The sequence below is a fragment of the Conger conger genome, chromosome 4 (assembly GCF_963514075.1).
Source record: "Conger conger chromosome 4, fConCon1.1, whole genome shotgun sequence".
In the NCBI taxonomy this organism is placed as follows: domain Eukaryota; kingdom Metazoa; phylum Chordata; class Actinopteri; order Anguilliformes; family Congridae; genus Conger; species Conger conger.
Window position 1 is genome coordinate 59,693,994 of NC_083763.1, and position 106,101 is coordinate 59,800,094.

A 106,101-nucleotide genomic window follows, 5' to 3' on the forward strand; every position below is an offset into this window, starting at 1 on the left:
CGATAGGTAACCAAGGGAGTCGAGGACCACCATTTCTCAGGATAAAAATGTCACCCTGAACAGAAGGGAAAACCCCCAAAATTAAGGGTAAAATACTATAACATCGCCACAAGAACACCCTGACTCGCACTAATAAAGTACGGGGACCAACTAAGGGGGGTCTGCTACTTACAGAACAGAGGCTGCTACAGACGATGCCACATTCAGGTGACAGAACCTGGTGAATGCCAGTGAAGAAGTCCAACCAGCTGCTGCACAAATGTCCTCCATGGAAGCACCTCTGCCCAAACTTCCTCCAAGGAAGCACCACTGCACAAACTTCCTCAGGAGGTTGCCATCCCTCTGGTCGAATGAGCCACCACTCCTGTCGAAGGGGGCAACACACCACTACTATTGCACTGATCACCCAGCAAGCCAGTTGCTGCTCAGAAACAGCCTGCCCTTGCACTGAATCCCTAAAACAGACAAAAAGCTGTTTGTTTAATCAAGCAGGTGTAACTCCTCAGTGCCCATAATGGGCAGCCCCCTCTGGTGACCTGTGACGAGGATGATGAAAAGACCAAAACCAAAGTCCAAGCCACAAAGGAGTGAGGCAGAACCCTTGGCTGGAATGCCAGGCTATGGAGGAGAGATGGCCTTAGCCTTCACCTCCCAACTGCAAACATGCTGGATACACAGACAGAGCATGTCATCTTTGGTGGGCATAGCCTCTGTGCACCCATAAGAGGCAGCTGAGAAGGGGCTGACAGCCCAACGTCAGGCCATCAACAAGTTTCTGGCAGCTAGATATAGCCAGGGGGAACCCCTCAGCATCCTACCAGCTCCGCCATCCTGGACTGATGGGACACAAGCAGCACCCCTTGTTCAATGAGAGGATCAATACTTATGTACAACCCTCAATGACAGCCCTGAGAGAAAAGGCTTGCAAGCCCTCCTGTGAGGAACTGTCTGTCAGGGACCTTGGCAGGTAGTACACCAAAGCCTGAAAATCACCCCCAACTCGAACAGGTTCACGTGAACTCCTCTCCAGGAGGCATCTGTAGTTATTGGAACACTCTGGAAAACACTGGAACATTCTATTGAAGGCCCGCGGCCAAAAGCCATCATTCCATGGCTGGCCAGCAATCTGGGCCCAATGAGAGAAGCCACTGCCCATTCCCCAAGGGTCTCACCCTGAGCTGCGATTATCTAGTCAGTCAATCATATTGCAGCATTGCAATGCATAAAATCATGCAGATATGGGTCAGGAGCTTCAGTTAATGTTCACATAAATCATCAGAATGGGGAAAAATGTGACCTCTGTGATTCCTACCGTGGCATTATTGTTGGTGCAAGATGGGCTGGTTTGAGTATTTCTGACTGCTTATCTCATGGGATTTTCACTCACAAAAGTCTCTAGAGTTTAGTGAGTGGCAGTTCTGTGGATGGAAATGCCTTGTTGATGAGAGACATCAGTGGAGAATGGTCAGATTGGTTCAAGCTGACAGAAAGGCTATGGTAACCACTGCTCACCACAATTGTGTAGAATCCAATGCTTAGCAGGATGGCCTATCTTGCAGTCAAGATTTCTCAACTTTAATTCACAACTGAATATCTCCATATAATTCGAAACTCGAATTTTCCCACTCGAAGGGCAGCCTGTAGCATAGTGGTTAAGGTAAATGACTGGGACACCCAAGGTCGGTGGTTCGTTACCCAGTAAGACACAATAAGATCCGTACAGCCATTGGGCCCTTGAACAAGGCCCTTAACCCTGCATTGCTCCAGGGGAGGATTGTCTCCTGCTTAGTCTAATCAACTGTATGTCGCTCTGGATAAGAGCGTCTGCCAAATGCCAATAATGTAATGTAATGTAATGTAATGAAACTGATGCATTGACGAACATGGTGCAATCTCCACATCCAATGTGGGAGGAGCATAGACTAGCACACTCTCCTCTGAAATGTGTGGTTGCCTGCTGCTTCTTTCAGATCACCTCTTGAGGCACAGAGATGAAATACAGTTTGACATTCAATAAACATTTACATAAATTCAAGCAGACAACATGCACATCACAGCATTATCTATGTGAGTGATAATGAAGGATTATTACGTACAGTGCCCACCAAAATCATGGGAGGGAAAAAGTCTTTTTTATGTTATTATAAATTTTTACTATATACAGTGTGCCATGACAAAGTATTTGCCCCCTTCTTGATCCCAGAGTTCGACATCAGAGTGACCATTAAACATTTACATACATTCAACCAGATACCATACATATCACAAAATTATTTGTGAGCAATAGTGAAGGATGCCACACTGAATGGTTACAGATTTTTTGATAAGATATAATATTAGACAAAGGCAACCTGAGTAAACACTAAACACATTTTTGTATTTATTAGCTCATGAATTGATTGAAAAAAGTTTTCAATACCACCAATGTGAAAATGTAATTGCTATTGAGAATTAATTAAATTAATTAATAGATGCACTACCTTTATCAGCAATAATTGCAACCAGACGCTTCCTATCATTTGATATCAGCCTTTCCCATCCCTCTGGACAAATTTTAGCCCACTCTAATCTGCAAAACTGCTTTAATTGGTAGGTTTTGGAGCATGGCCACAACAACTCTATTTCGTTTTTTTTGTTAAATAACCAAAATGAATTTTTTCGGATTACTCTGGTTCCCTTTGTCTAATACATTTTGTCTGGAACCATTCAGTGTGACGAATACAATAGGTGACTGGAGGAAATCAGCAAGGGGGGATTTTTTACGGCACGGTAAAAAATTGTTGTCCTGAATTGAAATTCTTTTCTGTTTAATTTACGTAGGCTAGTACTATTAATACCATTAAATCAATCAATTTTCAAAGGTGGGAAATTACTCATACTGAAAATGTATGTTTCAGGGAAATGGTTGCGTATGTATTTAATATGTACTGTGGCACCCCTGCTCCTGCATGTTGTGCCACGTGGGTGGAGAACCCGGGAGGGACGTCACGCATTAGGAGAGGTCTGGGAAGGAGTATATCTTCCTGTAGAGGTGATGGGAAGATCAGCACCTTGGAGAGAGATCCCTCTACCTGCAGTCCAGGACCCCGGACAGCGCACATGAGTGAGCAGAATGGAAAGGTACTGACTCAGCTGCAGCCTGTTTCCTAACGAGCAGGGAATGGTATTTAAGGCGCGGTCGAGGCTGCAAACAGGTTCAGTCGGCACCCTTCCTGAGCGTGTGAGAGGGAGAAAGGCAGAGAGAGGAAGGACCTTCTATGCCCTGCTGTACTGACCCTGAAGGAGACCCCACCTTTACGAACGGCAACCCCAAAGACCCGGAACGGACGCCGGACACGTGAGCCAAACAAAAACCCGTCCTACTTACCCTATCTCTTTGTGTTTCCCCCACCCAGCCCGGACGTGGCTGAAGAGGGAAGGAGGGAGGAGGCCCTGGAGCATACCCCAGTCTGGGAAGAACCTTAGTTTATTTTTGCCTGAACGGCCCCTTTTATTTCTCCAGTTTTCCCCTACCCTTGCCCTGAGGGGGGGCGCTATCCCCAATACCCCCAAAAAAAAAAAAAAACACAGAAAAAATAAAAAGAATCATTTTTTCTGATATCTGCTATCTCCTGTGTCTGGTTTCCAGCTGCGCCCGCCCACTGCACCTCAGGATCCACCCCGAGGCACCACAGTACGTATGGACTTAGTATGTATCTTGTGACGGCACTGGTGTATAGGCGAGTGACTATGGGGTGCAGGTATCCTAGGTTTTCTATGTCTGTTAGGACTCTAAACTGCTAAGTGTGCAGTGGTGCGAGCCAAGAGGATGCAGGTTCAATAATACAATTTATTAAACAATGTGCATTGCAGAAATAGAATGGCAATGTGTTACAAGAATTACAAGTTGTAATATGAATGGCTATACGCAAATAGTGCGCAGGAGATCATATTAGCGAGTCTCCTCGAACCATTCCATGTTCCCCTATATACCCAGGGTTTACAGGAAAACAACAAATCATCAAATAAAGAGTCACAAGACGGCGCTAACAATGGTCCTGCTGATGTTATCGCTGTATGTCCAACAAACCTGGTTAACCTTTGTATTACAGCTGGATGCTGACTCACAGGTAACTTGCATTACCTGTGGTTTATTCCTACAAGATCTTTATTCAGCAACCAGTGTACTACACCACCAATGACACCAAACTATTTCCTACATCATTCGCTATCTAAAGACACCAAACACTGTATGTGGAAAACCCAAGGTTTATACAGCGCTATTTCAACTCATCAGTTCTGGGAGCATTCCACTGAGGTGGCAGAATTGCGCAGAGGCAGCACAATGATGGGAGCAATAGTCCTGTATTGATGAGCACTGTCTTTTCATCAAACCTTGCTGACCCTGTGTCAACATGGTCAACACTATCTGTTTCCTTTTGGGGGTCTGCAGAAAGGCACACTTATGTAAAATGCCCTACATTTTCCACAAGATATTGAAAACATTCCTTTGAGATTCTGTTCCATGTATATATGATTGCATCACACAAAGGTGTTCTATTGGATTCAGATTCGGTGACTGGTTAGGCCACTGAAGAACATTGGATTAATTTTCATGTTTTGAGATGACTTTCGCTTTGTGACATGCATTATCATGCTGGAAGTAGCCATTAGATGGGTTTATTGTGGCCATGAATGGATGCACATGGTCAGCAACAATACTCAAACAGGCTGTGGCATTCAAGCGATTATTATTATTAATGGGCCAAGCGTCCAGGACACAAAATAATGTCTTTAAATTATTGTACTATTTAGAGATAAATTGGGAAATTCAGTGAGTTTTGACAAATTCAGTAAAAGCAGCAGTGCACTATAAAATAAATTGGGTTATCTTTTTTCCATATGCATTTGTATGTGTTTTACAACACAATTAATGTTCTTAAATTCCAAAAGTGGCTTGTTAGAGGCTAAATGTGTTACATGTGTCTATGGATGTGTGTATGTTTGGATAGTGCTATGGAACTTTCATAATTGTAAGTCAATTGAAAATGTTTGTTTTTGTTTCTGTTCCTCAGCTAAATGTGTTCTAAACAGAGTTTTAGGTAAATTACTCTATTTCCTGCTTTCATGGTTTGTGTGGGTTGTCTTAGAGTCATTATTATGGTGGTCCGTAGGGCTCTCTCTGAAATATAACCTTGTATAGTAAAAATTATAATAAAGAAATACAGTCTACAGCAGTGGACCTCACTCCCGGTCCTGATCTTGTTGGCACTTATTTTCTTCCATAGCAGTGCAACAGCCAGTTAACTAAAAGTGAAAAATTCTAATATATTAATTTCATAGTTTAAAAATTGAAATCTGTTATGTAATTAGTGTTTAAATTTTGTCTATAAAACTACAGTATAAATTGCTGAAAGAAAATCTAATATATTGAATTAAAATTTTTAAATGTAAACGTTTAAACATTTTTTGAAGCTGACCTTTCCTAGCGTGTCCTATCACATAACAGCTTAGTATGAAGCAGGCAGATGTAGCCTAAGCTACTAGCAACATAGAGCCGAGGCTCGTTTGGTCCTTCAAACCAATATATTTAGTTTTCACAAAGTGGCACAATTTAGCTTTTCTAACCACAGACAACCTACTATCACATATTGTTGTGGTTCAACAAAGTAACGGCTTCCTGGATGGATGACAACAAGTTTCAACAACTAGCTGCGCTTCATTCTTCCCATGTGTCGTCACCATGTTACTTGGTGTTGAATGCAGCATATGATTCTTGTCTTGTCAGCGCAGCTTAAGCCTTCCTAAGTCTTCCTAATGTAATGCCTAAGTGCCAGTGTGGAATTCAGGTTATGTGTTCAGGGCTGGGCAGCTATTGTGTTTTGTGCAGTAATGTTTACACAGTAGGCTATGTACATGTACAGATGACCCCTGTAATTGGGGCTTCCACAAAGGCAGCTACTAAATGTCCAAGAATCATACTCTGTCTCTCAAATATTCTCTGTCATTTGAATTTCCAGAAAAAAGCTTTCTCTACTAGAACTTAATGTCATCACAGTGTTAAAAATGTTGATGCTGTAGGTGCTTGGCTTTACGAAAGAAAAAGAACCCGAAGTTAACTCTGGACAGCAACAACAATTACAGAGACACCAGCTTCCACTGGATGTGTTGAAGGTGATGAAACAAGTTACTGCAGCTGGGGTTACTAATTGGATGCGATGTATTGTATATACAGTATGCTGCATTAACAATGGGTGTTTGTTGGGTGACTGGTGAGTTATGGTGATGGTGTCTTGGTCTTTAACTTTACCAATTTGTTCCAGAGTTTGTCTTTACCCTTCGCCATAGTCATATTTTGTGAAAGTTATATTGAAATTTAAAGACGTTAAAAAAAAATGCTAATCTGAAGGTTTGCTCATAACTATTGTCTGATAAATACAATACACAAAGAAAATGTGTTTTAATACTCAAACAGACTAAAAGAGAAACTCTGGCCTCTTTCCTTTTTATTGTTCTTTCTTGCTTGCTTGTTCAGAAAAGACAAAGATTTACTGCACAATTGTTATATTAAATAAGATACTTCTGTTATAATGCAAAGTGCTTATGGTATAATCAAAGTTTCTTTTCAGTTGGATTTGCACATTTAGATAGTAAGATAAAGGGATTTTTTCTTAATCAGAAGAAACTGAAGCAGTTTTGTGTCTTGCTTGTATTTTCTGTAAGGAAACAAACCCAAAAAGTGTTTGTCTGTACACGTCTCTAGTCTCTCCACTCCCAAACTGATGATGACATTCATGCTGAATTCAGCAAGCTGATGTCTGAACTCAACAAAGAGGGTGCCCCGTATGCACTGAGCCTGGCAAATCGCCTGTACGGGGAGCAGTCTTACGAGTTTGTGGAGGTAATGTTCTTTGTTTAATGACCTTGTGTTTTGTACACATTTGCCAACACTTGTGAATGAATGTATGGCTAGTCAACATAACTTTGTACCAGTTGATTCTTGCATGCTCAGACACTCTGATTAGTGTTGAAATCAGGAATTAATACTGCTATAATGTCTCATTACTGCATGCCTCAGTAATAGTTCCTGTGCTGTAAGCCCCTGGCCTATACTGATGCTGACCAAACAGATCTTAAGTACTTTTCAAGATTGGGTTCATTTGTATACAAATCTGGCACTCCAGCACTCCATATGGCACTCCAGTGTAACCACTATAAATGCTTTCTCAATTTTCTCAACCAAAGCCAAAAACCCCTGCCTGAGTGTGCAGGAAGCATTGAAATGTACACAATAGCAAACCATCCATCTGTTTCAGGAGAGCCCATTAAATAGTTTTACCATTCTGTCGAAAATGTGAAACCCAGCCATGAGGGTTTTGGATGATCATTAACATTGCAGAGACATTCCATGCCAACTCCAGGAGGTTGCACCACACCACCTCTTGGATCTTTCTCTTTCTCTTGTGTTTTGCTAGACAATTATGAGACTTGAGACTTGAGACTTGAACTTCAAACTCCATTTTGTTTTCCCGGTAGAGTCATTTAAGGTTTGCTGGGGGTTGCAATGAAAAATGGGCAATGGCACAAAATGTGATCTGCCAATCATGTGGCAACAACTAAATGCATAAAAGCATGCAAACATGGTCAAGAGGTTCAGCTGTTTTTTAGACCAAATGTCAGAATGGGGAGGAAATGTGATCTAAGTGACTTTGACTGCGGAATGATTGTTGGTGCCATACAGGGTGGTTTGAGTATTTCAGAAAGTGCTGACCTTGGATTTTTAAGCGCAACAGTTAATTGTTAATGAGAATGGTCAAAGCTGACAGGAAGGTGACAGTAATGCAAATAACCACACATTACAGCAGTGGTATGTAGAAGAGCATCTCTGAACACACAATGCATACAATAAGTATAATACAGTACAGGTGCTATATAAATGCAACAATAAGTCAATGGTCTGCATTTATATAGCACCTTTATCCAAAGCACTGCACAATTGATGCTTCTCACACAATGGTGATTGGCTGCCATGCAAGGCATCATCCAGCTCATCAGGAACAAATGGGGGTTAGGTGTCTTGCTCAGAGACACTTTGACAAACCCAGGGCAGGATCAAACCGACAACCCTCCGACTAATGTACTATTTACGAAGGTTATACACGACCTATAGAATAATTGTATAATATGTTTGAAGTAGCATTTGAGGTGATATTAAAACAATAAGCCAGTTAACATTTTTTTTTTGCGACAGTTGATCAAGAATGTATGCAGTAAATGATTACACCCCAATTAAAAAGTGGAATAATCCACAGTGGCTATACAGGTAAACATAGTCAGACTCCATTTAAGATAATAGAGGTTTTACAGGTCTGTAAAGATGTTTAAAGTTAGAATGGTTGGAAGTGTTGCATTAATAAAACCAACTTAGTACCAGAGCTAATTATTTCTAGAAAAGTTGATTAGGGATGTAACTTCAACATAGAGTGTCAGGTGACATTTCTCATTGTGGCACCTGCCAAACTTTAAATGGCTCTCCTGGGAAAATGAAGCTCAAGTTTCAGGAATTCTACATCTCTTTGGAAAGCACTTTAAATAAAATGTATAATTATTTATTGTAATTAGTAGTGGTAGTAGTATTAGAATTTCACTGTCTCTGAATCTGTAGAAATTCATTATGGACACAAAGAAGTTCTATCAGGCAGAGCTGGAGACTGTTGACTTCAAATCAAAAGCAGAGGATGAAAGGGTGAAGATTAACAGCTGGGTGGAGAAGCAGACTCAAGGTAATTGCAGTTACAGACACATCTACAGGTTCAGGAGACTTTCATTTGAAATTTGCAGATCCTCTGTCGTACGTATTCCACTGAAATGATCAAGAAGTGGACAGCTTGCTGTTATTGGCTTGCATTGTTTGGCCTCGGATAAATAATTATAATTGTGATTGCTTTACTGCAGTGCTTTTTAAACTGTGACTTGAAGCTGAAAATTGGTTGCCTGAAAGGCACAAAACCTCTAATTTGGGTCCTGATATTAAAACATTGAAGAAGCAGTGCCTTACAGCAACAGTCAATCATTGTATGAACGATGTACCGGAGTGAAATATCTTCAGACTTGCTTGTCATGTAGCATGTTGCTTGTCAACATTGACTTGAATTGAAAAAGATAGATACTATCACATTTCTTTCATTCTTACGATACAGGATATTTGGCACCTGATGCCTTTCTTTGTTGTTTAAAGATTTATGTTCTGCATTTTGCATTGTAGGTGTTGAATTTTCTGTTTGTGCATGTTCCACACCTCTTAAAGATGAATTGCATCTTGATTATTCAAGGCATACTGCATTATATCTGTAGCTGGATATCTTAATTAATGTACTTGTGTGACACCATCCCATCTATATATCTCCGCTTTATTGTGCTTTCTTGTAGATAAAATCAAGAACCTGCTGTCGAAAGGGGCTGTTAACAGTATGACCCGTCTGGTGTTGGTGAATGCTATCTATTTTAAGGCTGATTGGGACAAGAAATTCAAAGGGAGAGACACATATGAGCAGCTATTCAAATTGAATGAGGTAACATGCTTACTCACTTTCCAGATTACTCTAAATAATAATGAACTGTTGCCAACACTGACGCTGGAAAGGTTTTTATCCTCTGTGCTGTTTAGTCACACTTTTGTAATTTCTTGACATCAGTTTGCTAAAGATGGGACTCCAGAGCATAAGTGCTCTCCTCTTTAGTGTTGCAGTTAGGTCACTGATCCAACTTTGTGTTGAAGTGAAATGTTCTCTCCATGACAGTTGAATGATAAATTCTGCTTTATTTTCCTGTGTTCAATTTTAGAAATGTATCTGTTGCAGTGGTATGCAAAAGTTTGGGCAACCCTGGTGAAATTGTATGTTTTGTAGATTTGTTTAAATTAAAGGAAACTTTCTAGAGTATAAGAATGTGTGATAATATGTGGTAAGGAGTGAACAAGCCTTCAGAAATCCACCACTCTCAACTGGATTAATGGCTTCTTTTCTCCTGCAGTTGGAAAAGGAGCTCACGTATAACAAGTTCATCGAGTGGACACAGCCTGAGAAGATGAAATATACTCCTTTAGTTTTGGCTGTGCCCAAGTTCAAGATGGAAGAGAGCAATGACCTGGAAGATATTCTGGTCAATATGGAGATGAAGGATGCCTTCGATGTGTCCAAAAGCGATTTATCTGGCATGTCTCCCAGCAATGACTTGGTGTTGTCCAAAGTGGTGCACAAGGCCTTTGTGGAGGTGAACGAGGAGGGCACAGAGGCTGCTGCCGTCACTGCTGCCACCATGATTGTTGGATGTTCCAGGCCACCCCCAGATCGGTTCATCGCAGACCATGCCTTCCTGTTCTTCATCAGACACAACCCCACTCAGAGCATCCTCTTCTATGGCCGTTTCCGCTCCCCTTGAAGTCTTAAACTCTGCCAGTTTTTAGCAGGAGTCATAAGGAGGAGTTATAAGACTGTCTGCATGTTAAATAGCTCTGCAATGCTGTTTTCCTTAAAATAATATTTCATTTTGATCTGCTTCTCAGAGCTTAGACCGTCCTGCTGCAGTACATTGTATTCATTCATGTCCATTGTATCCTCCTTGAAGATTAATACTAGCTAAAGACCATTGTTTCCTTTTTGTTCATTATATTTTTCTCAACGCTAAAATGACAAAAAACAAGTAATAAAAACAAGAAGCAATAAAATTATTCTTTTATTTTTTTACCCCCACCCCCTTAATAACTAGCACATTTAGCAGAAATAGTTGGTAGGTTTTCAAGCATGAACAGAGTCCTTGCTGAATAAATGGTTTTGATTTATCTGTCATGGGTGGGTATATGCAATGTATACACATACACGTTAAACACTCATGAGTGTACACAGATATAATTTTTAAAAAATGTATTGGTTGCTTTAAGTTGAAATGTTGAAGAGTGGTTTTAATCTAAGAGCTTTCAGCTGTTGAAGTAGGATGAATCCCTTCTGCTTTTATTGAAGAAAGTAGAGAGGTCTTCGTATTGGTGTGTATGAAAAACTATATGAACCTGCCAGTTGTATTTGTTGAACTTTTTAGGTTTAAAAATCTACTGTATATACAGTTACACTATTTTCACCTTCCATTGTATTTTTACTGTATTCTTACCAACTGGTCAACTATATTTGAGGAATGAATTTGGACTCCATGCAAATTGTTGATTTGTTTACCTGAAATTAACTGCAATAAATAAAATACACCACCAATGTTGTAATCTGTGCACCACCGACAATATTACTCCAAAGTTTTCTTTCGTGGCATGTTGTTCGATAGATTCACAGTGCGGGGTTGCGAGTGAATAAGAAAGCAATTAAAAAAATTAAAAAAACGTGAAATAGCCTCAATTGTTTAGGCACTAGAAATCTAAATAATAATTATTGGAGTCTTGAGGGTTTCCTTCCTCTTTCCTCTATCCCGGAAACTGGTTTTACAACGGGTCTGGGGGATTTTTTTCTCTGCTCCAACCAATAGCGGAAGCTTGGTCCCTTCTGGTTAAACTATACCTTCTGGTCTATTTGTAGCTAGCTAATCAGAATATAGGAGCTAGCTAAAGTTGGTTACAGTGACTGACCACCTTAGTGCAGCGTTGCTAACATTAAACGACATCAAGCTTTAGCGAAGTAAACATACCGTAAACGGAGTTCTCAGCCTTGCTGATAAAAATTGTGAATGACGCAGCTTGAATTTGACGTAGCTAGAGAAAAGCAAATGAAAGCGATGTTGTGTTCACTCTCTCCTTTCATGTAGACTACAACTTTTGACTATTTTACTTCAGTCCTTAAGTGTTAGATGCGTTTCGCCTAGATACTATAATTCACCTTAAAGAAGGAGCGTTTTCCTGTCGGTTGCACCAGTTTTGCAATTTAAGGTATGTGAAAACAGTTTTACCACTGGTGTTGAGCATCCTCAGTGGAATCTTCGCATCCGTTGCTTGTGCCAGCAGGTAGGGTTGGGTTTGATTACCCACGAGTTTGCATTGAACAAATGCATCGCTCGTAATGCAATCTCATGTCTCATGTGTTGGTTAACCTTCGATATTCTCATTACTGTGACTAAATGTAGCTAGCTAACCTACTGTATGCTTTAGAAGCACATGTTTTATTTTAGCACCTGACTACGTATGTGCATGTGGGAAGAATTCAGTAGAATGTTTGCATGGCTCTGCATTGAAAATGCTTGGAATTGCTGAAAAAAGGAAACGGGTTCTTCCCACCCAATTCTGCAACAGTGTCAACTTTTGGTCCGTAGCTATATTATCAGGTTTGACAGGCAAGGGCAAGCTGTTACCCGCAAAGATGGAATATGTGTCTCAAATTATCTCTTGAGAGGTGTGACTTCTAAATGTTAACTTTGCATTTTTAATATTGCTACTAAACGTTACTAAAATCACTTGAAATGTTACTGAAATAATTTATCCTCATTTGTGTTTGGCGATCTTTGGCTTGCGTTTAAAAGCCGGCTATTAGTCCTGATCTTGTGTCGGTTTTAAATGAACTTACGATAGGGACATGAGAAATATGTTCCTTCTAAAGTAAGTAACAATAAGTCATAATTCTCAAAGAACGCAAGAGAAAAGTGTCATTTATTCTCACTTTGAGCAGATACAAGAAAATAAAGACAAATGTAAAATTTGCCACACGCAGCTAAATTTGCCACTCCAACAGCACTGAAAAGGTGCAACCCAGATAGCAAGCGACTCCGGTCTGGATCTGCACTAGTTCCGCCTGACTTTTGGTCATATTCAGCGCAGATCTGGCCCAGAGATACTTGCTATCTGGGGGAAATAATGAAAAATGTCGTGAATTTAATATGATTCGGTTAATTTCTTAAGGTTCCATGACTTTGTCCACACAGGACAACACACAAAATAAAATGTGACAATTTTCATTAAAATGTAGGTATTTTATTTAACTTTTCTATACCTGTGGTGTTCCTGGTCAAAAATGACTGGACTAGAAATTAAAAGGTAAGACTACATCTAGTGTTTATGGACACACTTCCTCTCGCAGACCCCCATATGCATGTGTGATTTAGCACACACACACACGCATATGCACACACACACACACCTCACTCCCCTTCCTGGCTTCCTTGGAAACACCCACAGGATCCTTTCGCCAATAGGATCTTTCCCCCATAGGAACCACACCTGTTGGCATTCTCACATACAATCACAACATTGTTTCAATAATATGTAGAACTTTTCTTGCAGCTCTGGTAAATAAAGCTTTTTTGCGGCCTTGCTCACAATGTGGCAGCACAGTGACCTAACGATAGACTGTATTTATGGGTCTTGATCTTATCTTTGATCAAGACACTGGTGAGGAGGAGAGAGGCCAGGAAACTGACAATGGAAATGCATGAGAGGAGGAAGTGTCAGAGGTTGACGACAATGTAGAATATGATCTAGACCAAGAGACAACCGATGTGGAACAATCCAGTGATGAGGAAGAGGGCCCAGCTGAGTCTATAGAGTAAATGTTGGTACATTCAGTTCAAAGAATGGGGATTTGTCCTGGTCTTCATCCCCACCTGTGAGGAGAGGTTGGCTGTCGGCTGAAAATGTTATCAGGATGACCCCAGGGACAACGAGATATACCATATCTGGGGTTGATGACATAAAATCCTGTTTCAAACTGTTCCTCACAGTCAGAACAATCGTATTCCACATGACCACCTTGGAGCAAATGGAAGTGCACCAAAAGATGTCAAAATATGTCATAGTCATATTGTATAGTCATATCACCTTTACAAACACAAACAAACACACCTGCACAAATAGGCTACAGGCGCACATGCACAGATGTACACACAAATTCAGTCTCCTCAGACACACAGCCACACACACATGTTCAAACAAGGAGTCTAGTTTTGTAAATGTAATTTGTGTGTTTTCATGTAATTGCTGTTGTGTTAATGTTATTTCAGTATTTTCTTTTGTTAAGCACCCACAGATCCACCATTTATTTATTTATTTTTGCTGTCCAATATAGATAATAGATAATAAAGTTTAAGTATCAGTAGATTTTTATTACATAATTCCAACACAGAATGATAGAGGAGACTTCCTTAATAAATAATAAACATATTTGAAAGTTGAGCATTGTGTCCATAGCTATTTTCCTATCGTCATGTTGTCTGCAGAACAAACCATAGCCTAGTTTAGTGCAAAATAACTGTTATGTGTGTGGAAGGCACATTAGAAGGAAATATCAAGAAAAAAAAACATGCTGTTAGTAAACAGTCATTATATACAAAACCTGCACCATCCTCATGACACTCCCTACTTTTATTCATAATTAATTACAACACATATCACTGGATATATAATATGAATTCTAGACATTAATCAGCATTTGAAGAACTAACCAAAATTAGCGGCACCTAGTGGACTGGGACAAAATTTAAGGTCAATCACGTACAGAGACCCTGACTGAACCGGTAGTTTCACCATGGACTTCCAACACTACAGATGTTCTTCTAGCAACTATACTCCAAAATACTGAAGCTGCCACTCATTCCCAAACAATATGAATAATAACAGCATAATTCACTTTTGGGATAAATTCATCTGAATTAATTTACGGGGAGTACAGTATAGTCTGTGTGCATAGTTGTAATGCATCATTTGATGATTTGGGTTTGGAAAGACTCCAACGGGTCTAAACTTGCAATGGTTTCTCTGCAACAATACAATTGTGGGGTCTCAACTCAGTGATAGGGTGACTTTTGAACCTGAGGACAACAGGAGGATTAATTTTATGATGCTGTAGCATATTCTATCATTTTTTAATGTTTTAATTATTTGCAACTGTTTAATTTCATTATTATTTTCATCTGAATGCATTCTCTTTTTCTTTATCTCCCAGAGTAATTATTCATATTTAATTTTTTTATAGTTACTTAAAATAATATGTCACATTTTAATAACACTTTTTTTAAAAGTCTGTATTTACCTTTGGTCAGTCACTCCACTTTTTCTGCGCTCTAAATTGTTTATGTCACTAGCTCTAATTGGTCTCATTTATTGGACCACTTTATTCAGCTTCTTAGTAGACCACAACACTTAATAAAAGAGGGGGACTGATTTTCATCGAGGCAGATTTCCAAGTTTAGTGCATGTACTTCTGTGGACAGATCGTACTGTATGCTTTGTGATGTGGGCGTGTCTGGCTAAGAAGTACTCTTTGTATGGTTGCAGCTTCACACACATCTCTGATTGACTGGAACTTGCCACTCCAGGAGGAGAAGAAAATAGGAATTGGAAGATACCATAAGAACACTAAGCGAGTATTCAACCAACTTGAGTGGCATCAACTTTCAGTGAGCTATTCTTTATGCAGGTCATTGACGTAGCTGACGCTGCACTAATCCCAAAATGGAAATGATCTATTAGTTAGCCTTAATGCATGCCTTTATGTTACAGCCAAGGGCTGCGTTTCCCGAAGCCTTCTTAACGCTACGTCATTCGTAAATTGTACCTTAAGCTCTACCTTAACGTTTCAGCGTGTTTCCCGAAACGTTCTTAATTAAGTATACCTTCTGTACGTCATACTTTTATAAGGTTGCTCTGGATCACTCTGAGCTATGCCTTATCGATGTTGTCAGCTCACTCCGCTAGTGGCCACCACTTTTACGACTGCGAGCCTCTGAAATCAGCTGTTGCTATTCGTTACATCTCAATCTGTTAAGATTCATTCATTATCCTAACCCGCTTGTTTGTGCGCTTTTATTGAAAACCTCAGCTAATAATAGAAAATAGTAATAATGAATTACAGTAATGTGATGGTGCTCCTGGCAAATCAGTACTGATTGCAAAGTCATTTAAGGCACCATAACAAAAATATTAAAATAATGTTAAAAAAAAACATGACATGCCAAAGAAGGTGTATTTCTAGGTGGTGTTGCGGGACAGGCGTGATACCACAATCTGATATCACAAACCGTATATATAGTTTGGCAATAATTACATACACGGTTGGATGATTTAGTTTGTAATTTAATATAATAAAATTACAAATTAAAGCTCCCAACAGTCATGATGAATTCAATATTTTTTTAAGAATACAACTTTAGTAAGGTATACCTTTCGAGTCTTCGTAAAATGCAAAGAGACACGATTATCGGTGAACGCAGCCAAGCTCATTTTAAGATAGCATGCCAAATCAAGTGTGGTAATACAATAATACTTGAAGTTACTGGCACTAGCGCCACCAATGTAAAAACTTCTAAGTCTAAAGCCCTGTCACTCTACCATTAACATGCTTTTTGAGGGCAATGTGTTTGAATGCAATTGCTATTATATGTGGATAAACTGGATATTATATGAGGGGTTCTCATCATAGTCAAACTTGTCTGGAAGGCCCAGTTTTGGTAAAGGTATAACAGCCATAGAAAAGTTAAAAACTATTTTTCTTCTAAACTAATAAGAAGTATGTAATTAAAAGTATTTAAAGAGAGTGAGTAAACTGTATGTAGCTTTAGCTTTCTAGAACTGTATATTGTATATACGGCGGCCTGTAGCGTAGTGGTTAAGGTAAATGATTGGGACACACACGGTCAGTGGTTCGAATCCCGATGTTGCCACGATAAGATCCGCACAGCCGTTGGGCCCTTGAGCAAGGCCCTTAACCCTGCACTGCTCCAGGGGAGGATTGTCTCCTGCTTAGTCTAATCAACTGTACGTTGCTCTGGATAAGAGCGTCTGCCAATAATGTAATGTAATGTATATTATTCAACTTTTGCTAAATTAAATATCATTCCTATTGCATGATGCATTTATTTCTGGAATGACTGCCCTACCAGGAGATCAACAATGGAGTCACTGAGTGCTGAAAATACCAAGTTCTCCCTGGACCTGTTTAAGAAGATAAGTGAGAGTAAGAAAACGGACAACATCTTCTACTCTCCACTCAGCATCTCCTCAGCTCTGGCCATGGTGTACATGGGCGCCCGGGGGAACACAGCTACACAGATGGCTGAGGTGAGTTCACCCAGACACAGTGCCACTCTCAGACGTCCCAGCACAACACAACTGCATTAATAAGCTATGGAGGGATCATCCATTGAGAAGACTTACTGAATGTTGTTACAGCCCGGGCTTGTTACTGACACAGAAAAGTGAGGTGGGCGGATCAAAAGTGAAATAAAGATTTATTTTTGGTAAAAGAGATTCACCCACAAACTATTGAAGGAGAATAAGGAGAGGCTTGTGCTCCTACCAGGACTGGAGTGGTGTATTATTATATTATTAGTATTATTATTATTCTTGTATCTTATGCAATAAAACATTTTCTTTTTAACCCTATCCAGTCTGCCCCCATGTGGTTGAGTTGTCAACGTGTCAAATGGTTGTAGCCTTTATATTTATATTAAAAAAAACCGTGACATAATAAAACCACAAAACGCCGATGCCAGATTGTTAAAAAAATGGTCCACTAGCTAGAACAGAAGTTTAGATTCTTATCAGCCTCTTATTTGCAAATCAGGGCAAAAAGATTCAGCGCCCCCCTTTCCATGCTCACTGTTTACAACCCACACCTCGCCACAGACAATAAAAGCCTTATACTAACAATCTTTGATACCGTTTCTCTACGTCAGAAAATCATGTTCCAATATGTTTGGTAGAACATGTTCATTATGTTTGGTAGAAATATAAGTTTGTTTTTTGCAAATTATTCAATACAGACATATTTATGGAGCCAAATATGGTTATGAAGCTTTGACTGTTTTCTGACTAGTTTTTTTATCCATTCAACCATTTTCGAGAACTATATTTTTTCTGGGAATATACCTAAGCAAATGCTATCTTGAACTACTTCTTCTGGTTGTGTTAATGCATTGCTGAGTCATTTCAGTACCTCCTTACATAGGCTGGTTTGGTCATGGATCAGAATCTTTCCATAGCATGCAAATCCTGCATATCTGTCATTAATCAACTTAGAGGTTGATTTTGCACAACCTCTAAGTTGTGCAAAAAAACCCAGAGGACCGAGGTTCGATTCCCGGTCCTGCCAAAAGCCAAGTTTGGCCGGCTGACGCGGAGTGGCATAATTGGCTCACTGCTCCAGAGGGAGGGACTTGGCAGGGTTCGCTGATCACCACACAATAAGCACCTCGGATGCCTCGGAATCACGGTTACGATTGTGAGACGAGACGGCTTGAAGAACGCGTGTCGTTCTCCCTCGGGCCGCCTAGGGACGGGTGTGGATGGTGTATCTAACACTAACTCTAATTGGCGTAGAAGGGGAACAATTGGCTACCAAATTGGGAGAAAAAGGGAAAAATCTGAAATAAATTCATATTAAAAAAACCAAAACTTAGAGGTTGATTAATGGAGAGGTGAAATACACTTTATTGATCCCACACATGGAAATGTAATTGTCGAATTTGTCAGGAGAATGATGACAATGGAAGCTGTTTTGTTGCCTGTGAAACCACAGATAATACAGAAGTACATGCACTAGGGGCTCTATTTTCCAGCCAGCATCTGGCGTGTTTTGAGCTGGTGTGCTGTCGATTTAATATTTTCCAATGATCCCAATGCCTCTGGTAATTTTGGGACTCACCACTCAGGGTGTGTCAGTCAAGTGGAAGCAGCTCATTGCCATTGTGGTGCCAGGTTTAACCCCTTCCCCGCCAATTATTTTGGAAAAAAACTGTCATTTTCAGACGATTAAAAAAAAAATGTATATAGTATTTTTTATGCTGATTATGAAAAATAACTACTATTTCATTTTTTTCCCCATTTTTGTGGTTGAAATTTTATTTAGATGTTTAGACTTGTTTACTCGTCTGTGACTGAAAAAAACACATCCGGTTAAAACATACTGTACATAATCGTCTCTGCCGGGGAAGGGGTTAAGGTGCAAGTTGCAGCTCAGTCTATGGCGTACTGCAAATTTGCTAATGATCAGCCTGCTCAAAACCGTTTTCTAATATTTTGGAACCCTTTTATTGATGAAGCCAAATAAGATTAATAATTGTAATATTTTACAATCAAAGGATTCTCTCCTGCTTAGTCTAATCAACTGTACGTCGATAAGAGTGGCTGCCAAATGCCATTAATGTAATGTAATATAATGTAATGCTCCTCAGGTCTGACAATCAGTCTGAGGATTTTAATCCCTGTACCTAACACAGCGGTCAGGGTACCGTTGGCTATGACATGGAGGTCCGTGTGACCCTCCAAGGATATCCCTCCCCAGACCATCACTGAACCACTGCCAAACCGGTCATGTTGGATGATGGCAGCATAACGTTCACCATGGCGTCTCTAGACTCTTTCACGCGCTCAGTGTGAACCTGCTCTCATCAGTGAAGAGAACAGGGCGCCAATGGCAGACCTGCCATTTCTGGTGGTCTCTCACGAATGCCAATCAAGCTGCACGGTGCTGGGCTGTGAGCACAATTGTCTGTGGCCACCACATGCAAAACCATGACCTTTTTGGGGGTTGTCTTGCTTTGGCATCTCCATTGCACCTGTTGTCACTCATTTGCACCAAAGCAGGTGAAACTGATTCACAATCACTTCCAAAATGGCCAGATTGACATCCATGAAGTTTAACTGACTTAATTTTTTGGAGCAGTGTATTACACAGAACACGGGTGGGACATTCCTGGGTGTAGGCGACATTGGTGGTTGTCTTGCAGTCCATCTCAGGGGGACGCCAAACAAAGTAAAGAAAGCAGAATAAAAATCCAAGTGAATGCACTCACAAATTCCCTTCTGCATTCCCACGATCACAGCAGCAACCACCCCCATCCCCAGTCTGCAATCTTCACAGCTGAGAGGGACACACCAACATGGTTGCATACATTTTAAGATAAACGTGGCAGTAGTGCATTGACAAGCTCAATTGCTCCATTGACAAGACTAATAGTGAACTTTAAATATTGTTCATGTTCATGATACAGTAAAGATACTTGCCAGTAAAGATAGTTGCTTCCATTTCTCTTCGATATGACTGGTTTAAATTCTTATATCCAGTTATTTGCTATTTTATACACCTTCTAAATCTATGAGATTGAACTAAAATATTATTGAGCTGGAAGTCAAAGTCAGCTGCGTGCTAGACTGCATGTTGCAACAGGGGAGTCTTCCAACATGCTAAAAATCTGGTTATGAAATGGGTGTGTTCAGGGTTGGGCCGCTCTTGTCCTGTGCAATAATTGTGCAATAATTTTTACACAGTACTATTTGAGATACAGTCCCCTCCAAAAGCATTGAAATAGCAAGGCCAATTCATTCAATGTGCAATACGGTGAATACATTTGGGGTTGAGATGAACAGGAAGACAAGATTCCAGGATTTCAGCTTTTATTTCCTGGTATTTACACCTAGATCTCTTAAACTACTTAGAACATAGCACCTTTGGTATCAGTCTGCCCATTTTTTAGGTGAGCAAAAGTATTGGAGTATTTAAGTAAATGAAAATAAATAACACTTTATATTTGGTAGCATATCCCTTGCTTGCAATCAAGCCTGCGACCCATTGACAACACCAAACTGTTTCATCATTCTTTTGTGATGCTTTTCCAGATTTTTTTCTGCAGCCTGTTTCAGTTGTTGTTTCGGGTGGTTTTTCCCTTCAATCTCCTCTTGAGAAGATAAAATGAATGAAGGCCTATGTTGTGCTGGCAGTGTGTTTTGGGTCAATGTCTTTCTGCATGATAAAGAAGACTACTGAATTCATCTTGCTGCTACCATCATGAGCAGAAGCAGTCATGCAAGCCTAAGCCATGACACTTTCTCCACCATGCTTCAAAGATGGGCTTGTATGTTTTGGATCATAGCATATCCCTTCTTTCTCCACACTTTGGGCTTTCCATCATTTTGGTAGATCTTGGTCTCATTTGTTCCAGAACTTTTGTGGCTCATTTCTGTACTTCTTTGCTAATTGTAATCTCGCCTTCCGATTCTTACTAGCGATGAATTGTTTGCATCTTGTAGTATAGCCTTTATATTGCTGCTCTCTAGATCTTCTCCAAACAGTTGATTAATATACCTTCACCCCTGCCCTGTGGAGATTGTGATGTCACTGGCTGATGTTTTGGGGGGTTTCTTCACAGTTCCCAATGATTTCCCCTCTTGTCTAAGCTCCAAAATGGCTTTTCTCCCAAAGACAGCTCTCTGGTATTCATGTTGGTTTATCTTTTCAAACACAAATGCAGTCTTCACAGGCAAAACCCAAGACTAAAACCAAGAGTAGACATTCAGAACTATTTATTGTTTAACCCATCAATCTAACAGGACACATCTGGGCAACAACACCTGTTTCACATGTAAAGTCACATGTTCCAATACTTTTACTCACTTAAGAATTGGGTGGTCTGATACAAAAGGTGATATGTCCAAAGTTGTTTTACAAATCTTTATAAAAATACCAGTTAATAAAAACTGATATCGGATCTGATACAAAAGGTGATATGTCCTAAGTTGTTTTACAAATCTTTATAAAAATACCAGTTAATAAAAGCTGAAATCAGATCTGTCATCTCATGTACATCTTTTGACCTCAAACTCAGTTGTATTCAGTGTATAGCAAAAACAAAGATATTCAACATGCTGTTTCAATACTTTTGGAGGAGACATTACATGTACAGTCAGAGCTTGCTCCAAGAGAGCTATTAAATATGAATTAATTCATTCATTATCCTATCCCGCTTATCCTGAACAGGGTCGCAGGGGGTCTGGAGCCTATCCCAGCATACATTGGGCGAAAGGCAGGAATACACCCTGGACAGGTCGCCAGTCCATCGCAGGGCTGGGGACACACATCATTCACTCACACCTACGGGCAATTTAGTGCTACCCACTGCACTATCCTTGCCGCCTCAGTTGTTAAATATGCCGTGCTTACACACTTTCTCAAATATATTAACCTTTATTTGACTAGGAAGTCGCATTGAGATTAAAACCTCTTTTACAAATGAGACCAAGCCAAGACAGGGTCAAATAGCAACAAAAAATTATAGAATCGCAATCACCAGTACAATCCATTATAATGTAGGTATGTACAATTCCAAGTGCAAATGTTAAATGTTCTCTATTGCCAAGTCTTTCCACTCTGGTCAATCCACACTGAAATTAAAAGTTTAAGAGTATGTTGACGCAAGGCTTGATGTGATGTTCACAGGATTATAGCCACACTGTCGTTTGATTTTCCGTGTCTACTAAAGATGTCTACGTGCACGTCATCACAGTGTTAAAATGTTGATGATGCTATAGGTGCTTCGCTTTAGAAAAGAGAAGAAACATGAAGCTCCTGGACTGCAACAACAAGAAGTAAAAAGACAGCTTCCACCAGAGGTGCTGAAGGTGAGAAAACGTGTAACTGCAGCTGAATTTACTAACCACAAGGATGGGATGTCTGTAAGTTGTGTTAACAATGGGTTTTGGGTGGGTGAGTGGTGAGCTACATTATCGCTGAGGTAATTTTGCTTTTCCAATTTGCAGAGTTTGTCTTTGCCCTTCACTGTACTTATACTTTTGTATACTTTGTATTGGACATTTAAATACATTAGAAAATGTGTTTAGAAATATTAATTTAAAGACATTAGGTTTTTAAATGTAAATCTCAAGTTACTTGTAGACAAAAACCCGAAAGTCTTGTAGATCTTATTTAAATTTTTTGATGAATAGGACAAAAAAGATAGGACAATTTCTCTTGTCAGGAAAAAGTTAGCTTGAAACAAGCTCTTTCAGATTATATATATTTTTTCGTTATTATAGAAAGTGCTAATGGGATCATAAAAATGATTCATTAATCAGAATAAATTGAAGCATGATATGCCTTGCTTGCATTTCTGTAAGGAAATGTGTGTCACAAAGTGCTTGTCTGTGCCTGTCTTCAGTCTCCCCTTCATGAAGCTGATGATGGCATTCATGCTGGATTCAACAAACTGATGTCTGAGCTCAACAAAGAGGGTGCCCCGTATGCTCTGAGCCTGGCAAATCGCCTGTATGGGGAGCAGTCTTACGAGTTTGTGGAGGTAATGTTTTGTTGATGAATAGCACAGATTTGACAATACATTCGCTAATTCATGCACATACTTGTAAAGGAATGTTTGCACCGTGGACAAAAGACGAAATCTGTTTTGTAAGCCTCCAGCCTGTACTCACTGATGCTGACCAAATGGATCATACTTTTAAGATTTGGATTTATTTATTTTATATTCCTCAGTTGAAGGAGGCGAGCATTTAGTGAAAAAATATTGCAACTATTGTAATGCAGCACTAGGGCTGAAAAGAGTGTGCAGGTAGAGCTCCATATCCACTCACTGAGCACTTTATTAGGAACATTTTTACTTTATTACATCTGTTAAAATGATCTAATCAGCCAATTGTGTGGCAGCAGTGCAATGCATACAGTCATGTAGATACGGGTCAGGAGCCTCCGTTAATGTTCACATCAAGCATCAGAATGGGGAAAAAATGTGAATTAAGTGACTTTGAACGGGGAATGATAGTTGGTGGCAGACAGCTTGGTTTGAGTATTTCAGGAACTGCTGGGATTTTCACAGACACTAGTCAAAGAATGGTGCAAAAAACAAAAAAGAATCCAATGAGTTGCATTTCTGCAGACAGAAACACCTTGTTAATGAGAGACGTCAGAGGAGAATGACCAGACTGGTCAAAGCTGAAAGGAAGGTGACAGTAATGCAAATACCCACACATTACAACAGTGGTATGCAGAAGAGCATGTCTGAACACACAACGCATCATGACTCTTACTGGATAGGCTATAGCAGTAGAAGTCTAAAAAATGAGTCTAATAAAGTGCTTGGTGAGTGTATATGCATTTAAGGAACAAAAATTAATGGCTACAGCAGTTTTGCCCCATTTACTTCTTACTTACTTACTTCACATGTATTTCAAACACCCATGTACCTTGTGTAAATTAGAAAGCTTTGGAGTAACGTGTATTTCTTCACTTTGAAGGAGGTAGGCTTCTGACTGCAATAGGTTTCAAGTCTTTATGATGAGCTAAAACACTATGCTAACATGGAAACTGAGCCAGTGAATGAACAAAAATGAAAATCTAATTGAACATCTCGCCTAAGTCTGGGTAAGTCGGAAAAAAGGTATATTTCCCAAAAAGTGGGTGACATGGCTCAGGCAGTAAGAGCAGTCGGAGGGTTGCCGGTTCGATCCCCCGCCCGGGCTGTGTCGAAGTGTCCCTGAGCAAGACACCCAACCCCCAAATGCCCCTGACGAGCTGGTCGGTACCTTGCATGGCAGCCAATCGCCGTCGGTGTGTGAATGGGTGAATGAGAAGCATCAATTGTACAGCGCTTTGGATAAAGGTGCTATATAAATGCCAACCATTTACAAAATGGTGTATTCCTGTAACTTTTTTTTTCATTGTAAATACATCTATCGGTTTTTTTCAATGATCTGTGAACTCATTTTTGCATCTTATATGTAATCTGTTGTAGTCCCTTTTTCCAGATGGACAAAGTGATCACTTTTCTTTCTCTTTCTTATAATGCATGTTTTCCGCATGTGTGTATATGGCAATATAACATTCAAAGGGTACGCTGTTTCTCCACACAGAAACATGCAAACATAAGGATGGGTTGTTATGTATCATATTTTTGACTGTGCCATAGGCCCAGTATGCTTTTTTATACATTCTTCATTTTTACCAGATTGTAAAATTTAATTCTGTGCCCCTACCCTGGACCACACCTTCCAGATTGCTTTTTACACAATGTAATCTTTACTCCTTGAACTTCATATAGCCTTCAGTGACTCCACTGTGCAGGTGGAGGAATTAACAAAAAGACCTTAAACTTGACATGATGATTTCAGTCATTGAAAATGAACACATAATTCATGACACAATAACTGGTGTGTTCTTGCTTTGAATCCCCATTTCATTTTGTACTGTAGCATGCAGCATTTTACTTAAAAAAGTAAAAATAACTTATTTTCTCCCAAACATGGATAGAAACTTCATATAACCCATTGGAAACGATCAATATTTTTTAATGAAAGCCAGACACAAGAAACAGCTAAGCATTCACTGTCTTTGTAAATCTATAGAAGTACATTCAGGACACAAAGAAGTTCTATCAGGCAGAGCTGGAGACTGTTGACTTCAAATCAAAAGCAGAGGATGAAAGGGTGAAGATTAACAGCTGGGTGGAGAAGCAGACTCAAGGTAACTGCAGTTACAGACACATCTACAGGTTCAGGAGACTTGAGCAGATCCTCTGTCGTACATATTCAACTGAAATGATCAAGAAGTGGACAGCTTGCTGTTATTGGTTTGCATTATTTGGCATCTGATAAATGATTATAATTGTGAATTCTTTACAGCAGTGCTTTTTAAACTGTGACTTGAAAAACTGAAAATTGGCTGCAAAGTGGGTCCTGGAATGGGTCTATAGTCCACTAGACTGTGCTAGTACATTGGAAAGCCTGAAAGGCACAAAACCTCTAATTTGGGTCCTGATATTAAAACATTGAAGAAGCAGTGCCTTACAGCAACAATCAATCATTGTATGAACGATGTACCGGAGTGAAATATCTTCAGACTTGCGTGCCATGTAGTTTATGTTGTGTAATACTCTAAACATTGACTTGAATTGAAAAAGATAGACACTATCACATCGTGCATATTTCATGAAGTAATATTTCTTTAATTCTTACGATACAGGATATTTGGCACCTGATGCCTTTCTTTGTTGTTAAAAGATTTATGTTCTGCATTTTGCGTTGTAGATGTTGAATTTTCTGTTTGTGCATGTTTCAAACCTCTTAAAGATGAATCGCATCTGCATTATTCAAGACATACTGCATTATATCTGTATCTGGATATCTTAATTAATGTACTTGTGTGACACCATCCCATCTATATATCTTCACTTTATTGTGCTTTCTTGTAGATAAAATCAAGAACCTGCTGTCGAAAGGGACTGTTAACAGTATGACCAGTCTGGTGTTGGTGAATGCTATCTATTTTAAGGCTGATTGGGACAATAAATTCAAAGGGAGTGACACACATGGACGGCAATTCAAATTGAATAAGGTAACATGCTTACTTAGTTTCCAGATTACTCTGTGACTCCTAAATAATTATGAACTGTTGCCAACACTGACGCTGGAAAGGTTGTTATCCTCTGTGCTGTTCAGTCACACTTTTGTAATTTCTTGACATCAGTTTGCTAAAGACGGGACTCCAGGGCATGATTGCTCTCCTCTTTAGTGTTGCAGTTAGGTCACTGGTCCAACTTTGTGTTGAAGTGAAATGTTCTCTCCATGACAGTTGAATGATAAATTCTGCTTTATTTTCCTGTGTTCAATTTTAGAAAAGTATCTTTTGCAGTGGTATCCAAACGTTTGGGCACCCCTAGTGAAATTGTATGTTTTGTATAATTTCTCTAAATTGAAGGAGGTTTTAAAAACCCCAGTCAGGTACCCACTTACAGTAAGCACAACATACTTTGTAATAGCGTGAGTATATCACCACTTTAATATTGTACATGGATTGAAACATATATTTAAATGATCTGTCACATCTTTAATTTTCAGAATGAAATTAAGCCAGTTCAGATGATGGAACAGACAGGCAACTTTGGTTTGGCATTCATTCCGGAGGTCGATTGTCAGATTCTAGAGATGCCTTACATTGGTAAAGAGCTGAGCATGCTCATTATTCTGCCTAGTGAGATTGAGGATGACTCCACAGGGCTTGAGAGGGTAAGACAGAATTTGGGGTACAATAATTTAATGGCTTTGTCAACTATAATACTGCCTCCAAGGCAATCGAGACAACACCTACTGGGTTCAAACTTGGCAGAGTATCGTATATATATATGAAAGAGTTGCCTAACTTTTGAGAATCCCACACTTGCAATTTTCTTTTTTCCTACAGTTGGAAAGGGAGCTCACATACGAGAAATTAATTCAGTGGACACAGCCTGACATGATGAAGAGTGTTGAGGTAAATGTGGCTCTGCCCAAGTTTAAGATGGAAGAGACCTATGACCTGAGAGATATTCTGGTCAGTATGGGGATGGAGGATGCCTTCGATGAGTCAAAAAGCGACTTAACTGGCATTTCTTCCAGCACTAACCTAGTGGTGTCCAAAGTGGTGCACAAGGCCTTTGTGGAGGTGAACGAGGAGGGCACAGAGGCTGCTGCTGCCACTGCTGTCACCATGACTCTTCTTTGTGGCAGGCTATACCAAAATTGTTTCACCGCAGACCATCCCTTCCTGTTCTTCATCAGACACAACCCCAGTCAGAGCATCCTCTTCTATGGCCGGTTCTGCTCCCCTTGAAGTCTTAAACTCTGCAGTTTCCAGTTATAAGCAGGAGTCTAAAGAATGACTGTCTGCATGTTAAATGGCTCTACAATGCTGTTTGCCTTAAAATAATATTTCATTGTTATCTGCTTCTCAGAGCTTAGACAATCCTGCTGCAGTGCATTTTTTTCATTCCTGTCCATTGTATCCTCTTTGAAGATTAATACTGGCTTAAGACCATTGCTTCCTTTCTGTTCATTATATTTTACTCAACACTGAAATGTCAAAAAACAAGAAGCAGTAACCAAGATCACATTACTCATTTGTGAAAATAAAAGTGCAAAAAAGTCTACTCTGTTGGTTGCTTTTTTCACTTCGCTGCTCAGTCATTGCATCAGAGAAGTACATTTCATGCACTGCCGGTACATGCAGAATGCTGGTGCCCAGTCAATCAAATATTTTTTTGTGTGACAATTATTCCAAGAAAAAAGTCTCCATATCTGGGGCCTCATTTATAAACGTTGCGTAGGCACAAAAGAATGCGTACGCCACTTTCTAAGCATTTATAAAAAACGAACTTGACGGGAAAATGTGCGGTTCTCCACGGAAACTCTGACCCATGCGTACGCACATTAACTGGAGAAATTAGAAACTGTGCCTTTAATGCTCATGACGTAAGACCAGGAAAACGGGAAGTGAAACAGGATGTAAAAAGGTATAAAGATTTGCCCGGAGTTGTGGCTGGGTATGGCTGCTGTAAGGACGTGCTGTAAGGACTGTGTACCTAACACAGCGGTCAGGGTACCGTTGGCTATGACATGGAGGTCCGTGTGACCCTCCAAGGATATGCCTCCCCAGACCATCACTGAACCACTGCCAAACCGGTCATGCTGGATGATGTTACGGGCAGCATAACGTTCACCATGGCATCTACAGACTCTTTCATGCGCTCAGCGTGAACCGGCTCTCATCTGTGAAGAGAACAGGGCGCCAATGACAGACCTGCCATTTCTGGTGGTCTCTCACAAATGCCAATCGAGCTGCACGGTGCTGGGCTGTGAGTACAATTGTCTGTGGCCACCACATGCAAAACCATGACCTTTTTGGGGGTTGTCTTGCTTTGGCATCTCCATTGCACCTGTTGTCACTTTCATTTGCACCAAAGCAGGTGAAACTGATTCACAATCACTTGTGCTTCCTAAATGAACATATTGATATTGATGAAGTTTAACTCACTTGGTGTTACACTGTGATGATTAAGTGTTCCCATAATTTTTTTGAGCAGTGTATTACACAGGACACGGCTGGGACATTGGCTGGGTGTAGGCTGCATTGGCGGTTGTCTTGCAGTCCATCTCAGGGGGACGCCAAACAAAGTAAAGAAAGTAAAATAAAAATCCAAGTGGATGCACTCACAAATTCCCTTCTGCATTCCCACGACCACAGCAGCAACCACCCCCATCCCCAGTCTGCAATCTTCACAGCTGAGAGGGACACACCAACATGGCTGCATACATTTTAAGATAAACGTGGCAGTAGTGCATTGACAAGCTCATTTGCTCCATTGACAAGACTGACAGTGAATTTTAAATATTGTTCATGTTCACGATACAGTAAAAATACTTGCCAGTAAAGATAGTTGCTTCCATTTCTCTTTGATATGACTGGTTTATATTCTTATATCAAGTTATTTCCTATTTTTTTTGCTATTTTTGCTTTTCTTTATCTTCCAACATGCAAAAAATCTGGTTATGAAATGGGTGTGTTCAGGGTTGGGCCGCTCTTGTCCTGTGCAATAATTGTGCAATAATTTTTACACAGTACTATTTGAGATACAGTCCCCTCAAAAAGAATTGAAATAGACAGGCCAATTAATTTGTTTGTGCAATACTGTGAATACATTTGGGGTTGAGATGAACAGGAAGACAAGACTTCAGGATTTCAGCTTTTATTTCCTGGTATTTACACCTAGATGTGTTAAACTGCTGAGAACATAGCACCTTTGGCATCAGACTGCCCATTTTTTAGGTGAGCAGAAGTATTGGATTGGAGTATTTAAGTAAATGAAAATAAATAACACTTAATATTTGGTAGCATATCCCTTGCTTGCAATAACTGCATCAAGCCTTGACCTCACCAAACTGTTGCATCAGTATTTGACAGGCTTTTAATGCAGCCTGTTTCAGTTGTTGTTTGTTTCGGGTGGTTTTTCCCTTCAATCTCCTCTTCAGAAGATAAAATGAATGAAGGCCTATGTTGTGTTGGCAGTGTCTTTTGGGTCATTGTCTTTCTACATGATAAAGAAGACTACTGAATTCATCCTGCTGCAAGCATCACGAGTTCCATCATCTATAAAGATGAGTGAGCTCACTCCAGAAGCAGCCATGTAAGCCTAAGCCATGACACTTTCTCCACCATGCTTCAAAGATGGGCTTGTATGTTTTGGATCATGAGCAGATCCCTTCTTTCTCCACACTTTGGGCTTTCCATCATTTTGGTAGATCTTGGTCTCATCAGTTCATAAAACTTTGTTCCAGAACTTTTGTGGCTCATTTCTGTACTTCTTTGCTAATTGTAATGTCGCCTACCGATTCTTACTACCGATGAATTGTTTGCATCTTGCAGTATAGCAGTATATCTTGCAGTATAGTATTGCTGCTCTCTAGATCTTCTCCAAACAGTTGATTAAGATACCTTCACCCCTGCCCTGTGGAGATTTGATGTCACTCACTGATGTTTTGGGGTTTTTCTTCACAGCTCTCACAATGTTTCTTTCAACTGCTGCTGTTTTCCTTGATCAACCTATTTGATGATACGCCAATGATTTTTTTCTTTTTCAGGACAGTTGTTCATGCTATCCCCAATGATTTCCCCTCTTAAAAGCTGAAACTCGGATCTGTCATCTCATGTACATCTTTTGACCTCAAACTCAATTGTCTTCAGTGTATAGCAAAAACAAAGGAATTGAACATGCTGTTCCAATACTTTTGGAGGGGACTGTACATGTACAGTCGGAGCTTGCTCCAAGAGAGCTTTTAAATATGCCAGATTTATACAGTTTCTCAAATATATTAACCTTTATTTGACTAGGAAGTCACATTGAGATTAAAACCTCTTTTACAAATGAGACCAAGCCAAGGCAGGGTCAAATAGCAACATAAAATTATAGAATCGCAATCACCAGTACAATACAGTACTATCCATAACAATGTAGGTATATGAACACATCAGTGTTCCAAATGTTAAATGTTCTCTTTTGCCAAGTTTTTTCCCCTATGAATATGGTCAATCCAGAGTGAAATAAAAAGTTTGTTAAGAGTATGTTGACGCAAGGGTTGATATGATGTTCACAGGATTATAGCCACACTGTCATTTGATTTTCAGTGCCTACTAAAGATGTCTACGTGCTTGTCATCACAGTGTTAAAATGTTGATGATGCTATAGGTGCTTCACTTTAGAAAAGAGAAGAAACGTGAAGCTCCTGGACTGCAACAACAAGAAGTAAAAAGACAGCTTCCACCAGGGGTGCTGAAGGTCAGAAAACATGTAACTGCAGCTGAATTCACTAAATCATCGAGCCGTGCCTATAACCATGCATACGTTTGTACAACACTGCAGTATGTTGCATACAGAATGCTAACAGAACACTGGAAATTATATAGCTCACATGCACCATTACAAGATTCATAATTCAGTTATTTACTTGAAAAAATATACATTTATTCGGGGTGAATATCTGCATAAATCCAGATATCCAATTCAAGAATTGATCAAAAACAAAAAGATCAAAACATAACAAATTATACACTTCATTGGGAGTGCAGGTTCACTGTTCTAAAGACAAGTGACACAACAGGTGACAGACAAAGTGGGGGAGGAAAGACAACAAGCAAGAAGACAACAGTGGAAAGCTATGAGGGAATGACCCATAAGCCAGTCTTTGCCAAAAAATGCCCCCCTTATGAAGTTTTAATGCCCAGGGAATAAAACAAGAGAAGAAATTGATTCTAATCATTATTTTTAAATTTGCTTAAGCATTTTTCCATTTGGAACACCTTCTTCCAAAATATAAGCCAATTTATTTCCCCTAGGTTATAAATACCTCTCAGGTCGTAAATGTCTCCCCCAGCAGTGACAGATGAGGCTGGCCACTGTTAGGTCAGTAAACTTTAAGGGTTAATTTTTGTCATTGACTGGTTTATCTGTGGTTTACTTTGTGTTAGTGGGAGAAACCACACAAACATACAATTAGATTTAGGTACACACATGCCTCAGTTAATCTAACTGGCACCCAAGTAAGTATGTTAGTTTTCCTAACATTTCCTAAATGGCATGCAAAGACATGCAGTATACCATATTATAATAATATAAATCCTCTGCATTCACAGTGGTGCAGCTAGAGCACGCAAAGCGAAACAGAAGAAACCAATATGGTGCACCAAGATACACTATACATTTGGCCTATGCCTATATATAATTAAATTTATCCAATAGGACAAATGATAATCAGGGATTTCATCCTGTTTTACTACAAATGTATCCCCACTAGGGCAAAGCCTATGTGACATCTATTATAGGGTATATTATTGGTAGATTTAATTTTACACATGTCTATAACAAATATTTCACAAACTATCGCCTATGTATTTAATTATAAGTTTTCAACTGTTACTGATACAGGTAGCACAGGCCAGAGGACTCAGTTTCCAGCAGCTCAGAAAGATAGAAATTCTGTGAGGCGACACCCAACACCAGTCTCAGAGGACTCGCATATGCCCCACATGCAGCTGATTCCCCAACCTTGTAGCAGCGCATCAGAGGGGTGGAGACTTGTACCTGCTGTGGCACCCAGCGGCCCTGTGACGTAACATCAGGCCCATTACACGGAGGTATAGTGACCACTGGTACAGGCCTCCCAAACTCTGCTTCTAGGGCTGGAACTTAAAACCTAGGCTATGCTCCTGACTCAGCAGTCAGTCGCAACTTACAATCATATACTTAAATAAGATGAAGAAGCTTGCCACCTTTAACAGAGCTCAAACTTACTCCACAATTAATATTATATATATGTGCATGTTGTCATATTGCACATCTATGGACAGCCATCAAAAATACTACTTATACTTTCAGCTGCGACATGCTTGTTTCTAAAACCGTTCCTACTGTAGCCTATTTGCTGTTTAAGCTAATAGTCACAGTAACACAGCACAGTTACACAAACATGCATACCAGCATTTCTCTCTCTCTGCCCTCTACAATGATCGCGCTACGTACCCTGAGGGGTAGTAACCTGAAAATATGGCTGGTTTCTACGGTCCCAGTCCTGTCCGGGATATGTCGATTCCCTAAACAGTATCCATGCAGCAAAATAACACAACTCTCCCTAACATTACAGATAGAAAGTAAACATGCTACTCACCACACCAAGGATCGCAAAACCAGATGGAAGGAAAACCACACACCACCAGAAGGAGCAAACTTCAGACACCTCACCCCTTGTAAGCCTCGAATCTTACACGGATGAAAGCAGATCACATCGGCAGACGAATCTTGCATGAATGGAATCGGATCACGTCGGGGTCACCAACTGTAAAACCCCACGCTAACCCAACAACGGAATTTAGCGAGGGCTGAAGGTATCAGCGTGCTCATCCTTCTGGTGTTGCTGAAAGAATACTAATAGGGTTAAAAATTAGTCGCCCCTATGCAGACAGTCTAGATCAGCCAATAAACAAACCACGATACAAAGGCAGTAGTACCACTCTGCCTTCCGCTCTTTACTGGTCCGGGCTGACCCAGAATCTCCACAATAGGGCCAATAGATTCACCTTCGTTTATCTGACTCCATTTTAGAATAATAATTTAGATTAGTTATCCACATTTAGTGGATGTCTTATTTATAATTTTGACTTGATCGCTATAGGAATCCTGTACTGAGAAGAACTCGCTGAACAATCCTCTGCTGGTACCACCGCATGTCACATCGCACAATATGTGCACGTCTCACGAACTGACTAGCTATCTGTAGTCATCACAGAGGTCGCAGGAATAGCTACTCTCGGGTATATCTGTTTACAGCCTAGGGACCCAAGCAGACCAACATAGCTACGGCTGTGCTCGACATGAATGAACTACCATGCGGAGGCGAGGGATTTACCAACATAGGTCTACGGGTGCTATACGCCGTGATACAGTAAGTGGAAATAATCATCCTCCCTAGACCAGTTTGAGGGGGTAAACCACGCATTCCCTGTGTAACATTAAGTGTCAGTAAGGAAAACCAAACAGATCAAGTTTTAACAATTTAATTTTACCAGACAGGTTACATACGTAATTACACACTAGTTTCAAATAAAAAAACATTACAATGGAATCCAAATTACAGTCTTAAAAGTCATTCCTGGTTATAAAAGCTACATACGGGAGTCTGGCTACAGACACCCTGTACGTAGAAATTACGTGCACAGAGTGCACGGGAGGCTGATTGCATTCTCCCAGATTGCTTAGTTCACTGTCCTTAAATCCAAAATCTGGCCTTTGATGTTAACCCTAAAAATGGGTCACCCATCTGTAATTTGGAGCCACGCCTCCCCAGGAAACGCAGGGGGGTTGAGGCACATGGCTTTCACTGGGGCAGAGCTCCACACAGTCTCTCCTGGTTGGTTATGATGTCCAGGGTTTGCTGTTGCAGAAATAAAACCATTGCACCAGTCGCACTGAAAAAATCAGAATAATACCAAACATGAATATTATCTAAACTGGCTTTGTCATGAAACATCCAATGCTGTACACATCATTTAGTGACTGAGTAAAGAGGGAGAGAGCAAAGAAGGGGGGTTCAGGAGAAGGTCAGGGCCTAACAGGCCGTGCCCTCTGAAACCTTCCCGTGCCGTAAAGGATGTTGCCCCGTCGTAACAAGTTTTACGGCTGGAGGCCTGAGTCTTCCCCCACAGGCTCCTGCCCGTATGGGTGCGGAGATAGTGGGGGTTAATGGTGCATGCTCCTGGCTTAAATTACTTTACAGCCACATATTCCACAATACCAGAGGAAGCCAGCAAGCTGACCAGCCCTGAGTGATAATGCCAGATTTCCAGCCTTACAGTCTCTTCCATTTACAATGCCTTGGTACTGTGGTGGCCCGATCGGAAATCGGTACACCACTGGTGTGGAACGGCCCGTGCGCCGGCGGCTTCTGCTAGGAAAAGTTATTAACCACGTGTATTTCCCCAGGTCGTATCTAACAGAGCCGCACCGGAGCGAGAGCCGGCGAGGAGAGTCAGAACCATGGCCAGCGACACGGGGAAAGACGCGTGGGGAATGTGAGGAAGAGACAATTAACCCTTCTCATTGGACAGGCGCAGCCGGACCGACTCCGAGAGAGAGCGGAGCTGTACAAAAGGCGAGGCGCAACCACAGAGCGGGGCTGAGTACGGAGGGAAACGGAGGCGAAGCCCAGTGAGGAGGAAACAGCCACGGGAAAGCAACTAACGACACCACGGTGGAAGCGGGTCTTCGGAGGCCCTACCAAAAGGCGCGGCCGGCACGGACCACCCAGAACCACCGACGGACCGGGAAACCTAATTTTTTGGCCGGTGACTTTTTTTTCGTTTTTGTGAGAAAGGAAGTTTTTTGTTTGGGACGTTGTAAAAGTGCCCTGAAGGCACACCAGAACCTCATTAAAACTACCCGTTGAGGAACTACTCTTGCTCTCTCTGCCTCTCTCTCCCCACGGGGCGCCACATATGGTGGAGAATGCTGGCATAGAGACCCCAGCTATAGAGAGAGAGAGCAATTAAAAAAAAAAAAAAAAAAAATGGAGGACGCCATCAACGCTCTACTGCGGTCACAAGGCGCCCTGCAGAAAGCCGTGGCGGAACTGTGCCAAAAGTCCAGCCCGGAGACAAGCCACCGGACACCCAAAGACGTACTGCTGAAGCAGACCCCGGACGATGAAATTGAGGCCTACCTCGAGACCTTCGAACGGGCGGCTTACCTGGAGAAGTGGCCTCAAGGCGCCTGGGGCTCCCTCCTGGCCCCATTCCTCAGCGGGGAGGCCCAGAAGGCGTACCGGGGACTGCCTCCGGCCGAAGCCCACGACTACCCCACCCTCAAAGCCACCATCTTAGCCCAGTATGGCTACAGCCTCCCCGCCAGGGCACAGCGGTTCCACCAATGGGCCTATGACCCCGCCCTCCCGGCGCGAGGACAGGTGATGAGCCTGGGGAGGCTAACCAAAAGTTGGCTAGTCGAGGGCGACGGGCCACCCCTGCTCGACCGGGTGGTGTTGGATCGCTGTGTCCGAGCCCTGGCCCCGGACGTCAAGAAATATGTGGCCCAGCAGGGGCCCCGCTCCATTGATGCCCTGGTCAACCTCCTGGAGAACCACCAGGTGGCCCAAGAGATGGTCAGGGGAACCAAAACGGAAAGCCCCCGAAGAACCCCAAGCGCGGTCCGACTGGAGCCACAAACCAGGCCACGGTGGAGAGCGGACGACAGGGACGAGGGACTCCGCCGGAGAGAGACCAGACGGTGCTTCGCCTGTGGCCGGGAGGGCCACCTGAGCCGGGATTGCCCAGGGAGGGAGGAGTCCATGACCACTGCACCTGAGACGGGCCGACCCTGCCACTACCTCACCACGTGCTGGGCCCACAAGGGCACTGCCGCCCCTAGGCTACCCGTCCGGATCGGGGGTCAAGACGCGGAGGCCTTGCTGGACTCGGGGAGTGCTATTACCCTGGTGAGACCAACCCTAGCAGGGGGGAGACGGGGAGAGGACATCGCCGTCACCTGCATCCACGGTGACGTACGAAGCTACCCCACCGCCGAGGTAACCATCATCACCCCTAGAGGTCAATTCACGGGAAGGGTGGGGGTAGTCGAGAGCCTCCCAGTGGAGGTGCTGCTGGGAAGAGACTGCCCCCTCTTTCTCAGCTACTGGAGTGAGAGGGCGACCTCGGAGAGGCCAAGTCACACACCCCGACCCCGCCGGAAGGGCCACCGGGAACCACACCCGGTTTGGGTGGCCCCTGCCGGGGATAGTGAGGAGGAGGAGATCTCGCCCCAAGGGGGGAGGGGACCGACCACGCAACCCCCTACCGAGAGCACGGATACAGCCCCGGAGCGACCGGACCCACCACCACCCCTGGAGGCGGAAGGGGGTAGCGCGGGGGGGTTTTCGGAGTTTCAACCCGAACTAGAGAGGGCCCCAACGGACTTCGGCTCCGCCCAGCTGCAAGATCCCCTCCTCGCCCAGGCCTGGAGGGCCGCTGCTTACATTGAGGGCGTCCCACAAGGCGGGGTGAGTAGACCGGCCTACCCGTATTTTAAAGTCCAGAATAACCTGCTGTATCGGACCTGCAACAGGGACCCGGGAGAGCTGGACCAACTTCTGGTACCCCGGAGCCACACCTCCAAGGTGCTCTACCTCGCCCACACCCACCTGTTGGGGGCCCACCTGGGAAGGGAGAAGACGTATGAGCGGATCCTATCTCGCTTTTACTGGCCTGGCATCAAACGGGCAGTGGAGGACTACTGCCGACAGTGTGCGGAGTGTCAACTGCACAGCCCCCGGGTGACGTATCGCAATCCATTAATCCCTCTCCCCATTATAGATGTGCCCTTCCGCCGAATTGCTATGGACATAGTGGGACCCCTGCCCAAGTCCAGCCGGGGTCACCGCTACATCCTGGTAATTGTTGATTACGCCACCCGTTACCCGGAGGCCGTACCCTTACGGGCCGCGACGGGGAAGAGCATCGCGAGGGAGCTGTTCCTCCTCTTCAGCCGGGTGGGGATCGCGGAAGAGGTCCTGACAGACCAGGGGACCTGTTTCATGTCGGGCGTGATGAGGGAGATGTGCCGCCTACTCCGGGTCCAACAAGTGAGGACGTCCGTCTACCACCCCCAGACCGACGGGCTGGTAGAGCGGTTTAACAAAACCCTCAAGTCAATGCTGAGGAAAATGATCACAACGGACGGTAAGGACTGGGACCACTTATTACCGTACCTATTATTTTCGATACGTGAGGTCCCACAGGCATCCACGGGGTACGCGCCCTTCGAGTTGCTGTATGGGAGACGTCCCCGAGGGCTACTGGACCTCGCGAAGGAGGCCTGGGAGCAGCAGCCGTCCCGACAACGCACCCTCCTGGAACATGTGGAAGCGATGGACCAGCGGATGGCAAAGATCTGGCCCATGGTCCGGGAGCACATGCAACAGGCCCAGAAGGAGCAGACTAGACTGTACAACCGAACAGCCCAGGTGAGAGAATTTCAGCCGGGGGATAAAGTCATGGTGCTGATCCCCACCAATGAGTGCAAATTTCTGGCCAAATGGCATGGGCCCTACGAAGTAGTAGCCAAGGTTGGGCCAGTGAACTACATGGTAAGACAGGTGGGCCGGAGACACCAGCTCCAAAAGTACCACATTAACCTGCTAAAGAGGTGGCACGAACCCGTGCACGACCCTGCTCCCCTCTGCTTAACCACAGGCGGCGCCACCGGAACACCAGAAGTGGCCACTGGAGACCTGCTGACCGACCGGCAGCGCCAAGACCTCCGCGAGCTGGTGAGTCAACACCGGGATGTGCTCTCCCACCTCCCGGGCCGGACTACCAAGGTCCACCACGACATCGTCACGGAGCCAGGAAGGAGGGTTCGACTGCGGCCCTACCGGATCCCGGAGGCGAGAAGGCAGACCATCCGGGAGGAGGTGGCAAGGATGCTGGACCTGGGGGTCATAGAAGAATCCCAAAGCGCCTGGTCCAGCCCGATCGTGTTGGTCCCAAAACCGGACGGTAGTTGGAGGTTCTGCAACGACTTCCGGAGGTTGAACGAAATCTCCCGGTACGACGCCTACCCCATGCCCCGGGTGGACGAGCTGATCGAGCGGCTGGGACCCGCTCGCTACCTCAGCACCCTGGACCTCACCCGGGGGTGCTGGCAGGTACCGCTGACCCCCCAGGCGAGGGAGAAGACGGCTTTCGCCACCCCGGATGGCCTGTTCCAGTACCGCGTCTTACCCTTCGGAGTGCATGGAGCCCCCGCCACCTTCCAGAGGCTCATGGACAACCTGCTGAGGCCCCACAGGGAGTATGCTGCTGCCTACCTCGACGATATCGTCATTCACAGCGCTGATTGGGAAAGCCACCTCAGGAGGCTGGAGGCGGTGCTCGGGGCGCTCCGGGAAGCCGGCCTGACAGCTAACCCGGCTAAGTGTCGCCTGGGCCTGGAGGAGGCCGACTACCTGGGCCACACCGTGGGACGAGGGTGCGTCCGACCCCAGAGTCAAAAGGTGGACGGGATCACCAACTGGCCACGACCCACCACCAAAAGGCAAGTGCGCACATTCCTGGGCCTAGTGGGGTACTATAGGCAGTTTATACCGGACTTTGCCACCAGAGCGGCCCCCTTGCACGAGCTGACCAAGAAAGACCACCGGCACACGGTGATATGGACCGAAGCCGCCGACCGCGCCTTCCTAGACCTGAGGGCCGCCCTGGGGAATGAACCAGTACTGACCACCCCTAACTTCTCCCAAAAGTTTGTTTTGCAGACCGACGCCTCTGAAACCGGACTTGGTGCGGTCCTATCCCAGATCCAGGACGCCACCGAGCACCCGATCACCTATATCAGCCGGAAATTGCTGAAGCATGAGAGGAATTATAGCACGGTGGAGAAGGAGTGCCTGGCCATAAGGTGGGCAGTCGGGAAGCTCAAATACTATCTGGTAGGAAGGGAATTTATCCTTATAACTGACCATGCCCCATTGCAATGGATGTATCGGTGTAAGGACACTAACGCCCGGGTGACCCGATGGTTTTTAGAACTACAAAGTTTTAAATTCACGGTGGAACACCGAGCCGGGAGACTCCAAGGGAACGCGGATGCCCTGTCCCGGATGAACGAGGGCCTCTTTGGTGATGCTCCCGCCGAGGGCGTGGAGCTGAGGGGGAGGAAATGTGGTGGCCCGATCGGAAATCGGTACACCACTGGTGTGGAACGGCCCGTGCGCCGGCGGCTTCTGCTAGGAAAAGTTATTAACCACGTGTATTTCCCCAGGTCGTATCTAACAGAGCCGCACCGGAGCGAGAGCCGGCGAGGAGAGTCAGAACCATGGCCAGCGACACGGGGAAAGACGCGTGGGGAATGTGAGGAAGAGACAATTAACCCTTCTCATTGGACAGGCGCAGCCGGACCGACTCCGAGAGAGAGCGGAGCTGTACAAAAGGCGAGGCGCAACCACAGAGCGGGGCTGAGTACGGAGGGAAACGGAGGCGAAGCCCAGTGAGGAGGAAACAGCCACGGGAAAGCAACTAACGACACCACGGTGGAAGCGGGTCTTCGGAGGCCCTACCAAAAGGCGCGGCCGGCACGGACCACCCAGAACCACCGACGGACCGGGAAACCTAATTTTTTGGCCGGTGACTTTTTTTTCGTTTTTGTGAGAAAGGAAGTTTTTTGTTTGGGACGTTGTAAAAGTGCCCTGAAGGCACACCAGAACCTCATTAAAACTACCCGTTGAGGAACTACTCTTGCTCTCTCTGCCTCTCTCTCCCCACGGGGCGCCACAGTACATAAATCTGCTTCATGTTTATACATAGAGAAATTATGGGACAGGGAACTGTCCGCATTTAATCAAGATCTAGACTGGGATAATATCTGGCTTAACCTATCTCAAAGCTCCAAAAATTTAGCCCACCAGCTAATCCACTACAAAACTATCCACAGAGCATATGCAATTCCTTTTAGAAGGTTTCAAATGAAACGAGCTTCTAACTACATCTGTAATATATGTAACATCCTACCAGGCACATTTATGCACATGGACGTCTGTGGACGTTTGTAGTGAATGAACTATCATTACATTACATTATTGGCATTTGGCAGACGCTCCTATCCAGAGCGACGTACAACAAAGTGCATACCCATAACCAGGAATAAGTTCGCTGAAAGACCCTAGAGGGAAGTACAATTTCAACTGCTACCTGTACAACAAAGATAAGGACAGGGCCATTTTATTTTTTTTTATTTTTTTTTTGTGAACAAAGAAACAAACAGAGCAAAAGTGACCAAAGTTCACTATCCAAACACTGCTTACCTAGCTAACTAAATATACCGATACACAAAGCAAGTCACAGAGACAACAATTAAGGTTCACAGGGAGGTAGGGAGGGATGGGGAGAGGTGTTGCTTGAAGAGGTGTGTCTTCAGCTAGCGCTTGAAGGTGGGGAGAGATTCTTCAGTTCTGACCTCAACGGGGAGTTCGTTCCACCACCGTGGAGCCAGAACAGACAGTAGTCGTGAGCGTGAGGTGGAGCTTCGGAGAGGGGGAGGTGCCAAGCGGCCTGTGGACAACGAACAAACTATCAAAACTGCTGGATGTCAATATCCCAAAAACACCACACCTCTGCCTCTTAAATGATGACTCTGACCTAGAACATACTGTAACCCAAAGGAAAATGCTGATGGCAGGTTTCGCAGTTTCCAAAAAAGTTTTTTTACAACTATGGATCAACCCGCATATACCACCTAGGACGTTTTGGAAGAGCTACTTGGTGGATGTTGTCACACTGCTAGATTAAACAAAGCCAAGAAGTCCACTCTACAAAAATGGAATGTATTTTTATGTAAAATTCAAGAATCCCCTGTATAATATGATAACGTGTTATCTTGTATTTTAATTTCCTTTAAATTTTGTTTTCTCTTTCCACCCATCCTTGGATGTATGTACTTTACAAATACCTTCTAACTTTGTAACCATCTACCCGCCCTCCCTTGTTTATAAAAAGCAATAAAAAGTTGATCACAAAAAAAAAAAGATTAGAAAAAAAGATCATTAATCAGAAGAAATTGAAGCATGAGATGCCTTACTTACATCTGTGTCACAAAGTGCTTGTCTGTGCCTGTCTTCAGTCTCCCCTTCATGAAGCTGATGATGACAGTCATGCTAGATTCAACAAACTGATGTCTGAACTCAACAAAGAGGGTGCCCCGTATGCACTGAGCCTGGCAAATCGCCTGTATGGGGAGCAGTCTTACGAGTTTGTGGAGGTAATGTTTTGTTGATGAATAGCACAGATTTGCCAATACATTTGCCAATACATGCACATACTTGTAAAGGAATGTATGCACAGTGGACAGAAGACAAAGTTAAAATTGATTATTGCAGGATCAGATGAGTTGAGAATGACACACTTTGAGTGTGGAAATCAGGTAGTAATTGCACTGTGATTTGTGTAACAGTTTCTGTGTTGTAAGCCTCCAGCCTGTACTCACTGATGCTGACCAAATGTATCATACTTTTAAGATTGGAGTTATTTATTTGCAATTTTAGCCCAGTATCAACAATAGTTTATTTTATATTCCTCAGTTGAAGGAAGTGAGCATTTAGTGAAAATCTGCAGTTAAAAAAAAAAAAAAATGCACTTCTGATGACAACTATGTTTAGAACAGCATTTTATGTGTATTTTGCTAGTTTCTGGATGTGATGCTTTGACTTATGGTAGGACCTATGCACTTGTAAGTCGCTTTGGATTAAAAGCGTCTGCCAAATGACTAAAATGTAAATGTAACTGTAATGCAGTTTCCAGTTATAAGCAGTAGTCTAAAGAATGACTGTCTGCGTTTTAAATAGCTCTGCAATGCTGTTTGCCTTAAAATAATATCTCATTGTTATCTGCTTCTCAGAGCTTAGACAATCCTGCTGCAGTGCATTGTTTTCATTCATGTCCATTGTATCCTCTTTGAAGATAAATCAAAGATTGTTTCCTTTCTGTTCATTATATTTTACTCAACGCTAAAATGACAAAAAAACAAGTAATAAAAAGAAGAAGCAGTAACTTTGTGAAAATAAAAGTGCACAAAGCAACCTACTTTGTTGGTTGCTTTTTTCACTTAGCTGCTCAGTCATTGCATCAGAGGAGAACATTTTATGCACTGCAGAATGCTGGTGCCCAATCCTTCAACGATTTTTTTTTTGTGTCACAATCGTTTGGCAAACTCGAATGACTGATTTCCATACAGGCAGTTTCCCAAGTTTAGTGCATATACTTCTGTGGACAGATCATACTGTACGATGTGGGCGTGCCTGGCTAAGAAGTACTCCTTGTGAAGTTGCAGCTTCACTCATTGTCTGTGATTGACTAGACACCACTCCAGTAGGAGAAGAAAATAGGAATTGGAAGAAACAATAAGAAAACTAGGTGAGTATTCAACCAGCTTGCATGGCATCAACTTTCAGTGAGATATTCTTTAGACATGTCTTTAACGTAGCAGACACTGCACTAATCCTGGAATGGTAATCATAATATCAATTAGCCTATACGATTAAATGATAGTCTTACTGATGCAGGCTTGCATATTACAGCCAAGATGATTTTAAGATTTTGAATCGAGTGTGATAATACTATAATACTGAAAGTGACTGGCACCAGTAGCACCAATATAAAATCTATCACTCTACCCATAACATACTTTTGGAGGACAATGTGCTTGAATGCAATTGCTATTCATAAAAAAGTGAATATTATATGTGGGATTCTCATCATAGTCAGCCTTGTCTGGAAATACCAGTTTTGGTAAAGGTATAGCAGCCATAGAAAAGTGAAAAACTGTTTTCCTTCTTCACCAACAAGCAAACGTGTATAAAGAGTATTTATAAGAGTGAGTCAAGTGTGTGTAGCTATAGCTTTCCAGAACTGTATATTGTATGTTATTCTACTGTTGCAAAAACATATATCATTCCGATTGAATGATGCATTTCTTTCTGAAATGACTGCCCTTCCAGGAGACCAACAATGGAGTCACTGAGTGCTGAAAATACCAAGTTCTCCCTGGACCTGTTTAAGAACATAACTGAACATAAGAAAACGGACAACATCTTCTACTCTCCACTCAGCATCTCCTCAGCTCTGGCCATGGGGTACATGGGCGCCCGGGGGAACACAGCTACACAGATAGCTGAGGTGAGTTCACCCAGGCACAGTGCCACTCTCAGACGTCCCAGCACAATACAACTGCATTAATAAGCTACAGAGGGATCATCCATTGAGAAGACTTACTGAATGTTGTTACAGACAGGGCTTGTTACTGATCAAACACACAAAAGTGAGGTTGGCGGATCAAAAGTGAAAATAAGATTTATTTTTGGTAAAAGAGATTCACACACAAACTTTATTGAAGAAGCATCAGTACGCCAGTTCTGGTGAGCCATTCTGCACGAGAGCATGACTGGAATCAGCCTCCATTAAAATGTACTACTCAGGTGCTGTCAATCACCTTAATCGGTTGGCTACCTGGGAAAAGGACAGGTAAGAAAGTAAGGAGACAATAGCTTTCATAATAGCATGTGCTCCCACCAGGACTGGAGGGGTGTAACAAACGTGTCATTCTTATGTACACCTTGTTAAGTTTCAGGTGGATAAAACATTGATGACACTGTTCTATAGAGCTTTTATTGAGTCTGTCCTGACGTTCTCCATTATCTGCTGGTATGGAAACGTCACTATCAAAGACAAGAATGCACTTTCTAAAATTTTGAATGTGGCCAATAATATAGTGGGAGTGAAGTTCAATAGTCTTACTGAGTATTTCAACAAGCAGGTGTTCAACAAAGCCATGAATATCTATCAAGATACAAGTCATCCTCTGTATACAGAATACATGTTGTTGCCATCTGGCTTACAATTTAACACTCTTTCTATCCAAGCACTGAATGCACACAACAGAAGAAGATAGCCTTGTCCATTTAGTGACCCCATACCCCAATCCACTACCTCTTTTTATATCTACCTAATATTTATTGAAACAGTATCTTGATTTTAAATGACTCAGTTTTTAATGCACTGCCAATATTTATCACAACTGAACTATTTATTATGCTTCGTGTGCAGAATCTGTCTGTCTGTCTGTATTGTGTTATGCCTATTGTTGTGTGGTATGTGTGTGGTCCTGCTGCAAACAAATTTCCCATTTGGGACAAAGAATAAACTGAACTGAACTGAACTGAACCTAATGCAAAAACACCTTTTTAAAAATCCTATCCACTCTGCCCACTTGTGGTTGAGTCGACGTGTCAAATTATTGTTGCGTTCATATTTATATCATACAGAAAAACTGTATATCATACACAAAATGCCAGATTGTTAAAAAGACTTCAGTTGTGAAAACAGCAGTTTAGATTCTCATCAGCCATATACTAACAATCTTTGATACCATTTCTCTAAACCAAAAAAATCATGTTCCAATATGACAGTTGAAGTTTACTGAAGTTGAAGTTCATTTTGTTCAAAATCTGCTTTTTTTGAGAACTATATTTTTGCTGAACAACTTATTCTTTTTGCGTAAATGCATTGCTAAGTCATTTCAGTACCTCCTTAAATGGGCCAGTTTCATCAGACCAGCCCTTACGAACTGGGCCCCTACGCTGGCCAAAATTAGAGGAGACAGATTTTTTGAAAGCAGTTCTTCCATTGTCCATATGGTCTCGCACAAAGTGCATCAATCCATGCCCACAACACAGAGACTTAAAACAGGGGCGTGTCTAGAACATTTTGAATGGGGGGGCCAGGCTGGGGCACAGACCCAGAGGAGGGGGGCCAGCCATCAAGGCTTACCATATATTGTTTGCTGCGTACAATGGCCTATCATATTCCGGTTCTGGTAGGGGGGGCACCAGGGGTGGCCAATCAGATTCCAGGGGGGGCCAGTGCCACCCCTGGCCCCCCCTGGCCCCGCCCCTGACTTAAAAGTGAGTGAAATCAGTTGTGTGTAGGCTCTAGCTCCATCAGGAACAAGTGCCATTCCAGCTCTAGACCTACACTATTTCCAACTCACATCTATTTTATACAGGAGCCTCACTGCCCTAAGCCAGTGCTGCCCTGACGAGAATAAATGAACCAGTGATCTGAATGGAGGAATCCTTCAGTGGTTGTCAGCACAGCCAACTTGTGCCACTAGCTGATGCCATTAAGTTAATTCAAATCAACCCCCTACCTCTAAAAGATACCTGTGAAGGAAGCCACCTAGACATTTTCGCCCAAGCCTTTTGAATCACACCTTCTAATGTATTTTCATGTTTGCAAAGTACCTAAAAACACACCCAGCACTTTCAGCTCTTGCTGCTTCCAGACCAGACTACCTGGCAGTTTACCCTGGCAGGGCAAGCCTGCTGATACAGGTACAGCCAAGGGTAAAACACTAGGGCCTCTATTTTACAGCCAGCATCTGGCATGTTTCGAGCTGGTTTTCTGTCAATTTAATATTTTCCAGATGATCCCGATGCCTCTGGTAATTTTGAGGCTAACTGCTCGCCCAAGTGGGAGGAGAGTCACTGCTCAGGGTGTGTCAGTCAAGTGGAAGCAGCTCATTGCCATTTTGGTGCCAGGTTTAAGGTGCAAGTCGCAGCCTGATGATCAGCCTACTCAAAACCGTTTTCTAATATTTTTAATAATGAAGCCAAATGAGATTCATAATTTCATGTACAATCAATAAAAAATAAAAAAATAAAAAAGATAAAACCATTCTGACCACTGTTGGTCAGGATGTGTTGCCATTGTGGAGGCAGCACAGTCAGTAAACAGAGGCAGGGCAGAAATAATGTTTAGTGCAGTGTCTGTTCACTCTGGGAAATGGGAGTAACATATTACACAGGACACAGCTGGGACAGTGCTGGGTGTAGGCTGCATTGGCGGTTGTCTTGCAGTCCATCTGTGGGGGACTCAAAACAAAGTGAAGAAAGTAAAATTAAAATCCAAGTGGATGCACTGACAAATTCCCCTCTGCAGTCCACAATCACAGCATCAACCACCCCCATCCCCAGTCTGAGATCTCCTCAGCTGAGGGGGACACACCAACATGGCTGCATACATTTACATTTTAGTCATTTGGCAGACGCTGTACTTATTGTAATCTTGCCTTCTGATTCTTTGTACCAATGAATTGTTTGCATCTTGTTGTATAGCCTTTATATTGCTGCTCTCTAGATCTTCTCCAAACGGGTGATTAAGATACCTTCACCCCTGCCCTGTGGAGATTGTGATGTCACTGACTGATGTTTTGGGGGTTTTCTTCACAGCTCTCACAATGTTTCTGTCATCAACTGCTGTTGTTTTCCTTGATCAACATGTTCGATGTCTGTTGCTTAGTACGCCAGCAGTTCTTTTTCTTTTTCAGGACCAAGTTCTTGTACAAGCTATCCCCAATGATTTCCCCTCTTGTCTAAGCTTCAAAAAGGTTTATTTTTCTCCCAAAGACAGTTCTCTGGTCTTCATGTTTGTTCATCTTTTCTAACACAAATACAGTCTTCACAGCAAAAACCTAAGGCTAAAACCTAGAGTAGACATTCAGGACTGTTTATTGTTTAACCCATCAATCTAACAGGACACATCTTGGAAAAAAGAAACACCTGTTTCAAATGTAAAGTCACATGTTCCAATACTTTTACTCACCTAAGAATTGGGTGGTCTGATACAAAAGGTGATATGTACTACGTTGTTTTACAAATCTTTATAAAAATACCAGTTAATAAAAGCTGAAACTCGGATCTGTCATCTCATGTACATCTTTTGACCTCAAACTCAATTGTCGTCAGTGTATACCAAAAACAAAGGAATTGAACATGCTGTTCCAATACTTTTGGAGGAGACTGTACATGTACAGTCGGAGCTTGCTCCAAGAGAGCTTTTAAATATGCCAGATTTATACAGTTTCTCAAATATATTAACCTTTATTTGACTAGGAAGTCACATTGAGATTAAAAGTTATTTTACAAATGAGACCAAGCCAAGGCAGGGTCAAATAGCAATATAAAATGATAGAATCGCAATCACCAGTTCAATACTGTACTATCCATAATAATGTAGGTATATACAATTCCAAGTGCATAACATATGGCGGTGAAATGAACACATCAGTGTTCCAAAGGTTAAATGTTCTCTTTTGCCAAGTTCTTTCCCAATGAATATGGTCAATCCAGAGTGAAATAAAAAGCTTGTTAAGAGTATGTTGACACAAGGGTTGATATGATGTTCACAGGATTATAGCCACACTGTCGTTTGATTTTCAGTGTCTACTAAAGATGTCTACGTGTATGTCATCACAGTGTTAAAATGTTGATGATGCTATAGGTGCTTCGCTTTAGAGAAGAGAAGAAACCTGAAGCTCCTGCACTGCAACAACAAGAAGTAAAAAGACAGCTTCCACAAGGGGTGCTGAAGGTGAGAAAACATGTAACTGCAGCTGAATTTACTAACCACAAGGATGGGATGTCTGTAAGTTGTGTTAACAATGGGTTTTGGGTGGGTGAGTGGTGAGCTACATTATCGCTGAGGTAATTTTGCTTTTCCAATTTGCAGAGTTTGTCTTTGCCCTTCACTGTACTTATACTTTTGTATACTTTGTATTGGACATTTAAATACATTAGAAAATGTGTTTAGAAAGATTTATTTAAAGACATTAGCTTTTTAAATGTAAATCTCAAGTTACTTATTGACAAAAACCGCAAAGTCTTTTAAAAAATGTATTAATCAGTATCTTTCCTTTTTTATTATTCTGCCTTCCTTTTCTTCCTTTGGCTTGTTGAAGTTACCAGGTTTAAGTGTCCTTAATACAAAGGACCCTTTAGTATTCTATGTAGATCTTATTTCTATTTTTTGATGAATAGGACAAAGTTAAGGACAATTTATCTTGTCAGGAAAAAGTTAGCTTGAAACAAGCTCTTTCAGATTATATATATTTTTTGTTATAATAGAAAGTGCTAATGGGATTATCAAAGTGATTCATTAATCAGATAAAAATGGATGCAGTTTTATGCCTTGCTTGTATTACTGTAAGGAAATTTGTTCTACAAAGTGATTGTCTGTGCCTGTCTTCAGTCTCCCCTTCATGAAGCTAATGATGACATTCATGCTGGATTCAGCAAACTGATGTCTGAGCTCAACAAAGAGGGTGCCCCGTATGCTCTGAGCCTGGCAAATCGCCTGTATGGGGAGCAATCTTACGAGTTTGTGGAGGTAATGTTTTGTTGATGAATAGCACAGATTTACCCATACATTTGCCTATACATGCACACACTTGTAAAGGAACGTATGCACAGTGGACAAAAGACAAAGTTAAAATGGATTATTTCAGGTTCAGATGAGTTGAGAATGACACACTATGAGTGTTGAAATCAGGTAGTAATTGCACTGTGATTGCATTTGTAATCAGTAAGAGTTTCTGTGTTGTAAGGCTCCAGCCTGTGCTCACTGATGCTGACCAAATGGATCATACTTTTAAGATTGGATTTATTTATTAGCAAATCTAGCAAAGTATCAAAAATAGTTAATTTTATGTTACTCAGTTGAAGGAGGTGAGCATTTAGTGAGAAAATATTGCAACTATTGTAACGCAGCACTAGGGCTGGAAAGGGTGTGCAGGTATTGCTCCATATCCACTCACTGAGCACTTTATTACACCTGTTACAATGATCTAATCAGCCAATTGTGTGGCAGCAGTGCAATGCATACAATCATGTAGATACAGGTCAGGAGCCTCAGTTAATGTTCACATCAAGCATCAGAATGGGGAAAAAATGTGATCTAAGTGACTTTGAACGGGGAATGATTGTTGGTGGCAGACAGCGTGGTTTGAGTATTTCCGAAACTGCTGATCTCCTGGGATTTTCACAGAAACTAATGTCTGCAAAGAATGGTCCAAAAAACGAAAAAGAATCCAGTGAACAGCAGTTCTGCAGACAGAAACACCTTATTAATGAGAGACATCAGAGGAGAATGGTCAGACTGGTCAAAGCTGACAGGAAGGTGACAGTAATGCAAAAAACCACACATTACAACAGTGGTATGCAGAACAGCATCTCTGAACACACAATGCATCATAACTCTAAGTGGATAGGCTATAGCAGTAGAAGTCTAAAAAATTAGTCTAATAAAGTGCTTGGTGAGTGGATATGCATTTAACTAACAAAAATAAATGGCTACTGCAGTTCTGCCCCATTTACATCTTGCACATGTATTTCAAACACCTATGATACCTTGTGTAAATTAGACATCTTTGAAGTTGCTGTCAGGAGTATGTCTTCACTTTGAAGGAGGTAGGCTACTGATTGCAATAGGTTTCAAGTCTTTATGATGAGCTAAAACACTATGCTAACATGGAAACTGAGCCAGTAAATGAACAAAAAACAAAAATCTAATTGAACATCTCGTCTAAGTCTGGGTAAGTCGAGAAAAAGGTATATTTCCCTAAATGGTGTATTCCTGTAACATTTGTTTTTCATTGTAAATACATCTATCAGTTTTTTTCAATGATCTGTGAATTCATTTTTGCATCTTGTATGCAATCTGTTGTCCCTTTTTCCAGATGGATAAAGTGATCACTTTTATTTCTCTTTCTTATAATGCATGTTTTCCGCATGTGGCAATATAACATTCAAAGGGTACGCTGTTTTTCCAGACAGAAACATGCAAACATAAGGGGGGGTTGTTATGTATCATATTTTTTACTATTATACATTATACATTCTTCATTTCTACCAGATTGTAAAATTTAATGCTGTGCCCCTACCCTGGACCACGCCTTCCAGATTGCTTTTAACACTATGTAATCTGTACTCCTTGAACTTCATATAGCCTTCAATGCAAGGAAAACTAAATGACTGGTGTTTTCAAAGACTTGCTCCATCTATCTCTGATGACTAACTCAGCTCTCTGGTCTACAGCACATCCTATGGATATCACCTTAATTGCAGTGGCCTGGTACTTTTTAAAGTCCAGTGACAAAAAAGTTAACAAAAAGACTTTAAACTTGACATGATGATTTCAGTCATTGAATATGAACACATAATTCATGACACAATAACTGGTGTGCTCTTGTTTTGAATCCCCATTTAATTTTGTACTGTAGCATGCAGCATGTTTCCCAAACATGGATAGAAACTTCATATAATCCATTGGAAACAATCAATATTTTTTTCGTGAAAGCCAGATACAAGAAACAGCTAAGCATTCACTGTCTTTGTAAATCTGTAGAAATACATTCAGGACACAAAGAAGTTATATCAGGCAGAGCTGGAGACTGTTGACTTCAAATCAAAAGCAGAGGATGAAAGGGTGAAGATTAACAGCTGGGTGGAGAAGCAGACTCAAGGTAACTGCAGTTACAGACACATCTACAGGTTCAGGAGACTTTCATTTGAAATGAGCAGATCCTCTGTCCTATGTGTTCCACTGAAATGATCAAGAAGTGGACAGCTTGCTGTTATTGGGTTGCATTGTTTGGCCTCTGATAAATGATTATAATTGTGAATGCTTTACAGCAGTGCTTTTTAAACTGTGACTTGAAACTGAAAATTGGTCGCAGGAGTGCAGGCTGCAACATGGGTCCTGGAATGGGTCTATAGTCCTCAAGACTGCTAGTACATTGGAAGGCCTGAAAGGCACAAAACGTCTAATTTAGGTCCTGATATTAAAACATTTAAGAAGCAGTGCCTTATAGCAACAATCAATCATTGTATGAATGATGTACCGGAGTGAAATATCTTCAGACTTGCTTGCCATGTAGTTTATGTTGTGTAATACTCTAAACATTGACTTGAATTGAAAAAGATAGATACTATCACATCGTGCATATTTCATGAAGTAGTATTTCTTTCATCCTTACGATACAGGATATTTTGCACCTGATGCCTTTCTTTGTTGTTAAAAGATTTATGTTCTGCAGTTTGCATTGTAGATGTTGAATTTTCTGTTTGTGCATGTTTCACACCTCTTAAAGATGAATCACATCTGCATTATTCAAGACATACTGCATTATATCTGTAGCTGGATATCTTAATTAATGTACTTGTGTGACACCATCCCATCTATATATTTGTCACGTTTCAGGTCTGTCTCGCCATGTTTTATGTTTATTCATTTTGTATTAGTCTTGTATTGTCTTATCATGTATTATGTTAGTCTAGGTTCGTCATGTTGTTTAGTTATGTTTCGTTACGATTTATTTTCTTGTCATGTTTAGTTATGTCTCATTACGATTTATTTTCTTGTCATGTCTAGTTATGTTTTCGTACGATTATATTACCTGGTTATGTTGAGTGGTTATCGTCTTAGTTTCTCTTTGTGTTATGTTTTGATGCATGTTTATTGTTACGTTTACTGGTCGTTGTTTATGCATACACTTTTACATGTTTTTCCGCAAACCTTGCGTTCCGCCTTTTCTCTCTCTCTCTCTCTCTTTCTGTCATTCACTCCCTAATTGTATCCATTTGTCTATTTACTAAAACTACTAACGCTAGATCAGGATTGGGTAGAAACTAACAAAATAATCATGTGTTCATGTTACCTTAAGTTTCTCGTGCATGTCATTTACTAATTTACTAATGCTAGGGCAGGATAGGTTTATTACTAACGATTACTAATCTCCTTGTTAAACTTGTCATCCATCGCACCTGTTTTCCATTTCCTTGCTACGCTCTAACTAATTGCCTGCACCTGTCTACACCCGCATTTATAGCCCAGTCGCGCAACTGTTCTTTGCGAAATTGTCTGCCTCTGTTTACCACGCAACTCTTGAGCATTTACCACTATTGATTACACATTATGATCCAAGCCTGTTTACCGACCATTGATTATTGATTTCTGTTTTGTGACCATCGACTACGTCCTCGCCTACCGTTTTTGTACTTTTGCTTCGCTGATTGTTTCATGGTTTCGACTCCCGCTTCGCCCACGACTACGCCTCTGCCTGCCGTCCGTCTGTTCATCTGCCCCGCTGACAGCTCTCCTGCTACCGGACCTCCCTGCACGTCTACCGACTACGAGTTTGCCTCTTCCCTCGGCACCGTGCTTTTTGTTTGTTTACTTTTTGTTTGGCTGGATCTACGTGTATGGACTTTGCTTGTGTTGACTACTCTCCTGGGATTCCCCATCCCAGTCTGCTCTCTCCCTCGAAGACCCCCCCTGCGACGTGGGCCTCCACGGCGTCGGAACCCCTCAAACCTCAGCTATCCCCCGCTGACCCCCTGTGAGGACTTTGCTGTCACAGGGGGACTATGGAACTGCCAGTCTGCCACTCGGAAGGCTGACTTCATCCCTGCGTATGCCTCCCTCCAGTCCCTACAATTCCTTGCCCTCACGGCCGTGGCGGTGGTACTGGTCTTTTAATTTCCCCCTCATGGAAATTCTCTGTTCTCCCCCTCTCTGACCTGTCCATATCCACTTTTGAATTCCATTCTGTTGCAGTATCCTACCCTACTAACCTTTTCATTGCAGTTATCTACCGTCCTCCAGGGCCCCTGGGAAACTTCCTTGATGAGCTAGACACCCTTCTCAGCTCCTTCCCTGAGGATGGCACCCCACTGATTCTCCTTGGAGACTTCAACATCCACCTAGAAGTCTCCCAGTCTGCTGCCTTCCTACCGCTAATCCACTCCTTCGGCCTCTCCCTGCAACACTCTCCTCCAACCCACAAGCGGGCAATGTCCTAGACCTTGTCTTTGTGAGGAACTGCTCATGCTCCGATTTCACAGTTACCCCTCTGCATACATCTGATCACCACTTCATCTCATTCTCCCTCCCTCTTCCTCCCCATCCTCCTCCCCCTCCTCCCACCCACACTTCCTCAGCCCGCTATAACCTCCGCTCCCTCTCACCCTCTTCCTTTGCCAGCACCATCACCGCCTCACTCCCCCCTCTCGAATCCTTCTCCAAACTCCCCGCTGACTCTGCATCTGCCACCCTCCTTTAATCTCTCTCCTCCGCCTTTGACTCTCTCTGTCCCCCTGTCTCAAAGCCACCTCGCACATCCCCTCCCAGTCCTTGGATATCTGACACCCTCCGTACCTCCAGGGCCAGCCTCCGCGCAGCGGAGAGGAAGTGGGGGAAATCCAGAGACGCTTCAGATCTCATGACTTACCAGTCTCTCCTGGCGGCATTCTCTTCCGATGTCACTGCCGCCAAAGCAAAATACTATCAAACACAAATTCAGAACTCCGCTTCTAACCCCCGGAAACTTTTCTCCATTTTCTCCTCTCTCCTCAACGCACCGCCTCCTCCTCCTCAGTCCTCCTTCGCTGCTGATGACTTTGCTGATTTCTTCGATGAGAAGGTCACAGTCATCTGCAGATCCTTTACAACCACCGCCCCCCTCACTGTGCCCTTCCCCCCCTCTAGGCCCATCCCTTCCTTTTCCACTTTCTCCCCCCTTACAGACTCTGATGTTTCTCAACTCCTGCTCTGCCACCGCCCTACAACCTGTGCCCTTGACCCTATCCCCTCTTCTCTTCTGACATTCTCCCATTTGTCACCTCCCTTGTCAACTCCTCCCTGTCTTCCGGCTGTTTTCCGGCATCCTCCAAGAGGGCCCACATCACTCCGCTGCTAAAAAAGCCTACTCTGGATCCCTCCATCATCCAGAACTACCGCCCGGTATCTCTTCTTCCTTTCCTTTCTAAAACTATAGAACGAGCCGCTTCTACTCAACTTTCTTCCTTCTTTTCTAACAACAACCTGCTAGACCCCCATCAGTCTGGCTTCAGATCGGGCCACTCGACAGAGACTGCGCTCCTCTCCGTCAGTGAGTCACTCCATGCCGCACGAGCAGCCTCCCTCTCCTCTGTCCTCAATCTTCTAGATCTCTCTGCTGCCTTCGACACTGTGGATCACTCCATCCTCCTGTCTGCCCTGTCAGCAACGGGCATCTGTGGCACAGCCCTGGACTGGATTGAGTCCTACCTCTCTGGTCGCTCCGTCCAGGTTGCCTGGGCTGGTTCGGTATCGACACCTCGGCCCCTCGCCACAGGAGTTCCCCAGGGCTCAGTCCTTGGCCCGCTTCTTTTTTCTCTTTACACTCGCTCCCTTGGCCCTGTGATCACTGCACATGGGCTATCCTACCACTGCTAAGCGGACGATACCCAACTCTTCGTCTCGTTCCCGCCGTCTGATACGCAGGTTTCAGCCCGTATCTCTGCTTGCTTGAGGGACATCGCTCTGGATAAGAGCGTCTGCCAAATGCCAATAATGTAATGTAATGTAATGACATCCAGAGCTGGATGGACAACCACCATCTAAAGCTCAACCCAGGTAAAACTGAAATGATATTCATCCCTGCTAATACCTCTCCCCATCTGGATCTCTCCATTTCCCTCGGGGATACCGCACTCACGCCGTCACCCAGTGCAAGGAACCTCGGCGTGGTGATGGACAGCAGTCCCTTTCCGAGAACATTGCGGCGGTGACCCGGTCTTGCAGGTTCTTCCTATACAACATACGGAGAATCCGCCCCTTTCTCACCCCCTACTCGACCCAGCTCCTGGTCCAAGCGATGGTTCTGTCCCGCCTGGACTACTGCAATTCCCTCTTGGCTGGCCTCCCAGCGTCAGACCCCTCCAACTCATCCAGAATGCAGCAGCTCGTCTGGTCTTCAACCTTCCCAAATACTCACACGTGACCCCCCTGCTTACTTCCCTCCACTGGCTGCCTGTCATGGCTCGCATCAAATTCAAAACATTGGTGCTAGCCTTCCAAGCAGTTAAAGGGTCTTCCCCAGCTTATCTGCAAAAAATCATCAGACCCTACACCCCTGCCAGACCTCTTCGTTCAGCCTCCACAGGCCGCTTGGCACCTCCCCCTCTCAGAACCTCCACCTCACGCTCACGACTACTGTCTGTTCTGGCTCCACGGTGGTGGAACGAACTCCCCGTTGACGTCAGAACTATAGAATCTCTCCCCACCTTCAAGCGCAAGCTGAAGACACACCTCTTCAAGCAGCACCTCTCCCCATCCCTCCCTACCTCCCTGTGAACCTTAATTGTTGTCTCTGTGACTTGCTTTGTGTATCGGTATTTTTAGTTGGCTAGGTAAGCAGTGTTTGGATAGTTAACTTTGGTCACTTTTGCTCTGTTTGTTTGTTTGTTTGTTCAAAAAAAAAAATGGCCCTTGTCCTTATCTTTGTTGTACAGGTAGCAGTTGAAATTGTACTTCCCTCTAGGGTCTTTCAGCGAACTTATCCCTGGTTATGGGTATGCACTTTGTTGTACGTCACTCTGGATAAGAGCGTCTGCCAAATGCCAATAATGTAATGTAATGTAATGTAATGGATTCGTCCCGAATAAAGCCCTGAGGGGTCTTTATATTACTATTGTTTCTATAGTCGCACCCGTCTCAGAACAATTTCGCCACTACGGACTCTGCTGACTTAACTGCCATGTTCCACGCCCTCCAGGAACAAGGAGCCATCGTCCGGCAGCATTCACAAGGAATCTCCGAGCTTCACCTGGAGATTCGTGAACTGTGTGCAGAGATGAGGAGGCTCGCCGTCGCGGTCCTGCCACAACCACGGGAGGAACCCACCCACCCACCCACTTCCCCGGCGGTCAACCCCTCGGGAGCCTGGCAATTCCAGGAGCCCCAACAACCCCCTCCGGAGAGGTTCGGTGGAGAACCTGAGAGGTGCAAGGCGTTCCTACTCCAATGCGAGTTTGTTTTCAAGCAACAGCCCCAGACCTACAACAGCGACGACCGTCGGATAGGCTATGTGATGGGACTGCTCAAGGGGAGGGCATTGGATTGGGCTACGGCGGTGTGGTCCGGGGATTCTTTTCCTCCTCGTTACCCAGTCTTCGCCGATGAGATTCGGAAGGTGTTCCAACACACATCCAGCGACCAGGAGCCATCCCAGAGACTGATTGCTCTGCGCCAGGGACGGAAGACCACGGCAGATCACTCCATCGACTTCCGCACCCTCACGGCGGCTACTAGTTGGAACGATGCAGCATTGGCGAATCTCTCCCTGGCCAGCCTGAGTGAGACGCTCCAGATCGAGTTGGCGCGACTGGACCCCATCACCCAGCTCGACCAACTCGTGCGCACCACGATCCGCCTGGACAACCGTGCCAGACAACGCCGGTCGGAAAGACCGATCCTTCCCAGCAACCTGTACCCCAGGCAGGGGCCAAGTCTGCGACAAGAGGAGCAGCAGTCGGAGGGACCCGGACCCATGGACCTGTCCCGGGCCGGTACCACGATCTCTACCGAGGAACGAGCACGCCGCAGAACCACCGGCTCGTGCTTCTATTGTGGGAGGCCGGGTCACACCCAGGCTCGGTGCTCCTTCAGGACCAGGCGACCAGTAGAGGTGAGATCAGTCGACAGGCATGAGGGTTCTGACAGAGACAACCATCGTCCCATGCTCACCACCCTGCTGATTCTCCCCGACGGAACAACCCGGGTTAACGCATTGGTGGATTCTGGAGCGGACGCCAACCTCATCGACGAAGTTCTGGTGTCTGAACTGAACATTCCCACCCTCCCTCTACCCCACTCTGAGAATGCGCGGTCGCTGGATGGAAGGACTTTCTGCCGCATGAAGCACATCACCATTCCCTTACAACTGATCATTTCTGGGAACCATCGGGAGATGATCCAGTTCCGCGTCATCCAGTCCCCTAATGACCAACTCATCTTGGGATTACCCTGGCTCCAGAAACACAACCCCACGATCAACTGGAGTTCTAACCAAGTGCAAGCATGGGATCCTAAGTGCCATCTGTCCTGCTTGCGTTCCGCCCCACCACCAGCAGAGGGAGTGCCAGCTCTACCACAGACTCCCAAACCCTCCCTGGAGAGGGTCCCCTCTCCTTACCATGACCTGGGCACAGTGTTCTCCAAGACCCAAGCTCAGTCACTGCCGCCTCATCGACCCTACGACTGCGCCATCGAGCTCCTTCCCGGTTTGTCACTCCCCTCAAGTCGCCTATACAACGTCTCCAGACCTGAGAGGGAGGCTATGGAGAAATACATCCGTGACTGCCTGGCTAACGGACTAATTCGCCCATCTTCCTCTCCCGTGGGTGCGGGATTCTTCTTCGTCCAGAAGAAGGATGGCTCCCTACGCCCGTGCATCGACTACAGGGAGCTGAACAACATCACGGTGAGGAACAAGTATCCTCTGCCCCTGATGGACTCTGCGTTCCACCCACTTCACGAGGCCACCATCTCCACCAAGTTGGATCTCCGCAACGCTTACCACCTGGTCCGTATCCGTGAGGGCGATGAATGGAAGACCGCCTTCAACACCTCTCTCGGACACTTCGAATACCTGGTCATGCCATTCGGCCTCACCAATGCTCCTGCTGTGTTCCAGGCCTTGGTGAATGATGTTCTTCGGGACTTGTTGGGTCGCCATGTGTTCGTCTACCTGGATGACATCTTGATCTACTCCACCAATGCCAAGGATCATGAGCACCACGTCAGGCAAGTTCTACAGAGACTCCTTGAGAACAGATTATTCGTCAAGGCGGAGAAGTGCGTCTTCCACTCCGACACAGTTGAGTTCCTGGGGTTTATCTTAGAGAGGGGACGGATCAGGGCGGATCCCAAGAAGATTCTAGCAGTTACCGACCGGCCCACTCCCACCTCACCTAAGCAGCTCCAATGCTTCTTGGGATTCGCCAACTTCTACCGAAGGTTCATCAGATCCTATAGTCAAGTGGTCGCCCCCTTAACCAAGCTCACGTCCCCTGCGGTGCCATTCCGGTGGAGCCCCGAAGCTGAGACGGCCTTCACCAAGGTCAAGAGACTGTTCTCTTCCGCTCACATCCTGGTACACCCCGACCCTACCCGCCAGTTTGTGGTCGAGACGGATGCTTCCGACACAGGAGTGGGAGCAGTGCTCTCTCAGGTGGCGGCCGCTGACAACCGACTACACCCCTGCGCCTTCTTCTCCAAGAAGCTGTCCCCTGCAGAGAGGAACTATGACGTTGGAAACCGAGAGCTGCTGGCAGTCAAATTGGCGCTGGAGGAGTGGAGACATTGGCTGGAGGGGGCCGAGAAGCCGTTCATCATTTGGACCGACCACAAGAACCTGGCATACCTCCAGATTCTGGTGGAGCTCCATGATCCCTGACACCAGGCGCTTCATCAAGGCATGTACCACCTGTGCCAGAAGCAAGGCCTCCCACCAAGCCCCGGCTGGTCTACTCCAACCTCTGCCTGTGCCCAGCCGACCCTGGAGCCACATCGGCGTGGACTTCGTTACTGGACTTCCCCCTTCCGAAGGTAACACCACCATCCTCACTGTGGTGGACCGATTCAGTAAGGCGGCCCACTTCATCCCCCTGCCAGGGTTACCCACTGCCCAAGAGACTGCGGATGTACTTATTAAGGAAGTGTTCCGCATCCATGGAATCCCCTCAGACATTGTATCCGACCGGGGCCCACAATTCATTTCTCAAGTGTGGAAAGCTTTCTGCCTGGCCCTCGGTGCCACAGCCAGCCTCTCATCCGGCTACCACCCTCAATCCAATGGGCAAACCGAGAGGGCCAACCAGGATTTGGGAGCCGCGCTACGTTGTGTCTCTGCCCAGAATCCGGCTTCATGGAGCAAGATTCTCACCTGGGTTGAGTACGCACACAACACCTTACCCTGCGCCGCCACCGGGAAATCTCCATTTGAGGTCTCCCTGGGCTACCAACCTCCACTGTTCCCTGACCAAGAAGCCGAGATCGCTGTTCCCTCCCTCGCCATCCACATGAAACGGTGCGCCAAGGTTTGGAGGGATGCCAAGGCTGCGCTGCTAAGCACGGCAGACCGTAATCGGCGTTTTGCTGATCGCCACCACACTCCAGCTCCGGCCTACAAACCAGGTGACTCCGTCTGGCTGTCCACTAAGGACATTCCCCTCCAAGCCACTTCCCACAAACTGCAACCCCGCTTTATTGGTCCCTTTAAAATCCACAAAATCATCAATCCTTCCTCTGTAAAATTGTCACTCCCGGCTTCCCTTAAGATTCACCCCACATTCCATGTCTCCTGTATTAAGCCTGTATCCTCTCACCCCATATGTCCCTCGGATCCCCCACCACCTCCCCCCCGCATTATTGACAACCACCCTGCATTTACTGTTAAAAAACTCTTGAACATTCGTAAGAGGGGCCGTGGGGTTCAATACTTGGTTGATTGGGAGGGCTATGGCCCTGAGGAGCGTTCCTGGGTCGCTCCCAGTCTCATTCTGGACAAATCGCTCATCAAAGACTTCCATCGTGACCACCCTGATAAATTCCAAGGACCGCCAGGAGTCGGTCGTTAAGGGGGGGGTCCTGTCACGTTTCAGGTCTGTCTCGCCATGTTTTATGTTTATTCATTTTGTATTAGTCTTGTATTGTCTCATCATGTATTATGTTAGTCTAGGTTCGTCATGTTGTTTTGTTATGTTTCGTTACGATTTATTTTCTTGTCATGTTTAGTTATGTCTCGTTACGATTTATTTTCTTGTCATGTCTAGTTATGTTTTCGTACGATTATATATTTGGTTATGTTGAGTGGTCTTAGTTTCTCTTTGTGTTATGTTTTGATGCATGTTTATTGTTACGTTTACTGGTCGTTGTTTATGCATACACTTTTACATGTTTTTCCGCAAACCTTGCGTTCTGCCTTTTCTCTCTCTCTCTCTCTCTCTCTTTCTGTCATTCACTCCCTAATTGTTTCCATTTGTCTATTTACTAAAACTACTAACACTAGATCACGACCATTGATTATTGATTTCTGTTTTGTGACCATCGCTTGTTTTTTGACTACGTCCTCGCCTACCGTTTTTGTACTTTTGCTTCGCTGATTGTTTCATGGTTTCGACTCCCGCTTCGCCCACGACTACGCCTCTGCCTGCCGTCCGTCTGTTCATCTGCCCCGCTGACAGCTCTCCTGCTACCGGACCTCCCTGCACGTCTACCGACTACGAGTTTGCCTCTTCCCTCGGCACCGTGCTTTTTGTTTGTTTACTTTTTGTTTGGCTGGATCTACGTGTATGGACTTTGCTTGTGTTGACTACTCTCCTGGGATTCGTCCCGAATAAAGCTCTGAGGGGTCTTTATATTACTATTGTTTCTGAGTTGTGCATTTTGGGTCCAACCCCCACGCACCCGTCTCAATATTTTCGCTTTATTGCGCTTTCTTGTAGATAAAATCAAGAACCTGCTGTCGAAAGGGGCTGTTAACAATATGACCAGTCTGGTGTTGGTGAATGCCATCTATTTTAATGCTGATTGGGACAAGAAATTCAAAGCAAACTACACATTTGAGCGGCTATTCAAATTGAATAAGGTAACATGGCCTGTGGCCTGTACTGATGCATGGAAGGTTTTTATCCTCTGTGCTGTTCAGTCACACTTTTGTAATCAGTTTATTAGAGCATGATTGCTCTCCTCGTTTGCCCGAGTGTTGCAGTTCGGACAAAGATCCAACTTTGTCTTGAAGTGAAATTCGTCTTTATTTTGTGTTATTTTCTGTGTTTAATTTTAGAAATGTATCTTTTGCAGTGGTATGCAAAAGATTGGGCATCCGTGGTGAAACTTTGTTGTTTTTTTATTAAAGGAGGTTTTAACAACCCCTGTCAGGTACCCACTTACAGTAAGCACAACATATTTCTGTAATGGCGTCAGTATATCACCACTTTAATATTGTACATGGATTGAAACATATATTTGAAAGATCTGTAACATCTCCAATTTTCAGAATGAAAGTAAGCCAGTGCAGATGATGGAACAGACAGCCAACTTTGGTTTGGCGTTCATTCCGGAGGTCAATTGTCAGATTCTGGAGATGCCTTACATTGGTAAAGAGCTGAGCATGCTCATTATTCTACCCAGAGAGATTGAGGATGACTCCACAGGGCTTGAGAGGGTAAGACGGTTTTCGGTGTAAAATAAATTCAATTACAAATGATGCCTACAAGGGAACTGAGGCAATACCCAGTGGTTTCAAACTTGGCAGAGTATAAAAATGTGTGATAATATGTGGTAAGGCGTTAACAAGCCTTCAGAAATCCACCCCTCTCCACTGGCTAAATGGCTTCATTTCTCCTGCAGTTGGAAAGGGAGCTCACGTACAACAAGCTTATCGAGTGGACACAGCCTGAGAATATGGAATATACTCCTTTAGTTTTGGCTGTGCCCAAGTTCAAGATGGAAGAGACCTAAGACCTGGAAGAAATTCTGGTCAGTATGGGCATGAAGGATGCCTTCGATGTGTTTCCCAGCAATGACCTGTTGGTGTCCAAAGTTGTGCACAAGGCCTTTGTGGAGGTGAACGATGAGGGCAGAGAGGCTGGTGCTGCTATGCTTCTCATGCCTATTGGATTTTTAAGGCCCCAAAATCAGTTCACTGCAGACCATCCCTTCCTGTTCTTCATCAGACACAACCCCACTCAGAGCATCCTCTTCTATGGCCGTTTCTGCTCCCCTTGAAGTCTTAAACTCTGCAGTTTCCAGTTATAAGCCGGAGTCTAAAGAAAGACTGTCTGGATGTTAAATAGCTCTGCAATGCTGTTTGCCTTAAAATAATATTTCATTGTTATCTGCTTCTCAGAGCTTAGACAATCCTGCTGCAGTATATTGTTTTCATTCATGTCCATTGTATCCTCTTTGAAGATTAATAATGGCTTAAGACAAAAGGTTTCCTTTCTGTTCATTATATTTTACTCAACACTAAAATTACAAAAAACAACTAGCAATAACTAAGATCAGATTTCTCATTTGTGAAAATAAGTGTACAAAAGCCTTCTTTGTTAGTTCCTTTTTTCATGTAGCTGCTCAGTCATTGCATCAGAGGAGTACATTTCATGCACTGCTGGTACATGCAGAATGCTGGTGCCTAGTCAATCAGATTTTTTTGTGTTAAAGTCATTCCAAGAAAAAAGTCTCCATATCTGGCTAAATTACTAATTATGTGCCACATGATTCATAGAAATCCACAATTGAATGTCTCCATTTGCTTGATTTTCCCACTTGACAATGATGCAGAGACGATCATGCTGCAAACTCTACAGCTAATTTGGGAGGAGCATAGATTAGCACTTTCTCTTCTGAAATGTTCAGTTGCCAGCTGCTTGTTTTCATATAAAAGCACCTCTTCAGGAACAGAGATGAAGTCGAGTTTGCCATCGGAGTGACCATTAAGCATTTACATGAATTCAAGCAGACAACATTCCATCCATCCATCCATCCATCCATTATCTGAACCCGCTTATCCTGATCAGGGTCGCAGGGGGGCTGGAGCCTATCCCAGCATACATTGGGCGAAAGGCAGGAATACACCCTGGACAGGTCGCCAGTCCATCGCAGGGCACACGCACCATTCACTCACACACTCATGCCTACGGGCAATTTAGACTCTCCAATCGGCCTAACCTGCATGTCTTTGGACTGTGGGAGGAAACCGGAGTACCCGGAGGAAACCCACGCAGACACGGGGAGAACATGCAAACTCCGCACAGAGAGGCCCCGGCCGACGGGGATTCGAACCCAGGACCTCCTTGCTGTGAGGCGGCAGTGCTACCCACTGCACCATCCGTGCCGCCGCAGACAACATTCATATGACAAAATTATTTATGTGAGCAATGGTGAAGGATTATTATGTACAGTGCTCCCCAAAGTCATGGTCAGGTGAAATTTCCCCCTTTCTCTATTATTGCATGTTGGTCACACTGCATGGTTTCAAATCTCTTGACAAAATGTACTATTGCACAAGTAAATTGTGGCGCCCCTGCTCCTGCATGTTGCGCCACGTGGGTGGAAAACCCCAGAGGGACCCGGGCAATGCAGCCACGCCTTAGGAGAGGTACACGAAGGTGTCTATTTTCCCAGAGAGGTGATGGGGAGATCAGCACCCTGGAGAGCAATCCCTCTACCTGCAGACCAGGACCGCGGACAGCGCACGTGAGTGAACCCCCATGAACACTGACTCAGCTGCTGCCTTTTTCTCTGATGAGCAGAGGAGATATTTAAGGTGCGGTTGGGGCTGCAAACGAAGTCAGTTGGCGCCTATTCTGAGGAAGGCAGAGAGAGGAAGGACTGTCTGCCGTACTGACTGTCTGCCGTACTGACCCGGAGGATTGATCCTAAGGGAGACCCCACCTTTACCAACGGACATGTGAGGATAATAAAGCGCCTTCAAATTACCCTGTCCCTTTGTGCTTTCCCCAGCCCTGACGCGACCCAGGAGGGAAGGAGGAAGGAGGCCCTGAAGAATACCCCGCTCTGGGAAGACCCCAAGTTATTTTTGCCTGAATGGCCCTTTTATTTTCTCCTGTTTTTCCCTACCCTTGCCCTAATTGATTTATTTTTCTGAATATTGCTGACTCCTGTGTCTGGTTTCCAGCTGGGCCCACCCACTGCCCTCAGGATCCACCCCGAGGCACCACAAAATTCAAAACTTGTATTCTTTTATTTGTTTACCCCCACCCCCTAAATAACTAGCACCTTTAGCAGAAATAACCAAACGTTTCCTTTATTTAAATATCAGTCACATCGCCGTGGAGGAATTTTCACCCACTGTTCTTTGCAGAACTGCTTTAATTCAGACCAGTTGGTAGGTTTTCAAGCATAAACAGTTTATAGTCCTGCCACAGCATCTCTATTGGGCTCAAGTGAAGTCTATGCCACTCTAAAGCTCTGGGACTCCACCAAGCCACCCTGAGAGCCATTATCTTGAAATGGAGAACACTTGAAACATTGGTGAACCTTCCCAGGTATGGCCAGCCTGCTGAATATTTTTCAAGGGCACAGCAACAAATCCATCCATCCATCCATTATCTGAACCCACTTATCCTGAACAGGGTCGCAGGGGGGCTGGAGCCTATCCCAGCATACATTGGGCGAAAGGCAGGAATACACCCTGGACAGGTCGCCAGTCCATCGCAGGGCACACCATTCACTCACACACTCATACCCACAGGCAATTTAGACTCTCCAATCAGCCTAACCTGCATGTCTTTGGACTGTGGGAGGAAACCGGAGTACCCGGAGGAAACCCACGCAGACACGGGGAGAACATGCAAACTCCGCACAGAGAGGCCCCGGCCGACGGGGATTCGAACCCAGGACCTCCTTGCTGTGAGGCGGCAGTGCTACCCACTGCACCATCCATGCCGCCACACAGCAACAAATGCAAGAAGTAAAAAAATATCATAGAAGAACACCCAAAGAGCTGCAGGTGGCTCTCAGCTAAGGTCAATGGGCCTCATGCAATTTTGTATACTTATCTTAAATTTCTCTTCCTCGTAGTATATGAACACTGGACACTATAGGTGCGTCCCATTATTTTTCACTATGGTGCTTGATTTGTGCCAAAAATCAGATGTATGAGAGTTTGAAGGCGGCTACTTACTTATGACACTAAGCCAATGACAGTATAGCCACTGATGACCCAGCAGGTGCAAATGAGAACCAGTGTATAGTACGCACCTGGCTAATGACTCGCCTAGGCTGGCAACTCACTCGTCTGGACTAGCAACCTAGCCTGGCAACCCACCCTCCTAGGATGACTACACCCTATCCTAGACTGGCAACACACTCTTCTAGGCTCTCGATTGACTTCTGTGACTGATTTACCATGATGGCTATGTTAAACAAGGGGTTATTATTTTGGCATCACAATTTTGTAATGTAATCCTAACTGATAGCTCTGTTGGTTAACCTCTTCATATTGTTACTATTGTATGTAAATAAATGCAGTTGGCTAGCCTATTGCATTGTTTAAAAGCACATTCTTTTGTTAGCACAGGCCTATGTGTGTAAATTATTTGGTCTAAAGACCCCGTTGAAAAAAACAGCTCAAGCTAGCTGGTTGACCAGTTTAGACCAGCTCCCAGCTCAACATGGTTTGACCAGCTCAAACTGTTTTGAAACAGCTATTTGGCCATGCTGATTGACCAGCTCATAGTCTACTAGACCAGCTTATGTCCAGCTTGACCAGCTCAGTCTTCAATTTTGATTGCTTTCATGCTTTTACCAGGTGTAATGTCTTTGTAGAAGTAAACATTATTTTACCTTTCTATTTCTGTGGCTTTCATCAACATCTCTTTCATGTCATTTGCAAGGTGGAGAAACATAACAATATAAACCTTTTATGATGCAACACATTTTCCATCTGGATATAAAGAACGGGACGATTACAAAAGAGAAAAAATGCCACGAAACATGCTTGACTGTGTAGGAATCTGCAGGTGTATCAGGTTTGCATTTTTGCTGCGCAGTCGAAAACAATAGCCTATTAGGCCAGTTGGTAAAAAAAATGCACTGCAAATGCTCTTAATTTCTAGATAATGGAAACTGGTTCTTCCCACCCAACAGTATCTGCTGCCAGTGAAGTAGAGGCCATGGTGCCACCCGTGGTTGTAGTGTTGTTTTATTTCCTTTCTTTTCCTTGTCTCCTCCTGTAACACGTGCAGTGATGCCCTCCTCTGTGTGTCTTTCAGGTGGCTTTCGGCTGAAGTATGTTACCCCTCACTCTTCTGAAGCGCTTGACAATGCTGACTGAAGGGACAGAAGACCACTGCAGCGTTCTCTTATTCTGCAAAACAATTACATTTCCAGAGACCTTTGTATTTTCAGAGGGCTCCCCCCCCCCCCGTGTCCTGTTTTACATTTTAAAATGTGCTTGAGGGTCTGGCAAATCTGAATAATTGTGCCTGATACTTCCCCAGTCGTAGTTGAGGGAGAATCTCTCGTCTCCACTGAGGTGTTTTGCTGTGGCTTTTGGTATTTTTTGCACTGAACACTGGCAAGAGACATCGCCTCATGTTTACTAACTTATTTCTTAAAATGTAAAAAAAAAAGATAGAAACAAACATACAATAAAACACCACATCTCTTTACAGTATGGAAGCTAGGTAATTATTTTATCTTGGATATAAGGGGGGTTTAAATGGGATTCATTATAAATGCCAACCATTATAGACTCTCCAATGCCTTTGTATTGCTATTATATCCAGTGTGTACCATTCCCAGAGGTCAGGAGTGTTAAGTCTCTGACCAGAGGTTTGAGTTGGACTGTACAAGGTGGACCATCTAACATTAAACCATTCTTTTCCTTGAATGAGTTACATGGTGTGCAGACGTATCATTACAGCCTTTTTTACACTAAAGAATATTTATGCTTCCTTCTTATTTTGGTTTCATTTTTGTTGTACAGCAAGGAAACTAAATGCAAACAAAAACATGTATGTAATGCTGACATTGTTTTTTTTCTTCCTGGCACAGTGTTTTGAATGTACAATGTATTATTTTGATTTAATAAACTTATGGAATTCGGCAGTATCTTTCTATTTTGAAAAAGGTTAATTCAGAAGCATTTGCCACTTGATACAATGTGAAATGCGTGCTAAGACACTATTAATCATCATGTCTGTCATTTCATTAAGTTAAACGCTGCTTTTATTTGGCAACATGCACTATAGCAACCAGGAGTTCTGAAGTCCCTAAGTGCAGTGAGGCAGAATGGACAGCGCGGGAGACACATTGCCAATTTCAGCCACTACCTAGCTCGCAGCCAGTGGAGGGATTAGCAGAAGGCATTCAGTAGCTCCTTGAGGTAGATCTCTGTCTATAAGCATTTTGACCTGCCTGTACTAGCCATGATGGAAGAAACTTTCATGGAGAATTTCTCTTTGGTTTATACAGCATTGATATTTGACTGCATTTTGTGTGTTTGTGTACATATGTACATGCAAAAATTGGTGGAAACACTCCAAATGATATACAACCAAATTTGAAACAAAATCAAAACATGAATGAGATAATAACATTGAATCTTGGGTTTTCTATCGTTCAACTGAAGATGATGGGGTTTGCAAGCCATTTTTTCTCCCAAGTCCTTGCAGAATAAATGGTTTTGATTTATCTGTCATGGGTGGGTATGTGCAATGTATACACAGACATGTTAAACACTCATGAGTGTACACAGATTTTTATAATAATACAATTTATTTATCTATTTATTATTATTGGTTGCTTGAAGTTGAAATGTTGAAGAGTAGTTTTAATCTGAGAGCTTTCAACTGCTGAAGTAGTATGAATAATTTCTGCTTGTATTGAAGAAAGTAGAGAGGTCTTTGTATTGGTGTGTATGAAAAACTATATGAACCTGCCAGTTGTATTTGTTGAACTTTTTAGGTTTAAAAACTGTACTGTATATACAGGGGTTATATTTTCACCTTCCATTGTATGTTTACTGTATTCTTTGATATCTAAATGTTGTCTACTGGTCAACTACATTTGTAGAATGAATTTGCAAATTGTTGATTTGTTTTCCTGGAATTAACAGCAATAAATGAAATACACCACCAATGTTGTAATCTGTGCACCACCTAAAATATTACAAATTTTTCTTTAGTGGCATGTTGTCCGATAGATTCACAGTGGGGTAGCGATTGAATAAGAAAGCAAGAAAAAAACAACAACATGAAATAGCCTCAATTGTTTAGGCACTCGAAATCTAAATAATTATTATTGGAGTCTTGAGGGTTTCCTTCCTCTTTCCTCTATCCCCGGAAACTGATTTTACAACGGGTCTGCCTGATTTTTTTTCTCAGCTCCAACCAATGTCGGAATCGTGGTCCTTTCTGGTTAAACTATCCCTTCTGGTCTACTTGTAGCTAGCTGATCAGAATATAGGAGCTAGCTAACGTTGGTTACAGTGACTGAGCGCCTTACTGCAACGTTGCTAACATTAAACGACATCAAGCTTAAGCGAAGTTGTAAATATAAACAGAGTTGTAAATGACGCAGCTTGAATTCACGTAGCTAGAGAAAAGCAAATGAAAGCGATGTGTTCACTCTCTCCTTTCATGTAGACTACAACTTTTGACTATTTTACTTCAGTACTTAAGTGTTAGATGGGTTTCACCTAGATAACATAATTCACCTTAAAGAAGGAGCGTTTTCCTCTCGGTTGCGCCAGTTTTGCAATTTTAGGTATGTGAAAACAGTTTTACCACTGGTGTTGAGCATCCTCAGTGGAATCTTCGCACCCGTTGCTTGTGCCAGCAGGTAGGGTTGGGTTTGATTACCCACGAGTTTGCATTGAACTAATGCATCGCTCGTAATGCAATCTCATGTCTCTGTTGGTTAACCTTCGATATTCTCATTACTGCGACTAAATGTAGTTAGCTAGCCTACTGTATTCTTTAAAAGCACATGTTTTATTTTAGCATATGACTACGTGTGTGCATGTGGGAAGAATTCAGTAGAATGTTTGCATGGCTCTGCACTGAAAATGCTTGGAATTGTTGAAAAAAGGAAACGGGTTCTTCCCACCCAATTCTGCAACAGTGTCAACTTTTGGTCCGTAGCTATATTATCAGGTTTGACAGGCAAGGGCAAGCTGTTCCCCGCATAGATGGCATGGTGTGTCTCAAATTATCTCTTGAGAGGTGTGACTTCTAAACGTTAACTTAGAATTTTTAATATTGCTACTAAACGTTACTAAAATCACTTGAAATGTTACTGAAATAATTTATACTCATTTGTGTTTGGCGATCTTTGGCTTGCGTTTAAAAGCTGGCCATTAGTCCTGATCTTGTGTCGGTTTTAAATGAACTTACGATAGGGACATGAGAAATATGTTCCTTCTAAAGTAAGTAATAATCAGTCATAATTCTCTAAGAACGCAAGAGCAGATACAAGAAAATAAAGCCAAATGTAAAATTTGCCACACGCAGCTAAATTTGCCACTCCAACAGCACTGAAAGGGTGCAACCCAGATAGCAAGCGACTCCGGTCTGGATCTGCACCAGTTCCGCCTGACTTTGGGTCATATTCGGCGCATATCTGACCCAGAGATACTTGCTATCTTGCTATCTGGGGAAAATAATGAAAAAATATAAACACTCGACAGTGTCCTACTGATGTGTCGCAGCTGCGCTATGATATCCCCTCAAGAAACTTGAAATTGTCCGCTCTCCACTACCCATCATATGGTGCTTTTCTGTGATCTTGTGTCACAGTATTTAGTGGCAAAACTGAAGGGTGAAGTCAGGTAAATTAGGTCATCAGTTAAAATTGGCCAGATAATGTTAATATATGAATAAGCAACGGATGAACATCTAGAAATAACATTTTATGATCCGTGTCTTGATTGCTTCTTTCAGAAAAATAGCGATAATAATTTTATTAACCCTCCTGTTGTGTTCCGGTCGAATTTGACGGATTTAAAAGTTCTCTCTCTGAAAAATGTCGTTAATTTAATATGATTAGGGTAATTTCTTAAGGCTCCATGACTTTGTCCACACAGGACAACACACAAAATAAAATGTGACAATTTTCATAAAAATGTAGGTATTTTATTTAACTTTTCTATACCTGTGGTGTTCCTGGTCAAAAATGACTGGACTTTAGAAATTAAAGGGTAAGACTACATCTAGTGTTTATGGACACACTTCCTCTCGCAGACCCCCATATGCATGTGTGATTTAGCACACGCACACACACGCATATGCACACACACGCCTCACTCCCCTTCCTGGCTTCCTTGGAAACCCCCACAGGATCCTTTCGCCAATAGGATCTTTCCCCCATAGGAACCACTGTTGGCATTCTCACATACAATCACAACATTGTTTCAATAATATGTAGAACTTTTCTTGCAGCTCTGGTAAATAAAGCTTTTTGCTCACAATGTGGCAGCACTGTGACCTAACGATAGACTGTATTTGTGGATCTTGGTCTTATCTTTGATCAAGACACTGGTGAGGAGGAGAGAGGCCAGGAAACTGACAATGAAAATGCATGAGAGGAGGAAGTGTCAGAGGTTGACGACAATGTAGAATATGATCTAGACCAAGAGACAACCGATGTGGAACAATGCAGTGATGAGGAAGAGGGCCCAGCTGAGTCTATAGAGTAAATGTTGGTACATTCAGGTCAAAGAATGGGGATTTGTCCTGGTCTTCATCTCCACCTGTGAGGAGAGGTTGGCTGTCGGCTGAAAATGTTATCAGGATGACCCCAGGGACAACGAGATATGCCATATCCGGGGTTGATGACATAAAATCCTGTTTCGAACTGTTCCTCACAGTCTATCAAAACTATCGTATTAAACATGACCAACTTGGAACAAAAGGAAGTGCACCAAAAGATGTCAAAATATGTCATAGTCATATTGTATAGTCATAGCACCTTTACAAACACAAACACACCTGCACAAATAGGCTACAGGCGCACATGCACAGATGTACACACAAATTCAGTCTCCTCAGACACACAGCCACACACACATGTTCAAACAAGGAGTCTAGTTTTGTAAATGTAATTTGTGTGTTTTCATGTAATTGCTGTTGTGTTAATGTTATTTCAATATTTTCTATTGTTAAGCACCCACAGATCCATCCATCCATCCATTATCTGAACCTGCTTATCCTGATCAGGGTCGCAGGGGGGCTGGAGCCTATCCCAGCATACATTGGGCGAAAGGCAGGAATACACCCTGGACAGGTCGCCAGTCCATCGCAGGGCTGGGGACACACATCATTCACTCACACCTACGGGCAATTTAGTCTCTCCAGTCAACCTAACCTGCATGTCTTTGGACTGTGGGAGGAAACTGGAGTACCCAGAGGAACCCCACGCAGACACAGGGAGAACATGCAAACTCCACACAGAGAGGCCCCGGCCCACGGGGATTCGAACCCAGGACCTCCTTGCTGTGAGGTGGCAGTGCTACCCACTGCACTATCCTTGCCGCCTCAGTTGTTAAATATGCCGTGCTTACACACTTTCTCAAATATATTAACCAACAATCAATCATTGTATGAATGATGTACCGGAGTGAAATATCTTCAGACTTGCGTGCCATGTAGTTTATGTTGTGTAATACTCTAAACATTGACTTGACATAAAAAAGATAGACACTATCACATCGTGCATATTTCATGAAGTAATATTTCTTTAATTCTTACGATACAGGATATTTGGCACCTGATGCCTTTCTTTATTGTTAAAAGATTTATGTTCTGCATTTTGCATTGTAGATGTTGAATTTTCTGTTTGTGCATGTTTCACACCTCTTAAAGATGAATCGCATCTGCATTATTCAAGACATACTGCATTATATCTGTATCTGGATATCTTAATTAATGTACTTGTGTGACACCATCCCATCTATATATCTTCGCTTTATTGTGCTTTCTTGTAGATAAAATCAAGAACCTGCTGTCGAAAGGGACTGTTAACAGTATGACCAGTCTGGTGTTGGTGAATGCTATCTATTTTAAGGCTGATTGGGACAATAAATACACATGGACGGCAATTCAAATTGAATAAGGTAACATGCTTACTTAGTTTCCAGATTACTCTGTGACTCCTAAATAATTATGAACTGTTGCCGACACTGACGCTGGAAAGGTTTTTATCCTCTGTGCTGTTCAGTCACATTTTTGTAATTTCTTGACATCAGTTTGCTAAAGATGGGACTCCAGAGCATAAGTGCTCTCCTCTTTAGTGTTGCAGTTAGGTCACTGATCCAACTTTGTGTTGAAGTGAAATGTTCTCTCCATGACAGTTGAATGATAAATTCTGCTTTATTTTCCTGTGTTCAATTTTAGAAATGTATCTTTTGCAGTGGTATGCAAAAGTTTGGGAACCCCTGGTGAAATTGTATGTTTTGTAGATTTGTTTAAATTAAAGGAAACTTTCTAGAGTATAAGAATGTGTGATAATATGTGGTAAGGAGTGAACAAGCCTTCAGAAATCCACCACTCTCAACTGGATTAATGGCTTCTTTTCTCCTGCAGTTGGAAAGGGAGCTCACGTATAACAAGCTCATCGAGTGGACACAGCCTGAGAAGATGAAATATACTCCTTTAGTTTTGGCTGTGCCCAAGTTCAAGAAGAGAGCTATGACCTGGAAGATATTCTGGTCAATATGGAGTTGAAGGATGCCTTCGATGTGTCCAAAAGCGATTTCTCTGGTATGTCTCCCAGCAATGACTTGGTGTTGTCCAAAGTGGTGCACAAGGCCTTTGTGGAGGTGAACGAGGAGGGCACAGAGGCTGCTGCCGCCACTGCTGCCACCATGATTGTTGGATGTTCCAGGCCACCCCCAGATCAGTTCATCGCAGACCATCCCTTCCTGTTCTTCATCAGACACAACCCCACTCAGAGCATCCTCTTCTATGGCCGTTTCTGCTCCCCTTGAAGTCTTAAACTCTGCAGTTTCCAGTTATAAGCAGTAGTCTAAAGAATGACTGTCTGCGTGTTAAATGGCTCTGCAATGCTGTCTGCCTTAAAATAATATCTCATTATCTGCTTCTCAGAGCTTAGACAGTCCTGCTGCAGTGCATTGTTTTCATTCATGTCCATTGTATTCTCTTTGAAGATAAATCCTGGCTTAAGACCAAAGATTGTTTCCTTTCTGTTCATTATATTTTACTCAACACTAAAATAACAAAAAAACAAGTAATAAAAACAAGAAGCAGTAACCTTGTGAAAATAAAAGTGCACAAAAGCCTACTTTGTTGGTTGCTTTTTTCACTTAGCTGCTCAGTCATTGCATCAGAGGAGAACATTTTATGCACTGCTGGTACATGCAGAATGCTGTTGCCCAATCCTTCAACGATTTTTTTTGTTTGTTGTCACAATCGTTTCGCAGACACAGGCAGACACAGGCAGTTTCCCAAGTTTAGTGCATATACTTCTGTGGACAGATCATACTGTACGATGTGGGCGTGCCTGGCTAAGAAGTACTCCTTGTGAAGTTGCAGCATCACTCATTGTCTTTGATTGACTAGACACCACTCCAGTAGGAGAAGAAAATAGGAATTGGAAGAAACAATAAGAGAACTAGGTGATTATTCAACCAGCTTGCGTGGCATCAACTTTCAGTGAGATATTCTTTAGACATGTCTTTAACGTAGCAGACACTGCACTAATCCTGGAATGGTAATCATATCAATTAGCCTATACGATTAAATGATAGTCTTACTGATGCAGGCTTGCATGTTATAGCCAAGATGATTTTAAGATTTTGAATCGAGTGTGATAATACTATAATACTGAAAGTGACTGGCACCAGTAGCACCAATATAAAATCTATCACTCTACCCTTAACATACTTTTGGAGGACAATGTGCTTGAATGCAATTGCTATTCATAAAAAAGTGAATATTATATGTGGGATTCTCATCATAGTCAGCCTTGTCTGGAAATACCAGTTTTGGTAAAGGTATAGCAGCCATAGAAAAGTGAAAAACTCTTTTCCTTCTTCACCAACAAGCAAACGTGTATAAAGAGTATTTATAAGAGTGAGTCAAGTGTGTGTAGCTATAGCTTTCCAGAACTGTATATTGTATATTATTCTACTGTTGCAAAAACATATATCATTCCGATTGCATGATGCATTTCTTTCTGAAATGACTGCCCTTCCAGGAGACCAACAATGGAGTCACTGAGTGCTGAAAATACCAAGTTCTACCTGTTTAAGAACATAACTGAACATAAGAAAACGGACAGCATCTTCTACTCTCCACTCAGCATCTTCTCAGCTCTGGCCATGGTGTACATGGGCGCCCGGGGGAACACAGCTACACAGATGGCTGAGGTGAGTTCACCCAGACACAGTGCCACTCTCAGACGTCCCAGCACAACACAACTGCATTAATAAGCTATGGAGGGATCATCCATTGAGAAGACTTACTGAATGTTGTTACAGCCCGGGCTTGTTACTGACACAGAAAAGTGAGGTGGGCGGATCAAAAGTGAAATTAAGATTTATTTTTGGTAAAAGAGATTCACCCACAAACTATTGAAGGAGAATAAGGAGAGGCTTGTGCTCCTACCAGGACTGGAGTGGTGTATTATTATATTATTAGTATTATTATTATTCTTGTATCTTATGCAATAAAACATTTTCTTTTTAACCCTATCCAGTCTGCCCCCATGTGGTTGAGTTGTCAACGTGTCAAATGGTTGTAGCCTTTATATTTATATAAAAAAAACCGTGACATAATAAAACCACAAAACGCCGATGCCAGATTGTTAAAAAAATGGTCCACTAGCTAGAACAGAAGTTTAGATTCTTTTCAGCCTCTTATTTGCAAATCAGGGCAAAAAGATTCAGCGCCCCCCTTCCCATGCTCACTGTTTACAACCCACACCTCGCCACAGACAATAAAAGCCTTATACTAACAATCTTTGATACCGTTTCTCTACGTCAGAAAATCATGTTCCAATATGTTTGGTAGAACATGTTCATTATGTTTGGTAGAAATATAAGTTTGTTTTTTGCAAATTATTCAATACAGACATATTTATGGAGCCAAATATGGTTATGAAGCTTTGACTGTTTTCTGACTAGTTTATTTTTTTATCCATTCAACCATTTTCGAGAACTATATTTTTTCTGGGAATATACCTAAGCAAATGCTATCTTGAACTACTTCTTCTGGTTGTGTTAATGCATTGCTGAGTAATTTCAGTACCTCCTTACATAGGCTGGTTTGGTCACGGATCAGAATCTTTCCATAGCATGCAAATCCTGCATATCTGTCATTAATCAACTTAGAGGTTGATTTTGCACAACCTCTAAGTTGTGCAAAAAAACCCAGAGGACCGAGGTTCGATTCCCGGTCCTGCCAAAAGCCAAGTTTGGCCGGCTGACGCGGAGTGGCATAATTGGCTCACTGCTCCAGAGGGAGGGACTTGGCAGGGTTCGCTGATCACCACACAATAAGCACCTCGGATGCCTCGGAATCACGGTTACGATTGTGAGACGAGACGGCTTGAAGAACGCGTGTCGTTCTCCCTCGGGCCGCCTAGGGACGGGTGTGGATGGTGTATCTAACACTAACTCTAATTGGCGTAGAAGGGGAACAATTGGCTACCAAATTGGGAGAAAAAGGGAAAAATCTGAAATAAATTCATATTAAAAAAACCAAAACTTAGAGGTTGATTAATGGAGAGGTGAAATACACTTTATTGATCCCACACATGGAAATGTGCTCAAAACCGTTTTCTAATATTTTGGAACCCTTTTATTGATGAAGCCAAATAAGATTAATAATTGTAATATTTTACAATCAAAGGATTCTCTCCTGCTTAGTCTAATCAACTGTACGTCGATAAGAGTGGCTGCCAAATGCCATTAATGTAATGTAATATAATGTAATGCTCCTCAGGTCTGACAATCAGTCTGAGGATTTTAATCCCTGTACCTAACACAGCGGTCAGGGTACCGTTGGCTATGACATGGAGGTCCGTGTGACCCTCCAAGGATATCCCTCCCCAGACCATCACTGAACCACTGCCAAACCGGTCATGTTGGATGATGGCAGCATAACGTTCACCATGGCGTCTCTAGACTCTTTCACGCGCTCAGTGTGAACCTGCTCTCATCAGTGAAGAGAACAGGGCGCCAATGGCAGACCTGCCATTTCTGGTGATCTCTCACGAATGCCAATCAAGCTGCACGGTGCTGGGCTGTGAGCACAATTGTCTGTGGCCACCACATGCAAAACCATGACCTTTTTGGGGGTTGTCTTGCTTTGGCATCTCCATTGCACCTGTTGTCACTCATTTGCACCAAAGCAGGTGAAACTGATTCACAATCACTTCCAAAATGGCCAGATTGACATCCATGAAGTTTAACTGACTTAATTTTTTTGAGCAGTGTATTACACAGAACACGGGTGGGACATTGCTGGGTGTAGGCGACATTGGTGGTTGTCTTGCAGTCCATCTCAGGGGGACGCCAAACAAAGTAAAGAAAGTAGAATAAAAATCCAAGTGAATGCACTCACAAATTCCCTTCTGCATTCCCACGATCACAGCAGCAACCACCCCCATCCCCAGTCTGCAATCTTCACAGCTGAGAGGGACACACCAACATGGTTGCATACATTTTAAGATAAACGTGGCAGTAGTGCATTGACAAGCTCAATTGCTCCATTGACAAGACTAATAGTGAACTTTAAATATTGCTCATGTTCACGATACAGTAAAGATACTTGCCAGTAAAGATAGTTGCTTCCATTTCTCTTCGATATGACTGGTTTAAATTCTTATATCCAGTTATTTGCTATTTTATACACCTTCTAAATCTATGAGATTGAACTAAAATATTATTGAGCTGGAAGTCAAAGTCAGCTGCGTGCTAGACTGCAAGTTGCAACACAGTCATAAGGGGAGTCTTCCAACATGCCTAAAAATCTGGTTATGAGATGGGTGTGTTCAGGGTTGGGCTGCTCTTGTCCTGTGCAATAATTGTGCAATAATTTTTACACAGTACTATTTGAGATACAGTCCCCTCCAAAAGAATTGAAATAGCAAGGCAAATTCATTTGTTGTGCAATATGGTGAATACATTTGGGGTTGAGATGAACAGGAAGACAAGATTTCAGGATTTCAGCTTTTATTTCCTGGTATTTACACCTAGATCTCTTAAACTACTTAGAACATAGCACCTTTGGTATCAGACTGCCCATTTTTTAGGTGAGCAGAAGTATTGGATTGGAGTATTTAAGTAAATGAAAATAAATAACACTTAATATTTGGTAGCATATCCCTTGCTTGCAATAACTGCATCAAGCCTTGACCTCACCAAACCGTTCCATCAGTATTTGACAGGCTTTTAATGCAGCCTGTTTCAGTTGTTGTTTGTTTCGGGTGGTTTTTCCCTTCAATCTCCTCTTCAGAAGATAAAATGAATGAAGGCCTATGTTGTGTTGGCAGTGTCTTTTTGGTCATTGTCTTTCTACATGATAAAGAAGACTACTGAATTCATCCTGCTGCAACCATCATGAGTTCCATCATCTATAAAGATGAGTGAGCTCACTCCAGAAGCAGCCATGTAAGCCTAAGCCATGACACTTTCTCCACCATGCTTCAAAGATGGGCTTGTATGTTTTGGATCATGAGCAGATCCCTTCTTTCTCCACACTTTGGGCTTTCCATCATTTTGGTAGATCTTGGTCCCATCAGTTCATAAAACTTTGTTCCAGAACTTTTGTGGCTCATTTCTGTACTTCTTTGCTAATTGTAATGTCGCCTACCAATTCTTACTACCAATTAATTGTTTGCATCTTGCAGTATAGCCTTTATATTGCTGCTCTCTAGATCTTCTCCAAACAGTTGATTAAGATACCTTCACCCCTGCCCTGTGGAGATTTGATGTCACTCACTGATGTTTTGGGGTTTTTCTTCACAGCTCTCACAATGTTTCTTTCAACTGCTGCTGTTTTCCTTGATCAACCTATTTGATGATACACCAATGATTTTTTTCTTTTTCAGGACAGTTGTACATGCTATCCCCAATGATTTCCCCTCTTAAAAGCTGAAACTCGGATATGTCATCTCATGTACATCTTTTGACCTCAAACTCAATTGTCTTCAGTGTATAGCAAAAACAAAGGAATTGAACATGCTGTTCCAATACTTTTGGAGGGGACTGTACATGTACAGTCGGAGCTTGCTCCAAGAGAGCTTTTAAATATGCCAGATTTATACAGTTTCTCAAATATATTAACCTTTATTTGACTAGGAAGTCACATTGAGATTAAAACCTCTTTTACAAATGAGACCAAGCCAAGGCAGGGTCAAATAGCAACATAAAATTATAGAATCGCAATCACCAGTACAATACAGTACTATCCATAATAATGTAGGTATATGAACACATCCGTGTTCCAAATGTTACATGTTCTCTTTTGCCAAGTTTTTTCCCCTATGAATATGGTCAATCCAGAGTGAAATAAAAAGTTTGTTAAGAGTATGTTGACGCAAGGGTTGATGTGATGTTCACAGGATTATAGCCACACTGTCATTTGATTTTCAGTGCCTACTAAAGATGTCTACGTGCTTGTAATCACAATGTTGATGATGCTATAGGTGCTTCACTTTAGAAAAGAGAAGAAACGTGAAGCTCCTGGACTGCAACAACAAGAAGTAAAAAGACAGCTTCCACCAGGGGTGCTGAAGGTCAGAAAACATGTAACTGCAGCTGAATTCACTAACCACAAGGGATGTCTGTAAATTGTGTTAACAATGGGTTTTGGGTGAGCTACATTATCGCCGAGGTAATTTTGCTTTTCTAATTTGCAGAGTTTGTCTTTGCCATTCACTGTACTTATACTTTTGTATATTTTTTATTGGACATTTAAATACATTAGAAAATGTGTTTGGAAATATTAATTTAAAGACATTAGGTTTTTAAATATAAATCTCAAGTTACTTGTAGACAAAAAACCCAAAGTCTTTTTTTAAATGTATTAATCAGTATCTTTTTTATCATTCTGCCTTCCTTTTCTTCCTTTGGCTTGTTGAAGTTACCAGGTTTAAGTGTCCTTAATTCAAAGGACCATTTAGTATTCTATGTAGATCTTATTTCTATTTTTTGATGAATAGGACAATAAAGATAGGACAATTTATCTTGTCAGGAAAAAGTTAGCTTGAAACAAGCTCTTTCAGATTATATATATTTTTTGTTATAATAGAAAGTTCTAATGGGATCATCAAAATGATTCATTAATCTGGGACAGCCCACCAAGAGAACATCCAATGTTGCAATGGGTTAAGCCTTCTGACAATTTAAGAGGCAGAGTCTAAATACTCAGAAACTAAATCACCGAGCCGTGCCTATAACCATGCATACGTTTGTACAACACTGCAGTATGTTGCATACAGAATGCTAACAGAACACTGGAAATTATATAGCTCACATGCACCATTACAAGATTTATAATTCAGTTATTTACTTGAAAAAATATACATTTATTCGGGGTGAATATCTGCATAAATCCAGATATCCAATTCAAGAATTGATCAAAAACAAAAAGATCAAAACATAACAAATTATACACTTCATTGGGAGTGCAGGTTCACTGTTCTAAAGACACAACAGGTGACAGACAAAGTGGGGGAGGAAAGACAACAAGCAAGAAGACAACAGTGGAAAGCTATGAGGGAATGACCCATAAGCCAGTCTTTGCCAAAAAATGCCCCCCTTATGAAGTTTTATATAATACAAGAGAAGAAATTGATTCTAATCATTATTTTTAAATTTGCTTAAGCATTTTTCCATTTGGAACACCTTCTTCCAAAATATAAGCCAATTTATTTCCCCTAGGTTATAAATACCTCTCAGGTCGTAAACGTCTCCCCCAGCAGTGACAGATGAGGCTGGCCACTGTTAGGTCAGTAAACTTTAAGGGTTAATTTTTGTCATTGACTGGTTTATCTGTGGTCTAGGGGATATTCTAATATATATACTTTATGTTAGTGGGAGAAACCACACAAACATACAATTAGATTTAGGTACACACATGCCTCAGTTAATCTAACTGGCACCCAAGTAAGTATGTTAGTTTTCCTAACATTTCCTAAATGGCATGCAAAGACATGCAGTATACCATATTATAATAATATAAATCCTCTGCATTCACAGTGGTGCAGCTAGAGCATGCAAAGCGAAACAGAGGAAACCAATATGGTGCACCAAGATGCACTATACGTTTGGCCTATGCCTATATATAATTAAATTTATCCAATAGGACAAATGATAATCAGGGATTTCATCCTGTTTTACGACAGATGTATCCCCACTAGGGCAAAGCCTATGTGACATCTATTATAGGGTATATTATTGGTAGATTTAATTTTACACATGTCTCTAACAAATATTTCACAAACTATCGCCTATGTATTTAATTATAATTATACAACTGTTACTGATACAGGTAGCACAGGCCAGAGGACTCAGCAGCTCAGAAAGACAGAAATTCTGTGAGGAGACACCAGTCTCAGAGGTCTCGCATATGCCCCACATGCAGCTGATTCTCCAACCTTGTAGCAGCGCATCAGAGGGGTGGAGATTTGTGTCTGCTGTGGCACCCAGCGGCCCTGTGACGTAACATCAGGCCCATTACACGGAGGTATAGTGACCACTGGTACAGGCCTCCCAAACTCTGCTTCTAGGGCTGGAACTTAAAACCTAGGCTATGCTCCTGACTCAGCAGTCAGTCGCAATCATATACTTAAATAAGATGAAGAAGCTTGCCACCTTTAACAGAGCTCAAACTTACTCAGCAATTAATATTATATATATGTGCATGTTGTCATATTGCACATCTATGGACAGCCATCAAAAATACTACTTATACTTTCAACTGCGACATGCTTGTTTCTAAAACCGTTCCTACTGTAGCCTATTTGCTGTTTAAGCTAATAGTCACAGTAACACAGCAGTTACACAAACATGCATACCAGCATTTCTCTCTCTCTGCCCTCTACAATGATCGCGCTACTTACCCTGAGGGGTAGTAACCTGAAAATATGGCTGGTTTCTACGGTCCCAGTCCTGTCCGGGATATGTCGATTCCCTAAACAGTATCCATGCAGCAAAATAACACAACTCTCCCTAACATTACAGATGGAAAGTAACCATGCTACTCACCACACCAAGGATCGCAAAACCAGATGGAAGGAAAACCACACACCCGGGGTAATGGGTATCATGCCAGGTTGCACAACACCACCAGAAGGAGCAAACTTCAGACACCTCACCCCTTGTAAGCCTCGAATCTTACACGGATGAAAGCAGATCACGTCGGCAGACGAATCTTGCATGAATGGAATTGGATCACGTCGGGGTCACCAACTGTAAAACCCCACGCTAACCCAACGACGGAATTTAGCGAGGGCTGAAGGTATCAGCGTGCTCGTCCTTCTGGTGTTGCTGAAAGAATACTAATAGGGTTAAAAATGAGTGGCCCCTATGCAGACAGTCTAGATCAGCCAATAAACAAACCACGATACAAAGGCAGTAGTACCACTCTGCCTTCCACTCTTTACTGGTCCGGGCTGACCCAGAATCTCTACAATAGGGCCAATAGATTCACCTTCGTTTATCTGACTCCATTTTAGAATAATCATTTAGATTAGTTATCCACATTTAGTGGATGTCTTATTTATAATTTTGACTTGATCGCTATAGGAATCCTGTACTGAGAAGAACTCGCTGAACAATCGTCTGCTGGTACCACCGCATGTCACATCGCGCGATATGTGCACGTCTCAAGAACTGACTAGCTATCTGTAGTCATCACAGAGGTCGCAGGAATAGCTACTCTCGGGTATATCTGTTTACAGCCTAGGGACCCAAGCAGACCAACATAGCTACGGCTGTGCTCGACATGAATGAACTACCATGCGGAGGCGAGGGATTTACCGACATAGGTCTACGGGTGCTATACGCCGTGATACAGTAAGTGGAAATAATCATCCTCCCTAGACCAGTTTGAGGGGGTAAACCACGCATTCCCTGTGTAACATTTAGTGTCAGTAAGGAAAACCAAACAGATCCAAGTTTTAACAATTTAATTTTACCAGACAGGTTACATACGTAATTACACACTAGTTTCAAATAAAAAAACATTACAATGGAAACCAAATTACAGAGTCTTAATAGTCATACCTGGTTATAAAAGCTACATATGGGAGTCTGGCTACAGACACCCTGTACGTAGAAATTACGTGCACGGAGTGCACGGGAGGCTGATTGCATTCTCCCAGATTGCTTAGTTCACTGTCCTTAAATCCAAAATCTGGCCTTTGATGTTAACCCTAAAAATGGGTCACCCATCTGTAATTTGGAGCCACGCCTCCCCAGGAAACGCAGGGTGGTTGCGGCACATGGCTTTCACTGGGGCAGAGCTCCACACAGTTTCTCCTGGTTGGTTATGATGTCCAGGGTTTGCTGTTGCAGAAATAAAACCATTGCACCAGTCGCACTGAAACAATCAGAATAATACCAAACATGAATATTATCTAAACTGACTTTGTCATGAAACATCCAATGCTGTACACATCATTTAGTGACTGAGTAAAGAGGGAGAGAGCAATGAAGGGGGGTAACAGGCCGTGCCCTCTGAAACCTTCCCGTGCCGTAAAGGATGTTGCCCCGTTGTAACGAGTTTTACGGCTGGAGGCCTGAGTCTTCCCCCACAGGCTCCTGCCCGTATGGGTGTGGAGATAGTGGGGGTTAATGGTGCATGCTCCTGGCTTAGATTACTTTACAGCCACATATTCCACAATACCAGAGGAAGCCAGCAAGCTGACCAGCCCTGAGTGATAATGCCAGATTTCCAGCCTTACAGTCTCTTCCATTTACAATGCCTTGGTACATAAATCTGCTTCATGTTTATACATAGAGAAATTATGGGACAGGGAACTGTCCGCATTTAATCAAGATCTAGACTGGGATAATATCTGGCTTAACCGATCTCAAAGCTCCAAAAATTTAGCCCACCAGCTAATCCGCTACAAAACTATCCACAGAGCATATGCAATTCCTTTTAGAAGGTTTCAAATGAAACAAGCTTCTAACTACATCTGTAATATATGTAACATCCTACCAGGCACATTTATGCACATGGACGTCTGTGGACGTTTGTAGTGAATGAACTATCATTACATTACATTATTGGCATTTGGCAGACGCTCTTATCCAGAGCGACGTACAACAAAGTGCATACCCATAACCAGGAATAAGTTCGCTGAAAGACCCTAGAGGGAAGCACAATTTCAACTGCTACCTGTACAACAAAGATAAGGACAGGGCCATTTTTTTTTTTTTTTTTTTTTTGAACAAGGAAACAAACAGAGCAAAAGTGACCAAAGTTCATGATCCAAACACTGCTTACCTAGCTAACTAAAAATACCGATACACAAAGCAAGTCACAGAGACAACAATTAAGGTTCACAGGGAGGTAGGGAGGGATGGGGAGAGGTGCTGCTTGAAGAGGTGTGTCTTCAGCTTGCGCTTGAAGGTGGGGAGAGTGTGGTGCCTCGGGGTGGATCCTGAGGTGCAGTGGGCGGGCGCAGCTGGAAACCAGACACAGGAGATAGCAGATATCAGAAAAAATGATTCTTTTTATTTTTTCTGTGTTTTTTTTTTTTGGGTATTGGGGATAGCGCCCCCCCTCAGGGCAAGGGTAGGGGAAAACTGGAGAAATAAAAGGGGCCGCTCAGGCAAAAATAAACTAAGGTTCTTCCCAGACTGGGGTATGCTCCAGGGCCTCCTCCCTCCTTCCCTCTTCAGCCACGTTCGGGCTGGGTGGGGGAAACACAAAGATATAGGGTAAGTAGGACGGGTTTTTGTTTGGCTCACGTGTCCGGCGTCCGTTCCGGGTCTTTGGGGTTGCCGTTCGTAAAGGTGAGGTCTCCTTCCGGGTCAGTACAGCAGGGCATAGACGGTCCTTCCTCTCTCTGCCTTTCTCCCTCTCACACGCTCAGGAAGGGTGCCGACTGAACCTGTTTGCAGCCTCGACCGCGCCTTAAATACCATTCCCTGCTCGTTAGGAAACAGGCTGCAGCTGAGTCAGTACCTTTCCATTCTGCTCACTCATGTGCGCTGTCCGGGGTCCTGGACTGCAGGTAGAGGGATCTCTCTCCAAGGTGCTGATCTTCCCATCACCTCTCTAGGAAGATATACTCCTTCCCAGACCTCTCCTAATGCGTGACGTCCGCGCGGTTGCTCTGCGCGGGTCCCTCCAGGGTTCTCCACCCACGTGGCACAACATGCAGGAGCAGGGGTGCCACATACTCCCCCCCTCAGCTCCACGCCCCAGGCGGGAGCGTCTGCCCCTAGGCCATCCTCTCTCCTGGATAGCGCATCAGCATTCTGGTGCAGCTTCCCAGCGCGATGTTCCACCTTGAACCGGTAAGGCTGCAACTCTAAAAACCAGCGGGTCACTCGGGCGTTGCTGTCCCGGTTAAGGTACATCCATTTTAGGGGAGCATGATCGGTCACCAACAAGAACTCACGGTCGAGTAGGTAATATCTTAATTTACCTACCGCCCATCTAATGGCGAGGCATTCCTTCTCGACCGTGGCGTAATTCCTTTCATGGCTGAGGAGTTTTCTGCTGATGTATGTCACTGGATGCTCCACCCCATCCTGGATCTGTGACAGGACTGCTCCCAGGCCCACTTCCAATGCGTCGGTCTGCAGCACGAAGGGTTTCTGAAAGTCGGGAGAGATTAGTACAGGTTCCTCACCCAGGGCGGCCCGTAAGTCCTGGAAGGCTGCAGTGGCGAGGGGGTTCCACTGGACCCGGTTGGGCTGCTCCTTTTTGGTGAGGTCATGTAGCGGGGCTGCTCGGGCTGCAAACTCTGGAATGAACTGCCGATAGTAACCCACCAGGCCCAGGAACATTCTCACCTGTTTCTTTGTGGCCGGTTGGGGCCAGGTGCCAATGCTGTCGACCTTGTTCGACTGGGGCTTCACCCGCCCCCTCCCGACAGTGTGGCCAAGATAGGCTGCTTCCTGCAATCCAAGCCGGCACTTCGTAGGGTTAGCTGTCAGCCCGGCCTCCCTCAGGGACATCAGCACAGCTTCGACTTTGTCGACATGGCTGTCCCAGTCGGTGCTGTGGATGACGATGTCATCCAGGTAGGCTGCTGCATACTTCTGGTGGGGCCGCAACACCTGGTCCATCAACCTCTGGAACGTGGCTGGGGCTCCATGCACGCCAAAGGGGAGTACTGTGTACTGGTAGAGGCCTGTGGGGGTCGCAAAGGCAGTCTTCTCCCTGGCACGGGGTGTTAGGGGAACTTGCCAATACCCTCGCGTCAGGTCCAGGGTGCTGATGAATCGGGCCGGTCCCAGCCGCTCAATGAGCTCGTCCACTCTCGGCATGGGGTACGCATCACACAGGGAGACATCGTTCAGCCGGTGGAAGTCATTACAGAACCGCCAGCTCCCATCCGGCTTGGGGACCAGCACCACGGGACTGGACCAGGCACTGCGGCTTTCCTCAACGACCCCGAGGTCGAGCATTTTCTTCACCTCCTCCTGTATGGCGTGTCGGCGAGCTTCTGGGATTCGGTACGGTTGTAGCCTCACCGTCTTCCCGGGTTCAGTGCTGATGTCGTGGGCGATTAGGTGGGTGCGGCCGTGCATAGTCGAGAAGATGTCCCGGTTCCGGTCCACCAGCTCACGTAGTGCTTGCTTCTGGCGGGAGCTCAGCTGCTCTCCAATACTCACGTCAGGGGTTGTTGGGGCCCCACACTGGGCGGAGAGGACTGGGGTCGGAGCCGGGGGTGGCTCATGCCACCTCTTCATCAGGTTGATGTGGTAGATCTGGAGGCGGTGTCGTCGTCCCGGCTGTCTCACCAGGTAGTTCACAGGTCCCGTGCGCTCCACGACCTCGTACGGTCCATGCCATCGGGCCAGAAATTTACATTCACTGGTGGGGACTAGTATCATCACCTTGTCTCCTGGGGTGAATTCTCTCACCTGTGCTCCCCGGTTATATAGCCTGGCTTGCTCCCGTTGTACCCGTTCCATGTGGGCTCTCATCATGGGCCAGATCTGGGCCATCCGCCGGTCCATCTGCTCCACATGCTCGATCAGGCTGCGGGTTCGGGACGGTTGCTGTTCCCAGGCCTCCTTCGCCAGGTCTAGTAACCCTCGGGGTCGTCTTCCATATAGCAGTTCAAAAGGGGCGAAGCCGGTCGTGCTCTGGGGCACCTCTCGGACTGAAAAGAGGAGATAGGGTAAGAGCTGGTCCCAGTCCTTACCGTCAGTTTCAATCATCTTCCTCAGCATGGATTTGAGGGTTTGATTGAATCTCTCCACTAGCCCGTCGGTTTGGGGGTGGTAGACGGAGGTTCGTAGCTGGGTCACCTGTAGCAGCCGGCACATCTCTTTTAGGACCCCTGACATGAAGCACGATCCTTGGTCTGTCAGGAGTTCCTCCGCTATCCCGACCCTGCTAAAAAGCAGGAACAACTCCCTGGCGACCGCTTTTCCTGTCGCGGTCCGGAGCGGGACAGCTTCCGGGTAGCGGGTTGCGTAATCCAGGATCACAAGGATGTATCGATGTCCCCGGCTGGACTTCGGCAAGGGCCCCAGGATGTCCATCGCAATCCTCCTGAAGGGTACGTCAATGACCGGCAGGGGGATTAGTGGGTTTCGAAGGGTTACCTCAGGGCTGTGGAGTTGGCACACGGCGCAGTGTCGGCAGTAGTCCTCCACAGCCTTTTTCACCCCGGGCCAATAGAACCTTGCCAGGATCCTCTCGTAGGTCTTCTCCATCCCCAGATGGGCTCCCAGCAGGTGAGTGTGGCCTAAGTAGAGGACTCGGGGCACAAACGGTTGTGGGATGAGCAGCTGTTCGACTTCCTCCCCCTGTGGGTTACAGACTCGATAGAGCAGGTCATGTTTTACCCTGAAGAAGGGATAAGCTGGCGTACCGCCCTTTGTGGTGCCCCGTTAATGTCTCGTGCCTCTCTCCAGGCTTGAGCAAACTTTGGTTCGTTTAGTTGGGCAGTGCCAAAGCGAGAGGGTGCTTCGGTCTCCTCACTCATGTCTCGGGGGCCCTCCGAGAAGGCCAGACAGACTTCTCTGTCCAGGGGCGGGGCCTCCCCGAGCTCCTTTTCGGATGCGGTGACGGTTCCACTGGTGGCCGGGGCGCTTGGTTGGCGTTCCCTCTCTGGTGGCGGGGCCTCTCCTTCACTGTCCCCGGACGTCACTGCCCAGACTGGTTGGGGGGTACGGTGGGCAGCCCGTCGGGGTTGCCGTGGCCTCGTCTTGTTCAGAGACCGGGGCCCCTCCTCCCAATAGATCTGGAACAACGGACAGTCTCTTCCCATCAACACAGGTACAGGTAAATTCGGTACTACCCCTGCTCTTACCGAGTGCGTCCCCCGTGGGGTGATTAGGTCCACCCACACCGTAGGGTATTTCCTGGTGTCCCCATGGATACACTCCACCGCCACCTCTTCAGCCCTCTTTTCTCCAGCAAAGTCTGGTCGCAGCAGGGTGATGGCGCTGCCCGAGTCGAGCACTGCTTCAGTGTCCTGGCCCCCCACTCGTATCGGGAATCTTGGGGCCTCCGTACTCTGGTGCGCCCAGCAGGTGGTCAGGTACAGGCAGGGGTGCGGTGGGCCGCTCCCCCCACTGGCGGTGGGCATGGACACCTCCTTCCTAGGGCAGCTCCTGGCCAGATGCCCCTCCTCTCCGCAGTGGTAGCATCTCCACACGGGCCATGGTCTCCCTGCGTCGGGTCTGCCCCGGCGATTTGGGTCAGGGCGGGCCGGTGGGTGCTTCACAGGCTGTGGGCCCCTGGTTGTGCGGCTCTGGGTTTCAGTACGGTCTGATTGGAGCATCTTCTGGGTTACCTGATGGTTTTCGAGGAGGCCTACTAGTAGTTCTACAGAGGTGGGGCCCATCTGTGCCACATACCGTTTGGCTTCCTTCGGTAGGGCGCGGGTGCATCGGTCCAAAACCACCCTCTCCAACAGGGGTGGCCCATCTTCCTCAGCCAGCCAGCTCTTAGTCAGGCGGGTCAGGACGGTGATTTGGGACCGGGCAGGCTGGGAGGCGTCATATGACCAGTCGTGGTATCGTTGGGCTCGTGCGGGTAGGCTGAACCCATATCGGGCCAGGATGGCTTTCCTCAACTTGAGGTAGTCGATGGCATCAGCCATGGCCATATCCCGGTAGGCCTGTTGGGCCTCCCCTGTCAGGAAGCTGCGCGCTCAAACACATGGAGATAGGCTTCAACATCATCGTCGCCCGTCATTTTCATCAACACATCTCGGGGGGTTCGTCTTGATCTGTCACGAGGAGATAGGCGACAGAGTTCGACCACCGCTTCCTGCAGGGCTCGCTGGGACCTGGCCAGCTCGTTGATGACCGCTTCCATCATCATCCCTCTGGACCCCTCCTCTGCTTCTACATCTTGCATCTCGGCTAGTGTAGGGGCAGCCAGTCGTCTCTTTCTTCACTGTTCCCCAGGGGGTGTGGCTTCCATTCACTCGTGTCGGTTCTTCTGCCCAGACCAACTTCCACAGCGTGGCATCAGTGTGCCCGCATTCTCCACCATATGTGGTGCCTCGGGGTGGATCCTGAGGTGCAGTGGGCGGGCGCAGCTGGAAACCAGACACAGGAGATAGCAGATATCAGAAAAAATTATTCTTTTTATTTTTTCTGTGTTTTTTTTTTTTGGGTATTGGGGATAGCGCCCCCCCTCAGGGCAAGGGTAGGGGAAAACTGGAGAAATAAAAGGGGCCGCTCAGGCAAAAATGAACTAAGGTTCTTCCCAGACTGGGGTATGCTCCAGGGCCTCCTCCCTCCTTCCCTCTTCAGCCACGTCCGGGCTGGGTGGGGGAAACATAAAGATATAGGGTAAGTAGGACGGGTTTTTGTTTGGCTCACGTGTCCGGCGTCCGTTCCGGGTCTTTGGGGTTGCCGTTCGTAAAGGTGAGGTCTCCTTCCGGGTCAGTACAGCAGGGCATAGAAGGTCCTTCCTCTCTCTGCCTTTCTCCCTCTCACACGCTCAGGAAGGGTGCCGACTGAACCTGTTTGCAGCCTCGACCGCGCCTTAAATACCATTCCCTGCTCGTTAGGAAACAGGCTGCAGCTGAGTCAGTACCTTTCCATTCTGCTCACTCATGTGCGTTGTCCGGGGTCCTGGACTGCAGGTAGAGGGATCTCTCTCCAAGGTGCTGATCTTCCCATCACCTCTCTAGGAAGATATACTCCTTCCTAGACCTCTCCTAATGCGTGACGTCCACGCGGTTGCTCTGCGCGGGTCCCTCCAGGGTTCTCCACCCAAGTGGCACAACATGCAGGAGCAGGGGTGCCACAAGAGATTCTTCAGTTCTGACCTCAATCGTTCCACCACCGTGGAGCCAGAACAGACAGTAGTCGTGAGCGTGAGGTGGAGGTTCGGAGAGGGGGAGGTGCCAAGCGGCCTGTGGAGGCTGAACGAACAAACTATCAAAACTGCTGGATGTCAATATCCAAAAAACACCACACCTCTGCCTCTTAAATGATGACTCTGACCTAGAACATACTGTAACCCAAAGGAAAATGCTGATGGCAGGTTTCACAGTTTCCAAAAAAGTTATTTTACAACTATGGATCAACCCGCATATACCACCTAGGACATTTTGGAAGAGCTACTTGGTGGATGTTGTGAACATGGAATATCACACTGCTAGATTAAACAAAGCCAAGAAGTCCACTCTACAAAAATGGAATGTATTTTTCTGTAAAATTCAAGAATCCCCTGTATAATATGATAACGTGTTATCTTGTATTTTAATTTCCTTTAAATTTTGTTTTCTCTTTCCACCCATCCTTGGATGTATGCACTTTACAAATACCTTGTAACTTTGTAACCATCTACCCGCCCTCCTTGTTTATAAAAAGCAATAAAAAGTTGATCACAAAAAAAAAAGATTCATTAATCAGAAGAAATTGAAGCATGAGATGCCTTACTTGCATTTCTGTAAGGAAATCTGTGTCACAAAGTGCTTGTTTGTGCCTGTCTTCAATCTCCCCTTCATGAAGCTGATGATGACATTCATGCTAGATTCAACAAACTGATGTCTGAAGTCAACAAAGAGACTGCTCCGTATGCACTGAGCCTGGCAAATCGCCTGTATGGGGAGCAGTCTTACGAGTTTGTGGAGGTAATGTTTTGTTGATGAATAGCACAGATTTGCCAATACATTTGCCAATACATGCACATACTTGTAAAGGAATGTATGCACAGTGGACAGAAGACAAAGTTAAAATTGATTATTGCAGGATCAGATGAGTTGAGAATGACACACTTTGAGTGTGGAAATCAGGTAGTAATTGCACTGTGATTTGTGACAGTTTCTGTGTTGTAAACCTCCAGCCTGTACTCACTGATGCTGACCAAATGGATCATACTTTTAAGATTGGATTTATTTATTTGCAATTTTAGCACAGTATCACCAATAGTTTATTTTATATTCCTCAGTTGAAGGAGGTGAGCATTTAGTGAGAAAATATTGCAACTATTGTAATGCAGCACTAGGGCTGGAAAGAGTGTGCAGGTATTGCTCCATATCCACTCACTGAGCACTTTATTAGGAACATTTTTACTTTATTACACCTGTTACAATGATCTAATCAGCCAATTGTGTGGCAGCTGTGTGTGACAAGGCGAGTTAGACTCGCTGTTGTCCCTAATGGTGCAGTAATTGGGGTGGGGAAGTGGCACTGGCAGGACCTCATCTTTTGAACCAATTTCTTGGCTCCCTACCTTTTAAATGTTTTTCCTTTCGCTTCTTGTGATCTTTCTGATTGATTTCGTTTCCTGTCTCGTCCTCTCCTCATGTCTGCCTGCCTTACCATGAGAGGTAAGAGAACATCTATTTTGTTTTCCCCCTGATAATATTGCGTGGGTTAGGAACACCGCAGATTAACACAATGTTTTGGTTGCAGCTTGCTGTCTGTTATCTGTTGGGTAATTCGTCGCGATTTAGCTGTGTCCCCTGATTTCGGTAGGTGGGCTATATTTTTATAGTTGTAATTACTTGACATTTATCGACAGTAATGTTATTTTCTTCTAATTAATTTATTAAGATGCGTCTGTTTGCGGAGTCTTCTCCGAAACACGGAAGTAACAACTCGCGCAATTTAGAATTCCATGGATTGTTTGGTAATGTACCGTTTTGCTGTATGTATATTCTGATTGGATTTTAATTATAAAATACCAGATTAACAGTGACTTTCTTCACTTTGTAGGTGCAATAGTCACTGCTGTTTTATTTGAAGTTCGTTTGGTTGCGCTTATCAGGCAGGCGGAACCTTCCTGCTGTTGAGTACGTTCGCTAGTGTCCCGTGTTGCACGGCTATAGATTAGTTGTTGGCCGGACGACCTAAGGTGCGCAGCGGCTGGTGCGCGTGGTGTGTAGCCTATATTACACCTCCGTGCCTGGAGTCTTCTTGGTGTGGCTTCTTAGAGGCGCACTTGTACTTTTCTATTTTCTTTATTTTCTTTATTTTCTTTATTTTCATGTATTGAAGCAACTGGTAAAGGTAGGCTGTAGTTGGGTTATTTCTTGGACTTTTAGGACTTGTCTCTTGTATGGTGGGCTCGGTGCTGGGGCGGGGTTAGTCAATAGGGGTACCCTCCTCACGTGTTAGTGTGTAAGTGTTAATGGCACCTGAATCACATAGCATCACCTTGTTTGTAGTAAGGCTTGCTGTGAGAGAGCACTGGGTTGTAACTACACATTGGGAGTCCTGAAGGTGAGTATGCCCCATCCCATCAGCGTCATCACCCACCATCCTTAAGCTTTACATCAGTCTATTTTATTCCTATTTATTCTGGTAAAATTGACATTCAAAATAAATATATTTTTATACGAATATGAGCATTTGTCTTAACCTCATTATTGCCTTCCAGCATCAGAATTGATTTAATAAAGTAATTGCATTTAACTTGGACCACGTCTCTGTCTTGTTATTATCAAACTGTAAAGGGGGCCTTTGTTATATTGTGTGACTGGGTGTACTTTAGGTTGAACCTTACATTTATGCACCCGGTTACATGTGCAATGCATACAATCATCTAGATACGGGTCAGGAGCCTCAGTTAATGTTCACATCAAGCATCAGAATGGGGAAAAAATTTGATCTAAGTGACTTTGAACGGGGAATGATTGTTGGTGGCAGACATGCGTGGTTTGTGTATTTTAATATGAAGATGAAGGATGCCTTCGATGTGTCCAAAAGCGATTTCTCTGGCATGTCTCCCAGCAATGACCTGGTGGTGTCCAAAGTGGTGCACAAGGCCTTTGTGGAGGTAAACGAGGAGGGCACAGAGGCTGCTGCCGCCACTGCTGCCATCGTGATGGTTGGATGTGCCATGCCACCCCCAGATCAGTTCATCGCAGACCATCCCTTCCTGTTCTTCATCAGACACAACCCCACTCAGAGCATCCTCTTCTATGGCCGTTTCTGCTCCCCTTGAAGTCTTAAACTCTGCAGTTTCCAGTTATAAGCAGTAGTCTAAAGAATGACTGTCTGCGTGTTAAATGGCTCTGCAATGCTGTCTGCCTTAAAATAATATCTCATTATCTGCTTCTCAGAGCTTAGACAGTCCTGCTGCAGTGCATTGTTTTCATTCATGTCCATTGTATTCTCTTTGAAGATAAATCCTGGCTTAAGACCAAAGATTGTTTCCTTTCTGTTCATTATATTTTACTCAACACTAAAATAACAAAAAAACAAGTAATAAAAACAAGAAGCAGTAACCTTGTGAAAATAAAAGTGCACAAAAGCCTACTTTGTTGGTTGCTTTTTTCACTTAGCTGCTCAGTCATTGCATCAGAGGAGAACATTTTATGCACTGCTGGTACATGCAGAATGCTGTTGCCCAATCCTTCAACGATTTTTTTTGTTTGTTGTCACAATCGTTTCGCAGACACAGGCAGACACAGGCAGTTTCCCAAGTTTAGTGCATATACTTCTGTGGACAGATCATACTGTACGATGTGGGCGTGCCTGGCTAAGAAGTACTCCTTGTGAAGTTGCAGCATCACTCATTGTCTTTGATTGACTAGACACCACTCCAGTAGGAGAAGAAAATAGGAATTGGAAGAAACAATAAGAGAACTAGGTGATTATTCAACCAGCTTGCGTGGCATCAACTTTCAGTGAGATATTCTTTAGACATGTCTTTAACGTAGCAGACACTGCACTAATCCTGGAATGGTAATCATATCAATTAGCCTATACGATTAAATGATAGTCTTACTGATGCAGGCTTGCATGTTATAGCCAAGATGATTTTAAGATTTTGAATCGAGTGTGATAATACTATAATACTGAAAGTGACTGGCACCAGTAGCACCAATATAAAATCTATCACTCTACCCTTAACATACTTTTGGAGGACAATGTGCTTGAATGCAATTGCTATTCATAAAAAAGTGAATATTATATGTGGGATTCTCATCATAGTCAGCCTTGTCTGGAAATACCAGTTTTGGTAAAGGTATAGCAGCCATAGAAAAGTGAAAAACTCTTTTCCTTCTTCACCAACAAGCAAACGTGTATAAAGAGTATTTATAAGAGTGAGTCAAGTGTGTGTAGCTATAGCTTTCCAGAACTGTATATTGTATATTATTCTACTGTTGCAAAAACATATATCATTCCGATTGCATGATGCATTTCTTTCTGAAATGACTGCCCTTCCAGGAGACCAACAATGGAGTCACTGAGTGCTGAAAATACCAAGTTCTACCTGTTTAAGAACATAACTGAACATAAGAAAACGGACAGCATCTTCTACTCTCCACTCAGCATCTTCTCAGCTCTGGCCATGGTGTACATGGGCGCCCGGGGGAACACAGCTACACAGATGGCTGAGGTGAGTTCACCCAGACACAGTGCCACTCTCAGACGTCCCAGCACAACACAACTGCATTAATAAGCTACAGAGGGATCATCCATTGAGAAGACTTACTTAATGTTGTTACAGCCAGGGCTTGTTACTGACCAAACACACAAAAGTGAGGTTGGCGGATCAAAAGTGAAAATAAGATTTATTTTTGGTAAAAGAGATTCACACACAAACTTTATTGAAGAAGCATCAGTACGCCAGTTCTGGTGAGCCATTCTGCACGAGAGCATGACTGGAATCAGCCTCCATTAAAATGTACTACTCAGGTGCTGTCAATCACCTTAATCGGTTGGCTACCTGGGAAAAGGACAGGTAAGAAAGTAAGGAGACAATAGCTTTCATAATAGCATGTGCTCCCACCAGTACTGGAGGGGTGTAACAAACGTGTCATTCTTATGTACACCTTGCTAAGTTTCAGGTGGATAAAACATTGATGACACTGTTCTATAGAGCTTTTATTGAGTCTGTCCTGACGTTCTCCATTATCTGCTGGTATGGAAACGTCACTATCAAAGACAAGAATGCACTTTCTAAAATTGTGAATGTGGCCAATAATATAGTGGGAGTGAAGTTCAATAGTCTTACTGAGTATTTCAACAAGCAGGTGTTCAACAAAGCCATGAATATCTATCAAGATACAAGTCATCCTCTGTATACAGAATACATGTTGTTGCCATCTGGCTTACAATTTAACACTCTTTCTATCCAAGCACTGAATGCACACAACAGAATAAGATAGCCTTGTCCATTTAGTGACCCCATACCCCAATCCACTACCTCTTTTTATATCTACCTAATATTTATTGAAACAGTATCTTGATTTTAAATGACTCAGTTTTTAATGCACTGCCAATATTTATCACAACTGAACTATTTATTATGTTTCGTGTGCAGAATCTGTCTGTCTGTCTGTATTGTGTTATGCCTATTGTTGTGTGGTATGTGTGTGGTCCTGCTGCAAACAAATTTCCCATTTGGGACAAAGAATAAACTGAACTGAACCTAATGCAAAAACACCTTTTTAAAAATCCTATCCACTCTGCCCACTTGTGGTTGAGTCGACGTGTCAAATTATTGTTGCGTTCATATTTATATCATACAGAAAAACTGTATATCATACACAAAATGCCAGATTGTTAAAAAGACTTCAGTTGTGAAAACAGCAGTTTAGATTCTCATCAGCCATATACTAACAATCTTTGATACCATTTCTCTAAACCAAAAAAATCATGTTCCAATATGACAGTTGAAGTTTACTGAAGTTGAAGTTCATTTTGTTCAAAATCTGCTTTTTTTTGCTGAACAACTTATTATTTTTGCGTAAATTCATTGCTAAGTCATTTCAGTACCTCCTTAAATGGGCCAGTTTCATCAGACCAGCCCTTACGAACTGGGCCCCTACGCTGGCCAAAATTAGAGGAGGCAGATTTTTTGAAAGCAGTTCTTCCATTGTCCATATGGCCTCGCACAGAGTGCATCGATCCATGCCCACAACACAGAGACTTAAAACAGGGGCGTGTCTAGAACATTTTGAATGGGGGGGCCAGCCATCAAGGCTTACCATATATATTGTTTGCTGCGTACAATGGCCTATCATATTCCGGTTCTGGTAGGGGGGGCACCAGGGGTGGCCAATCAGATTCCAGGGGGGGCCAGTGCCATGCTATGAGATTCATAATTTCATGTACAATCAATAAAAAAATAAAAAGATAAAACCATTCTGACCACTGTTGGTCAGGATGTGTCGCCATTGTGGAGGCAGCACAGTCAGTAAACAGAGGCAGGGCAGAAATAATGTTTAGTGCAGTGTCTGTTCACTCTGGGAAATGGGAGTAACATATTACACAGGACACAGCTGGGACAGTGCTGGGTGTAGGCTGCATTGGCGGTTGTCTTGCAGTCCATCTGTGGGGGACTCAAAACAAAGTGAAGAAAGTAAAATTAAAATCCAAGTGGATGCACTGACAAATTCCCCTCTGCAGTCCACAATCACAGCATCAACCACCCCCATCCCCAGTCTGAGATCTCCTCAGCTGAGGGGGACACACCAACATGGCTGCATACATTTACATTTTAGTCATTTGGCAGACGCTGTACTTATTGTAATCTTGCCTTCTGATTCTTTGTACCAATGAATTGTTTGCATCTTGTTGCATAGCCTTTATATTGCTGCTCTCTAGATCTTCTCCAAACAGGTGATTAAGATACCTTCACCCCTGCCCTGTGGAGATTGTGATGTCACTGACTGATGTTTTGGGGGTTTTCTTCACAGCTCTCACAATGTTTCTGTCATCAACTGCTGTTGTTTTCCTTGATCAACATGTTCGATGTCTGTTGCTTAGTACGCCAGCAGTTCTTTTTCTTTTTCAGGACATTCCAAGTTGTTGTACAAGCTATCCCCAATGATTTCCCCTCTTGTCTAAGCTTCAAAAAGGTTTATTTTTCTCCCAAAGACAGTTCTCTGGTCTTCATGTTGGTTCATCTTTTCTAACACAAATACAGTCTTCACAGCAAAAACCTAAGGCTAAAACCTAGAGTAGACATTCAGGACTGTTTATTGTTTAACCCATCAATCTAACAGGACACATCTTGGAAAAAAGAAACACCTGTTTCACATGTAAAGTCACATGTTCCAATACTTTTACTCACCTAAGAATTGGGTGGTCTGATACAAAAGGTGATATGTACTACGTTGTTTTACAAATCTTTATAAAAATACCAGTTAATAAAAGCTGAAACTCGGATCTGTCATCTCATGTACATCTTTTGACCTCAAACTCAATTGTCGTCAGTGTATACCAAAAACAAAGGAATTGAACATGCTGTTCCAATACTTTTGGAGGAGACTGTACATGTACAGTCGGAGCTTGCTCCAAGAGAGCTTTTAAATATGCCAGATTTATACAGTTTCTCAAATATATTAACCTTTATTTGACTAGGAAGTCACATTGAGATTAAAAGTTATTTTACAAATGAGACCAAGCCAAGGCAGGGTCAAATAGCAATATAAAATGATAGAATCGCAATCACCAGTTCAATACTGTACTATCCATAATAATGTAGGTATATACAATTCCAAGTGCATAACATATGGCGGTGAAATGAACACATCAGTGTTCCAAAGGTTAAATGTTCTCTTTTGCCAAGTTCTTTCCCAATGAATATGGTCAATCCAGAGTGAAATAAAAAGCTTGTTAAGAGTATGTTGACACAAGGGTTGATATGATGTTCACAGGATTATAGCCACACTGTCGTTTGATTTTCAGTGTCTACTAAAGATGTCTACGTGTATGTCATCACAGTGTTAAAATGTTGATGATGCTATAGGTGCTTCGCTTTAGAGAAGAGAAGAAACCTGAAGCTCCTGGACTGCAACAACAAGAAGTAAAAAGACAGCTTCCACAAGGGGTGCTAAAGGTGAGAAAACATATGTTTTATGTAGATCTTATTTCTATTTTTTGATGAATAGGACAAAGTTAAGGACAATTTATCTTGTCAGGAAAAAGTTCGCTTGAAACAAGCTCTTTCAGATTATATATATTTTTTGTTATAATAGAAAGTGCTAATGGGATTATCAAAGTGATTCATTAATCAGATAAAAATGGATGCAGTTTTATGCCTTGCTTGTATTACTGTAAGGAAATTTGTTCTACAAAGTGATTGTCTGTGCCTGTCTTCAGTCTCCCCTTCATGAAGCTAATGATGACATTCATGCTGGATTCAGCAAACTGATGTCTGAGCTCAACAAAGAGGGTGCCCCGTATGCTCTGAGCCTGGCAAATCGCCTGTATGGGGAGCAATCTTACGAGTTTGTGGAGGTAATGTTTTGTTGATGAATAGCACAGATTTACCCATACATTTGCCTATACATGCACACACTTGTAAAGGAACGTATGCACAGTGGACAAAAGACAAAGTTAAAATGGATTATTTCAGGTTCAGATGAGTTGAGAATGACACACTATGAGTGTTGAAATCAGGTAGTAATTGCACTGTGATTGCATTTGTAATCAGTAAGAGTTTCTGTGTTGTAAGGCTCCAGCCTGTGCTCACTGATGCTGACCAAATGGATCATACTTTTAAGATTGGATTTATTTATTAGCAAATCTAGCAAAGTATCAAAAATAGTTAATTTTATGTTACTCAGTTGAAGGAGGTGAGCATTTAGTGAGAAAATATTGCAACTATTGTAACGCAGCACTAGGGCTGGAAAGGGTGTGCAGGTATTGCTCCATATCCACTCACTGAGCACTTTATTACACCTGTTACAATGATCTAATCAGCCAATTGTGTGGCAGCAGTGCAATGCATACAATCATGTAGATACAGGTCAGGAGCCTCAGTTAATGTTCACATCAAGCATCAGAATGGGGAAAAAATGTGATCTAAGTGACTTTGAACGGGGAATGATTGTTGGTGGCAGACAGCGTGGTTTGAGTATTTCCGAAACTGCTGATCTCCTGGGATTTTCACAGAAACTAATGTCTGCAAAGAATGGTCCAAAAAACGAAAAAGAATCCAGTGAACAGCAGTTCTGCAGACAGAAACACCTTATTAATGAGAGACATCAGAGGAGAATGGTCAGACTGGTCAAAGCTGACAGGAAGGTGACAGTAATGCAAAAAACCACACATTACAACAGTGGTATGCAGAACAGCATCTCTGAACACACAATGCATCATAACTCTAAGTGGATAGGCTATAGCAGTAGAAGTCTAAAAAATTAGTCTAATAAAGTGCTTGGTGAGTGGATATGCATTTAACTAACAAAAATAAATGGCTACTGCAGTTCTGCCCCATTTACATCTTGCACATGTATTTCAAACACCCATGATACCTTGTGTAAATTAGACATCTTTGAAGTTGCTGTCAGGTGTATGTCTTCACTTTGAAGGAGGTAGGCTACTGATTGCAATAGGTTTCAAGTCTTTATGATGAGCTAAAACACTATGCTAACATGGAAACTGAGCCAGTAAATGAACAAAAAACAAAAATCCAATTGAACATCTCGTCTAAGTCTGGGTAAGTCGAGAAAAAGGTATATTTCCCAAAATGGTGTATTCCTGTAACATTTGTTTTTCATTGTAAATACATCTATCAGTTTTTTTCAATGATCTGTGAATTCATTTTTGCATCTTGTATGCAATCTGTTGTCCCTTTTTCCAGATGGATAAAGTGATCACTTTTATTTCTCTTTCTTATAATGCATGTTTTCCGCATGTGTGTATATGGCAATATAACATTCAAAGGGTACGCTGTTTTTCCAGACAGAAACATGCAAACATAAGGGGGGGTTGTTATGTATCATATTTTTTACTATTATACATTATACATTCTTCATTTTTACCAGATTGTAAAATTTAATGCTGTGCCCCTACCCTGGACCACGCCTTCCAGATTGCTTTTAACACTATGTAATCTGTACTCCTTCATATAGCCTTCAATGCAAGGAAAACTAAATGACTGGTGTTTTCAAAGACTTGCTCCATCTATCTCTGATGACTAACTCAGCTCTCTGGTCTACAGCACATCCTATGGATATCACCTTAATTGCAGTGGCCTGGTACTTTTTAAAGTCCAGTGACAAAAAAGTTAACAAAAAGACTTTAAACTTGACATGATGATTTCAGTCATTGAATATGAACACATCATTCATGACACAATAACTGGTGTGCTCTTGTTTTGAATCCCCATTTAATTTTGTACTGTAGCATGCAGCATGTTTCCCAAACATGGATAGAAACTTCATATAATCCATTGGAAACAATCAATATTTTTTTCGTGAAAGCCAGATACAAGAAACAGCTAAGCATTCACTGTCTTTGTAAATCTGTAGAAATACATTCAGGACACAAAGAAGTTATATCAGGCAGAGCTGGAGACTGTTGACTTCAAATCAAAAGCAGAGGATGAAAGGGTGAAGATTAACAGCTGGGTGGAGAAGCAGACTCAAGGTAACTGCAGTTACAGACACATCTACAGGTTCAGGAGACTTTCATTTGAAATGAGCAGATCCTCTGTCCTACGTGTTCCACTGAAATGATCAAGAAGTGGACAGCTTGCTGTTATTGGGTTGAATTGTTTGGCCTCTGATAAATGATTATAATTGTGAATGCTTTACAGCAGTGCTTTTTAAACTGTGACTTGAAACTGAAAATTGGTCGCAGGAGTGCAGGCTGCAACATGGGTCCTGGAATGGGTCTATAGTCCTCAAGACTGCTAGTTCATTGGAAGGCCTGAAAGGCACAAAACGTCTAATTTAGGTCCTGATATTAAAACATTTAAGAAGCAGTGCCTTATAGCAACAATCAATCATTGTATGAATGATGTACCGGAGTGAAATATCTTCAGACTTGCTTGCCATGTAGTTTATGTTGTGTAATACTCTAAACATTGACTTGAATTGAAAAAGATAGATACTATCACATCGTGCATATTTCATGAAGTAGTATTTCTTTCATCCTTACGATACAGGATATTTGGCACCTGATGCCTTTCTTTGTTGTTAAAAGATTTATGTTCTGCAGTTTGCATTGTAGATGTTGAATTTTCTGTTTGTGCATGTTTCACACCTCTTAAAGATGAATCACATCTGCATTATTCAAGACATACTGCATTATATCTGTAGCTGGATATCTTAATTAATGTACTTGTGTGACACCATCCCATCTATATATTTGTCACGTTTCAGGTCTGTCTCGCCATGTTTTATGTTTATTCATTTTGTATTAGTCTTGTATTGTCTTATCATGTATTATGTTAGTCTAGGTTCGTCATGTTGTTTAGTTATGTTTCGTTACGATTTATTTTCTTGTCATGTTTAGTTATGTCTCGTTACGATTTATTTTCTTGTCATGTCTAGTTATGTTTTCGTACGATTATATTACCTGGTTATGTTGAGTGGTTATCGTCTTAGTTTCTCTTTGTGTTATGTTTTGATGCATGTTTATTGTTACGTTTACTGGTCGTTGTTTATGCATACACTTTTACATGTTTTTCCGCAAACCTTGCGTTCCGCCTTTTCTCTCTCTCTCTCTCTCTTTCTGTCATTCACTCCCTAATTGTATCCATTTGTCTATTTACTAAAACTACTAACGCTAGATCAGGATTGGGTAGAAACTAACAAAATAATCATGTGTTCATGTTACCTTAAGTTTCTCGTGCATGTCATTTACTAATTTACTAATGCTAGGGCAGGATAGGTTTATTACTAACGATTACTTATCTCCTTGTTAAACTTGTCATCCATCGCACCTGTTTTCCATTTCCTTGCTACGCTCTAACTAATTGCCTGCACCTGTCTACACCCGCATTTATAGCCCAGTCGCGCAACTGTTCTTTGCGAAATTGTCTGCCTCTGTTTACCACGCAACTCTTGAGCATTTACCACTATTGATTACACGTTACGATCCAAGCCTGTTTACCGACCATTGATTATTGATTTCTGTTTTGTGACCATCGTTTGTTTTTTGACTACGTCCTCGCCTACCGTTTTTGTACTTTTGCTTCGCTGATTGTTTCATGGTTTCGACTCCCGCTTCGCCCACGACTACGCCTCTGCCTGCCGTCCGTCTGTTCATCTGCCCCGCTGACAGCTCTCCTGCTACCGGACCTCCCTGCACGTCTACCGACTACGAGTTTGCCTCTTCCCTCGGCACCGTGCTTTTTGTTTGTTTACTTTTTGTTTGGCTGGATCTACGTGTATGGACTTTGCTTGTGTTGACTACTCTCCTGGGATTCCCCATCCCAGTCTGCTCTCTCCCTCGAAGACCCCCCCTGCGACGTGGGCCTCCACGGCGTCGGAACCCCTCAAACCTCAGCTATCCCCCGCTGACCCCCTGTGAGGACTTTGCTGTCACAGGGGGACTATGGAACTGCCAGTCTGCCACTCGGAAGGCTGACTTCATCCCTGCGTATGCCTCCCTCCAGTCCCTACAATTCCTTGCCCTCACGGCCGTGGCGGTGGTACTGGTCTTTTAATTTCCCCCTCATGGAAATTCTCTGTTCTCCCCCTCTCTGACCTGTCCATATCCACTTTTGAATTCCATTCTGTTGCAGTATCCTACCCTACTAACCTTTTCATTGCAGTTATCTACCGTCCTCCAGGGCCCCTGGGAAACTTCCTTGATGAGCTAGACACCCTTCTCAGCTCCTTCCCTGAGGATGGCACCCCACTGATTCTCCTTGGAGACTTCAACATCCACCTAGAAGTCTCCCAGTCTGCTGCCTTCCTACCGCTAATCCACTCCTTCGGCCTCTCCCTGCAACACTCTCCTCCAACCCACAAGGCGGGCAATGTCCTAGACCTTGTCTTTGTGAGGAACTGCTCATGCTCCGATTTCACAGTTACCCCTCTGCATACATCTGATCACCACTTCATCTCATTCTCCCTCCCTCTTCCTCCCCATCCTCCTCCCACCCACACTTCCTCAGCCCGCCATAACCTCCGCTCCCTCTCACCCTCTTCCTTTGCCAGCACCATCACCGCCTCACTCCCCCCTCTCGAATCCTTCTCCAAACTCCCCGCTGACTCTGCATCTGCCACCCTCCTTTAATCTCTCTCCTCCGCCTTTGACTCTCTCTGTCCCCCTGTCTCAAAGCCACCTCGCACATCCCCTCCCAGTCCTTGGATATCTGACACCCTCCGTACCTCCAGGGCCAGCCTCCGCGCAGCGGAGAGGAAGTGGGGGAAATCCAGAGACGCTTCAGATCTCATGACTTACCAGTCTCTCCTGGCGGCATTCTCTTCCGATGTCACTGCCGCCAAAGCAAAATACTATCAAACACAAATTCAGAACTCCGCTTCTAACCCCCGGAAACTTTTCTCCATTTTCTCCTCTCTCCTCAACGCACCGCCTCCTCCTCCTCAGTCCTCCTTCGCTGCTGATGACTTTGCTGATTTCTTCGATGAGAAGGTCACAGTCATCTGCAGATCCTTTACAACCACCGCCCCCCCTCACTGTGCCCTTCCCCCCCTCTAGGCCCATCCCTTCCTTTTCCACTTTCTCCCCCCTTACAGACTCTGATGTTTCTCAACTCCTGCTCTGCCACCGCCCTACAACCTGTGCCCTTGACCCTATCCCCTCTTCTCTTCTCCAAACTATCACACCTGACATTCTCCCATTTGTCACCTCCCTTGTCAACTCCTCCCTGTCTTCCGGCTGTTTTCCGGCATCCTCCAAGAGGGCCCACATCACTCCGCTGCTAAAAAAGCCTACTCTGGATCCCTCCATCATCCAGAACTACCGCCCGGTATCTCTTCTTCCTTTCCTTTCTAAAACTATAGAACGAGCCGCTTCTACTCAACTTTCTTCCTTCTTTTCTAACAACAACCTGCTAGACCCCCATCAGTCTGGCTTCAGATCGGGCCACTCGACAGAGACTGCGCTCCTCTCCGTCAGTGAGTCACTCCATGCCGCACGAGCAGCCTCCCTCTCCTCTGTCCTCATTCTTCTAGATCTCTCTGCTGCCTTCGACACTGTGGATCACTCCATCCTCTTGTCTGCCCTGTCAGCAACGGGCATCTGTGGCACAGCCCTGGACTGCATTGAGTCCTACCTCTCTGGTCGCTCCGTCCAGGTTGCCTGGGCTGGTTCGGTATCGACACCTCGGCCCCTCGCCACAGGAGTTCCCCAGGGCTCAGTCCTTGGCCCGCTTCTTTTTTCTCTTTACACTCGCTCCCTTGGCCCTGTGATCACTGCACATGGGCTATCCTACCACTGCTAAGCGGACGATACCCAACTCTTCGTCTCGTTCCCGCCGTCTGATACGCAGGTTTCAGCCCGTATCTCTGCTTGCTTGAGGGACATCCAGAGCTGGATGGACAACCACCATCTAAAGCTCAACCCAGGTAAAACTGAAATGATATTCATCCCTGCTAATACCTCTCCCCATCTGGATCTCTCCATTTCCCTCGGGGATACCGCACTCACGCCGTCACCCAGTGCAAGGAACCTCGGCGTGGTGATGGACAGCAGTCCCTTTCCGAGAACATTGCGGCGGTGACCCGGTCTTGCAGGTTCTTCCTATACAACATACAGAGAATCCGCCCCTTTCTCACCCTCTACTCGACCCAGCTCCTGGTCCAAGCGATGGTTCTGTCCCGCCTGGACTACTGCAATTCCCTCTTGCCTGGCCTCCCAGCGTCCGCCATCAGACCCCTCCAACTCATCCAGAATGCAGCAGCTCGTCTGGTCTTCAACCTTCCCAAATACTCACACGTCACCCCCCTGCTTACTTCCCTCCACTGGCTGCCTGTCATGGCTCGCATCAAATTCAAAACATTGGTGCTAGCCTTCCAAGCAGTTAAAGGGTCTTCCCCAGCTTATCTGCAAAAAATCATCAGACCCTACACCCCTGCCAGACCTCTTCGTTCAGCCTCCACAGGCCGCTTGGCACCTCCCCCTCTCAGAACATCCACCTCACGCTCACGACTACTGTCTGTTCTGGCTCCACGGTGGTGGAATGAACTCCCCGTTGAGGTCAGAACTATAGAATCTCTCCCCACCTTCAAGCGCAAGCTGAAGACACACCTCTTCAAGCAGCACCTCTCCCCATCCCTCCCTACCTCCCTGTGAACCTTAATTGTTGTCTCTGTGACTTGCTTTGTGTATCAGTATTTTTAGTTGGCTAGGTAAGCAGGGTTTGGATAGTTAACTTTGGTCACTTTTGCTCTGTTTGTTTGTTTGTTTGTTCAAAAAAAAAATCTTTGTTGTACAGGTAGCAGTTGAAATTGTACTTCCCTCTAGGGTCTTTCAGCGAACTTATCCCTGGTTATGGGTATGCACTTTGTTGTACGTCGCTCTGGATAAGAGCGTCTGCCAAATGCCAATAATGTAATGTAATGTAATGTAATGGATTCGTCCCGAAGGGTCTTTATATTACTATTGTTTCTGAGTCGTACATTTTGGGTCCTAACCCCCACGCACCCGTCTCAGAACAATTTCGCCACTACGGACTCTGCTGACTCAACTGCCATGTTCCACGCCCTCCAGGAACAAGGAGCCATCGTCCGGCAGCATTCACAAGGAATCTCCGAGCTTCACCTGGAGATTCGTGAACTGTGTGCAGAGATGAGGAGGCTCGCCGTCGCGGTCCTGCCACAACCACGGGAGGAACCCACCCACCCACCCACTTCCCCGGCGGTCAACCCCTCGGGAGCCTGGCAATTCCAGGAGCCCCAACAACCCCCTCCGGAGAGGTTCGGTGGAGAACCTGAGAGGTGCAAGGCGTTCCTACTCCAATGCAAGTTTGTTTTCAAGCAACAGCCCCAGACCTACAACAGCGACGACCGTCGGATAGGCTATGTGATGGGACTGCTCAAGGGGAGGGCATTGGATTGGGCTACGGCGGTGTGGTCCGGGGATTCTTTTCCTCCTCGTTACCCAGTCTTCGCCGATGAGATTCGGAAGGTGTTCCAACACACATCCAGCGACCAGGAGCCATCCCAGAGACTGATTGCTCTGCGCCAGGGACGGAAGACCACGGCAGATCACTCCATCGACTTCCGCACCCTCGCGGCGGCTACTAGTTGGAACGATGCAGCATTGGCGAATCTCTCCCTGGCCAGCCTGAGTGAGACGCTCCAGATCGAGTTGGCGCGACTGGACCCCATCACCCCGCTCGACCAACTCGTGCGCACCACGATCCGCCTGGACAACCGTGCCAGACAACGCCGGTCGGAAAGACCGATCCTTCCCAGCAACCTGTACCCCAGGCAGGGGCCAAGTCTGCGACAAGAGGAGCAGCAGTCGGAGGGACCCGAACCCATGGACCTGTCCCGGGCCGGTACCAAGATCTCTACCGAGGAACGAGCACGCCGCAGAACCACCGGCTCGTGCTTCTATTGTGGGAGGCCGGGTCACACCCAGGCTCGGTGCTCCTTCAGGACCAGGCGACCAGTAGAGGTGAGATCAGTCGACAGGCATGAGGGTTCTGACAGAGACAACCATCGTCCCATGCTCACCACCCTGCTGATTCTCCCCGACGGAACAACCCGGGTTAACGCATTGGTGGATTCTGGAGCGGACGCCAACCTCATCGACGAAGTTCTGGTGTCTGAACTGAACATTCCCACCCTCCCTCTACCCCACTCTGAGAATGCGCAGTCGCTGGATGGAAGGACTTTCTGCCGCATGACGCACATCACCATTCCCTTACAACTGATCATTTCTGGGAACCATCGGGAGATGATCCAGTTCCGCGTCATCCAGTCCCCTAATGACCAACTCATCTTGGGATTACCCTGGCTCCAGAAACACAACCCCACGATCAACTGGAGTTCTAACCAAGTGCAAGCATGGGATCCTAAGTGCCATCTGTCCTGCTTGCGTTCCGCCCCACCACCAGCAGAGGGAGTGCCAGCTCTACCACAGACTCCCAAACCCTCCCTGGAGAGGGTCCCCTCTCCTTACCATGACCTGGGCACAGTGTTCTCCAAGACCCAAGCTCAGTCACTGCCGCCTCATCGACCCTACGACTGCGCCATCGAGCTCCTTCCCGGTTCGTCACTCCCCTCAAGTCGCCTATACAACGTCTCCAGACCTGAGAGGGAGGCTATGGAGAAATACATCCGTGACTGCCTGGCTAACGGACTAATTCGCCCATCTTCCTCTCCCGTCGGTGTGGGATTCTTCTTCGTCCAGAAGAAGGATGGCTCCCTACGCCCGTGCATCGACTACAGGGAGCTGAACAACATCACGGTGAGGAACAAGTATCCTCTGCCCCTGATGGACTCTGCGTTCCACCCACTTCACGAGGCCACCATCTCCACCAAGTTGGATCTCCGCAACGCTTACCACCTGGTCCGTATCCGTGAG

General features: G+C 43.9%; 2 protein-coding genes and 2 pseudogenes across 2 annotated transcripts; all 4 read left to right on the top strand.

Moving 5' to 3' along the window:
- Positions 1 to 5,903: 5,903 nt before the first annotated feature.
- On the top strand, positions 5,904 to 10,788 carry LOC133126668 (leukocyte elastase inhibitor-like). Its single transcript, XM_061239007.1, has 6 exons — positions 5,904 to 5,912; positions 6,061 to 6,153; positions 6,743 to 6,880; positions 8,645 to 8,762; positions 9,409 to 9,640; positions 9,951 to 10,788. The coding sequence occupies exons 1-6, from the start codon at positions 5,904 to 5,906 to the stop codon at positions 10,417 to 10,419; spliced, it is 1,059 nt and encodes a 352-aa protein (XP_061094991.1). The 3' UTR covers positions 10,420 to 10,788.
- Positions 10,789 to 11,454: 666 nt separating this feature from the next.
- Positions 11,455 to 27,642, top strand: LOC133125946 (leukocyte elastase inhibitor-like). The gene is made up of 9 exons (XM_061237694.1): positions 11,455 to 11,902; positions 15,236 to 15,357; positions 16,840 to 17,017; positions 22,265 to 22,354; positions 22,891 to 23,028; positions 25,085 to 25,202; positions 25,930 to 26,072; positions 26,576 to 26,743; positions 26,919 to 27,642. The coding sequence occupies exons 3-9, from the start codon at positions 16,850 to 16,852 to the stop codon at positions 27,324 to 27,326; spliced, it is 1,233 nt and encodes a 410-aa protein (XP_061093678.1). The 5' UTR covers positions 11,455 to 11,902; positions 15,236 to 15,357; positions 16,840 to 16,849; the 3' UTR covers positions 27,327 to 27,642.
- Positions 27,643 to 42,337: 14,695 nt separating this feature from the next.
- On the top strand, positions 42,338 to 61,526 carry LOC133125903 (leukocyte elastase inhibitor-like; annotated as a pseudogene).
- Positions 61,527 to 71,272: 9,746 nt separating this feature from the next.
- LOC133125905 (serpin B6-like) lies at positions 71,273 to 72,252 on the top strand (annotated as a pseudogene).
- The last annotated feature ends 33,849 nt before the right edge of the window (positions 72,253 to 106,101 follow it).

Coding starts and splice junctions, on each gene's coding strand:
- LOC133126668 (XM_061239007.1), top strand. Junction 8,763..9,408: donor GGTGGAGAAGCAGACTCAAG/GTAATTGCAGTT, acceptor GCTTTCTTGTAG/ATAAAATCAAGAACCTGCTG. Junction 9,641..9,950: donor AGGTTTTTATCCTCTGTGCT/GTTTAGTCACAC, acceptor TGTGGTAAGGAG/TGAACAAGCCTTCAGAAATC.
- LOC133125946 (XM_061237694.1), top strand. CDS start 16,850: ATGGAGTCACTGAGTGCTGAAAATACCAAGTTCTCCCTGGACCTGTTT. Junction 17,018..22,264: donor CAGCTACACAGATGGCTGAG/GTGAGTTCACCC, acceptor ATGATGCTATAG/GTGCTTCGCTTTAGAAAAGA. Junction 26,073..26,575: donor GGCAATTCAAATTGAATAAG/GTAACATGCTTA, acceptor TTTAATTTTCAG/AATGAAATTAAGCCAGTTCA.